The sequence below is a fragment of the Lepus europaeus genome, chromosome 5 (assembly GCF_033115175.1).
Source record: "Lepus europaeus isolate LE1 chromosome 5, mLepTim1.pri, whole genome shotgun sequence".
NCBI classification, from domain to species: domain Eukaryota; kingdom Metazoa; phylum Chordata; class Mammalia; order Lagomorpha; family Leporidae; genus Lepus; species Lepus europaeus.
In genome coordinates, this window is record NC_084831.1 from 56,913,184 (window position 1) to 57,016,196 (window position 103,013).

The window sequence follows — 103,013 nt, forward strand, 5'->3', positions numbered from 1 at the left end:
AATGCGCCAGGGAAAGCAGCAGGTGGCCGAAGTGCTTGGGCTCCTGCCACCCACATGGCACATCCCGGTGAAGCTCCTGGCTCCTGACTTTGGCCTAGTCCAGTCCCAGCCCCAGCCCCAGCCCCAGCCACTGTGGCCATTTGGAGAATAAACCAGTGGATGGAAGATCTCTCTCTCTCTCTGCCTTTCCCTCTCTGTAACTCTGCCTTCCAAATAAACAAATAAAAAATAGTTCCTCTTATGTATTTTGGGGTGATATTGAAAAGTTAATTTAATTACGTGTCACTTAATGACAGGGCTAGGTTCTGAGAAGTCTATCCTTAGGTGATTTCATCATGTGTGAACATCATGGTACTGGCTCAAAGTCAGTTACAACATCACCAGGTGATGGGACCATGGCTCTAAATGTAGCCCATTTTTCACCAGAACATTATGCAATGGATGACTACACAAGGGAAAGGTGAACTAGATTTTCTAAGTCTTAATTTTGCCTATATTTGACCAGGGTTGTTGTGACACTTAGTGATGACTTATGTAAAATACCAGGCACACAGCAGGTACAGCTAGCTTATATTGTCATCATCATCCAAACACACACTTCTGATTTTTTCAGAGATTTTTCAGTGTGCTCAGGATGAAAAACTATGCAGTAATTCTCAGGAGGGCGCATTCCACAATCATGTGTTACTAGGAGTTGGCCTAAGGACACTTGTTATGAGAACAAACCAGGAAAACATAAGGAAGAATTCAACTGATTAAATGCTCAATCCAATTCTCAGCGTTGCTAACTCTTTGGCTGTAGTCTCCAGAATTCCAAAAGATGCAAACAAAGACACTGAAAACAGCTCTTAGTACAAATCTGAGGACTTAGCCAAAAAGTGATCCAAATGGATTTAGGAGGTATACTTCCCTCCACAGGGCCTGGCTACTTTCCACACACCTGATTTTCCCATAGGCCTCTGTAGCATCATCCCTCTGCTTCCTACAGCTCCAGTTGAGTCTTGGGCAATGAGGATTTAATTTGTTCTCCTGGGGGAAAGCTTTAGAAGAAAGGAGCTCTTCCTGATTTCCCAGCAGAAAGCATATCTCTATCACTTCTACTTCTGCAAGGTCAAACGTAATTAATTGAAAGTTTTGGGGTATTTGCTAGTGTTAGTGCCTTGTTCACCAGCCATCCTCAAGACACAAGGAGTTCTGTCTGGAGTCAGAAGTCCCCTATTTTCTATACAGTACACAGTATCCCCTTTGCTGTCCCTTCCAGGGGTCACTGTGACCACTCAGCACTTCACTAGAGTAAAGGAACATCACTGGACAAAGTTGTGTGTGGGATTTTCTGGTTTGAAGTCAATGCTTCTTGAACTGTTTGGTGGAGGATCACTTTGTCCTTATTTCCAATCCTTCATAGACTGATGCCTTATATAATATAAATGAATTCTTAGAACACCATTAAAAGACATAAAATAGGAGCCAAAGCTGAGGCATAGTGAGCGAAGCTTCCACCTGCGGCACCAGCATCCCATATGGGCGCCAGTTCAAGTACCACCTGCTCCACTTCTGATCCAGCTCTCTGCTATGACCTGAGAAAGCAGTGGAAAATGGCCCAAGTGCTTGGGCCCCTGCACCTGCATGGGAGCCCTGGAAGAAGCTCCTTCCTCTTGGCTTTGGATCAGCATAGCTCCAGGCATTGTGGCCATCTGGGGAGTGAACCAGCGGATAGGAGACTTTCTGTCTCTCTGCCTCTGCCTTTTGAATAAATAAATCTTAAAAGGGGGGGCAGCATCCCATATGGGCAGCGGGTTCATGATCCGGCTGCTCCACTTCCAATCCAGCTCTCTGCTATGGCTTGGGAAGATGGCCTAAGTCCTTGGGCCCCTGCACCCCCATGGGAGACCTGTAAGAAGCTCCTGGCTCTTGGCTTTGGATTGGTGTAGCTCTGGCCATTGCGGCCATCTGGGGAGTGAACCAAGAGATGGAAGACCTCTCTTTCTCTGGCTTTCCTTCTCTCTCTGTGTAACTCTTTCAAATAAATAAATCTTAAAAAAAAAAAAGAATCTAGTATTTAGATCAGTAGTTCACCTGTAGTGAAAACTATATTTGTGCCTCAGAACACTAACTGTCAAACTAATACATGGGTAGTCAACTGCAGGGCTTCACCAAACAGTAACCTTACCACATGCTACACTATCTGAAATTTTCTACCCTACTCTTTTTTTTTTTTTTTTGACAGGCAGAGTGGACAGTGAGAGAGAGACAGAGAGAAAGGTCTTCCTTTTTGCCGTTGGTTCACCCTCCAATGGCCGCCGCAGTAGGCGTGCTGCGGCCGGTGCACCGCGCTGATCCGATGGCAGGAGCTTCTCCTGGTCTCCCATGGGGTGCAGGGCCCAAGCACTTGGGCCATCCTCCACTGCACTCCCTGGCCACAGCATAGACCTGGCCTGGAAGAGGGGCAACCGGGACAGGATCGGTGCCCCGACCGGGACTAGAACCCGGTGTGCCGGTGCCGCAAGGCGGAGGATTAGCCTAGTGAGCTGCGGCGCCGGCCTACCCTACTCTTTTTTAAAATGACGGTAAAGAGGCATTTAGTTAAATTGAAACTCAGAGTTGGAAACCCCAGAGATTTCTGTTTCCCATCCTGACAGTGTCCTAATGGGATTAACAACTAGTAGGTTGAATCATTTACAACTTGATTTTTTTAAAGACTTTTCTATTTAGTTGAAAGAGTTACAGAGAGATAGGGAGAGATCAAAAGAGATCTCATTTACATACTGTGATTTCATTTCAGTAGGAGCTGGGTCCCTCTCTCCAGCTGAGGTTCACTCTGCAAGTGGCTTCAACAGCTAGGACTGAATCAGGCCAAAGCCAGGAGCCAGGAGCCTCATCTGGGTCTCCCATGTGGGTACAGGGGCCAAAGCACTTGGGCCATCTTGCGCTGCTTTCCCTGGTGCATTAGCAGGGGGCTGGATCAGAAGTGGCATCACAGGTGCTAGTGTCACAGGCAGTGGCTTTACCCACTACGTCACAAGGCTGGCCTCACAACTTCACTTCTGAGTAGGATTGAGATTAAAGACAGGTGCATCTTAAAAGCTGTGTTTTTGTTTTAGCCAGCTGGCTCTACACTGTCATATTCTTAATGAATCTACTGTTCACAAGAAAAGATCAAAGATGTGGGTATCTTGCACCCATGCAGGTAGATGACAGCCTGAAGATATCAGCAAGTATATCCCTACCTACTCTCACGCAGTTCCCTACAGGGAAACGTTCCAGAAGACCAGTTACAGGGAAATTCTGTTGTCTTGGAGAGGAGACAGTGGTGAGAGTTCCCAGGCCACAGAAGTGTGAGCACTGAGTTGGAACCCCCATTCCTTCCCCTATTAATAGCAGTGGGTGAGGAGATTTCCTGGGAGAAGAACGAACAACAGGCAACCTTTTGTCTAAAGGGATACTTTGCAGTCTTTTTATCCCTTTAACATACAATTTTGGAACTGGCATTGTAGCAGATAAAGCTGTGCCCTCACTGTGGTATAGCAGGTAAAGTCGCCTGCAGTGCCAGCATCCCATATGGGCACCAGTTCAAGTCCTAGTTGCTGCACTTCCAATCCAGCACCCTGCTAATGACTTGGGAGAGCGACAAAAGATGGCCCAAGTGCTTGGGCTCCTGCACCCATGAGGGAGTCCCAGAGGAAGCTCCTGGCTTCTGATTTCAGATGAGTCCAGCTCCGGCCATTGAGGCCATTTGGGGAGTGAACCAGCGATGGAAGAGTTCTCAGTAACTGCCTTTCCAATAAATAAATAATCTTTTTAAAAAATCACACTGGTTTTAATTTATCTGAGAGGCAAAAAAGAGAGAGAAAGCTTCCATCTGTTGGTTTACTCCCCCAACCTCTAGGAGTCTAGAACTCAATCCTGGTTTCCCACGAGGTTGGCAGGGACTCAAGTTCTTGAGCCATTACCTGCTGCCTCCCAGGGTGTGCCAGGGAACTTGAGTTCGGAGCTGGAGCCAGGAAGTGAATCCAAGCACTCTGATGTGGGGTGCAGGCATCTTAATCACTTGGTTAAACACCCATTCCCAAAAGATAATTTTTAATTTCAATTCAGTAAAAAATAAACTTGTTTCCAGTAACTTCATGCCTGTCTCAATCCTCCTTTTCTCTTGAGTAATAGCACCATTTCAAATTGGCCTTTTCCCAATTTCAGCTGCCAAGTTTCATTTTGAATTGTAATTCATTTACATACTGTAATTTCATTTCAGTAGGAGCTGGGTCCCTCTCTCCAGCTGAGGTGGCTTGAGGCTCAAATGGCAGGAGTAGGGGGGAGTCTGTTCCCTCACCATCTCCTCACCCCTCCATCAGCTGATTCCCTGGGTTGCTCCTTTCCATGGCTATTCGCAGTCGATCAGAGCTTTCAGAAAAGCCTGCAGGAAAATGCTGACCCCCTCTGTGAAGTTTAAGAGATGGGTCCCCATGTGAACGACCCCATTTGGGTGTAGTGAGTTTTGACTGGCCACAGGCCCCTCCCCTGGTTTCCATTCATATTCTTGCTCACTCCAGGAAATCTGTTAGCTCTTTGTTAAGAAGCACTGCCAGGGTCCACATTAGGGTTGTTGGGAGTTTGAGGGGTACTCTCAAGTGGGATCTGACAAGAAAGCTGAAGTCTCACGGCAGGCATTGAGCACAGTGCTTATAATGCTGCTTCAGATGTCTGCATCCCATATTGCAGTACCTGGGTTTGACTCCTGGCTCCATTTCCAATTCCAACTTCCTATTAATGTACATACACCCTGGAGGTCAGCAGGTGATGGCTCCAGTACTTAGGTTCTTGCTACCCACAGGGGTGATCTGGATAGAGTTCCTGGCTTATTGCTTTAGCCTGGTCCAGCCCCAGCTGTTGTAGGAATGCAAGGTATCAATCAGTAGATGAGAGAGGTGTCTCTCGGCCTTCCAAATAAATTTTTTAAAAAAAAATTTAATGGAAGCTCAAGTTCTAAGCCATCTTCTTCTTAAAATTCATTTATTTACTCAACAGGCTAATCCTCCGCCTGTAGCACCAGCACACCGGGTTCTAGTCCCAGTCGGGGCGCCAGATTCTGTCCCAGTTGCCCCTCTTCCAGGCCAGCTCTCTGCTATGACCCGGGAGTGCAGTGGAGGATGGCCCAAGTGCTTGGGCCCTGCACCCCATGGGAGACCAGAAGAAGCACCTGGCTCCTGCCTTCGGATCAGCGCAGTGTGCCGGCCGCAGCGCACTGGCTGCGGCGGCCATTGGAGGGTGAACCAACAGCAAAAGGAAGACCTTTCTCTCTGTCTCTCGCTCTCTCACTGTCCACTCTGTCAAAAAATAAATAAATAAAAAATAAGATCCATTTATTTGAAAGGTAGAGTTACAAAGAGAGAAAGGAGAGACAGAGAGAGGTCCTTCATCCACTGGTTCATTCCCAAAATGGCTGTTAACAGCCAAGGCTGTGACAGGCTGAAACTAGGAGCCAGGAGCTTATTCTAGGTCTCCCATGTGAGTGCACACCTTCCACTGCTTTTCCAGGCACATTAGCAGGGAGTTGGATTAAAGTGGAACAGTCCGGGACTCAAACCAACATGCATATGGGATGTTGGCACTGCAGGCCACGGCTTAACCCAACGCACCACAGTGCTCACCCTCCAAGCCATCTTCTGTGGATTCACTGGAAACCCTGATATCCAAAGACTCACATATCCTTGGCCGGCACTGTGGCTCACTAGGCTAATCCTCTGCCTGTTGTGCCGGCACCCTGGGTTCTAGTCCCGGTTGGGACCCCGGATTGGGGTGCCAGATTCTGTCCCAGTTGCTCCTTTTCTATTTCAGCTCTCTGCTGTGGCCCGGGAAGGCAGTGGAGGATGGCCCAGGTCCTTGGGCCCTGCACCCGCATGGGAGACCAGGAGGAAGCACCTGACTCCTGGCTTCAGATCAGAGCAGCGCGCTGGCAGTAGCGGCCACTTGGGGGGTGAACCAACGGAAAAAGGAAGACCTTTCTCTCTGTCTCTCTCTTTCTGTCCACTCTGCCTATAAAACAAACAAAACAAAGACTCACATATCCTCGATCTACTAAATGCACATTTTTCTGACTCCTCCTTCTTTCACCCTTCGTAGCTTTGCAGGGCCCAGGCTAGGGAAGGTCTTTCTGGGATAGCGGCTTGGTGATTTTCAGTCATGTGATGATCAAGTTGCATGCCTCCTCACCTCCCAACCTATAAGACAAGTTCCCCCCAAAACACAACACCTCCCACCCTCTGTCTTCTATACATGTGAGGGATGAGGCGATACATGTGAGAGCTGGTTCTGCGGAAACACCTGTGGAATAAGCTCCGTGGGAAAATGATGACCAGAGAGCTACAGTTCTCTGACCACAGAAGGTAGATTTTTTAAAAGTTTTATTCACTTTGTTTTATTTATTTGAAAAAGAGAAGTGGGGGGCAAAAAGGGAGCCCGAAACAGCCAGGGCTGGGCCAGGCCAAAGCCAGAAGTCCTGAGCTCCATCTCCATCCAGGTCTCCCACATGGATGGCAGGAGCCCAAGCACCTGAGCCATCACCTGCTGTCTCCCAGGATGAGCACTGGCAGGAAGCTGGAATGGGAAGTGCAGTCAGCACTGGAATCCAGGAACTCTGATACCGGATGCAGGACTCCAAAGCAGCATCTTAACCACTGTGCCAAATGCCTGCCCCAAAAGTGGAATTTTAGGCACCTGTGGTCTCATCACAGCAATTCTTGGAAAACAGGAAAGATTCCACTCTCATGTCAGACCTATTTCTGCTATAAGCCACGTGTCAGGCTCAATGCCAGGCACTGCAAACGCAGCAGTGCAGAGAACCATGGTCCTTGCTCTCACAGAACTCACAATCTACTGAGACATTAAAATAAAACACAAAGTGGCCGGCACTGAGGCGTAGTGGGTAAAGCCGCCACCTGCACTGCCGGCATCCCACATGGGCGCTGGCTCAAATCCTGGCTGCTCCACTTCCGATCCAGCTCTCTGCTATTGCCTGGGAAAGTAGTAGAAGATGGCCCATGTCCTTAGGCCCCAGCACCCGTGTGGTAGACCAGGAAGAAGCTCCTGGCTCCTGGCTTCGGATCAGCCCACTCCAGACATTGTGGTCATCTGTGGAGTGAACCAGTGGATGGAAGACCTCTCTCTGCCTCTCTAAAAAATAAATAAATCTTTAAAAAAAATAACGCATAAGGCCGGCGCCGTGGCTTAACAGGCTAATCCTCCGCCTTGCGGCACCGGCACACCGGGTTCTAGTCCCGGTCGGGGCACCGATCCTGTCCCGGTTGCCCCTCTTCCAGGTCAGCTCTCTGCTGTGGCCAGGGAGTGCAGTGGAGGATGGCCCAAGTGCTTGGGCCCTGCACCCCATGGGAGACCAGGAGAAGCACCTGGCTCCTGCCATCGGAACAGCGCGGTGCGCTGGCTGCAGCACGCCTACTGCGGCGGCCATTGGAGGGTGAACCAACAGCAAAAAGGAAGACCTTTCTCTCTGTCTCCCTCTACTGTCCACTCTGCCTGTCAAAAAAAAAATGCATAAAGAAACCACATGTACATCAATACCGTGCACGCACACACACACACACACACCTGTGTAATGCAGTTATGACAAGTGCCCTGAAGAAAGGGCAGAGTGCCGTGAGACTAGAAACAGTCAGGGGTCTTGGGAAGGGTTTCTGAGGGATCAGCCAGAAACTGAAGGGTAAGAGACAGCAGGGGAAGTGGATGGTAAGAGCATCGCCCGCAGAAGGAAAGGCACCTGGCATGGAAAGGGTCTCCATCCCCTGGAGAGAGGACTGCCCAGTCAAGTGGGTGGCCAGAGGTGGAACCAGAGGGAGGATTAGGAACCAGACTGCTGGGGACCTCATGGGGCATGCCAAGAGGAGAGAAAGTCATCAGAAGGTTTTTAAGCAAAACAGTGTTTGAATTTTCATGTTAAAAAGGCTAACTCCAGGAGTAGGTGTTGTAGCTCAGCAGGGTAAGCTGCTGCCTGGGAGGCCTGGCCTTCCTGTTAATGTGCACCCTGGAGGCAGCGGGTGATGGTGCAAGTATTTGGGTCTCTGCCTCCCACAAGGTGGAGCTCCAAGCTCCAGGCTTCAGCCTGGCCCAGCTCTGGCTGTTGTAGGTGTTTGGAGAGTGAATCCGCGGATAAATGATCTATCACTCTGCCTTTTCAAATAAAAATAAACTTAAGAGGGCTCTCTGCAAGGGTATCTATCCTGGAACTCCAACAAAACAATAGCTACAGTTCCCGCAGTTGTATCTTCTGCTTCAGGATGCTTCCTGTGGTCAGAAATGCACTAAGTCGTCTCTAAGTTGGAAGCATTCAGCAAACAATGGCAAGGCAGAGCCACCAGAAACATACATCTGATTTTCATGACAACTTTGGTAATGTTGTATTAGCTGATGGAGCCACATTCTGTTTTGCTGTGTGGACATACACAGCAAAACAAATTGGAACAGAATGGAACCTGTCTCCTGTTGGCAGTCACCCCTAAGGAATGGAGAAATCAGTAATCATCCCAGCTGGTGTAATACTGAATTGTTTCAAAACTAAGTCACAAGTGATGCCAAGTAAACGCACTGTACCAATCAAAATACTGCATTATTGAGGAAATAAAGTACATTTAAACCTTAAAAGAATAAATAAATGAACTTAAGCAAGTAACTCCAGCTGAACAGTAGAAGGCATCAGAAAAAGACATAAGCGGACGAGAAGGTGCACCTGCCAGCCTAACTCCGTTTCAAAGCTTCACCTTCTAAACAACACTGAAAAGTGAAGTTACTACTTTTACGAACCGAAATTCTTTCATGGGTTTTAGATCACACCCTTTGTGGCATGGGGACCCTACTCTTCCAGTGCTACAATCATGAAATGCGGAGGATTACAGTGAGGCTGAAATGAGCGCCTGGTACAGACACACAACTGACATCGATTCAACTCAACCCAATAATTCTGGCAATAAAAAATAACAAAAGGCAGGAGTGGCAGCGGCTGGGCAGTCCAGTTTCATGAAGGCACTGGCATGCTCCCTGTCCCCACCGAGATGCTCAGGAGATGGATGTTGGCTGAACCTGCTCCTGGCACGAGTGGAAATGAAGATTTAAAAAGGCAGCCAGGAAGGGTAAGTTGTGGACCATAAAATGCAAACAAAAAGGAAGAGAGGCTGCCAGCGATGTGGCATACCAGGTAAAGCCACTCCCTGGGATGCCAGCCAGCATCCCATAGACACCAGTTCGAGTTCCAGCTGCTCCACTTCTGATACAGCTCCCTAATGGCCTGAGAAAGCAGCAAAAAAGGATCCAAGGTGTTGGACCCCTGCACCAATGTGGGAGATCCGGAGGAAGCTCCTGGTTCCGGGCTTCAGTCTGGCTCAGACCTGGATGGTGCAGCCATTTGGGGAATGAACCAGAGACTGGAAGGTGTCTCTCTCTCTCTCCCCGTAACTCTGCCTTTCGAAGAAATAAAATATATTAAAAAAAAAAAAAAAAAAGAGGAAGACAGGAGAAAAGGGCAAACAGGTCTGGGGTGGCTAGCCAAGAAACCAGAGGATTTGCTGGCAGGAAAGGGACAAACTAAAGATGAAGTGAGTGCAGCCTCTGATGACACAGAAGAGAAAGCAGCCATGACGATTACTGCCATGCGCCAGGTCTTCTCGGGGGGGTCCCAGTCTCCCTTCTGGTACAATCCAGAGGAATATGTGTATTAATCATTTTTTAAGTGCAAGCTTTTCAGTAGCTCTACAACTCTTTTAAGGAGGGTAGCCATCCTCATCCATTTTTTAAGTGTAAGTATTTTTAAGAGGTAAATCATTTGAGAGTTATTTTCTTTTCATACAACCAGAAAACAGTGGGATATTGAATTATGAGAGGCTTTGACCATCGTGGGTATCAGCTGAACATCCCACAGGTCAGGGGTGGTTTTTATACCCTACAACACAATGTATACTAGATAGCAGTGTAGAGTCATGGAAGTGCATTTAATCTGTCTTGAGTATTTTCAGTTGCTTCTACTCTCATGTTATTTAGAAGGGCTGTTTCTTAAAAGAAAACTACTCCTTGTCCCTTTGTCAGAATTATGTGCACTCTGGTTTTGACAGTCCAGGTCTCTTAATAATTTTGTTAATGTGAAAGACGGAAAATTCGAGGGTGTTATGTATGTGATATTAAATTGTAAATTTAACTGTGGAACTTTTATAACATCTTTTTTTCTTTAAAGATTTGTTTATTTATTTGAAAGTCAGAGTTACACAGAAAGAGGAGAGGGAGAGAGGGAGGTCTTCCATCTGCTGCTTTACACAATGTCTGGAGATGAATTGATCCAAAACCAGGAGCCAGGAGCTTCCTGAGTCTTCCCATGCGGGTGCAGGGACCCAAGGACATGGGCCATCCTCTACTGCTTTCACAGGCCACAGCAGAGAGCTGGATCAGAAGTGGAGCAGCTGGGACTTGAATAGACATCCATATGGGATGCTGGCACCACAGACAGCGGCTTTACACGCTGTGCCACAGCACCAGGCCCCATTTATAACATCTTATAGCTGACTTATTTGGAAGTCGGAGTTACACAAAGAAGGAGAGGTAGAGAGAGAGAGGTCTTCCATCCACTGGTTCACTACCCAGACGGCCGTAACAGCCAGAGCTGCGCCAATCTGAAGCCAGGAGCCAGGAGATTCCTCTGGGTCTCCCATGAGGGTGCCGGAGCCCAACGACTTGGGAACTTGGGACATCTTCTACTGCTTTCCCAGGCTGTAGCGGAGAGCTGGATAATTAGAGCAGCCGGGACTTGAATGGGCACCCATATGGGATGCCAGCACTGCAGGTGGTGGCTTTACCTGCTATGCCACAGCACCTGCCCCCTTGATATGCTCTCAAGAGCTGCCTCCTTGGTCACCACTGTGGCGCAGGTTAATCTTCTCCCTGCAATGCCAGAATCCCATATGGAGGCCAGGTTCTAGTCCTGACTGCTCCACATCTGATCCAGCTCTTTGCTATGGTCTGGGAAAGCAAAGGAAGATGGCCCAAATCCTTGGGTCTCTGCACTGATGTGGGAGACCCAGCAGAAGCTCCTGACTCCTGGCTTCAGATCAGCTCAGCTTTGGCTGTTGTGGCCATTTGGGTAGTGAACCAGTGGATGCAAGACCTTTCTCTCTGTCTCTCCCTCTCATTGTCTTTAACTCTCTCAAATAAATAAAATCTTAAAAAAAAAAAAAAAAAAGAGCTGCCTCCAAATTTGAATCCGGAAGGTCACTAGAGTAAGTTTAAAAAACACACAGCTTTTTAGATTTTCTGTACATATGGTAAGAATTGTGTACAGGAGCCAGCACTGTGCTGTAGCAGACTAATCTGTTGCCCGCAACACTGGCAGCCAATATGGGCAATGGTTCAAGTACCAGCTACTCCATTTCTGATCTACCTCTCTGCTAACATGCCCAGGAAAGCAGCAGATAGCCCAAGGCCCTGGGCCCCTGCACCCTTGAGGGAAACCTAGAAGAAGCTTCTGTCTCCTGGCTTTGGTCTGGCCCAGCCCCCCAGCCATGCCGTTGCAACCATTTGGGGAGTGAAGCAATGAATTGAGTTGTGCTTGCTCTAACTCTGCCTTTCAAATAAAATAATCCATTTTTTAAAAACTGTGTACAAATTGAAATGTGTACTGACTCTCAACACCAATAAAATATCAGCTGTCAATGAAAAAAAAAAGACTTCTTCTAGCTACTAGATCCAATTACTTAAAACAAAATTCTCCACATATAAATTATGCAAGGGATTAGCCAAAATGCATTTATTGGGGCTGGTGCTGTGGCGCCATAGGTTAAGCCACAGCATGCAGCACTGGCATCCAATATGCACTGGCTGTTCCACTTCTGATCCAGTTCCCTGCGATTGCTCCTGGGAAAGCAGCCAAGGATGGCCCCAGTGCTTGGGCCACTGCACCCACATGGGAGACCCAGAAGCAGCTCCTGGTTCATGGCTCCTGTCCGGCACAGCCTGTCATTGTGGCCATTCGGGGAGTGAACCAGTGGATGGAAGACCTCTGTTTCTCCTCTTTGTCTTTCAAATAAATAATAACCAAAATGCATTTATTAAAGAGTGACAATTCCATGGTGTTAGAACAGTGGTATCACAACCACACACCTGATAGCTATGTTGGGATTGTTCTTACAGAAATCAGCAAGTGACAATAAATGGGAAAGAAGGATTGATGTCTAGATATTACAGTAGATTTTATATTATAAATCCAGGGCAGGCACTGTAGTGCAGGTCATACTCCCCTTGGGACACCAGCATACCACATCAGAGTGCCTGGTGTGAGTCCCCACTACTCCATTCAGTTTCCTGCTAATGCACACCCTGGGAGGCAGCAGGTGATAACTTACCTACCCGGGTTCCTGCCACCCACGTGGGAGACCTGGAAGTCCTAGCTCCCAGTTTTGCCTGGCCCAGCCCTGGTTGTTGTGGGCTTTTGCGGAGTGAGACAGCAAATGGATGATGTGTCACACTTTCAAATAACTAGAACTTTAAATGCACGCATGCTCACGCACACACACACATACACACACAAAGCCAGACCGGTATCTGGGGGCCGGTGCTGTGGTGTAACAGGTAAAGCCATTGCCTGCAGTGCCAGCATCACGTATGGGCACAGGTTCAGGTCCCGGCCACTCCACTTCTGATCCAGCTCTCTACTACGGCCTGGGAAAGCAGTACAAGATGGCCCAAGTACTTAGGCCCCTGCACCCGTGTGGGAGACCCAAAGAAGCTCCTGGCTCCTGGCTCCAGATCGGCACAGCTCTAGCTGCTGTGGCCACGTGGAGAGTGAACCAGCAGATGGAAGACCTCTCTCTTTCTCTCTGCCTTTGCCTCTCTGTAACTCTTTCAAATAAACAAATAAATATTTAAAAAAAAAAAGGGGGGTGGTGGTGGTGGTGGTATCTGTATATCCAATGGCATAGCTTCCCAGAAATCTAGTCCTTAACATAAATTTCAGTTTCTGTCTTCCCAAACACCTAAGTCTTTACCTCACCCCCCCTGCTGTATAATCTAGAAGGGGCCAGCAAAGTAGCACTGCCCCTGACCTGCTGCCCACAGCAGACACTGCAGGTGACCACAGGGAGACCTGGCTGAGGCTGGGAGCGCTTCTCCCTGAGGAGTCCAGATACAGCTTCAGCACCTCTAAACAAGGCAGCAACCTCCCAATGACCCCAAGATACTCTGGTGTGAAAATACACATTTTCTAAGTAGGAGGGAAAAAATCAAGTAATAAGAGTCTAAGTAATTTCTCTGGAATTTCATTTACAGTGGTAGTAGCAGACAATGAAAACACATTTCCTACTTACTAAATTGGAACACTACTTCCCCCACCTCTCATTATACATCGCCTCATAATCTCATGGAAAACAAAAAGTACAGTTGTGGTCCAAATGCACACAGCAATACATAATCAGCTTACTTTAGTCCATTACAATGGTGTCGATTCTATTTAACACATTTTATGTTAGAGGCATGTGCTACAACTCAGAAACTTTGCCAACAAATTAAGGATCCCAGTAGAGAGTGTTTCAGACATACTTGCTGGTACATGGCTGTTGTATCTGAGCCAGTACAGAGGAGCACCACACGCTGACAAAATGTGATGGTCCTTTACTGCTGGCAGTGGAGAGTGGGCTCATGCCCCAAAGAACTCTCGACCCCAAAGCAACAGGGTTTATAAAGGCAAAACCCACAAAATTGGGAGAATACATGGTTATCGGGGTCAAGCTAACCTAAAGCCTATGTGAAACTGATATCAATTATAATCTTGACAATACCAGTTACAATCTTAACAATTCCAATTATAATCTTGACATTAATCCAGGTATTGGCCTAAATCATATGTAGGACTTAGACAAATTATAATCGACTCTTTAATCCAGGGTCAGCCTGTTTTTAAGCTTGAGCAATCAAACTAGGGGGTTTCCATGCTTTGCAAAGCGTGATGCAGGTTGCCAAGTGTGATGCAGTGGACTGCTATCATCTGAGTGTTTTAGATCACAGTTTCAGACCAGAGTCTCATGGTGCAGGGGTATTTCCTCAACAAAGTCTCAAGTGCTCTAAAATGGAGTCCCTACTGTCCAGGTGTTGATTCATGTATACTCTTCCAATGGGAAGCTTCGAAGTCATATATTAGATACCAAAGAAAAACACAAGGTAGACTCGGGTGTCTCCTTTGACATTGCTCATGCTTAATGAACTCAACGCAGTGAAAAACACACTTGCTTGGTAAAGGTGAAGGAACAATGCTTAAAGACAACAGACTGTGCAAATACAAATGTGGAGTTTAGGAAGCAAATTTTAGGGGAGAAAAAGTCCTCTACATGAAGCACAGAAATTAAGAAGCTGGGGCCGGCGCTGTGGCATAGCGGGTAAAGCTGCCGCCTACAGTGCCGGCATCCCATTTGGGTACCGGTTCGAGTCCTGGCTGCTCCACTTCCAATCCAGCTCTCTGCTGTGGCCTGGGAAAGCAGTGGAAGATGGCCCAAGTCCTTGAGCCCCTGCACTCACATGGAAGACCTGGAAGAAGCTCCTGGCTCCTGGCTTCAGATTGGCGCAGCTCTGGCCGTTGTGGCCAACTTGGGGGGTGAACCATCGGATAGAAGACAGCTCTCTCTCTGCCTTTCCTTCTCTCTGTGTGTAGCTCTGACTTTCTAATAAATAAATAAATCTTAAAAAAAAGAGAAGAAACTAAGAAGCTTATTTCAAGGCCAAGTGAACCAGAAGAAGTCAGTTCACTTAAGCATATAGACACTCTCCCACCTGTTATAACCAGCTGACTACTCAAAAAAGCTACAAGCGTAGTAGGTATAGCAAAATGTCTGAAATTAGAGTGGTAGGCATAAGAGTGCGCCTGCTCCAAATGCAGTCCAGTTTTCCTACAACTAAAATCTGATTTGCAAAGCACGACTCCAATGAGAACTTTGTGGTCAAATAAACGAGGTTCACAGTGAATGGATGCCTTTTACCCACAGCTTCTGAGACATGTGGCCCCTAAGAGAAGGTTACTGCCACTCCTCGTCTCTGTGGTTTTCCTCTACTTATTTTCAAATTTAAACATATCGCAAACAGGAAAACGTCTGTGACAGCAAGCTATAGAGTGCTCCTTCAACAAAGCTGGTAATATTTGAGTTGCCAGACTTCTTAGAATAGCTTTACAACTTTGATTTACCCAAGAGTATTAATACTATTGTCTTGTTTCAGACATTGCATGTTTATATTTTAAGAAATAACATGACACATTTGAATGCCACTTTAATCATCAAAATAATCTCATATATGCATCACTTTATGTTGACAACTCCAAACAGGTAGGCAGATGAAGCAACTGGAGTAAGACAAGGACACATGAGTTGCCCAATTTCACCAGAAAAAGCAAGAAACCAGCAAGAGTTGCCACGTGGCTGACATCGCCAAGCCTTTTCTCATCCTGTTGATTTCAGTACTTTCTTTGTTACTACATTTTGTTCTCCTTACATTTCACAAAATCTTAAAGCTATGCTAACCCTGGGAATTTTAGAATGTTTCAGCATCTACACATTACAGAACATAGCATGCCTAAGGACATGGCAATTGTACTTTAGTATTTTACTTACTTGAATGAAATAGCAGCTGTCTTCAGTCTGAAAACTAAGGAAGAGAGCAGAGGAATCAACTCAATCTTGCTGTTGACAACAGGGTTATTAGGCTCACCTTGAACGTGGCAAAATACACGTGACACAATTAAACCATTTGCAGAGATACAGTTCTGTGGTGTCAAGTGCAGACACACTGTTGTATACTCTTCACCATTCATCTCCAGAAATTTTTCTTCTTCTCCATGTAAAACCTTGTTTTCATTAAACACTCATTCGCCATTGCCCGCTCACTCCAGGGTTCTGCTTTCCGGCTCTATGAATTTGGCTTCTTTGGGGAGCTCAGGAGCAGGAGCAATGTCTGCCCTTTGGTGTCTAGCTTAGTTCACTTGGTCTACCTTCGAAGCTCACCCATGCTGTAGCAGTCTCTGAATTTCACTCCTTTTAAAGACGGAGCATTTTACTGCATGCACATTCCACATGTGATCAATTCATTGATCTATCCACCCATGGACACAGAGGTTGTCTCTGCCGTTTGACTATTGCAAGTAATGCTGCTATGGACACGGGTAAATAGCTAACTATTTGAGATATTCACTTCTTTGGGGTATATACCCACAAGTGGAATTTTGTCATCAGATGGTACATCTTTGTTACTTCCATTTTCCCCAGTATCACACACCGACCACACACTAGTGGTGTTTTCATTAAGGCAGGGTTGCAACTCCATCCCCTTGCTCCTTGGTCCCTTCTATCCCTCAGCTGGAACACCTGACACAGAAGAACTGCAAGCTTCCGGGGCTGCTGCTCACAGAACAGGACACAACACAGCTCCAAGGGCAGGGACTCTGCAAATGTGAATCCAGGCGTCAGGGCTGGGCACAAACAAAGCCGGAGGAGTTGTTATAAAACCAGTACCGGGGAAAACAGGAAGATCAGGGAAGGTGGTGAAAGCCTCAGCGAGGCCAACGATTGCACAACACATCACTCGTTGAAGCACTTTTTCCACCTGCTGAAACACTAAAAATCGGGAGTGTTTCAAAGTACTGGAGGACTCACCAATCCCAGAACTTTCCCTTCTTGGAAAGTTCTTCCAGGGTTTCTGTCAGAAATTCCACTTCTGCTTGAGAAAAACTCCAAGGAATTTCAGGAGTGCTGCGGCTAACAACCAAGCAGGCAGAGCCACCCCTGCAATAACTAGCCGTAAACACAGCCGAGCTCATGGCTTAGAGGAACTGCGGGTGCACGAGGGCATGTGAAGGTACTGGCCACCTGCAGGGCAGTCAGTGGGCTGGGAAAACACCTCCACGGCTCCTGGGATTCCTACAGGGCACAGCTCCTCTCTGGGTGGAGAAGTAAAGAGAGGCTGCAAAGACTGCAAACAATGAGGGAATAGACACAGGGGTCTTCTGAGGACCCTCTCTCCAGGGACTGCCCCCTTCCAGGTCCCTCAGTTTCTCATTCTGTCCTGGCAGAGGACTTGATAATGTAACTGGCCCAGGTCCAAGTCATTCAATAGATGGCACTGCCTGTGTGGTTCCCGTCCAGGGCCTTTTTGTCCCTATGCTGAGGAGGTTCTAACACACCCTGACCTCTCTGAGTCCACACGTACAGGCCACGGCACTGGTTCCTACAGAGTCAGCCATGCACTGGATGGTGAAGTTCTCAGACGCAGACCTGAGCCCAGAGGGCAGCAGGTCCCCACTTAGGCTCAGAAGCTAACACACATGTTACTGGCAAGGGTTTCGCAGGGGACCGTGATCCGACTCACGACAGTCATGTACTCTGAGTCTTGTCTGCTATCATTCCACGTGCACAGTGAGTCCTAGGGGGTCTGGAAGGAAGGAGGACTGGCAGAGGGGATGTGGGACCCCATGGCAGTAACCCCACCTCCCACCCGCAGCCTGCCACCTGGAAGAGGATGCAGGTTGAAGATGCGTCGCGCTTCTTAGTCTTGCATGCAAATGTGACACCGGCTTTGTTATTTATAGCTGCATGTCCCTGAAATCAGTTTGTGCCACATATTATTGCAGGGTGGTCCTTTTTATTTGATAGAAATAATTTACATTTCATTTTTGTGAAAACTGACCGCAACTTCAATAGCATGGACACTCAACACTTGTTTTCTGCTCACACTAGATCTATATATCCTGAAGGACACATGACATGTTGCTCTCCGTTCCTTACATACAAAGATGCAATTTTATTCATGCAACATCATCCATTCTGTCCAACACGCAGGATGCTTTTCCTCTCTGCTGAAACCGGTCAGGTTACCTTTCATTTCTAAACACCAGAAATGCTAATTCGTGTGAGTCCTTGGTTAACACCAGTCTCCTCCGGGCTCCAACACCCAAAGGTCTTAAGATTTAAGTTGGCTCAGCAACAGCATTCTTCATGCTACTGTGCTGCCTACTGTAAGCGCAGGAGCTGGAGGTCACGGTCTCCACCTGCTAGGGGGCGACCACGCAGGCACACAGCCCGGGCCACCTGTTCCACGCGTCTCCTTGTCCGTCTTTCTTTCCTCTCTTCCGGGGCACCAGGCGGCTCCTCGGACGGAAGGCGGCAAGATGGCTGCCATCCTTCAGTTATCACAGTACTGTACCTTTAGAATGGACAGCATCAGCACTGTGATAACTGAGCCAGGGCAGCCCGTCAGTCACCAGGTGGGGCAGCAGCATCCTTTTGGGGTGGGTGCAGGACTCCCTCCAAAGGCTGCCCTCCTGGCTGGAGACAGGAGGAGTCGGAGCCCAGCAAGTGGCGAGGCTGAAACATCAAAAGGCCCAGGTGAATTACCTTAGAATGAAAGATGGAACACACGAGTGACACATACCAGTGAGGAGGGACAGCCGCGCCACGAGGCTTTTGCTCCATAAGAAATCACATACACAGCGAGCATCCCACTCTGTCTCCCTCTGCGCCATAGCTGTTTACTAAAGAACTACTATGTTCCAAGATCGCCTTGAGACGTTCAGGAAATGTTGTGTGTCCTCCACAGGCTCACAAACCCGGCAACGATACTTCCCAGCTGTCTGACCGGCCCCATTTTCTATGTGCTTTTTCATTTGGCTTTCCTAAGAACTCTACAGGTCTGGTGATGAATTATTCATCAAAAAAGGATTCTGGAATAGGTTCACTATCAGTTCCCCCATTTTATAACTAGGAAAAGAAAAAAACCTGAGAGAGGGTAAGTGACTTATCTGAGCTCCTATAGTCAAGCTATGGTGAACTCAGGCCCAAATCCAGGTCGCAGGACTGAACCGAGCGCTTCCTCCCCCAACCCCATCCTGGCCTCCAAACTCCATCAAATGGGTATTTAGCTTACACAAACAGAATGATTTCTGAAAATATCCTCTTTTTGCTTGAGATATTTAGGTTCCTTCAGTAACTCAGACATGGAGCAGAAACTCACTGGGTTTTTACGCTCCAAGAAGACACAGACATCAGCAAAAAGATCCTCACTGCTCGTGCTGAGTACTAAGAATGTACTCAACTGGGTGACACTGATGGTGAGTAAGTGTCTGGCACACCTGTGGGATTTTTTCACTATAGCTAATGTCAACTCCACAGCTACAGTGGTACAAGAATCACTGACAACCCTGAAAGCCTGTTTGAAAAAAAAAAATCAAAATAGACATATCACTTCCTCCCAAAATTATCTATATGTTTAAGATGTATCCTGAAGTCATTCTGGGGATGATTCTTTCAATAGAAGGTATTAAAATGAAATTGGCATTCTTGCATCAGAATATCAGCTTATTAAAATCGTGAATCACTTGGGTTTTTTCCACATCAGCCATATGAGTGAAACTTGACAGATATTTTTGAGAAATAATTATGTTTTCAATTAGGCACTTGCTCAAAGACTCATTATATGCAGATTAGATATTAGCACTATACTTCAAATAAGTCACACAGATGAATCAATTCTTTAGATCAGCAAAAGTCAAAAAATCAAGAGTACAGGAATCTGGCTCAAGCATTAACTTTAGGTACTAAGAAACTGATCTTACCTTCAGAAAATTAATATTCAATGAGATAATCCACCTACATGCCAATTCAAAACATCGTCTAAAGTGCAAAAATACCTAACAGTGAAGAACGTCATTACCGAGGTCTCAGCCAACTGATGTAATACAGACTTGAAACACGAGAGGGCAATGAAGATTTAAAAAAAAAAAAATCACAGTTGGCTCCCATAACCTAAGGTTCCTGGAAATAGTTGCGTATTTTCACCCAAATTATAAACATCTGTTAGACCAACAAAGACGTTGTGATGATTCTAGAATAAAAATTCAGGTAGCTGATCCTTCCAAAGGGATGAAAAGATTCCCACTCAACACTGCCCAACTACAGATTCCATCAGCCTGGGAAAAGAGAAACATTTAGACTGAAATACTTCAGGCTGGATAAGCATGAGGACAAATAAATAGCCCTGACTTAGGAGCAGTTACTGAACTGTTATTCATACGCTCTGAGTATGGGTGCAACTGGCTGTGTCTACAGGAAGAATAAGGCAAACTTAATGTTTGTCATGTAGCACAAAGGTGAAATTCACTGTATTAGCATCACCAAAAACCACACACCCACTAAACATTTTGGCATACTTAAGTGAAGTATATTTCTTTTTCAACATATTTTTCTCTCATTTCCTTTTTTTCTATCTAAATAAGAAAAAAAGCAAAGCATAATAAAAAGCTAAGTGTTATCATTTTGTGAAATTACTTACATTAATATTCTCAGACTAACTTTTTTTTAATTAATTTATTTATTTAATTTTTTTTGACAGGTAGAGTGGACAGTGAGAGAGAGAGAGAGAGACAGAGAGAAAGGTCTTCCTTTTGCCGTTGGTTCACCCTCCAATGGCCGCCGCAGTAGGCGCGCTGCGGCAGGCGCACCGCGCTGATCCGATGGCAGGAGCCAGGTGCTTCTCCTGGTCTCCCATGGGGTGCAGGGCCCAAGCACTTGGGCCATCCTCCACTGCACTCCCTGGCCACAGCAGAGAGCTGGCCTGGAAGAGGGGCAACCGGGACAGAATCCGGTGCCCCGACCGGGACTAGAACCCGGTGTGCCGGCACCACAAGGCGGAGGATTAGCCTGTTAGGCCACGGCGCCGGCCTCAGACTAATCTTAAAGCAGTTTCAAAGAAAAACAGATTCTAAGAATGGTATTATATAAACAAATGCTTCAAAAGTGTAAGTTTTGTTTCTTCTTAGCAATTACTCTTTATAGATGTGCATTTGAAAAAACAATCTGAATCAGAAGTATTTCTTTTTTGATACATTTTTCGTGTAAGGATTATTTTTAACTTAAAACCAAGTGACTGCAGATACTTAGCTACAGTAAGAAAGTATACTACAGAGGGGCCAGCACTGTGGTGTAGCGGTAAAGCCACTGCCTGCAGCGCCAGCATCCCATATGGGCAGCGGTTGAGTCCTGGTTGAGCTGCTCCTCTTCTGATCCGGCTCTCTGCTACAGCCTGGGAAAGTAGTGGAAGGTGGCTCAAATCCTTGGGTCCCTGCATCGGCGTGGGAGACCTGGAGGAAGCTCCTGGCTCCAGACAGGTGCAGCTCCAACCGTTGCAGCCAACTGGGGAATGAACCAGTGGATGCAAGACTCACTCACTCTCTCTGCCTTTCAGTCTTTCTCCGTGTAACTGTGACTTTGAAATAAATAAATATTAAAAAAAAAAAAAAGGAAGTATACAGAATTTTAAGGAAGGAAGAAAGAATGATGATATAAAACACTTCCTCCAGAGATCAGAATGATTTTAAGCTCAGTGCTTCTGTTAAAAATGAAAAAAAAAAAAAAAAAAAAAAAAACAGGGGCTGGTGTTGTGGCATAGCAGGTAAAGCCGCTGCATGCAATGCCAGCAACCTTTATGGGCACTGGTTCAAATCCCAGCTGCTCCACTTTCGATCCAGCTTCCTGCTATGGCCTGGGAAAGCAACAGATGATAGCCCAAGTCCATGGGCCCGAGTACCCACAAGGGAACCCAGAAGAAGCTCCTGGCTCCTTGCTTTGGAACAGCCCAGCTTTGGCCGCTGCAGCCAACTGGGGAGTGAACCAGCGGATGGAAGATCTGTCTCTGTCCCTCCCTCTCCTTCTGTAACTCTACCTTTCAAGTAAACTTAAATAAATCATTTTAAAAAATGAAAGATAGTGATTTCTTCATGATGCTTGCATCAAATGTAATCCCAAAATTCAGGTACTTGTAGAACACTAGCAGAACAAAGAATCTGCTTTTAAATAATGCAGGATACAAAGGTACATACAAAAACCATGTCATATGTCATATTTCTCTGATCTACAAACTGCAAATGAAAATATTGAGTCTAAACCTTTAACTTCAATGTCTGATTATATATTATTGGGAAGGACCATGAAACACGTGGCTAGCAATGCAAAACATTCAAAAATATTTCTAAACTGCAGTTTAGTTTAACTTAGTCCATGGGGCTTTTAAATAAAGTGACTTTCCCCCCAGCTTAAAAACCATAATCTTAGGCTGGCACCGTGGCTCACTTGGCTAATCCTCCGCCTGTGGCACCGGCACTTCAGGTTCTAGTCCCAGTTGGGGTGCCAGTTCTGTCCCAGTTGCTCTTCTTCCAGCCCAGCTCTCTGCTGTGGCCCAGGAGGACAGCGGAGGAAGGCCCCAGTGCTTGGGTCCCTGCACCCGCATGTGAGACCAGGAGAAAGCACCTGGCTCCTGGCTTTGGATCAGCGCAGTGCGCCGGCCCCAGCAACCATTTTGGGGGGTGAACCAATGGAAGGAAGACCTTTCTCTCTGTCTAACTCTGCCTCTCAAAAACAACAACAACAACAAAACACAATCTTACTGACGACATTATAAAATGTGCAAATCTGACCACACTGTGATGTCATTAAAAATGTACTGTAGGGGCCAGCACTCTGGCTTAACAGGTAAAGCCGCCCCTTGTAGCGCCAGCATCTCATATGGGTGCCAGTTCAAGTCCGGATTCTCTACTTCCAATCCAGCTCTCTGCTGTGGCCTGGGAAAGCAGTAGAAGATGCCCCAAGCCCTTGGGCGTCTGTACCCATGTGGGAGACCCGGAAGAAGCTCCAGGCTCCCGGCTTCGGATCGGCCCGGCTCCGGCAATGCAGCCATCAGATGGAAGACCCTTCTCTCTCTCTGCCTCTACCTCTGTAACTGTGCCTTTCAAATAAAATAAATAAATCTTTAAAGATAAGTAAGTAAAAAATAAAAATGTACTGTAAGCAAAGGATGTTCAAATGTCAACTGAAGGATACAGAATGTGTACTTGCATATTATTGCAAAGCTTTGCTGAGTTCTAAAATTTCTTTTAAAAAAATGTATTTATCTATTTGAAAGGCTGAGTTAGGGAAAGAGAGAGATCTTCCACCCACTGACTCAGTCCTCAACTGGCTGCAACAGCCAGGGCTCGGCCAGGCCAAAGCCAGGAGCCAGGAACTCCATCCAGGTCTCCCACATGGGTGCAAAGGCCCAAGCACTTGGGTCATCTTCCACTGTTTTTCCTAGGTGCATTAACAGGAAACAGGATCAGAAGAGGAGGGGTCAGGACTCTTGTGGGATGCCGGCATCACAGTACCAGCCACTTGTTGGGTAGTAAACTGTTTTCCCACTCTTTAATTTGTAAAACGTATTTATTTGAAAGGTAGAAAGACACAGAGGGATCTTCCATACTTTGATTCACTCCCCAAATGCCTGCAACAGTCAGGCTGGGCCAGGCCAAACCAGAAGACAGGAATTCAACGTGGGTCTCTCACTTAGGTGGTAGAGACCCAAGTACTTGGGCCATCCTGCTGCCTCCCAGGGTGCACATCTGCAGGAAGCAGAAGAGCTGGAACTCAAGCCAGGCACTCTGATTAGGCTGTGGGCACCGTAAGCAGTGCCTTAACCACTGTGCCAGACACCTGCTCTGACTGCCCTTTTTAGGGAGAAAGATACTGGTTAAAAAAGCAAGAAAACATCAATGACCACGGCCCAGTCCTGCATTCTCAAAGAACAGCATTCCCTGGGAGTTAATAAGGGTGTGACTGCTCTACCTGCTTCCAACAGTAGAGCAACAAGCTCATGCTGCAGGAGCTTAGAAATAAGGAGGGGGAAAATTTACCAGGGCACTTCCAAAAGTTTGTGGAAAATGGAGTTAAAAGATGTTTCTTTGGGTGCAAAAAATGCTTTTGATATCATGTAGTTTTTCATAATACACGTCTTTCATGAGCTTTCTGAACATTCCTGGAATGCATGGATCTCAAAAAATGTTTGCACCCAAAAAAACTTGTCTTTGAATCATACTTTTCTACAAACTTTGGGAAGTACCCTTGTATCTTAGAAGACGCGTGCATAGAAATGCAGGGAGCTACTGGTTTCTCCCTTATACTAACCAAGGAGTTCAGTCCAAAAAGCTCCAGGTTTACAAATAAAGGGGCCAATCCGTATTTTCTACAGGCCTTTCCCCTTCCAATTCACCCTGGGCACAGGTTTTTTTTTTTTTTTGACAGGCAGAGTGGACAGTGAGAGAGAGACAGAGAGAAAGGTCTTCCTTTTTGCCGTTGGTTCACCCTCCAATGGCTGCCGCGGTAGCGTGCTGTGGCCGGCGCACCACGCTGATCCGATGGCAGGAGCCAGGTGCTTCTCCTGGTCTCCCATGGGGTGCAGGGCCCAAGCACTTGGGCCATCCTCCACTGCCTTCCCGGGCCACAGCAGAGAGCTGGCCTGGAAGAGGGGCAACCGGGACAGGATCGGTGCCCCGACCGGACTAGAACCCGGTGTGCCGGCACCGCAAGGCGGAGGATTAGCCTAGTGAGCCGCGGCGCCGGCCGGGCACAGGTTTTTAATCCAACTATCAACTCCTCCATTACTGTGTTCTCTCAGTTTTCCTCTACATTGTTTTTTCCTCCAGGTTTCAGACTTATAGTTTGCTCACAAGTCAGTTTTACTCTGAGTTCTCCTATGAATCATATCATTTTAGAATAGCTAGTCCAAATTAACCAGGTAACTTCAAATGACCTACCCCTGACTACCCATACCCCAGAAACACCCTGCTGGACTCCAACTGGTCTCTGCTTTTCTCATTACTGCAGCACTGCCATGCTGGGTCTCAGATTTTCAAATTCCCTTAAAGGACTGCTTGGGGGGGGGGGGGGGGCGGAGAGCAAAGATGTGCACTGACCTGCAATTCTAGAGCTTTGGGCTGTTCCAAGACCCACAGTCACACCTCTAAGCTTATGCCCACCTTTCTGAAATCAACAACGCAGCCCCGGTGGCACGGCACTCGCTAAGAGCTTCATGGTACATCTTGGCACCGTTTGTTATTTATGTGCTCAAGTCCAGGGAGTGCTTCCTAAATGCAGAAACTTTTCTTCACATCCCTGCACAACACTTCCCAGTCATTTCCACAACATGCAAACAAACAGTTGATGAATGAATGAACCTCTTCATTTCTCAGGGACCTTCTCAACAGCTTATTGACAAAAGCGTATGTTTCACCCCAGCCTGTTAGATCCTTACAGCCCTTTTTCAAGTCTGTCATCTACAAAAACACAGACAGCACTAAATGGCCCCCAAATCCCCTCCAGTACAAAACCAAACCCCACAAGCAGCACGCTCTCGATTCATGTCAGCACTGCGCTGTTTTTGGAGGAAAGGAGTCAGCAACCTTGTGGACCCGATTCCCGCCAGTAGAGACCAGTGAGTGGCAGGAAGCAGACGAGGAAAAGAGAGAAGACAAATGGAGGAGAATCATGGACAAGTGAAGCCACCAAAAATGCCACCAGGTGTCACAATTGTTACTGTGCCACACATTGTTTTCTGGTACATTTTGGCATCTTCAGGAGCCTCTTACAAAAGCAGGTACAGCCAGAGGTGTGGGCATCCAAATCTTTCTGGGACACCCCTGCTAGCCCCTTCTGGTAGCCTGGATGTTTTTACTGACCTCTGTGGGTAGGGCATGGATCCTACACAGAACTCCCCGTAGCAGGTGCTAGGAGACCGCACTCTGTCCCAAGAATACTGTGATAATCCTGGGCTGCCCACAGCTGCGCATGAAACATGGCATTGGAAAGTGAACCCTAATCACCTCTTCTGAAACTAATCCAGGGCCAAGGAGTGAGACTGTAGGCCAGAGCTGTACGACAGACATGGAATGCAAATGACATTTGTAATTTTAAACCCTCTACTTCTGAAAATTAATGGACAGAGGCCGGTGCCATGGCACAGGTTAATCCTCTGCCTGCAGTACCAGCATCCCATATGGGCACTGGTTCTAGTCCCGGCTGCTCCTCTTCCAATCCAGCTCTCTGCTGTGGCCTGGGAAAGCAGTAGAAGATGGCCTAAGAGCTTGGGCTCCTGCACCCACACGGGAGACCAGGAAGAAGCACCTGGCTCCTGGCTTCAGATCAGCGCAGCTCCAGCTGTTGTGGCCATTTGGGGAGTGAACCAGCAGATGGAAGACCTTTTTTTCTGTCTCTCCCTCTCACTGTCTGTAACTCTACCTCTCAAATAAATAGAATCTCTAAAAAAAAATAAAGAGACAGGGGCTGGTGCCATGGTGGAGTGGGTAAAGCTGCCACCTGCAGTGTCGGCATCTCATGTGGGCACTGGTTTTGAGTCCCAGCTGATCCACTTCCGATCCATCTCTCTGCTATGGCCTGGGAAAGCAGTAGAAGATGGCCCAAGTCCTTGGGCCCCTGCACCCACATGGGAGACCCAAAGAAGCTCCTGGCTTCGGATTGGCCCAGATCTGGCTGTTGCAGCCATCTGGGAAGTGAACCAGCAGATGGAAGACCTCTCTCTGTCTCTGCCTCTCTGAAACTCTGCCTTTCAAATAAATAAATAAATAAATAAATCTTTTTTTAAAAAATGGATAAAATTACCTTTAACAATATATTTATATTTAGCTCAATAAATCTAAAACATCAGATCCCCTAATCCACATAAAACTTTTTAATAAGTTACTTTTTCCCTTGTACTAAGGCTTTAAAACCTGAAACGTACTTCACACTTAACATATCCCAACTCCAACACTAGATTTTCACTGCAAATACTTAATCTGTGTTTAGATTTCACAAAATTTACAGTTTACAAAGCAGATGCATATGCTCCAGTAGGTTTCCAATAATAGAACTCAGTATCAACTTTAAAAATTTAGCAAAATCCAAACCTTAGCTCATTTCCCTAGCCAGACGTCCTGTGATTGTTAATGACATGTGGCTAGTGGCTACCATACTACTGCACCCACAGACAGTCCTGTCTGTCACCTGGATTCTGTTAATCCTGAACCAGAGTAAAACATGTTACCCTACCAAGCAGCAAGTCTCAAGGCTTCTCCCAAGTGCTCAGAGTATGCCAAGTATTTTCACTCCTGCCTCTAATGTGTTAATACTGCAGGGGTGACCCTTAACTAAGCAGCCCTTCCCAAGTACTATGCAACTTTTAGCTTAGAGAGAAAGGCACATCACAATTCAGGGACAGATGGGAGATATCAACATTCAAAGAGCTGGAGTTAATTTCCAAGGTAAAGATGGAACATTCTGACACCCATCCTTCTCTGCCCAGGATATTAGTCACCCGGAAAAGTTACCATCGTTGTTGAAGAGCAGCGTCTCTCCACTGACACACACAGCACCTGTCACTGCACCCTCCGCTTCTCTGCCTCCCTCCTAGCTACCCAACCACCTTCTCCAGCTCAGCCCAGGCTGCAGAGCACATTCCAGGAGCCCCCTCTTGCACGCATTCTGCGAAGTGCCTATTAGCATTGCCACCCTGAAGCATCTGAATACTGCAATAAATGAACCTCAAACCATTCTATTAACCAGTCATCGGTCCACGTACCCATGTCTGCTTTGAGGAAGGCTTTTCTGCAGCAAACGGCAGAAAAGCAGCCGGTGACAAACTCAACAGCTTTCTCTTCCTTCTCACTGCCTATGTCAAAGTTCCCCGTGTTCCTCCCGCAGCTGACTTAAAAGTTGATCTTTGAAAGGAGCTGGATTCCTAAGGTAGTTCTATTTTGAGCCTTCTTCCTGTTCTGAAGCTAAAGTTGGAAGGGCTTGGGCGGTGATGTCATGGAAGGCAGACCATGGGCTTTCACAGAAGGGTCTTCTCTGGCAAGGCTGGGGACACAGATGGGGGAAACTGAGCACGGCCCCTTCTCATCTGCTCTCCCTCCTTCCCTGTAGGATCCCAGCTAGTTAACAGCCAGCACAGAAAACAAGTTCCAATCCGCCAGCAAGCACTTTCCTATTTTACCGGCTAAATAGCTCACACATGGAAAGACTGGAAAGAAGGGAGATGCCCCACTCTAGGGGAGAAGGTGACACCCTATCCCCCAGCAACTATCCTAGGGCCAGGGGCAAATAAGGTGGGAGAGCCCACTGCCAAGAATGAGATGATACACCCAGAGGCTTGAAGAGGGAGCCAGTGTAGGGGTATTCGAGCCCCTTCTCTTCTCCATTTCCTCCTCCGTTCGGGAACCCTTGGGGTTGGGTGTGCCTTCTGCTCCGGAGGCCTGGAGAACCAAGAGGGGTCAGGGTGGGGCCGCGGAAAGCAAGCCAGAGACAGGCTGCTCGGGCCTGGCTCCGGGCTAAGCTCAAGAGAAGAAGAAGAAAGCGGGATGTGGCAGGGCAGCAGGCAGCCTGGAAAGCCCAAGGGAGATTTCCAACCAACGGCGCACCGGCCCGGGACGGTCACCGCACTGCTCTCCGCCGCTGGTCGGCGGGGACAGGTCCAGGGCTACGGGGAAACCCCAACACATCTGCAGGGCACAACTTGCCGGGGCGGGAGGGTGCGGGGGGACAGCCGTGCCCACCGCCACCAGCAGGTGAAAGCAGCACTTTGGGGCCAATTCCAGGGTGCTGCCGCGAGCGCCGGCGAGCAGGGGATTCCCTGGGTGTCCGCCTCACCTCTATTCCGGAGCGCGACGGAGCAGAGGTGCGGTCTTTCTCCAGGAGGGTGGCAGCTGGCGCGCAGGCAGCGAAGCGCAGGAGAGGCTTCCTCGCCCGGGAAGGCAGGGAGAAGCCCAGGGGTCAGCTCCGGCCAGGAGCCGCTGGGCTCCTCCAAGTCCCCTCCCCCTACTTGAAAACCGACCTGGCCCAGCATAAATTACAGCAGAGCAACCCGCCCCCGCCCCCACCCCCCACCCCGCTTCCCCAATAACGTTTCTAATAAAAGACACTGCCTCCCCCTGCCTACAGAAAACCGCGAGCTCCGCGTGATGGAAATAAACAGGTGAGCCCAGCGAGAAGCGGGAAAAGGACTGGGAACCCGAGAATACGGAGTGGGGGGAAGGCGTTCCCGAGCGGGCAGGGAAATCGAGGCTTCCCCGCCCTCCCACCACACTCCCTCTCTCGGCCCGGGAGAATCTGCGTGGCAGGGTGCGAGCTAAAAATGCCAGCCCGCCTGCGCCCCTCGCCGCCCCGCGCCTATTCGCCCTCCTACCCAGGGCTCCAGCGGCCCGGCCTCGTGGCGGTGCCCAGTCCCGGGGCGCCGAGCGGGAATCGCCCTCACCCCTGGCCGCTGCTGCCGCCGTCGCCGAGGGGACTCCGGTCTTTCTCCTCCCTCCCCGCCTCCTCCTCCTCTTCTTCCTCCTCCTCCTCCTCCTCCGCCGCCGCCGCCGCCTCCTCGCAGACTCCTCCCGCCGGATCCTTCATGTAAACAACGTCCAGGCTCTATTTACAGTCGCCGCCGGACGGCGAGGGACCCACGCCAGCACCCTGGCCCAGGCGGGGGTGGGGAAAAGCGAGTGCGCAACATTTACACACGGCCGCCCCGCCCCTGCGCGCCGCCGCCGCCCCTCGGGGGGCTCCCCGTGCCCTCGGCCGGGACCGGGGGCCCTGACACTACAGCGCGGGCCCCAGCAAACCGCGGGAATGCCCAGGGGCGCGGCCGCCCCTCAGGAAAAATACCACAGCCCGACCACAACAGCAAGCCCAGCCCGGGGCACCCACGCCAGCCGCCCGGGCCCCGCCGCCCCCGCGCCCCTGCCTACCCGGAGCTGGCGAGCTGCGAGCGGTCCTCGACGCGGCTACAGGCGGGCGCCCAACCCCGCCGCCCGGCCGGCCCCCGCCCCCCGCGCGCGCGCGCGCCGAGTGCCCGAGCCCCGCGGCTGCGTGTGCGTGTGCGTGTGCGTGTGCGCGCCCGGCCTCGCCGGCACCTCTCTCTGCGCCCCGGCCGCTGCCCGCGGCCCCGGGCCGCCTCCCGCGCGCAGCGGCCGGCGCTCCTTGGCGGCGCATGGGCGCGCACACGGATGCCGCTACCAGGCGCCTCGAGCCCCGCGCGGCCGCACGCCTCCCGCCTCCGCGGGCGCAGGGCCCCGCGCGTGGCCCGCCACCCCCGCGCCTGGCTGGCCGGCCCCACACCCACCTGCGCCCCTGGGGGGTCCCGGGCCCCCCCTTCCTTTGTTCTTGCCGCGATTTGCATGAGGATTATCTAATGACGCAGCAAGGCTCGCCACAACGTGACCGTCGCCATTTTTCTGTTTTTATTCTATCTCTGCCATGTGATAGATTGAGGGGGGTTGGGGGATTGGAAAAGGGAGAGAGAGAGACAGGATTAAAAAAAAAAAAAAAACTTCCGGGTCTCATGACCGGGAAGGGAGAAAAACAAAAGGGAGACGAGACCCAACTCCAGGGGAAGGGTGTGCGCGCGCGCATGTGCGCGCCCCCTGCCCTCTTCGCCGCGGGCGGCGGGGAGGCACCAGCATCCTCCCGCGCTAGCGAGTCCCTGGCCGGGGTAGCTCCTGGTCCCACCCTCCCTCCTTGGGGTCTCCTGCCCCGGCCCACATTGGCCCCCCAAGCCCGAGGGAGCTGTCAGCCTGGCCCCTTCCTCCGGCTGCCTCCGCTGGCCCGTCCGCCCCGCTGCTCGCCCTCAGGCTCCCCGCGGCTGTGGCGCTGCGGGCTGGGGAGCCGAGAAGTCGCACTAGGGCCGGGAAGGGGAATGACAGCCTTGAGAGGCCACCGTGTTTCCCAAGTTTTAAAACAGTTTGCCCGACGAAGTTGTTTGTGACAACCGCATGGCAACTCCGGGGTTGCTTTGGGTCCTGCTGCTCCTGCTACTCGCTCTTCCCAAGGCGGGACCCGTCCTTAGGTGGAGTTGGATGGCGATCGGTTTTGTGCGGGGCGGACCGCTCATCGTGGATTGATTGATTTGGGGGAGAGACCTTAAACAATTGTGGTTCAGGGTCGGGGGCGGTGGCTTCCGAAGACCGCTGCGCGGAGCCGGGTGCATTCGCCAAGAACCCACCTTGGGAGGGCGCGGTGGACTCCCAAGTTCGCGGTGGCTGAGGAAGAAAAATCCCAAAACATTTGCGAACGCAGCCGGCCACGTTTTCCAGGGGAAAGGCAGAATTCTGCGCTCTTTTGGATTCGTGGTGTTTCCTCTGGGCACTTTCACTTTTGTTTCTCTTTAGGTTTCCGTTCTGTTTGGGGTTTTTGTGTTTGTTTCCGCCCGTGTGTCAGAATTCAGAGCCGAAAGGGACGCCGGCGTCGGCTCGTGCCTCAGCTTCCCCGCGAGGAAGCCGAGGCCTGAGCAGCGGTGGAGACTGCTCCGTCACGCATTTCCTTAGCGCCGGGCTGGGACGCAGCCCCGCTCACCTGACAGGAGGGGTTGCGGGGTACGGGGTGAGGGGGCGGTGCGGACACCGAGGGCGACCTGCGAGCGTGCGGGGCAGGAATTCCGCTTTGTACCGTTCCGTCCTGGCGGTTAAAGATGGAGAGCGCTCGGGAGGCCAGGCCCGTCCCGGCAGTGGTGTGGGATTGCTTGCCTTGCTAACACCCCCTTTCTTGAGCGTTGACTGAATTCTCCCTGGGCTTCACCTTTCCCTGGGAGAGTGAGTCGTTTCTCACGGAGCTACGTGGACCATCGCGCCGCGAGGCTTGTGTGGATGGCTTCTCAGGGACTCACAGAGTTGACCACCACCCCTGTGTGTGCCCGCTGAGTCCTTTTTCTGACTATTCCGTGGTACCTGCCAACGGTAGCGGTGTTGCCTTCGGCGCTGGGTAGTCTGGAGAGCGAGAGCCACACCATATTCATTTTCTGTGGCCCGGATTTAGCATGCCTGGCAATGAACGAAGCCCTGAAGAGGCTCTGTTCCCTGATGCCATCCTAGCCAGCTCCGAGAAATTCCTCGCGTGTTTCCAGTGGAGGTAGAACACTGAAGGTGCTTGTTGAGCCCTACACCTTTGCAGGTCATTTTTGGCAGCTTCCTTTAGTTACAGAGCCAGGCATAACATATTTTGCTTAATTTTTTTTAACCAACTGCTCCCCCCTCCTTTTTTTTTTTAAACCATACTTGGTTTCTTGTCTGTAAATTCTTTCTAATTCGTATAAATAAGTTAGTTATGCCAACCCTTGCCTTTTGGGAGTTGCTTTTGGGAGTTGCTTTTGCTTGCACAGACTCTGAAAGTTTGGTGAAGTTTAAGTTGTAATTTAACCCTGCTGGAAGCAAATCATCATGGTTAATGAGCTCTCCGGATTGTTCCTGGGATCCAGGGAGATGGGTGGGGAGGCTGGCAGAGAGCAAGTTAAAGAGGGCTGCCCAGAAAGATGTCAGCATCAGTACGAAAAGTGCACAACTACAACTTAAAGACTAGAGAGTAACTGATGCAGTACTTACATTTGCGGCTCAGAAGAGGGTCCAGATTGTTACAAATGAGTTCATTTACATCTGGACTGGCAAGGTTCTAGTTTATAGTTTGGGTTTTTGTTTATTTTTTATTTCTTTGAAAGGCAGGGTTACAGACAGAGAAGGAGAGACAGAAAGAGAAACAAATCTTCCATCCACTAGTTCACTCCCCAAATGGCCACAAGGAAAGCCAAAAGCCTGAAGCTTCTTGGAGTTCTCCAATGTGGGTGCAGGGGCCCAAGCAATTGGACCATCTTCCTCTGCTCTCCCAGGTACAACCTCAGAGAGCTGGATTGGAAGTGGAGCAGCTGGGACTAAAACCGGTGCCTCAATGCCGGACCAAGTTTCTTGTTTTTTTAGCCAACTGCATGTATTCCTTTGCATGGGGTAGATGAAGTTGGTGTGACTGATACTAACATCAAAAGAAGCACCTGTGTTTCATGACCGATAACAACAGTGTTAATAATTAAGTATAATAATATAAACTTCCAGCAAGGTGGAAATGGAGCCCAATTTTTATTTATATAGTCAGTTGTTCCCATACATACAAAGCTGAACGAAGAGAAAAAGATCATAGCTCAAAAGATATGGGAGATACCTCCACTCACATGCACTCACACATCATTTTAAAGAAGATCAAATATGACTCCTCAGGAGTATTACCATAGCTGCTGATTAAAAACAGGTTTTGTGGGTACCCCTGACCATCTGCCATCTTTCTTTCTTTCTTTTTAGAAAAATATCTATTTATTTATTTGAAAGGCAGATTTACAGAGAGGCATAGGCAGAGAGAGAGAGAGAGGAGAGAGGTCTTCCATTGGCTGGTTCACTCCCCAGATGGCCGCAATGGTCGGAGCTGCGCCGATCTGAAGCCAGGAGCTTCTTCCGAGTCTCCCTCATGGGTACAGGGGCCCAAGGACTTGGGACATCTTCTGCTTTCACAGGCCACAGCAGAGAGCTGGACTAGAAGCTGAACTGGTGCCCATAAAGGATGCTGGCACTGCAGGTGGTGGCTTCACCCCCTACACTACAGCATCAGCCCCATCTGCCATCTTTCTAACACACACTTGAAAAATGGTAATTTCTTGGGGTAAGTGTTTGGTGTAGTACTTATGATACTGCTTGGGATGCCTGCATCCTCTATTGGAGTGCCTGTGTCCAAGAACCAGTTCCACTCCTGATGCCAGCTTCCTGCTAATGCGCACCCTGGGAATCAGCAGGCAATGGCTAAACTACTTGAATCCCCGCCACCCACATGGGAGACCCAGACTGAGTCCCAGGCTTCTGGCTCTGGCCTGGGCCAGCCCTACCTGTTGTAGCTATTTTGGGAGTGAACCAGTTGATGGGAGCCCTGTCTTTTTTCTCTCTCTGCCATTCAGATAAGTAATGAAATAATTTTTGAAAAGCCACTAGTTTTAAACACCACTGGACAATACTTTTTTTTTTAAATGACAGTTCTTGGAGTCATGAAGCAAGGACTTTGGAGCCAGTATTAATCTCAGCTCTGCCAATCTGCTGTGCCATCCCCTGTCAGTCTATTACTTTTCACTTGTGATTGTCAGCTTCTTGATCCATAATAACACCTAGAAAGAAGAATTTTCAGGACTGATATTTAATAGAGTATATTTAAAGTGCCAGCATGATACTTGGAACATAATCTTCAATAAAAGGCAGCTATAATAATTTTTTGAAACTGCATTTGTATGGATCTCACACATGTTCTCGAAAATTCAACAAACCTATGATTAGTGGAAGTTCTGTAACCCTGAAGAGAAGCAGAAGAGGCCCACCCCTCAGGAAGTTCACACTTCAGCTTTGGAGAAGGCTGTGACAGGACTGACCCTGGTGAGCTGGAGAGCTCATTGTTCACAGCATTTTTTGATGATCTACCTGAGGTGCATATAGTGAAGGTCCAGTTAGCACTATCTATGTAATGACAAGAGTCATGGAAGAGTTAGAAAAATGCACCTCAAAAATTTCAAATTTTCACATACATGAAAAATATCACCTTTAAATTTCCATCTTGGGACAGGCATTTAGCAAAGTGGTTAAGATGCCAGTATCCCATATCAGAGTGCCTGGGTTCCAGTCCCAGTCTGCTTTTGATTCCAGCTTCCTATCAATGCAGACCCTGGGAGGCAGCAAGTGATGGCTCAAGTAGTTGGGTCCCTGTCACCCATGTGGAAGATCCAGATTGAGTACCAGTCTCCTAGCTTTGGTGTGGCCCAGTCCCAGCTGTTGTGGGCATTTGGAGGAATGAGCCAATGGATAGGGATCTCTATATTCTCTCTCTTCTACTGTGTTACCAGGCCATAACAGAGAGCTGGATGGAAGTGGAGCAGCCAGGTCTTAAACCAGTGCCCATATGGGATGCCAGCACTGCAGGCAGCAGCTTTACCTGCTACACCACGGAGCTGGCCTCTAATAGAAGCATTTCTGATGGTTAATTAATTATACCACTTTAATCAAGGGCTACAGTTTTGTTTTTTTTTTTAAGATTTATTTATTTTACTTGAAAGTCACAGTTACACAGAGAGAAGGAGAAGTAGAGAGAGAGAGAGAGAAGTCTTCCAACTGCTTGTTCACTCCCCAATTGGCCCCAACAGCCAGAGCTATGTCAATCTGAAGCCAGGAGCCAGGAACTTCTTTGAGTCTCCCACGCAAGCGCAGGGGCCCAAGGATTTGGGCCATCCCAGGCCATAGCAGAGAGCTGGATCGGAAGTGGACCAGCCAGGACTCACACTGGCTCCCATATAGGATGCTGGCGGCTTTATCTACTACACCACAGTGCCAGCCCCAAGAGCTAGTGTTTTCTGAGAAACGTATTCCCTGCCTTGGATCAGGTACTAAAGAAATGAACATGATGAAGACATAGACTTTGCCCTCAAGGAACTCGTAATTTAATAGTACTTCATTCAACAAATGTTTATTGATTACTTATTGGGGATTCAGTGGTGAATGAGACATTGGGATTGGTCTATTGAGAGATTGATATCTACACATACCTTTCTAGTTTCCTGCAGAAATGTGTGATTGTTGGGATGCCCGCACCCTATACTGGTTTAAGTCTCAGCCTCTCTGCTTCCAGTCCAGCTTCCTGTTAATGGACACCCTTGAAGGCAGAAGATGAAGGCTCAGTTACTTGGGTCCCTGTCACTCACATGGGAGACCCCAGTTGAGTTCAGAGCTCTTGGCTTCAGCCACTGCTGTCATGGTCATGGCTGTTGCAGGCATTTGGGGAGGGAACACACTGAATAGAAGATCTCTTTCTCTTGCTTTCACTCTTGCTCTCCCCCCATCCTTTGTCTTTCGAATTAATAAAAGTAAATAAATATTTTTAAAAAGATGTGTGATTGATACAAGATTTGGGCAAAATGAAATCTATACAAACATACAATATATACATGTGTTTGTATATATCCCCATAGCCAGGACTTTCTTGTTCTGTGGTAGCTCTTGAAAGAATAGTTTGTGTCTGGCCGGCGCGGCCTGCAGTGCTAGCACACCGGGTTGTAGTTCCGGTCGGGGCACCGGATTCTATCCCGGTTGCTCCTCTTCCTGTCCAGCTCTCTGCTGTGGCCCGGGAGTGCAGTGGAGGATGGCCCAAGTGCTTGGGCCCTGCACCCGCATGGGAGACCAGAAGCACCTGACTCCTGGCTTCGGATCAGCACGGTGCACCAGCCGCAGCGGCCATTTGGAGGGTGAACCAACGGTAAAGGAAGACCTTTCTCTCTGTCTCTCTCTCTCTCTCACTGTCTACTCTGCATGTCAAAAATAAAAAAATAAATAAATAAAATGATTTAAAAAATAAAGAATAGTTTGTGTCTACAATCCAAGGGACCCTGCGTGTCTCATTAACATTAGACAGGATTGTAGAGTGAGTGAATTTATCTTCGGTTCCCTCCCAACTCTGCACTGTCTAAACAGCTTTCTGGTCTTTCGATTCCTGTCCTTCTGAACTCTTTTGTTCTCTACAGGGCTGTTACATGATGATTCTAAAATGCAAACCTGATTATATTCTTCCCCTGTTTAAAAACTTTCATGGCTTCCCATTGTCTGCCAGGCATGGCACACAAAAGCCTTTGTGATCTGGCTCTGCCAAGCCTCCCAGCCTCATCCTCCATACCACCCCGGTAGAGTTGCCAGATTTAGCAGAGAAAAGTACAAGATGCCCAGTTAAGTCTAAAATGTCACATCAATAATAATTTCTTGATGTTCCAAATACTGCAGGGCATTTACATATACTAAAATCTAGGTACTGTTTATCTGAAATCCAAATAGAAGTAGACATCTTATATTTTATCTGGCAACCCTGCTCGTGCCAGTCTGATTGATTAACTTGCCTCTCCCCTGTCTCTCTTCCTGCCTTTGTGTTTGATAAACCTCTCTTCCCTGTCCCTGATCCACATGAAAACTCCTTGCTACTTCTTCAAAACCAGCCATGGAGCTCTGGAGCTCTGCAGGTATGAATTTGGATTGCAGTGTGCCTGAGGATGGGCCTGGCCACCCATGTGCCTCGTTTAATATCTGGGCTTCTGCCCCAGTTCCTGTTCATTCTTTCCATTATTCTCTCCTGGAACTGGAGCTCTGCCCTGAACCCCAGATTAGTTGGCTGGAACCTACATAAGAATTTCACCCTTGCCAGCTCTCTCTCCAGGGCTGTGGGCAAGATCATTTTTCCCAGCTGCCGGCTGGCCTCCCGATCTAAACTGAATGGATCACAGAATTTGCCACACAGCTGCCACCTTTCTGTCTTGCCTTCTGCAAAAAGATGGACAAGAAATGCAAATGAATCAAGTCTGAGACAGTGGCTCACAAAGTGTGAAGCCTCCATTATGGTAATTTAATTTAGAGACAGATCTCAAGCTCTTCTTCCTGGTATTCTGTGCAAAAGCCCCTCTCTAAAGGACCCTGGATTTCCTGTTTCTGCGCACATCTGGTGACATATGATGCTGAGAATGGTGTGGAAATTTTCCAAATGTCCTCCAACATTGATTAGTTCATCCTGCCTGCACTGGTTGTTGCATTATGAATGGATCTAGACGAGCGCCTTCAATTTTTGGAATTCTAATTTTCTAGGGCAGGCGTTGGGCTTAGTGGTTAAGCCACTGCAAGGGACACCTGCATCCCAAAGTGGAAAGCCTGGGTTCCCATGCTGATCTTAACTCTGCATTCCAGTTCCAGCTTATGTGTAGCCTGGAGGCAGCCCATGATGGCTCAAGTACTTGGATATCTGCCATCTACCAGGAAGATTCAGATGAAGTTCCTGGTTCCTGGCTTCCCCCTGACCCAGCCCTGGCTGTTGAGGGCATTTGGGGAATGAATCAGCAGATGGGAGATCTCTCTCTCTGTCTTTCTGTATCTCTGCCTTTCAAATAAAATAAATAAATTTTATTATATGATTCACATCAAATCTCTTCACCAAGAGAAACCAAAATGTCATGACTTATGTCTTATTCGGAGTATGCATAATACATACTCAGACATACTCTGATAATTTATACTCTATTCTTTTTTATTTCATTTTGTCAAATTTGGGCCCAACAGCTTAAGCCTGTGATGCTGGCATCCCATATGAGCATTGGTTTGTGTCCCAGCTGCTCTACTTCCAATCTAGCTCTCTGCTGTGGCCTGGGAAAGCAGTAGAAGATGGCCCAAGTGCTTGGGCCCCTGCACCCATGTGGGAAACCTGAAGGAGGCTCTAGTCGCCTGGCTCAGATTGGCCCAGCTCTGGCCATTGTAGCCATTTTTGGAGTGAACCAGCAGATGGAAGACCTCTCTCTCTGTTTCTCTCTCCCCACCCTCCCCCGCACAGCTCCACCTTTCAAATAAATAAATCCTAAAAAAAAAAAAAAAAAAAAAAAGAGGAAAGAGTGACAGAACATGCAGAAGAGGAGGGAAGTAGAGAGATGAGAGGGAGAGTGAGCTTCTATCTGCTGAGTCACTCCCCGGATACTTCCAACAGCAAGGGCTGGACAGGCTGAAGCCAGAAAACCTGAACTTGATCTGGGTTTCCCATGTGGGTTGCAGGGGCCCAAGCACTTAAGCCATCATCTGCTGCCCCCCAGGATACATGAGCAGGAAGCTGAATCAGAATAGCTAGGACTTGAACCAGCACTCAAAGGGATGTGGTGGTCCGATGTGATGGCTTAACCCGCTATGCCACAATGTCTACCCCTGCAGTCAGATTCTTAAAGCTCTCCAAGGTACATATAAAATGCCTGGCAGGCTAGCTATAGAAATGGGTAACTCCACAACTACCCAAAACAGCAACTACATTCATTTAGAATAGAGGGATATTGTTTGGGTGAAATTCTTTCTCAGACTCGTTTTAACTTATTTCTGTTTGGGGTAAAGAGACTTTTAGGTTTTTGAGGTTTTACATTGTTTTCAGAGGTAAGAAAACATGAAATTAAAGCTCTTTCATTGCTATGATTTTCTTTTACTCCTCTTTCCCCTCAATCAGATTAGTCTGATGTTCAGATTCCACTCTAACAGCCTGCTTTTAGGAGCTGGCCAATAGTGGATGCCAGAGATAATGAGAAAAGTACATGGGTAGTAGATTGGTCAAAATGGAGTAGAAAGGAGGCAATTATGTAGGAATTCTTATGATACAGGTAGTCAGTCTAATTGCAATAATTCAGTATCCCTTCCCTACCCCGACTTCTTCTCTTACTTAAGGCTGTCTTGTTCTTTCTTCTTTATGATAGGATCTGAATTTTATTTATTTTATTGGCTTTGGAAAGACCAGTTTTAGCTCAATTTTGTGGTGTCTCAAAAGCAAGATTATAAAGAATTTCAGAGAGAATAGGAAAAGAGGAATGAGAGGCAACAGCTAGTGCAGACAATTGACTGCAGAGATCCAGGGTATTAAGATGATAACCAATAACAGAAGCAGAGTCAAGAGAAGATTTTTGTTTGTTTTTACAATAGTTTAAAGGACAGCATGATTGTATATGAATAGAAATGGCCCAGTAGAGGCAACAATGATGATGTGTGATAGAGAGGGAAGATTTGCTAGCTTGGTGTTCTTGAGTTTTCAAGAGTGGGGGGATCAAATGCACAAGTGGAGGCTTTTGCATAGGCGCACCTGTCCTGTGGGACAGGTGAGGCCAAGCCTGATGGGGTACACCTGTGTGGATGCATGGATGTAATAAGAGTCCATGGGAGTTCTCTTCTGATTCTTTAGCTGTCTCTATGAGGCATAGTCTAAGCAAAGGGTGAGGATGAGGGAGAGGTGAGTAGGGTGAAACAGTCCCAAGTGGTGGCTTAACCTTCACTGCAGTAGGAAAGGGATTGGAACAGGGAAATTAAGACGGGCTGACAAACAGTAAGGTCTGCTCAAGTCCTAGGGACAGGTTTAGAGTGAGCCCAGGCAGTGTGGTGAGTGTGTCTGCATCTGTTTTCCACCTGTGACTTCGTGCAGGCAGAATCCAAGTGGAAAGTTGGACTCAACTTGAGTTGTGGTTTTACAAACCAGCACGGCAAAAGTAAGGTAGTAAGAGAGTTTAGGGAGTCATTGATTATATTGATTGTGCCTGAGATTTTACCCGGGTGAAGAGGGAATAGAGCTCCAAGGAGCTAGGGGCAGTTTTAAAACGAGACTAAAATGCTTCCCCTCTGGTCTTCGTATGACTGGCTCCCTCTTGTGGTTCGGTCTTTCTGTAGAATCACCCTTTTGACTACAGAACACTTGTTTTATTACTTTTGCTTGTCTGTCTGACAACATCAGTTTCTACCTCCTGCCATCCGTGGTCATCTTCATACTACCAGAATATAGGCATGAGAGCAATGACCTTGTTAGTAATGTTAATTGGTTTATACCCAAAGCTCTGACTTGGCATAGAAAAGACCACAAAGTATTTTCTAGAAAAGGAGTGATGAATGCCTGGGACATGATTTTAAGGTCTTCACCATCCTGATCATGTAATCACAGATGTGCCTCTGTCGTGCCCACTTTCTCCTTCTAACTGCCTCCAAGAAAATGGTGGTCATCCCAGAGTTGGAACTGCTCACTAATCATCCATTCAAGGTCTCTCACAAGGTCATCCTAGGGTACTCGGAGGAGAAGTCAAGGTGAATCTTAGCCCAGAGTTACTCAGGCACCAGATACTTCAGAGGTGAGCCAAAGCAGAGCTGCCATGAAGAAGTTAGGTGTCTGTTTTATCTTTTAAACTTTGTTATTGAGATTTAGTCTCCATACCTTACAAGTAAGCCACTTTAAATATAAGCTTTGTTGAATTTTTGTAAATTTATACAATGACACAGCCACCACCTCTGTTCAATTTTGGAACACTTTTATCACCACAAAAGGTTCTCTCATGCCTGCTCGAAACATCCATCTCTGCTCTCACGCCTACTCCTAGGCAACCATTGATCTTTTTGTCTCTACAGTTTTGCCTTTCCTAGAATTTTCATTTATACAGATTCATAGCATATATAATCTTTTGTGTCTGACTCATTTTACTCATGTAATGCTTGTACTGTGAATAATATTCCACTCTATAGATACACAACATTCTGTGTATTGATTCATCAGGTGCTAGATGTTGTTTCCAGTTTTGGGGAACTCATGAATAATAATTCTACAAGTATTTGTATACTATTATTTGTGTGAACATACATTTTTATTCTTCTTGGGTAGATACCTAGGACTGAAGATTTGAATTGCTAATTTCAGTGGTGAGTGTATGTTCAGTATTTTTTATTTTTATTTTTAATTTATTTGTTTGAAAGGCAGAATTACAGAGAGGCAGAGAAAGAGAGAGAGAGAGAAATGTCTTCCTTCTGCTGGTGTGCTCCCCAAATGGCCACAATGGCTGGAGCTGGGCCAATCTGAAGCCAGGAGCCAGGAGCTTTTTCCAGGTCTCCCACATGGGTGCAGGGGTCCAAGGACTTAAGTGGGCTTACCCACTACACCATAGTGCTGACCCTTGTTCATACTCTTGAAAGGCAGAATGATAGAGAGAGAGAGAGACAGAGAGAGATACCTGCCAGCTGCTGTTTCTCTCCCCAAATGCCCACAAAAGCCAGGGCTGGGCCAGGCCGTAACCAGGAGCCTGGAACGTATCCCACATGGATGGCAAGGATTCAAACACTTGAACCATCATCTACTGCCTCCCAGTATGCGTTAGCAAGGAGCTGGATTAGAAGCAGCACAGCCAGAACTCTACTGGCACTCCAGTATGGGATGTATGTGTCCCAAGTGGTGGCTTAACCTGACGTGCAACAATGTCTGCCCCTGTTTAACCTTTTTAACAGTGCCAAACAGTTTTCAAAGTAGCTGTACTAATTTACAACCCCCTCTCCCAAAGCAAAGTTTGTTTCTCCATATCCTGGCCAACACTTTGTCATTGTTTTTTGTTTTAGCCATTGTAGTAGGTGTGTGGTGGTATCACTTTTTGGTTTTCATTTGCACTTTTCTGATGATTAATATTAAGCATCTTTTCATGTGCTTGTTTGTCATTTATATATCTTCTTTGGTGAAGTAACTATTCAAATATTTTGCTCAATTTTACATATTTATTTATTTAAATATTTATTTATTTATTTATTTGAAAGGCAGATTTACAGAGAAAAAGGGAGACAGAGATCTTCCTTTGCTGATTATCTCCCCAAATGCCCACAACAGCCAGCGCTGGGCAGGGTCAAAGCCAGTAGCCTGGAACTCCATCCTGGTCTCCCATGTTGGTGCAGGGGCCCAAGCACTTGGACCACCTTCTGCTGCTTTACCAGACACATTAGCAGGGAGCTAAATTGTAAGTGGAGCAGCTGCACTCAAACTGGTGCCATGTAGGATCCCAACATTGTAAGCAGTGGCTTAACCTTCTATGCCACAATGGTCATTTCTTACTGGGTTATCTTATTTCTATATTTTAGAAGTTCTTTATAGGTTCTAAATACAAGTTCTTTTTCAGATATATTTTTAACAAATATTTTCATGTTCTCACTGGTCCTTTGAAGAGCGAAACTTTTAATCTATCGTGTGTGATTGTTCATGCTTTTTGTGTGCATTTGGAAGAAATCTGCCTCATAGTCGGCAGTGTGGTACAGTAGGCTAAGCCTCTGCCTGCAGTGCCAGAATCCCATATGGATGCCAAAATCCCATATGGGCACTGGTTCAAGTCCTGGATGCTCCTCTTCTGATCCAGCCCTCTGCTATGGCCTGGGAAAGCAGTAGAAGATGGCCCAAGTGCTTGGGCCCCTGCACTCACATGGAAGACATGGAAGAAGCTCCTGGCTCCTGGCTTCAGATTGGCTCAGCTCTGGCAATTGCAGCCACCTGGGGAGTGAACCAGTAGATAGAAGACTTTCTCTCTGTTTCTCCCTCTCTGTCTGTAACTCTGCCTCTCAAATACATACAATAAAATATTTAAAAACAAACAAACCAAAAACACAACTCTCATCCCACTCTTAAAAAAAGAAAAAAGAAATCTGCCTCATTCCAATGTTGCAAAAGATTTTGTCCTGTTTTGCTCAAGTTGTGGATGTGATATAAGGTAAGGCTTATTTCATTTTTTTACATATGGTTGTTAAGATGTTCTAGTACCTTCTGTCGAAAAAAACCAAGCTTTCCTGATTAAATTACCTGGGACCTTTCTTAAAAATCAATTAACCATATATTTGAAGTTCTATTACTGGGATTTCTATTGTCTTTCATTAATGCTCATCTCTATTGGTGTAATCATTCACTTCCTTGATCATTGTAGTGTTGTAGTAAGTTTTAGAATCAGATAAAGTACTCCAACTTTGTATTTCTTTTTCAGATGAGATTTGGTGTGTTCAGGGTGGCACATACAGGCTATAGACTACATTTCTTTGTAAAAATCCTTTGCTGTTCTGGCTTCTTTGCACTTCCCTACATTTTAGGAGCAGCTTTTCATTAAAAAATATCCTACTGGGGGCCAGACTTAATAACAAGTATAGCTGTTGCCTGTGATGCTGCACCCCATGTGGGCACAGTTTCATGTCCCAGCTACTCCTCTTCCAATCCAGCTCCCACTTGTTGTGCCTGGGAAAGCAGAGGAAGATGGCCCTCATGCTTGGGCCCCTGTACCCCGTTATGAGACCTTGAAGAAGCTCTGAGTTCCTGGCTTCAAGCCTGGCACAGCCCTAGCCATTGATGCCATCTGGAGAGTGAACCAGTGGCTGGAAGATCTCTCTGTCCCTCTCTCTGTGTAACTCTGCATCTCAAATAAATAAAAAATAAATCCTTAAAAAATTTCTATCCCCGGCCAGTGCCGTGGCTTAACAGGCTAATCCTCCGCCTTGCGGCGCCGGCACACCGGGTTCTAGTCCCGGTCGGGGTGCCGGATTCTATCCTGGTTGCCCCTCTTCCAGGCCAGCTCTCTGCTATGGCCCGGGGAAGGCAGAGGAGGATGGCCCAAGTCCTTGGGCCCTGTACCTGCTTGGGAGACCAGGAGAAGCACCTGGCTCCTGGCTTCGGATCAGCACAATGCGCCAGCCGCAGCGGCCATTGGAGGGTGAACCAACGGCAAAAAGGAAGACCTTTCTCTCTGTCTCTCTCTCTCACTATCCACTCTGCCTGTCAAAAAAAAAAATTTTTTTTTCTATCCCCTTAGTACTATCAATTTACGACTTTGGGATTTAGCCATCTGCATGAGTTTAGGAGCAAAATTCTATTCAAACTGTGCCAATACTACTATGAATCAGATTAATTTAATTAACTTTCAAATGATTTACTGATACTTCCTGGAAATACAATTGGTTTTTGTATATTAATTTTGCTTCCTGCAAACTTATTAAACATGCTTACTAGTTATACTTTTTTTGTAGATTCTTTGTAATTTTTTACATTTCAGAATATGTTGGCTGAAAAATCACAATAGGTCTTGTAATTATTTGCTTACTCCACTTCAGTCAGCCTTCTCATTCCCTCTAGCACACAACACAATAGCTCAGAAGTATTAAAAACACTTCTCTTCTGAGTGCAATGTGGGATGTCCTTTAATTTCTCCTGAAGACTGGAGTATTCTGCAATAGTAGAGTTGATCTCCAGCCATGATAGCCTGCTGTATCCATCTCTAGTATATAGATAAATGGGTCACAAGAACCAAGTGTTCAGGCACCCAGGGTTATTTTTCTCCATTGCCTCTGTGATTTGCCTGTCTCTCCTTTTCCTTTTTTTTTTTTTCCACAGAAACCTTTTATTTAAGGAATACAAACTTCATGGGTTTCATAGATATAACTTTAGGAACATAGTGATTCTTCCCATCGTACCCATCCTCCTACCCACACTCTCACTCCTCTTCCTCCTCCCTCTCTTATTCCCAGTCTTATTTTTCAATTAACTTTACACACAGAAGATTAACTCTATACTAACAAATTGTATGAAAAAAACAAACAAACAAACAAACAAAAAAAAAACCCTGTTCCTCAACAGTCAAGACAAGGGCTGTTCAAAGTCATTGTGTCTCAAAGCTGATTTCACTTTTTTTTTTTAAAGCATTTTTTTTGGGAGAAACTTAATTAACTTTAAAGAATAATCCAAGAATAATACATCTTTTACAAGCATTTAGATATAACTATAACTTATGAGACCTAGGAATATCCTCCACTTAATACACTAAAATGAAGTTTAGTCTTTGAGAACAAGTTTTACCATTAACTCTCATAATACAATTCTTTGAGGACAGAGGTCCTGCATGGGAAGTTAGTACACAGTGACTCCTGTTGTTAACTTAACAATTAACACTCTTGTGGAGGATGGCCCAAGTCCTTGGGCCCTGCACCCCATGGGAGACCAGGAGAAGCACCTGGCTCCTGCCATCGGATCAGCGCGGTGCGCCGGCCGCAGCGCGCTACCACGGCGGCCATTGGAGGGTGAACCAACGGCAAAAGGAAGACCTTTCTCTCTGTCTCTCTCTCACTGTCCACTCTGCCTGTCAAAAAAAAAAAAACAAAAAAACAATTAACACTCTTATGTATGATATCAGTGATCACCAGAGGCTCTTGACATGAGCTGCCAGGCTATGGAAGCCTTTTGAATCCACAAATTCCTTCAGTATTTAGATAAGATCATAGCAAAGTTCTCTCCTCCCTTTAGAGAAAAGTACATCCTTCTTTGATGACCACTTCTTTCCACTGGAGTCTCACCCATAGAGATCTTTCATATAGGACACTTTTTGCCACAGTGTCTTGGCTTTCCATGCCTGAAATGCTCTCACTGGCTTTTCAGCTGGGCCAAAATGCCTTAAAGGCTGATTCTGAGGTCAGAATGCTACATAAAGCTATTATCATTCTATTTTCCCTGTCTCTTTACTCCAGTTGTCGACCAACCATCTTACAGTTAGCCACATTCTTCCTTTTAGATAGGTTGGCTTTTTCTGCTCTCATTTGTTACTTATCTCATAGGTTTATTCTCAGGCGATATTCTTATTTTGAATTTCCAAATGGTGTGTGTGTGCATGTGGAGGTGGGGTAATGGCATTTCATTATCACTCATTTCTTGAATCACACTGTTGTAACTCTTTCATATGTGTCATTAGATCATTTAGGTTCTGATTGATCCATCTTGCAGTTGATTTTTGGGACCCATTTAGGGCTCTGTTTCTATCACAGTTACATCTTGTTCCATGCAGCTCATTTTTCCAGATCACCGAGATATTTTTGGATCCTGAATCTGCCATCCAGCATATTTGTTAGCCCAACCAAATTCATGCTTTCTCCAATTTGGGCAGTGCATCACAGTCTTTATCCAAATATATTTTAAACCAAATGCCCAGGCAGGGCTTAGATTCCTGCAGCATGCCCCTGGAGACCTTCCTTCTGTTCACGTTGGATCTGCAGTTAGTACTCTACAGGAATAGTTGCTCAGCTTGGTATACCTTGACTTATCAGTGCTTCTGTTTCCTCAACAATGCAGAGGATAATGCCCACCTCACAGGACTGGCATAAGGACAAAATGGCCAAGCACATGTAATGCACTGAGAATGGTGGCCACTGCACAGTAGTGCTCAGGTTGTGAGGTATCATTATTTGGAGAGGCAAAGACTTTGTAGCCCACAGCCTGCCTGAATCCCTGCCTTTCCTTTCCTGGCTGTGCATTCTTAGACAAGTTATTTCACTTCTTTGAAGCTTAGTTTCTTAGAGCAATGCCTTCTATACAAGTTTTTATTTTTTTTTATGAGGGTTAAATGCCATAATGAAGGTATTTAACATGCTGCCTGACACTCGCTATTCATCATGGTGATAATTATTGACATTCATCTCATATTCTTGTTTGCATCCTCTTTCCTTTCTTCTGCCAAAATATTTCCAAAAGCTTGAGGCTCTTCACATACATTTCATCTGTAGCATTCTTCTGATCAACCTGCTTCGTCACTTAATAGCCAGTTTGTAGAATCAGGGTTCATTTAAGTCATCTTTTAAAACTCTTCTAAATCTCTAAAATGAAGCAAAAATAATTATTTAAGTGTTTAATTAACATATGTTATAACAATAATATTAAGTTTGGACTCATTTTATGATACCCTAGACTTGTTTGTTATAGATGCTGCATACGGAGTTTATAAGAGTACCCTGGGGATTGATCCCTGGAAAATCATATTCATTTTATGGACTGCACAGCAACTTGACTATCCAAAATGATTATGAAGGTATTTATCCCTGTTTTTTTCCTTTTTATTTGTATGGTGCTGAGAACGTAGCTCAGGCATGCGACTACCAATGGTAGAGCTGTTTCTATGAGGAAGTCTGCCCCTCAGTGATCAGTGGTGGTGTAGAATCCAGGACTCATTGTGGTGACAGCCAGATAATGCTTGCCAAATCATAACACTCCTCATGTGTGTAGGAAAAGAAATCCCAACTCTTAAAGGCATTATCTTTACAAACAATGCATAAGCTAATGCTTTATAGCATCTAAGAGTCAAGGCTTTTTTATGTAGGTTTTTTTTTTTTTTTTTTTTTTTTTTACAAAGCACCATATGTTATATGCTCTAAAAGGTGTCTGTGTGAACATAACATAAAACATTGTAAGTCAAATGCATTTGGAGTTATTCTCTTTGTGTAAGGTTTTTAAAAATTGGGGTCCATTATCTATCACTTTGAACTCTGTTTTGTCTTATTTTTTTCTAAAATGAAGATAATAGTTACTAAAAGTGTTGTTTCCAACATATGATGATGAATGTAAAGTGCAGAACATGGCGCCTGGCTCATGGTGAGTGCTAAATAAATTCAGATTCCCCTCCATCTTTTCTCATTGTCACTGACAGCCCATTGAAAAATAGACATATATAAGGGCCAGAACTGTGATAGAGTCCTGGCCATTGCGCTTCCCATTCGGCTTCCTGCTAATATGCCTGGGAAGGTAACAGAAGGTGGCCCAAGTGCTTGGACCCCCTACCACCATGTGGGATACCTCAGCCTGGCCCATACCCAGCTGTTGTGGACATTTGGGGGTGAGCAAGCAGACTGAAATCTCTCTCTCTCTCTCTCTCTCTTTCTGTCTTTCTCTCTTTTTCTTACTCTGTCGTTCATGAATCTTTATTCGAGGAAACTTCAAAAATTCATGGAAAATGAAATTAAAAGATGAATAAGGCACATTTTCTGTGACTTTCTTGAAGACTCCTCATGTTAAACAATGGTGCCAGAAGCAGGTAGATTTAAGTACTTCTATGTCATAGATTCCATTCAGGCCTTTTTATAAATGATTCAGGAAATTAGTGTGTGCCCAACTTCTATCTTGCTGTGAACTCCCTGAAGGTGGCAACAAATCTTTTTAGAGTTTCTTAGAACAGAGCAAATGCAGTTGTGTTGGGTCCTGTGTTGTGTTCTTGGTCCTCTCAGCAGTTGCTTGCTGTGGTTTCTTAGGTTATAGGTACAATTAGTGAACGAAGGCTTTCGTGTATGGGTAGAGGCTTATGATTATTATCAGCTTTAATGTGACAATGGCTTAAGTCTTATTTTTGGACTCAGTCATTAGTGCCATTACTAGATATGCTGATCATTGTCATTTTGGGGCCAAAAACAACAAAGAACCAGAAACTGAAATACTAAGGACAATACAATCAACTGTGTTATTCAGAGACTCATTAATTCAAATCCCCAATTTAGAATTTATTAGAGTTTCCTAATTGGATGTTCACTCTAGTTTAACTTCGTTATGTTAGTAGCAAAACACATTGCAAAGCAAAATAATAAGAATGCAAGAGCAATATTCAACATACTAAAGAAAACAGTAGGATGAGAACATTGGAAAGGTTTCCATTATACTTAAAGGTAAGTCAAATGCACTTGGAGTTAAAGGTTTCCATATACTTAAAGGTTTCCATATACTTAAAGAATTAGAAGCATGCATATATACATAGGCATATCAAAATATATTTGACTTTTCTATTTTCTTCTCCATCTCTTTCATTAGAGTGGGCCTTGTTGAGGAGAGGAACAATGTTCTTGTACAGAGCAGGTACTTAATACATGTTAGCTAGATGAATAAGTTCTTCAACACTCCACAGATGGCGTAGGTGTTAGTCATGCAGGTGCAAAACTGTCAGTGGGGTCCACTGAGCTAGATTTAGGAAGGCAAGAGGTTTGTAGGAGGTAAGGCTTGTAAAGCATAAAAGGAAGGAAGAAGCGGCACTGTGTAGGAAGAATCTCAAGTCATGTGGTAGAGCTGATACAGTCCTAGATGACTCACTGGGAAACTATGGGTCGGATTGTTCATCAGAAAAGTCTCACACTGAGCAAAAGCAACCAAGCCCTAGTATCTCCACTGTGTTTAGTCATTGTCTGGTGGATGCCCAAGAAGATCATGGCCTCAGCTCAAAAGCCCAGAAAGACCCTGAAGATGCTAACAGCTGGAGGCTGCTCTGGAACACAGCTGGCCATTCTACCTTCCTGAGGTCTCCTCTGCAGCTCCATGAGGCATTCCCCTGTCAGAAGCTCCACGAGAGGCTCTAACCCCGAGGCAAAACGACTCATAGCCTCCCATCTTTCTTTTGAAATCTTGGCGGAAGCTGCCATGACCCCGTAACTCTGGCAGACAGAGCATGTTGGTGCTCTCAGGTCTGAGAAAAACAGGAGGATGAGGCAAACTCACTCCCTGCATGTGTCCATGCATGTGACCACCTCCCCAGCCGCCACGCAGAATTGCAGACCAACTTCCGGCTGACATTCACCAGGTCTCTACTGTGGGATGGAATATATTCTCTTTTTAAAGATTTATTTATTTATTTATTTGAAAAGCAGAGTTACAGAGAGGGAGAGGCAGAGATATATAGAGAGAAAGACCTACCATTCTCTGGTTCACTTCCTAAATGGCCACAATGGCTGGAGCTGGATCAGTCTGCAGCCAGGAGCCAGGAGCTTCTTCAGGTCTCCCACATGGTGCAGGAGCCCAAGGACATGGACCATCCTTCACTGCTTTCCCAGGTGCATTATCAGGGAGCTGGATCAGAAGTGGAACAGCTGGGTCTCGAATCTGCCCCCATACAGGATGCCGGTGCAGCTGGAGGTGGCCTAACCCATTACGCCACAGTGCCAGCCCTGGAATACTTTTCTTACCCTCAAGAAGTTTAAGGTCTAGTGAGAGAAACAGGAAAAATTAACTTTAAAATACAAGTGCATCATTACATTTACTAAAAAGTAAGAAGAAAAGGATACTATGAGAAAAAGAGGGGGTGCTTATTTGCAACGTGTATGTCAGGACATGATGAATATGTTGACATTCAAGGGAAAGGACATTTAGGGATAAGAAAAAGGCTAAGGCACAATAGAGTGAGAGATTTCCTTGGGACAGGCGTGATGATCTGTGAAACAAGAAATAGGTGTGAAAGGAGCAGGGCCTTGGCATGATTGAGTCCATTGCCCTAAACACACACACACACATACACACACACACACTCATTGAGTACCTGTTGGGTATCAGGGGCTAGAGGCAAAAAGTTGAGTAAGATGGAATCTCTACTTCCCATTAGGTCACAGCCTGGTTAAGAGTGACCCCAAAAATATCCAGTGAGACCTCGCAGCCTCGCTAATTCTAGGAGCTCCCCTGCGGAGGTTCTCAATGCCCATCTTGAGCCAGCTGGGTGACAACAAATGCTCCATGTTCTCTTCAAAGAGAATTTACATCTGAAACATAAAAACTAGCCAAATAACTGAATTTATAATATTTCTTAAACTTTTTCTAGAACTTTTAGAACATACTTATAAGGTACACATATTGTTATGGACTGAAATGTGTCTTCTCCCTCAATTCGTATGTTGAGACCTGATAGGTAGAACTTCAGAAGGTGCTGAATTTGGAGATAGGGTCTTTTAAAAAGGTAAAGAAGTTAAAATGAAGCTATAGTATTGATCTTAATCCATTTGACAGGCATCTTTATAAAGGGAAGTTTGGACACCCAACGAGACATGAGGGATTATATATGTACAGAGGAGGCCACGTGGGGACACGGTGAGACCGCAGCTATCTGCAGAACCAGGAGAGAGGCTTCCAGGATAAGCCAGCTCTGACGACACTTTGATCTGGACTTCCAACGAGAAAATGCATTTCTGTTGTTGAAACTGACTACGTGGTGGTGCTGTTAGGGCAGCTCTTGTCAGCCAATACATAGGTAATCTGGCCAGATGTGTGCATGCATTTTTAAAGACACTCATATTTTTCCCTATATTCAAAAGTCTGCATTTTATCATATAGAAATTGGCAGCCATGGAGAGTTTTTGAGGTCAAGGGATGAGAGACTGGCTCTGTGCTCTAGAAAGGGAATTCTGATGTCAGCTGGGAGGATGTGTTAGAATGGAGAGACTTCTAAGGAGAAGGCTGCTGTCCTCAGGTGGAGGCATGAATGCCCTGGCCAAAGGCATCCAGAAACATCTAGAAGGTCATGCTGAGGGCAGAGATATCTAAATGAGTTTGGAATGGGGAAACGTATTTGGTGCAGTTGCACTCACCGTCTTGAATTTTAAACTCACTAATGGGCTAGGTTAGCCTTGGTGACAGCGAAGTTGGGGGACTCCGACTTTTTGTGTTCTGGAGTTCCCTGAAGGTTGGATGCCAATCTCTAACAAAGAGCTCCTGCTGCTTCTTCAAATATTTGTTGTTCTTTGCTTGGTGACTGCCAGCTGAGATATCTGCCCATTGCCTAGGAAGATTTACTTCCTTGGTAGGAGGTTAGAGATTTTAAAAATCCAGCAAAAGAAGTGGTTTTAGATTTGTAATCAAGACATCAGCATTCAAACTCTGGGTGGTTTGCTATTGTTATGTCTCTGAGCCTTAATTTGCTCACCTGTAAAATACAGAGAGGAGGAAAACAAACAGTTATTCAGTTTCATTATCTGCGGGCACTCTATCTTGATAATGTCTTTTATTAAAGGATATTTATTTTATTGCCTATGCAGAATAACTCTGCGAAACATTGCTATCCCCATTTGAGAGATCAAAAAACTATGGAGTCCAAGGAGCCAGGATTCAAACTCCTGTCTGAAGTTCCAACTCCTACGATGCCTAAGGCTCTTTGCAATTCTAAACTGCTGTAATTCATGTGCAGTACCTTGAACGCTTAGGCTGAATAAACACTGATCTAATCAAGTCAAGATCATAAAAACAAAAGATTCTTCAGTGATTGCTAAGTGGCTACGGAAGAACCACTAACCCAGCAGGGAAATAAGATTTCTCAGGAGAATATAATAGGCAAAGGGAGGCCAACAATAAATCAGCAATTTCTGAGCAGGAAAAGGCATTTTCTCAGGTCCAAATTAGAGGAGTCTGTGGTGTGGACTTGACTTTAACTCCAACTTTGGGGCAAGTGCTCCAGACAGAATAAATGCTCCAAATCACGTTAGACCCACATTGATGGAATATCTTTTATTTAATGTTCATTTCTTTATTTTCATCTACTTTAAAGGCAGAGCATCAGTGAGACAGCGAGAGATGGAGAGAGATCTACCCACTAGTTCACTCCCCAGAAGCCTGCAGCAACAGCCAGGAGCTGGGCCAGGTGGAAGACAGGAGCCAGAAACTTCATCTGAGTCTCCCAGGTGAGTGGCAGCAACCGAAGTATTTGGGCCACCATCTATTGCCTCCTTAGTGGGAAGTTGGAAACGCAGTGGAGCAGCCAAGACTGGAACCAGACACTCTCATATGGAATGCGGGCGTCCCAAGCCATGACTTAATGCACTGCCCCACAACCCCGGCTCCATGGGACATTTTTCATGCTGCTGGCAAAAGGCTCTCTCCCGACCCTAACATGGAGCATAAGACGAATAACCCTGCCCAGTCCCCAGTTCCATGTCTCGCGTTCTTTCAGTGTCCACTAGGCACTTATACTCTGCTGAGGAGACAGACACCTGCCGTCCGTTCGCTGTTCATCCTGAGCACTGTAGCACTCTTTATGTGTCTGCACAGAGTGGTGGATGGGGACACACAAATGGGGGACCCCTGCTTTGCAGGAGTTGCCAGTTTCGGGGAGGGAGACAAAGAATGCATCGACCACCAGAGGGGAGCCCAGGGAGTTCTGGGTGCTGGGGTGGACTGCTGAGGTCGGAGGTCAGGATAGAGTTCCTGGAAGAAGTGTTCCTGGAGTCTTGAGAGATAAGCTAGAGGCACAGAGAAAACAGAGCAGGGGCAGCGGGAAGCGCCCCCGCCCAGTCCTAGAGACAGTGCAGGGCACGCAGCGCAGGGCGCGCGGACTGAAATGCATTCACAGGAGAACACGCGTGTGCCCCTGCGTGGTTCTTACACAAGCCCACGAGGGGTTAAGAGAAAGGAGCCATGATAAATGACAGCGATGATAATATCTTACATTTTCATAGCACTTGACAAAACACTGTCTCCTGCCTTATCTCCCAGCTCCACTAGTTCATAGATAAGGCAAATGAGGGTCAAGAGGCTGACTCGCTTTGCTTTGCCTTGCCGCAGACTTACAGATTCCAGGACATGGTGGCGGTGGCGGGACACAGCCTGAAGCTTTGCTTCCCAGTTAGAGGGGGAGGAGTTGTCGGAGGGCCCCTGCCCAGATCCGCTGGGTTTCCGACTTGCAGCTGAGCTGGCCTGGGGCTGCCTGGGGCCAGGGCGGCTCGGGTTGCTCCATCTGACGGGAAGGACCTGCAGGAGGAGAGACCTGTAACAAGTCCCCAGTGTCCAGCACAGAGCACTTCCTGGAGCAGGAGGAAGAGATCTGTCCCCTCCCCGCCTCCCCTGGGGGAAGTGCTTATCTCCTAAATCCCCTCTGCCTCTAATTAATAGGCACATCCAGTCTCTGCACATGTTTCTTCACCAGTTAAATAAAGACAATAGCGGTAACACTTGGGCCACCAACACTCTGCCCTTCCTGCTTCTTGTGCCAGGATCCCAGGCTCCAGGTGCTCATGTTCCCTCTAGGTGAGGGGCTATGAAGGTGCAAGGAAGATTTAAAAAAAATTATTTACTTGAAAAGCAGAGTTATAGAGAAAGGAAGAAGGAGAGCGAGGGGCCAGCGCTGTGGCATAGCGAGTAAAGCCACGCCTGCAGTGCCGGCACCCCATATGGGCGCCGGTTTGAGTCCATCAGCACAACTCCAGCTTTTGTGGCCATCTGGAGAGTGAACAAGAAAATAGAAGACCCCTCTCTCTTTCTCTCTCTTTCTGCCTCTCCTTATCTCTCTGTGTAACTCTGACTCTCACTTTCAGATAAATAAATAAACCTTAAAAGAGAGAGGGAGGGAGCGAGGGAGGGAGAAAAGGATCTTCCATCTGTTGGTTCATTCCTCAAATGGATGCAATGGCTAGGACTAGGCCAGACGGAAGCCAGGTGCTTCCACCTCCCAAATGGGCAGCAGGGACCCCAGTTCTTGAGCCATCCAGGAAGATTTCTTAAAATGCAAAGTATTTCACACATGCAAGGTAGCACTTTCATTTAAAAAAAAAGATTATTTATTTGTTTGAAAATCAGAGTTACATAGAACGAGGGAGAGACCGAGAGCGAGAGCAAGAGAGAGAGAGGTCTTCTATCTGATGGTTCTCTCCCCAAATGGCTGCAATGGCTGGAGCTGGGCCAGGCAGAAGCTAGGATCCAGGAGCTTCATTCGGGTCTCCCACTTGAGTGGCAGTGTTCCAAACATTTGGGGCATCTTTCAATGCTTTTCTCATGACATTAGCAGGGAGCTGGATTGGAAGTAGAGCAGCTGGCATTGCAGAAACACCCGCCAAGCCACAATTACCAGCCCTGCAAGATAGCACTTTCATCTGTTTGGGATGGATTGTATTTAGGACTGGGAAGGGGGAAAGAGAGGGTTTGGAGCACTTCTTTCTGTGTCGGGAGTGGGAGCTGCAGGTGTTCCACCCATGCCCCTGGCCTTAACAGCTTCTGTGGTCTCTCCCTGAAACCCACAGCCAGCTCCTGCTTCCCCTGCGACAGGGCGCTCCGTGGATGCCAGTGACCGCTGAGCACTCACCGCCACTGTCAGGGCTCACCTGTTGCTTAATGAAGTTTGATGGCTTCTTCCTCTTCTGTGAGTAGCTGCACGGATTGCCAGCATTGCCCAACAGAATTAGGCTCGGATTGCCATTGTGGTCACTTGATTGGACCTACAACTTTTACTGACATCCGTTCTTTCCCTGTCTTATTTCCCAGGATTTCCTGGGGCTATTTCCCAAATAGATGACTTGTGCTCCATTCCTTCTGTCCGGGTTTGCTTCTGCGGAAAGTCCAACTGGGACAGCCTTTCCTTGTCTAATGAGTTCTTTGCTGCATTCGATGTTGTGGAAGGGACTGGAGAGAAGAAAGGGGAGAGATTCAGATACACAATCGGTTCATTCATTCACACATTCCTCACTCAGCGAATACTTCTTATGCATTTATTTTATGCCAACCACTGTGCCAGGCGCTGGTTAGAAATCCCACCACTCAGATCTTAGCCCAGCACCCCCTGGATCGCAGGTGGAAGTGTTACCATGGGAAGATTCATGTGAAGGGGCTGGGATGTGGACAGAGGCGGGAGAAGACACAGCTCTGGGAGCGTGTGCGAGGGGAATGACAAGAGTGAAGGCTGATGGGGATGAAAGCCGCCCACGGAAGGCTCTGTGTGGGTGCAGATGTGTGTTCTTTGGGAAACCCTGAGTCTTTGCAGGATCAAATGCCAGAGCTTGGGGGCAGGCATTGTGGTGAGTGGGTGAAGCTGCCACTTGGGATGTCCCGCATCTCATATCTGAGTGCATGGTTTGAGTCCTAGGATCCCTCCACTCTGACCAAGCTTCCTGCTAATGCACAGCCTGGGGGGCAGCAGGCGGCGGCTCAGGTACTTGGGCTCCTATCACCCACTTGGAAGACTTGGATGGAGTTCTAGGCTCCTGGTTTTGGCCCTGCCCAGCCCCGGCTGTTATGGGCATTTGGGGAATGAACTAGTAGATGGAAGATTTCTCCCCCGCCCAACTCTCTCTTTCCGTCTTTCATGAAAATAAATGAATAAACTGTTTTTTTAATGCTGGGTAACTGAAAAGGGCCTTTCAGCCCACAAATTACTCCTCATCTTATTTCTGAGGAAACAACCAAAGAAAACATAAAATAATTTCCTCGACCCCTTGTGCTATGCAACTGAGTTTCTCTTGAAATCAGATCAGTGTTTCTTAAACTTTTTAAATTATAATTATTTTTTTCTTAATTATCATTCTCCAGTGGAATTTTCATACTGTACTTTGATTTTATTGCATTTTATTTATTTTAAAAAATATTTATTTATTTGAAAGGCCAAGTTAGAGAGGAGGAGGAGAGACAGAGAGAGAAAGAGATATCTGTCTTACATCCACTGGTTCACTCCCCAAATGGCCACAACAGCCAAGGCTGGGCCAGGCTGAAGCCAAGAGCGAGGTACTTCATCCAGATCTCCCACATGGATACAGGGGCCCAAGCACTTGGACCATCTTCTGCTGTTTTCCCAGGCACATCAGCAGGGAGCTGGATTGGAAACAGAGCAGCCTGGATTTCAACTGGTGCTCATATGGGATGCTAGTGTCACAGGCATTGGCTTAAACTGCTGCACCACAACAGCGGCCCCAGTTTTATTCATTTTAATTTTAATTATTTCTCTGTTGTGTACAAAAGACCTATTTGTATGCTATAGCCGTAAAGAGTAAGATTGTTTTCTAACCCAAGAGGCAATATATGCCCCCTTGGAGGCGATATTGTCCTGGTTGAGAATGCATAGGCCACAGAGACCAAATGTGACCAGGTTACCAGAGCCTTAAAATTCAGAGTGGGAAAACGAATTTAGTGGAGCGAGCAATAGGGAGCCATAGTAGGTTCTTGAGCTGAGCTTATGGCAAGGAAAGAGGTGAAGAGTATGTGCCAGCTACTCTGCCAGTACTACAGCTATCACTCACAACAGGCAAATGCGGCTCTCCTATGCCATTCCAGGCTGTGGAGTGAGACAGTGCTAAGTAGATGCACAAGAATTTTTTTTTTTTTTTTTTTTGGACAGGCAGAGTGGACAGTGAGAGAGAGAGACAGAGAGAAAGGTCTTCCTTTTGCTGTTGGTTCACCCTCTAATGGCCGCTGCGGCCGGCATGCTGCGGCCCGCGCATCGCGCTGATCCGAAGCCAGGAGCCAGGTGCTTCTCCTGGTCTCCCATGCGGGTGCAGGGCCCAAGCACTTGGGCCATCCTCCACTGCACTCCCGGGCCATAGCAGAGAGCTGGTCTGGAAGAGGGGCAACCGGGACAGAATCCGGTGCCCCAACCGGGACTAGAACCTGGTGTGCTGGCGCCGCAAGGCGAAGGATTAGCCTATTGAGCCGCAGCGCTGGCCAGATGCACAAGAATTTATTAGGTTGTAATGAATGCTACGCCCAGCCTTATGTTTTATTTTATTTAACCAGCATTTATATAGTGCTGTCATGTTCCAGATGCTATGCTAAGAGCAATATGAAGATTGGTTCACCTAATCCTGGAGACAGGTATCGTTATTATTCCCATTTTACAGATGGGGAAACTGACACATAAATTATCTTGCCTGAAAATACACAGCTAGTAATGGTGGACCTGCAATTCAACCAGAACAGAGCTCTAAAGTACTATACCACGACATAAAAAAATAGAAACTATTTGTGAAAACATTTATCCAGTTTGCACCCAGCACTGGATACTGGATGCCAGCACAGATCCATGGATCTCTTGCAGTAACTCCAGTGTAGCCAGGAGTTGCTGAAAATTGGTGGACTAGAGGATTTTTGACATCTGTTTGGTTCTAAGGTTCAGAATGCCAATAGGTCTTTTTAAGGGGTGAAAGTAAAGGCTCCCTCCATTTCAGCTCATGTAACCAGAACACACCAGCTGACCTCTGGGTCCCTTCTCAGGAATGAGCAGAGGAGGCCCCCAGTCCTGTGTGGTGGGCAGACAGGATGTAGCACAGGAGCTGGGTCTCAGTCCCATATAATAAGTCCCAGTAAAATACATTCTGGGAGTTGAAACCAGAGAGTCAGTGAAGCCAAAAACGTATGCTCAAGCTCTACTGTTCAGCCACCTCTGCACTTCTCCCACTTTTCTACTATTACAATGAGTGGAATTGGCTTTTTTAAAGGAGAATTTTAGCTTACAGAGGACTTCTATGCCTGCCATCATCTGTAATTTCTTCCTTTAGTAATAATTTTAGAAATCCCATTTTCTTTTAGTGGTCTTATTCGATTGCTCCAGAAGGGAGACCAAAATATCAGTTGGAGGCTCAATGAACTAAACCCAGAAGAAATCCGTCTCCAAACCTACCTTCTGTCCTGTTGCTATCCTGTCTATACTTACTGAGCAGCTACTATCCCCCAGGCACAATACAAGGTGCTGGAAATTCAGAGGCTAACAAGACCCAGTTCCTGCCCTTAAGGAACTTACAGATCAGTGGGGGAGTAAGACCTGTACCTATCTTTTCCTTATCACTGCAGTGCAGATTTACATTAACACATATGCTACTTGTTCCATGATGCTCTTAGCCTGTAGATTTTTGCACATGCTGTTTCCAAGGACAGGAATATTTTCTGTTGGTTCTTTGGCAAGCTGACTCCTATGGTACAGAGCATGATGTAAAAGACCTTAAGAGAAAGGGACATCAGAGGAGACTTCCTGGAGGAGGAATATATAAATTGAGAGTTGAAGGATGAGTGTTCAGCTCAGCTCCTCTGTCACTCTCTCTGGCTAGTCCTCCTTACGTCATTGACTGAGTGAGATGTGCCTCCTTCATGTTTCCCCTATCAAAATCCTTATCCAATCAAAAATGAGTATTTGTGACAAATGAATAGTGTTCATCAATATGTGACACGTGCCAATTGAACTGGATACTCCCTCCACAGACAGTGAGCTCTCTGAAGGAAAGAAGTGTGCAGGGTTCATTTGTTCATCACTGTCAATGAGGAGAATGCCTCACTCAGGGGCTGGTGTTGTGAGTCAGTGAGTGAAGCAGCCACTTGTGTCATCAGCATCCCATTTGGGAATGCAGCTTCAAGTCCTGGCTTCTACACTTCTGATCTAGCTTCCTGCTAGTGAGTCTGGGAAGGCAGTGGAAGATGGCCCAAGTACTTGAGTTCCTGCCACCCAGTGGGAGACCAGATTTGCTTCAGTCTGGCCCAGCTTCTGTTGTTGTGACCATTAAGGGAAGTAACCAACAGATTGAAGATCTCTCTCTCTCTCTCTCTCTCTTAAATAAATATTTCTTAGAAAAAGAAGAAAAGAAAGCCAGCACTGAGTATTTTCTGACTCAAAAATGGATGCATGGGTGGATAGGTGGGTGGGGAGGGGAATGGCTGGATGCTTGGGAACATGGTACAGAGAATAACAATGGCCAAGTGAAGGGAAGGGGGCAAATTGGTTAGGAGGATCAGTGAAACCTTCCTAGAGGCGGATTCTGAGTTGAGCCCCACTGAATCACCTAGCACTGCATTTCTAGTTGTTGTGTACTTATAAATCACTCAGGCATCTTGCTCAAATGCAGAATCCCCAGGCCCAGAGTGGAGCACTACGTTCTGCACTTCTAGATCCAGCTTCCAAGACCAAACTTTGGGAACCCAGGATGTTTGGGGTTTGGAGACAGGGAAGAAGAAGGGAAAGAGGAAAGATGATCCGAACAGATGGCTCTATTGTGAGCTGTGCTGGCTCTGCCGTGGTATGTGCATGGAGCTCAGTGGTGCAGGCTAGAGAGGAAGATGAAGGGATAAGGGATGACAAGGACACAGGAGTGACATAGGACAGTGTATGTGAGGGTGTGGGTCACAGCAGAATGGCAACAGAACTCTGATAGGTACAGGTAGTGGAAAAAATGCATGCTTCCTGAGTATCTACACGTCTCTCACTGCATCCCTATCTATGCCTACACCAACATCTGTCTTCTGTCTCACTTCATTTTGTCCTTGCAACAGCCCTGAGGAGTAGACAGTGGAGATTCTGAAAGCTTAGCTTACTTGCCCTAGTCTAGCGACAGAGCTGGGATTATAGCAAGAACTAAGTAAGATGTCAGGACCCAAACAAGGAGATAGCGCTTCAGGGAAGAGCTGTCAGCTGTGGGCAGTTCCAGTTCAGAGCCTTCACGAAGCTGCAGAGGCTGGCTCTGCAGGTCTGCGTGTGGGAAGGCTGGAATCTGAGGTTGAGCTGGGGCGGGGGCCAAGCACTCCTAAGAGATGCAGGAAGCTTCTCAATCCCAGGCTCCCTGGCTCTAGCCAAGTTAGGGCTGAGTTCCTTGGGACCGTCCCTGTCTAGACAGCTGGAGCGCTCCATGGTGAAACCCACAGAAGAGTTGTACCATAGAAAGTGAACAGGCTGGTGAAGACAGGAAGAGAGGGTGGGAACATTTTATGAACTTGGTAATCACAAGGGTGGGAGAATCTAGAAGTGAGGAAAGGGCCTTGTTCACATCTGACCAGATTTTCTGTTGCTTGCCATAAAATTACAAGCAGGGAGTGGGAGATGAGGGGTGGTGTTGTGGTACAGCGGCATAAGCCACCACTCACATCACAGGCATCCCATGTGAGCACCAATTTGAGTCCTGTCTGCTCCGTTTCTTATTTAGCTCTCTACTAATGCATCTTGGAAAGCCAGGGCAGATGGCCCAAGTGTTTGGTCCCCTGAAGCCCATATAGGAGACCTGGATGCAGTTCCAGGCTCCTGGCTTTGGCTCAACCCAGCCCTGGACATTGAAGTTGTCAGAAAGTGAACTAGTGGATGAAAGATCTGTTTTTTCCTCTCTCTCTCTGTCACTCTGCCTCCCAAATTAATGTACTTTTAAAAAATATATATATAGAAATTACAACCTGGGGTGAGAAATGAGACATGCACAGATTCTTTTAAGTTTCAATTATTTATTTTAAAGGCAGAGTGAGATCTTCCTTTTACTGGTTCACTTCCCAAATGCCTGTAACATTCAGGGCTGGGCCAGGTGCCAGGAACTCCATCTGGGTCTGCCACATTGGATTCCAAGTACTTGGGCCACCATCTGCTACCTCTCTGGGTGTGCATCAGCAGGAAGTTTGATTGGAAGCAAAGGGAGAACTGGAATGCAGGCACTCCAATATGAGATGCAGTCATCCCAAGAGAGTCTCAACCCTTGTACCAAATATCTGTCCCATAGATTCTTTTTTTTTTTTTCCTTTAAGATGTATTTGCAAGACTAAGTTACAGAGAGAGAGGGAGAGAGAGAGAGAGAGAGAGATATTTATCTTCAATCTGTTGGTTCACTCCCCAAATAGCTACAATGACCAGCGTAGGGCCAAGCCAAAGCAAAGAGCCTGGAACTCCATCCATGTCTCCCATTGGTATGGGGCAAAACAATCAGGCCCTTGCAGCTCACCATTGGACAGTCGATTAACCAGAGGCAAGACCTGGTATGAGTTGAATTTCAAGAAGCCAGCAGTCGAGTAAAGAGTGATATCCAGATCCAAAATGTGCTCTTTGTCACCCAACAAGTCAGCAAAAAGCATTTTTAAAGGACAGGATAGGGGCCAGTACTGCGGCACAGCGAGTTAATGCCCTGGCCTGAAGTGCCAGCATTCCATATGGGCGCCAGTTCTAGTCCTGGCTGCTCTTCTTCCGATCCAGCTCTCTGCTATGGCCTGGGAAAGCAGTGGAAGATGGCCCAAGTCTCTGGGTCCTGCACCCACATGGGAGACCTGGAGGAAGCTCTTGGCTCCTGGCTTCGATCGGTACAGCTCTGGCCATTGCAGCCATCTGGGAAGTGAACCATCGGATGGAAGACCCCTCTCTCTCTATCTCTGCCTCTCCTCTCTCTATGTAACTCTGAATTTCAAATAAATAAATAAATCTTTAAAAAAAAAAAAAGGCAGGATAGTTGCTTGTTGGAAAACCCAATGAGTCCAGTCGATTAATAAAGAAGCAAATTTTCAGGCTCTGTTTTGATGGTGGTCCATCCAGGAAATCCTAATATCAGCCAGGTGGAGACCTTTTGATAATGGGGCTCTGCTGTTTGCAGTTGCTAATTGTATACTTTCTCCCCAGTTGGATGTGAGGTCTGCCATTCCAAGTCATCCCCTTTCACTAGGCTCCTGAAATTCTTGTACAAACATGATTGTTCACTAATAACAAGTAATTCACGACACAAGCATCTCACTCTGCTCAGCCGAAACCTGAAAAGGGAAGGGACAATGCCTTCATTACAGTTACACCATGTGGGTGGCAGGGGCCCAAGCACTCGGACCATGGTCTGCTGCTTTCCCAGGCACATCATCAGAGAGCTGGATTGAAAGTGGAGCAACCAGAATTAGAATGAGCTCTCATGTGGGATGCGGCGCCAGCATCCCATAGATTCTTTTTTGAGTTGTTCAGTACAAATGCTCTCACCACCCCTACCAATTCATTTAATGTGAACATTATAGGACTGCAACTTTAACTAAAGTCTCTGTCTTAGGAATAGAATTGACTTTCTTAATTTGTAATTAGCTATATAATTCCAATTCACAACTTTATAATTCGTTTAGTCCTTTTATCAGAAATACGGAAGACATACTCAAAAATCCGTTTTCTGTAAACAGCTCTGTATAAACTAGGAATTAATGGAAATTCCCTAAGTAAACACATGAATAAATTGTATTTTGTTAGAAGTAGAAAATAGCAGTGTTTAAGTGCGATCCATATATAGAAATTTCCCAGGTAGGGTAGAGGATAATAAAGAGATTAGTATACTACAAGAATCATCTACATGAAGAAAAGGATTCCAGGAATAATGACGGGGACAGTGTTGGGAAGACATCACAGCCATCCGGAGCTGAATCGGGGGCCTATGTGTCTGAAGGTGAGTGCAGCAGGGAGGCTGATGGGGAGTACGGTCTGAGGCTAGGAGATTCCTTGATGGTCTTTGCAGCTCCCTAAGCACTCCTTTAATTCCTTTCATTAAGGTTTAAAGTGGGGCCTGGGGCAGGCATTTGGCACGCAGTTAAGATGCTGTTTCAGGCTCTGGCATTACATTCTGGAGTGCTTGTGTTTGAGTTCTGGCTCTGCTGCCTGCAGATTCCAGCTTCCCACTGATGCACATCCTGGGAGACAGCAGCTGATAGCTCCATACTTGGGTCCCTGCCACCCTCGTAGGAGATCCAGACTGAATTCTGTGCTACTGGCTTTAGTCTAGCCCAGCACTGGCTGTTGCAGGCATATGGGGGAGTGAACCAGCAGATGGAAAAAATCTCTTTCTTTCTCTGTCTCTCTGTCTTTCAAGCAGACAAACATACAAATAAATGATAAAGAAATATATAGCTGAATTTGGGCATCAAAGCCCAAGTAGGTGAAAATATTTGTGCAATGCCAGAGTAGCAGTAGAAGGATGAGGACTCTATCTACTGCATCTCAGCTCATTGCTTAATAAGCTAACATCTTTCCCCTTGTTCAAATGTAGGATTTTGGAAACCAGGGAGTGGTTCCTCAGGTAGAGCCACCTGTCCTCTTCTACACTTTGCACATAGCGTTGTGTATCCCCACCCCTGTCTTGCGTATCTCTGCTCCTGTCTTCCTCCTAGACTGTGAATAGCTTGTTGCTTATTTATTTATTATTATTCAAAAACTATGCATCTTCCTCCTTTCTGCATGAGCAGAAGCTGAGCACAGTATCTGGAATATACAAGGTGCCCCATAATGCTTATGAGTGGATTGAATCCCTGCTTCCGTCCTGATTGCTGGTGCCTTATCGTCAGGGGAGTCTGGTCTGGAGGCATCAGGATGGCACCTGCCTTAGCTGATGGCTCTCTATGCCATCAATGTCTCATAGCTGTGGGCTGTGTGTTGCTTCTTCTGGGTTGCTACAGTGCCAGGGCAATGTCTGACTGAGGAATCTTCTGTTGGGCATCCTTGGTCTTCTATTCGTCTAGTTGTTTTAGCTCTTGTCCATCTTGTTTTCTTCACATATTCACCAAGAGTTTCATACAGTCTTCTTTTCTCTGCTTCTCAGATCACAGGCAGTGTCCTTGAGTGATTAAGCTGCATATACAAAGCTACTTCAAAAAGTGAATGGAAAAATGAAATCAAAAGGTAACACCCATTTTTCATGAACTTTTAAAAAATGTTTGTTTGAAAGGCAGAGTGACAGAAAGAGAGGTGTAGATGGGGTGGGGAAAAAGAGATCTTCCATTTACTGGGTCACTCCCCAAATGCCTGCAACAGCTATGGTTGGGCCAGGTTGAAAACACAAGCCAGGAATTCCATCCAGGTCTCCCGTGTTGATGGTAGAACTCAAGTACTTGAGCCATCACCTGGAGTCTTCCAGGGTGTGCATTAGCAGGAAGCTGGAGTTGGGAGCAAAGCTGGGACTTGAACCCAGGCACTCTGATGTGGAATGTAGACTTCCTGAGTGACATCCTGTTCACTGTGCCAAACATCTTTATTGTATCTTTTGATCTTCAAAACATCCCAGTGGGAGAGGTGTTTCCACAGATGCTGAAACTAGAGGTTCAAACGGGCTAAGTGACTGATGCAAAATTATACAGCCAGTAAATGGCAGAGCCAAGATTCTTACCCAGGTGTGTATGTGGCCAGAGATTTCACTCTTCCGACCATAGCCCATTGCCACATAACAAAAAGTTGTTTTTTTGTTGTTTTTTTTTTTTAATAAAAAAAGCCTATTTTGCAAAAAAACAGGAAGGGAAGACCTGCTTGGCTATGTGCCAGTATTTCTCATGAAGTCTTAGGAGTTTGAGTGACGGTGAACTCTGGATGAGTAGTCAATGTTGGGCATGGTGGGAGTGGGGTTGCCAACGAAGCTAGCACTGAACTGGACTGTGTAAGCTGACTTTGAGAGTATCCGGATGAGGTGACAGGAGTCCTGCCCTGTTCCTTACTGAGTATTTTATGCCTGGACAAGCCCTGAGAGTTTGGTGAACAAAGTAGATACATCAACTGCCATCATGAAGCTTACGTTTGGGGAATCTTTTTTTGAGTTCTGGGCGTGACAGTGAAGTTGGGATGTTGACCAACTGGAGAGTGCGTGGAGAGGCAGGACCAAAACTGAAAATACAGAAAGGAATGGTTGAAAGACCTAAGAACAGATAACAGAAAGAAAGCCTCCAGACTCAGGCTATTTAGCACTTAGATGTGTAAACATCACCAGTGGCTATGCTGGCTGTTTTCCTCATAATTAGCGATGGGCTACCTCTAAGAAGAATGAGCGCCCTATTATCAGAGGTGTCCAAGCAGAGGTTGTGATCACTTTGTATTGGTACCATAGAGAGAGGCGGGGCACCTGAGGCAAACAGCATGGCACTTCAAGGTTGATTGCCTGTTTCCATAACTTACTGCCCATCTGACCATGGGCAAATTAGCCTATTTCTGCTTCTGTCAACTGGGAACATGAAGCCCTTTCCTCAATGTTCTGGAAACTGTGTGATATGACAGAACATGTAGCTATAGTCAGCCTACAGAAAATGACATCACACATTTCCAGGATATTGGAAAAGTAGCCCTTGATTTCCTCCCAGTGATCTGACTTGGGGTTTCTGCACTGAATCTCTCTGCTCCTAAGGGAAATTTTACACAAACAGTTTCTGAGTGGCTATGATTCCTAGAACTCTGGTTGGGGCCGTGGGGGCAGAAGAAGAGATAAAAAAAGAGGACCACCTCTGGCGGGTTCTCAGATCCCCAGAGAGCAGCTCATGCATAGTTGGCTTGGAGGGCAAGAGAGGAGACACAGCTGATTCTTCTCGAGTGTGTCACTTTCCTTGCTGAACCAATAGTTCTTCACTTTATTTATTTCCTTATGAGAGAGGAGAGATCCCATACACTGGCTGACCCCACAGTGGCTGGGTCTGGGCCAGCGCTGGAGCTCAAACCAATTCTCCCATGTGGCTGGTGGGACCCAGTGACTTGAAGCATCACCTCTGCCTCCCAGGGTCTGAATTGGAAGGAAACTGGAGTCAGGAGCGAGAGCTGGGACTTGAACCCAGGTACTCAGATGAGGGACACCGGCACCCTAACTGTTGGGGTAAACACACATCCGTCCATGTTTGTCTTTCTCTGACTTCCTTTTGCGTTTATGCCAATAACAGTCATGCGTGGCACTTCTCCAGGGAGTTTGTATTTTATGGAGAAACACCTTTGACCTGGAAGGCAAAACAAAGAAAGAAAACGAGATTTCTAACAGCCAAAATCAAGGCATGACCCAACAAACACGCTCCCATTATGAACCGTGAGGGCCCCAAGATCTTCCTGAATAAATAGGCCTCTGCTAGTGGGAAATGTGATCTGATTTTTCCTCTTCCTCTGCCATGGAAAAATTCCACTCCCACCACGAGCAACTCTTTTGGCCAAAAGCCAAGAGGCAGTGAGCTGGGCTGCCTTTTTCTGCTGTTGTCTTTCCCTAGCACAGAGGGCCGGGGCCTTGCTGGAGCCTGAGCCTCCACAGCCTGCCCGGCTGTCACTTAGAGTAGACGCCTGCAGCCGAGCCAGAGGCTGTCAGCCGCCTGGCCTCCCTTTGTTTCCTCTGGGCCTGCTGTTACCACAGCCTAACCTTAGGCGGGGTTAACGGCATCCTGCTTGTTAAAGTGATTTTAACGACTTTAAGCACTAGTTGAGGGCTTTTATCACCAAAATATGTGTGTGTGGGTAGTATATTTTTAAAACTTGAGTTTTCCTTTCAAAATGCAAAAAGCCATGTTTGCTTGAAGTCACTAATCAAACGGCACCAGTCTGTGAAACATTTAGCAAAATTCCCTTCTGCTCAACCCACCCCTACTCCTCATAATCAACATGAAATTTGTGTGTTCTCTTTATACCAGTGTATATCTATGTCAGTGTAACTATATATATTCACATATTTGGAGACTTTGGTCATCATCTTTTAGAATGGAATTTTATAAACTCATGAGAATAACCTGCTTTTTTTCACCTATATTTCATTCATATTTCTCTAGGTAAATGCAAAGAGATTTAATACTACTTTTAATAATTGCATAGTATCCATAGCTTGTATACAGCATATTTTCTTTATTTAAACATCCAAGTGATTTCTACTGTTTTGTCTTTTGCCACGTGAAATAATATTGCATAAAAGATGCTCATATCTGTATTCTTATGTAGTCACATTTTTGGTTTAGTAGAGGAGATTTCCAAGTCTACCATCCCTGGGTTCATCTGAGGATTTTGGATATTACCAGAGGGAAAGATTCATGCCTTAGCATAGCACATAGCCCTGTGGTGACAGCTTTTTTCCTCTGTGGGGAAAGAGGCCTGGAAAAATAATGTCCCTTTCTATAATGTCCCTTTCTCTTCCTTCCCCATGCTATTATTCTTGTGCAGTAGAATGGGCAGGAATAATATATCCTTTGTAATTCAGCAAGGGATAAGAATGACCAGCGTGCCGGGTTATTAGAGGATACAAGAGAAGCCCAAATTAAACTACCATCTATTCCTCCAGTAAGTCTTGTGCTGCTTTTCCCCCCTTGTGAAAAGACAGACAATAAGGAAGAAGAGGCAAAAATAAAAAAGAGAGGGAGAGGGAGAGGGAGAGGGAGAGGGAGAGAGAGAAAGATGGGATATGCATTGCTGGGTTTTAATAAACAGATAATTAATTGACAGCACCTGCAAAACCACTGGCTTCTTCCTCATGTAGGTTCTGAATATAGCTTCCTTATTTGCAGAGCAGGCAAGTGAGGGTGCCAGATGAGCAAGGTGATTAATTTTGAGTTTTCCTGCCCCGTGGACTCATCACCAAAGCTTAAGGTTGGAGGGGGCCTTAGGTCCTCTGATCTACTTGTATTGTTGCATTGTCTTATTTGTTGCTAGTCTTCTGCAGGTCTCTGACAAGGTTGTGTTGGGTTACTTATTTTTTTCTCTTTAATCATTCAAAAGAACATTTATTGAATGCTTCCTGGGTGCCAGACGCCAACCTAGGTTCTGGGGGCAAAGATGAAAGACAAACTTCTGTCCTCAAAGAGCTTAGGAAGAAGTGGCAAGACAAGCAAGTAGCCTTGGTTCATAAAGAAATGAGAAATGTGTGCAAATCCGAAGGCAACACAAAAGAGAGGCACCTGACATCTAACAGCCCAGGCCTACGGGCAGTGAGAGGAGGTTTGTATAATGAAGCTGTGACTTTCTGATGGAACAGATTTTGTTTTTTAAAAAAGATTTATTTATTTATTTGAAAGGCAGAGTTACAGAGAGACAGAGGCAGAGAGAGAGAGAGAGAGAGAGTCTTCTATCTGCTGGTTCATGCCCCAAATGGCCACAACGGCCTGATCTGAGCCAACCTGAAGCCAGGAGCCAGTAGCTTCTTCCAGGTCTCCCATGCAGGTGCAGGGGCCAAGGACTTAGGCCACCTCTGCCACTTGATGGAACAGATTTTGCAAGCACTGAATGTGTGGAAGGCTCAGCATAGACAGAGCCATGGAGGTTAGTAAGAAGGTGACACAGTGAAGTGGTGATGGAAGTAGATTTGGAGTGGTGGAAATACGGTCCTGTGCCATCTATCAGTACTCCGTCAACCCCAGAGTGCATATATGACATGGTCCTGCAGGATTACAATGGAGCTGAAAATTTTCTCTTACCTAGGACATTAGTCAACTTTTTGTCACTACAAAAAAAATACCCAAAACAAATTAATCATGAAGGAAAGAGGCTCACTTAGCTCACAGTTTGGGAGCCCAAACAGCGTGGTGCAGGCCTTGGCTTTGACTGGGAGCCCCTGATGGATGAGGATGTGCAAGCAGAGGAGGGATCGCGTGGTGAGCCAGGACACAGAGTGACTGGCACAAAGTCCGGCTCTCACAGCAACCTCTGCTGAGAATGCTCTTCCAAGGCATGTGCCCCACTGGTCTACAGACCTCCTACCGAATAGGGGGGAGCTGCCTCCCAAAGGTCTCAACCCTCTCAAACAGTACCCACCCTGGAGCTGGATCCTTCCACACATGGGCATTCGGGGGACATTCAACATCCAAGCTGACAACCAGACCACAGCAACTAGAGATGTTGTAGCCATCATAATGCCACAGTGCAAGGGTACATGTTTGTAGCAATGCTGGGGTAAACAACCCTACTGTGCAACCAGTTATATAAAAGTATAACACTTGTAATTAATACCTGACAATGGTAACAAATGACTATGATATTGGTTTATGTATTTACTATACTATGCTTTCTAGTCATTATTTTATTTTTTTAAGCTTGCTCTCTTTCTCCCTTTGAAAGGCAGACTGACAGAGAGAGGAGGAAAGACAGAGAGAGAGAGAGAGAGAGAGAGAGAGAGAGAAGAGAGAGAAAGAGAAGAAAGAGATCATTGCACCTATTCCCTCACTACTTTAAGTAACAGGATAATTAGAAACCGAAAGTGATGGCTGGTGCCGTGGCTCACTTGGCTAATCCTCTGCCTGCGGCACCAGCACCCCGGGTTCTAGTCCCGGTTGGGGTGCCGGATTCTGTCCCGGTTGCTCCTCTTCCAGTCCAGCTCTCTGCTGTGGCCCAGGAAGGCAGTGGAAGATAGCACAAGTGTTTGGGCTCTGCACCTGCAAGGGAGACCGGGAAGAAGCACCTGGCTCCTGGCTTCGGACTGGCGCAGCATGCTGGCCAAGTGGCCATTAGGGGAGTGAACCAATGGAGGGAAGACCTTTCTCTCTGTCTCTCTCTCACTGTCTACAAATCTACCTGTCAAATTAAAAAAATTAACTATGTTAGCCATGTCTCTCTTTAGAGACTTTGATAGTTTTTAAAACTGTAGTTTTATTAGGAATGTTTATTTTAAGTAACCTAAAAAGGATCCTAAAGCAATACTTCTATAAAAGCATGAAAAAGCAACAGGGAGACATCAAGAAATGGAAGATGGTTTAAAATCATTTAACTTTCTTTTTTTTTCTTTTTTTTTCTTTTTTTTCTTTCTTTAGTAAATATAAATTTCCAAAGTACAGTTCATGGATTACAATGGCTTCCCCCCCCCCCATAATTTCCCTCCCACTCGCACCCCTCCCATCTCCCGCTCCCTCTCCCATTCCATTCACATCAAGATTCATTTTCAATTATCTTTATTTACAGAAGATCAATTTAGTATATATTAAGTAAAGATTTCAACAGTTTGCACCCACACAGAAACACAAAGTATAAAAATACTGTTTCAGTACTAGTTATAGCATTACTTCACATTGGACAACACATTAAGGACAGATCCCACATGAGAAGTAAGTACACAGTGACTCCTGTTGTTGACTTAACAATTTGACACTCTTGTTGATGGCATCAGTAATCTCCCTAGGCTCTAGTCATGAGTTGCCAAGGCTATGGAAGCCTTTTGAGTTCGCCGACTTCGATCTTATTCCGACAGGGTCATAGTCAAAGTGGAAGTTCTCTCCTCCCTTCAGAGAAAGGTACCTCCTTCTTTGATGGCCCCGTTCTTTCCACTGGGATCTCACTCACAGAGATCTTTCATTTAGGTCTTCTTCTTCTTCTTCTTCTTTTTTTTTTTCCCAGAGTGTCTTGGCTTTCCATGCATAAAATACTCTCACGGGCTCTTGAGCCAGATCCGAATGCCATAAGGGCTGATTCTGAGGCCAGAGTGCTATTTAGGACATCTGCCATTCTATGAGTCTGCTGTGTATCCCGCTTCCCATGATGGATGGTTCTCTCCCTTTTTGATTCTGTCAGTTAGTATTAGCAGACACTTGTATTGTTTGTGTGATCCCTTTGACTCTTAGACCTATCAGTGTGATCAATTGTGAACTGAAGATGATCACTTGGACTAGTGAGATGGCATTGGTACATGCCACCTTGATGGGATTGTATTGGAATCCCCTGGCACGTTTCTAACTCCACCATTTGGGGCAGGTCCGATTGAGCATGTCCCAAATTGTACATCTTCTAAAATCATTTAACTTTCTATATGTCTTTCAACCATAAACATCTCAAAATATAAGCTTTCTTCCTTAAATAGCTACTTCAGTGTCACAACAGAAGCAATGTAACACTTTCAAGTATTCATGTTCATATGCTTAATTTTTTTTTTGGACAGGCAGAGTGGACAGTAGAGGGAGACAGAGAGAAAGGTCTTCCTTTTTGCCGTTGGTTCACCCTCCAATGGCCACCGCGGTAGGCGCGCTGCAACTGGCGCACCGCACTGATCCGATGGCAGGAGCCAGGTGCTTCTCCTGATCTCCCATGGGGTGCAGGGCCCAAGGACTTGGTTCATCCTCCACTGCACTCCCGGGCCACAGCAGAGAGCTGGCCTGGAAGAGGGGCAACCGGGACAGGATCGGTGCCCCAACCGGGACTAGAACCTGGTGTGCCGGCGCCGCAAGGCGGAGGATTAGCCTACTGAGCCGCGGCGCTGGCCATATGCTTAATTTTTGAAAAGTTTTTACTCACTTTTGGTCATGATTTTTGGAGGGCAAGAGGGTATTCCATGATCTACTGCCCATCTGTAGGCTCTTTCTCCAACTAAAAAGCTAACAGAAAATTTATCCTTTTAAAAATGTATAGTGTTGGGACTGGCACTGTGGCGCAGCGAGTTAACATTCTGGCCTGGGGCACTGGCATCCCATATGGGCACTGGTTCGAGACCTGACTGCTCCACTTCCAATCCAGCTCTCTACTGTGGCACAGGAGAGCAGTGGAGAATGTCTCAGGTCCTTGGGCCCCTGCACCTGCTTGGGAGACCTGGAGGAGTCTTCTGGCTCCTAGCTTCAGATCAGCGCAGCTCTGGCTGTTGCAGCCAATTGGGGAGTGAACCATTGGATGGAAGACCTCTCTTTCTCTCTCTCTCTCTGCCTCTCCTCTCTCCGTGTAACTCTGACTTTCAAATAAATAAATACATCTTTAAAAATAATTTATAGTGTCATCTGCATATTCAATAAGTAATATTATAAAAAAAGATTATTTCTCAAAAAGAGGTACAGTCTGGTGATCATTTTTTAAAAAGATTGATTTACAGTCTTTTTTTTTTAAATTTACTTATTTGAGAGGTAGAGTTACAGTGAGGGGAAAGACAGAGAGAAAGGTCTTCCATCTGCTGGTTCACTCCCTAAATGGCCACAATGGCTGGAGCTGGGAGCCAGGAGCTTCTTCCAGGTCTCCCACAAGGGTTCAGGGTCCCAAGCACTTGGGCCATCTTCTACTGCCTTCCCAGGCCATAAGCTGGCCCCAGTCTGGTGGATATTAAAAACATCCTGGAGGTGTATATGGCAACCTTATGGTTCATGGAAGAAACTTTGGAGGTGATAGAAACTTCAGCAAAAGAACAAGTTATGGTGGTGGCAGCACAGATAGTTCCCAAGGATGTGATGGTGACAACCAGGGTGGATGTGGTTCTGGTTACAGGAGTAGAGGAGGTGGTAAACCAGGGCGTGGAAACCAAGCTTGAGAATATGGTAGCAGTGTTGGACAATATCATGGCGACAATGAAGGAGACAAAGTTGGCAGTGTTACAAGGGGTCTTCAAAAAAGTTCATGGAAAATACATACTATGAAAAAACTATGCATGGATTTCAAAACATTTTCGCACCAAAATAAATTTACTTATCAATTCAATTTCCCACCACGTTTTTGAAGTACCTTTATAGTAATGGTGGTGCTGGGAAATATGACTGTGGTAATTAGAGTGGGTAACAGCGACCAATATTAGAACCATGAATGGGGTCAGTTTTGGTGGAAGCAGCTCAGGAAATCCCCATGGTTTGGTAATGGATCTGGTGGAATAGGTTGTGCATGTGGTAATAGAAGCTTCTACAAACTCAACAGGAAAGGACTAGGGTTACTATTATGAGATAAAGTGAGGATTGTCAGTAAAGCTGCAAATCACTTTGAGAGAGTTGTCCCAACCACATTGCAAACAGCAAACAGCCCACCACCAAAGGACAGGGGATCATTCACAGCCAGAGAAGTTACTACAGCTTCAGATAGGATATTCTGGACCATCACAGCCATGGTTTACAAAAGGTACAGCCATGAATAACGCAATCTATTAAATGTTCACTCCTCAGTTCTCATATTTGTAAGGGATTTTTCTTTTGATGGCATCAGGTGTCTTGCCCTGCAAACTGTAGTAGTACTGATACCAGGAATGAAAATAAAGGAGAGGTGTCTATCATCCACTGGTTCACTCCCCAAATGCGTGCAACAAACCAGTGCCGGACAAGGCCAAAGACGGGAGCCTGGAACTCCATTCAGGTCTCTCGCACGGGTGGCAGGAGCCCAGTTACCGGGCCATTATATACTGCCTGCTAGGATGCATTAGTAAGAATCTGGATCAGACACAGAAGGGCATTCTGATGTGGGAAGTGGGCATCCCAAGCAACTGTTTAACCTGTTGCACCACAATGTTCACCCCAGAAATTTTGAATTTTCAAAAATGGTGTTACCATGCTTTGAAAATATCAGTATTTATAATTCTCTGCAATCACAGTGATTACTTAAACTGGTGATAAAGATTTCTAGATAGCAGCAAGAAAAAAGGGCAAGAGGTATACATTATACAAAATTCTTTGAGTGTATGAGCAAAGCCATTTAAAGGCCAGTGCTGGACGGCGCCGTGGCTCAACAGGCTAATCCTCCGCCTTGTGGCGCCGGCACACCGGGTTCTAGTCCCTGTTGGGGCGCCAGATTCTATCCCGGTTGCCTCTCTTCCAGGCCAGCTCTCTGCTATGACCCGGGAAGGCAGTAGAGGATGGCCCAAGTCCTTGGGCCCTGCACCCGCATGGGAGACCAGGAGAAGAACCTGGCTCCTGGCTTCGGATCAGTGAGATGCACCGGCCGCAGCGGCCATAGCGGCCATTGGAGGGTGAACCAACGGCAAAAAGGAAGACCTTTCTCTCTGTCTCTCTCTCTCTCTCACTATCTACTCTGCCTGTCAAAAATATATATATATATATATATATTAAAAAAAAAAAAAAGGCTAGTGCTAAGGAGAGAAGATCACAGGCTTTGGAGTGAGGACACTTAGAGGCTGTTTCCAAGCCATGTGTTCCTTGGGCAAGTAACTTTGCCTTGTAGCTCAATTTTGTCTTCTGTCTGTGCTATCATTAAAACTAATTCAGAAATAGCACACGCTTCATAGGGAGGATTAAGCCAGATAATACACATGAAAAATCCAGAAACATGGTAGAAACTCCATAAATATTATCTCATCCTTCTTACAACAAAGTTGCAAGAAGTTATTGACTCATCTGTTCAATAGTTACTTTTAGCATTCACGTGTCCTTTGCTATTTCGGGATCTGGGAACACTGAATGAAAAAGGCAAACAAGGCCCCAGGAGGTACATAAGAGTGAGTACTTGGATCTGGGCTGCTTACCTTGAACCCTTTGCCTACTAGCTGTACAGTGATTGGCAATCCACTGAATGTTTCTTCATAAAATGGGGAAAATAATAGTGTTTGGAAAGGGTTTGTGTGTTGGAATGCAAAGTACTGAACACTGCCTGGTACGTGGTAAGCACTCAGTAAATGGATGAGAATATTTGTATGCACATTATAGGTAAAAGAACTGAAGTTCAGAGAGGTTAGGTAAACTTCCTAAGTCAAACAGGTAGCAGGGGAGGTAAGACTTTGTCCTCTGGCCCATCTGACCCCAAGGCCTACACCATGTGTTTCTGCCAAGCTGAGCAGTTTATCTCATGGCATTTTTTCTAGGCCATTTCCCATTACAAAATTCTCTTGGTGAAAGATGGAGTTGCTTTTTTTTTTTTTTTTTTTTAAGTTTTCAACAGAGGACTTAGAAAAATCCAAGAATACAATTTATAAGGCCCCAAGGCTCTTCATCATCTCAGATTTGTACACTGCCTAGTCTGTTTCTGTCCTTTTGGGCCAAGCAACATCTCTCAAACCATCAAACAAGTCATCTGGAAGGAACTTAAAATCAGTCTTCAGAAATACACAGTGCATGGAGGTGGCCACTGCCTTACAGTCAATGTCATATACAGTGGTCTTTCACTTGTTTTTCGTGTTGAGACTGTTCCATGTTCCAGGGCAGACAGGATGGTCTGTGCCTCTTCACAGGCACTGGGGTCTTACAGGAAACAAGAAAGCCTAGCACAGTACTAGGATGGTGACAATATGGAAAACCAGCAGTCAGGGTCCTGGAAAGGATGGTGAACTCAGTCCTCGGGCCAGGCAGGCCTGCAGAGGGAGTGGTAGGAGAGGTGGGCCTTGAGGGTTGAGCAGGTCAGCAGTCAGAGAGGGAAGCAGCGCCGGGCAGGAGCAGGGACACCTGGTGGAGGAAGGAATTCCACGGTGAGCTGGGGGAGGGGATCTCTCCCAGTTCTCTCTGATGCCTTCCTGGTGGTGTCTGGCTAATCCTCAGCAGCTGCTTGTTGGCTGATGGCGTGGTAGAACCTCTTGTTTCCCTCAGAGATTTTGACTGTGTTGGTTTGGAATAGGATTTGGGAACTGATGTGTTTTAAAAGCTCTACAGATGATACTAATGTCCTTCCAGGTTTGGGACCACTGGACTCAATAAATGACTCAACAAGGACAGATGAGAACATTTGTATCTGTGGTTTTCTGCAGGTCAGAAGCCTTATGTTTTTTTTTTTTTATAGATATAGTTATTTATTTGAAGGTCAGAGTTACACACAGAGAGGAGGAGAGACAGAGAAAGAGAGAGAGAGACAGAGAGAGAGAGAGAGAGAGAGACAGAGAGAGAGAGAGAGAGAGAGAGGTCTTCTATCCAATGTTTCATTTCCCACTTGGCCGCAACAACTGGAGCTGTGCTGATCCGAAGCCAGGAGCCAGGAGCTTCTTCCATGTCTCCCACGTGAGTGCAGGGGCACAAGGACTTGGGCCATCTTCCACTGCTTCCCCAGGCCATAGCAGAGAGCTGGATCGGAAGTGGAGCAGCTGGGACTCGAACTAGTGTCCATATAAGGTGCCGGCACTGCAGGTGGTGGCCTTATCCGCTATGCCACAGCACTGGCCCCAAGCAACCTTATTCTTTGAAAATATGTTGGATGAGAGGGCCGGCACCATGGCGCAGTAGGTTAACCATCTGCCTGCGGTGCCGGCATCACATATGGGTGCTGGTTTTAGTCCTGGCTGCCCCTCTTCCAATCCAGCTCTCTGCTATGGCCTGGGAAAGCAGTCGAAGGGCCTCTGCACTGAGTGGGAGACCTGAAAGAAGCTCTTGGCTCCTGGCTTTGGATCGGCACAGCTCTGGCCATTGCGGCCATCTGGGGAGTGAACCAGCAGAAGGAAGACCTTTATCTTTGTCTCTACCTCTGTCTGTAACTCTACCTCTCAAATAAATAAATAAAAATCTTAAAAATAAAATACTTTGGGTGAAAGCACACTAGTATTTTATTTTTTATTTTTTTTATTTTTTTGACAGGCAGAGTGGACAGTGAGAGAGAAAGACAGAGAGAAAGGTCTTCCTTTTGCCGTTGGTTCACCCTCCAATGGCCGCTGCGGCCGGCGCATCACGCTGATCCGAAGCCAGGAGCCAGGTGCTTCTCCTGGTCTCCCATGCAGGTGCAGGGCCCAAGGACTTGGGCCATCCTCCACTGCCTTCCCGGGCCATAGCAGAGAGCTGGCCTGGAAGAGGGGCAACCGGGATAGAATCCGGCGCCCCGACTGGGACTAGAACCCGGTGTGCCGGCGCCGCAAGGCGGAGGATTAGCCTGTTAAGCCACGGCGCCGACCACTAATATTTTTCTATTCCATAGTGTGTGAGGAGGAGTCAGAATGTAAATGGCCTAAGATTTATTTAAAAAGAAGCCTAGCAGGGGTACTAAAATATTAACAGTAGAATCTAGCTGATAGGTATACAGGTGAGCATATAAAATTATTTCAATTCAGAGTGGATATTTGTCCTAACTTTATATAAATATATATTTTAAAAACTTAGTGAGATGTTTAAAAAATACAAATAGAAAAAAGTTCATTTGCTTTAATATTGTATCCAAAAACATGAGTAGAACCAAAAGTAGGTAAACATTATCACATCTGTTTACAACACCATCTAGTTCTTCATATTAACTTTACTATTCAAACAATAGAAAGTTAAGTGGCAACTTAGAGGCTAGGAAAGATAAAACCAAAAAAAGTTCTCTACCATGTTTATTCTTCTACATTCTGTACAGCTATGTCCACAGAGCCAGCTTATTTTCTTCTCTACCATGCCTAATTCAGCTGTATATAAAATTAAACCTGGCCGGCGCTGTGGCTCACTAGGCTAATCCTCCGCCTGTGGCGCCAGCACCTGGGGTTCTAGTTCCAGTTGGGGCACTGGATTCTGTCCCGGTTGCTCCTCTTCCAGTCCAGCTCTCTGCTGTGGCCTGGGAAGGCAGTGGAGGATGGCCCAAGTGCTTGGGCCCTGCACCCACATGGGAGGCTGGGAGGAAGCACCTGGCTCCTGGCTTCGGATCGGCACAGCGCCGGCCATAGCGGCCGTTTCGGGGGTGAACCAATGGAAAAAGACCTTTCTCTGTCTCTCTCTCTCTAACTCTGCCTGTCAAAAAAAAAAAAAAAAAAATTAACCTGATGGGGTCAAAGCTGTGGCGTGGTGGGTAAAGCCACTGCCTGCAGTGCCAGCATCCCATATAGGCTCCGGTTTGAGTCCTGGCTGCTCCACTTCCAATCCAGCTCTCTGCTATGGCCTGGAAAAGCAGTAGAAGATGGCCTAAATCTTTGGGCCCCTGCACTCACGTGGGAGACCCAGAAGAAGCTCCTGGCTCCTGGCTTCAGGTAGGTGCAGCTCCGGCTGTTGTGGCCAACCTGGGAGTGAATCAGTGGATGGAAGGCCTCTCTCTCTCTCTCTCTCTCTCTCTGTCTCTGCCTCTCTGTGTAACTCTTTCAAATAAATAAATAAATCTCTTTTTTTAAAGTGTAATAGGTAAGAAGATCCAGGTTGATTACACCCTAGGGTAGGGGGCCTGGTCTGTTGGATGTACTTGTTGCTGAACTGGTTGCCTCACCCAGGGCCAGCCCATCTGTGAGGCATTGAGCAGCACCATACACATGCTGGTATGCTCTGGTGCTGGTGGTGAACAGAAATAGGGGGCAAGGGAGGTTTTCCCTGTGCTGGCAGTGGTTCCCTGTGACCTGCTTAGCAACTGTAGCCTGCAATTAACATGAGAGTGCAAGAGGAGCTTGGTCTAGCTTTCAGCTGCTGCATGGGGTGTGCACATTCCATATCAAAGTGCCTGGGTTTGAGTCCCAGCTCTGTTCCTAATTCCAGCTTCCTGCTAATGCATACCCTGAGAGGAAGCAGACTCAAGTACTTAGGACCCTGCCACTCCCATGGGTGACCCAAATCGAATGCTGAGCTCCTGGCTTTGGCCTGGCCTCGCTCCAGCTGTTGCAGGCATTTGAGGGGTGAACCAAGAGATGAAAGATCTATCTCTGTTTCTCTTTCAAACAAACAAAAATTTAAAATTTAATTTGTAGGTATTTAAAAAATTTTTTTCTTAATAAACTTTTGGGAAAAAATTAGCCTGGGCCAAGGATAGAACATACTAGAAACTTCATTATTTAGCCTATCATTGTATGAGGAGTCTTCAAAAAAAATTAATGGAAAATGTGTATTATTTTAGAAAAAAGCATGGATTTCATTTTTTTTTTTGCATCAAAATAAATTTCTCTTTGAATTCCATTTTTCCATGAGCTTTTTGAAATCCTGTGGTATCACGAGACAGAGAGCAGCGGAGACTCCATCACAGAGTCAGGACAGCTACCAGGCAGTAGAAGGGGAGCAAATGAGAGACTTTCCTGTAGAAAGGCCAGTGGTGGTGGGAGTGGTTTGTCAGTCCCCAGGGCTGCAGTGAGCAGGAGGGACTGTGCTGAGTCCAGGGTCTTAATTCAACTGGGTCCAAGTGAGGGCAGGAAGTTAGTAGAGTGGCTCCTTGCCCTAGTTTCCTCCTTGTTTAGCCGGAAGTCATTAGTAGCTGTTGTGGGTACCAAACTCGGAGCTGCAGTGAGGACCCAGTGGCATAAATCAAATGCTTTTCATAGACGTTTACAGTACAGAGACTTTCCAAGAGGTATGATGGCACGGATGATTTTAAGGGAGTTTCTGGACCTCCATTTCCATATGTGATCATGCTGGAAAGGATGCATGTGAAGAAATGGCTAGTGTTGAGGGGTGGGACCAGTTTCCTTCCTCGGCACTCTTGTCCCCATCTTACCCTGACACATAGAATTGAGAATGGTGAAAGCCATGTGGTCTCCCAAGAGATCATTCAGAAGCCTGGTGTAGGTGGAGCCTCTTCGGATCCCTGCAATATGCCCCCCACATGAGGCTCACATCCTTTCTTGCCTTACATTAACCCTGTGAAGGACACAGGTGGCATCCCATTCTGTCTCCATCAGGTTGTTCTGAATTCACCTACACTATAGAGTAGGGCAGGGACATGATGACAATTTTTATTTAATGACCTCAAACTTTTCATTCCCTGCCAATTGCCAAAGACGCCATCACTTCTGATAGTCTTGTGATAGCTGAAAAAAGTGGGGGAGGGAGTTGGTAAAATATATCAGAGAGAATAATGACACTGTATTTCATTTAGGAACTCATTCTCAGCAAGTCTCTCTCCCTCTCTGAATGCAGAAATGGGGTGGTTGTCATGGGGATGTGTCTTAACACGTTTATTTGAAAAGAAAAATGTAGTCAGATCTCTTCTGACAGGAAGAAAGTTTGATTTGGTCTGTTGGTTTGACAGTGAAGGCTGACTTAGCCAGTTAGGCGTAAGGTGAGCATTTTCCATAAATCAAATAGGCTAAAAATACAGCTCCAAGGTTTTGAATAAAATATATTTGAATCCCATGACTTGAGAAAAATGCTTTGTCAAGACTCTTATTACCCAAAGTGTTTTGAAATTAATAATAGTTTTATTTCTTTATGATTCTTAACCTATCAGGTTAATCAAAATGCCTCCAGATAAAAAAGTAGTAGATTAAAATAATTTAATAATCACTTAATAGCTTTTGGAAAAGTCTTTTAAACAATGATTTATTAAGAGAGGTTGCAGGGTGGAGGGCTCAAATCTGCTGGCTCACTCCAAATGCCTGCAACAGCCAACACTGGGCTGGGGCTGAGGCCAGGAGCCTGGAACTCAGTCCAGGTCACCAACATAGGAGTCAGGAATCCAATTACTTAAGCCATCACTGTTGGCTTCCAAGGTTTATATTAGCAGGAAGTTGGTGTCAGGAGCCAGACCAGGTATTGAATCCAGGAATTCTGCTATGCGATTTGTGCATCTTAACTGCCAGGTTAAATATTCAACCCCAAAGATCCTTTTTGCTAAATGTCCCCCAAATCAAGGTAAATGAATCTCATGACTATACAGTAAACTGTTTTCTAAGTTAGGAGCTTTTTAATTCTTTGCTTGAACAGAACTTCTGGAAGATTGAAGTTGCAGCCAACCTATCACTAAAAAATGCATTTTAATGATAGATCACTCTGTGATATTTGGAATATAACTTGAAAGGAATTCAAATAATTGAATGACATTACTACAACAAAAGTTCTATTCCTGGGGCTGGACCAGTGCTGTGGGATAGAAGATAAAGCTGACACCTGGGGTGCCAGCATCCCATATGGGTGCCAGTTGGAGTCCTGGTTGCTCTACTTCCAATCCAGCTCCCTGGGAAAGCTACAGAAAATGGCTCAAGTGCTTGGGCCCCTGCATCCATGTGGGAGACCTAGAAGAAGCTCCTGGTTCCTGAATTCTGATCGGCCTAGCTCTGGCCACTGTGACCATTTGGGGAGTGAACCTATGGATGGAAGATTTCTTTCTCTGTCTGTGCCTCTCAGTCTTTGTAACTCTGCCTTTCAAATAAATAAATTTTGGGGGAAAAAACCCTTCTATTCTCATCCTTTGATTTGTGTGAATGAAATTTCTCAATACTTATATACAAGGGTACTTCAAAAAGTTTGCAGAAAATAGAATTAAAAGATAAGTTGGGGGGCCAACACTGTGGTGTAGCAGATGGGGCCACCATCTGCAGTCCTGGCATCCCATATGGGTGCTGGTTCGAGTCCTGGCTGCTCACTTCTGATCCAGCTCTGAGCTGTGGCCTGGGAAAGCAGTGGAAGATGGTCAAAGTCCTTAGGTCCCTGCACCCATGTGGGAGACCTGGAAGAAGCTCCACGCTCCTGGCTTCGGATAGGTATATCTCTGGCCATTGCAGCCATCTGGGGAATGAACCGCTCTGCCTTTCAAGTAGATGAAAAAAATAATGCAATAAAAAAGATAAGTTTATTGGATGAAAAATTTAAATAATACATATTCCCCATAAACTTTTTGTGAAAGATTTATTTATTTGAGAGGCAGATTAGAAAGAGAGGGAGAGATCTTCTATTTGTTGGTTCACCCCTAAATGGCTGCAATGGCTGGGGCTGGATCAGGCTGAAGTCAGAAGTCTGAAACTCAGTCCAAGTCTCTCTCCCATGGGGCCATCTTCTGCAGCTTTCCCAGACACATTGGCAGAGAGCTAGATCAGACAGGGAGTAGCTGGAACCCAAACCAGTTGCAGGTGGCAGCTTAATCTGCTGTGCCACAATGCTGGCCCCTTCCAAGAACCTTTTGAAGATCCCTTGTATCTATGAAAATGGAAAATAGAATAGAATTAATGTTGAACACCATCTCAGTCAACAGTAATAATTTTTTAAAAGTTTTTTTAAAAAAAATTTTTAAAGTTTTTTAAAAGTTAGAAATAATTTTTAGGCCAGCGCCGTGGCTCAATAGGCTAATCCTCCGCCTTGCGGCGCCAGCACACCAGGTTCTAGTCCCGGTCGGGGCACCGGATTCTGTCCCGGTTGCCCCTCTTCCAGGCCAGCTCTCTGCTGTGGCCCGGGAGTGCAGTGGAGGATGGCCCAAGTGCTTGGGCCCTGCACCCCATGGGAGACCAGGAGAAGCACCTGGCTCCTGGCTTCGGATCAGCGTGGTGCGCCGGCCGTAGCGCATCGGCTGCGGCGGCCACTGGAGGGTGAACCAATGGCAAAGGAAGACCTTTCTCTCTGTCTCTCTCTCTCTCACTGTCCACTCTGCCTGTCAAAAAATAAAATTTAAAAAAAATTTAAAAATAATTTTTAAAAGTTATAATTTATCTTAGGAGAGACATATTTATAATAAAATATTAATTTTAGATAACTTTTATCAAAGCTAGTAATACATTGATCATTGTGATCAATAGTATACTACTCATAATTACAATGATAAAAGTTCTGGAAAATTATGTTTTTTAAAAAGAAGAGCTTAATGTCACAAGAAATTAGCTAAATTAATTTCCATTTCTATACATATTTTTGTTGCTGAGTCTATGAGAATGATAAAGAAGGTTCTCCAAGATTAAAAATGTATTATTAGCCGGCGCCGTAGCTTAACAGGCTAATCCTCCATCTTGTAGCACCGGCACACCGGGTTCTAGTACCGGTTGGGGCGCCGGATTCTATCCCGGTTGCCCCTCTTCCAGGCCAGCTCTCTGCTATGGCCCGGGAAGGCAGTGGAGGATGGCCCAAGTGCTTGGGCCCTGCACCCACATGGGAGACCAGGAAAAGAACCTGGCTCCTGGCTTCTGATCAGCGAGATGCGCCGGCCGCAGCGGCCATTGAAGGGTGAACCAACGGCAAAGGAAGATCTTTCTCTCAGTCTCTCTCTCTCACTATCCACTCTGCCTGTCCAAAAAAAAATGTATTACAACAGAACAAAAATGAGAGGAGGGGTTGGTGTTGTGGTGCAGTGTGTTAAGCCACCGCCTGCATCCTTTATCAGAGTGCTGGTTCCAGGCCTAGCTACACTGCTTCCAATCCTGCTAATGCATCCTGGAGGCAACAGATGATGGCTCAAGTATATGGGTCCCTGCCATTCTTGTGGGGACCGAGATAGAGTTCTGGGGTCCTGACTTTAGCCTGGCATAACCCGGGCTCTTGTGGGCATTTTGGGGAATAAACCTATAGGTGAAAGATCTCTCTGTCTCTGTTGCTCTTTCAAATAGATGAAAATAAGCACTTTTTTTTAAATGAGAGGAAGTGCGGTAGAGATGTTAGTTCAAGGTGAAAAAGGATTGGATGTAAAATTTCAGCTGTGGGGACTGGAGTTGCAGCACAGCAGGTTAAGCAGCCTACAATTCCGGCATCTGATACAACACTGGTTCAAGTCCCGGCTGCTCCATTTCCAATCCCTCTCTTGCTGATGTGCCTGGGAAAGCAGTAGAAGATGACCCAAGTGCTTGGGCCCCTGCTACCCATGTGGGAGACCCAGAGGAAGCTCTTGTCTTCTGGCTTTGGCCTGACCCAGCTCCAGCTGTTGTGGCTTGGTGAACTCGCAGATGGAAGATGCCTCTCTGTCTCTCCCTCTCTCTCTGTAACTCTGCCTTTCAAGTAAATAAATAACTCTTAAAAAAAAAAAATCTAGAAGAACTAGCTCATGTAATTTTCCAGAGGATGACAATGGCTATGAATTTGCTATGGCATTTAGATTTCATTATGCTCAATATGTGATTTCATTACAGACCTCCCTATCCTGGGTCTGCATCCCTGTTCAACAAACTGCAAATTAAAAAGATTTGGGGAAAAAAATGGTTCTGTATCAAACATGAATAGATTCTTTTTTGGTCATTATTCCTTAAACAATACAGTACATAGCAATTACATTGTATCGGGTATTATAAATAATCTAGAAATGAAGAAAAGTATATCGGAGGATGTATGTTGTTTATCTACAAATATATATAAGGGAATCAAGCATCCACAGACTTTAATGTCTGTGCGTGATTGGGGTACATACATTTAGAAGAGTGAAGCAAGTTTTATTTTAAAATGCCGGTATTTATAGTGTGGCCGGAAATTATACCCCTTGCAACATTTTATACTTATCGTGTACAATTTCAACAGTTAATGTCAAAATGTGTCAGGGTTACACATTTCAGAATTATTTTAGGAGGTACTGGGACACAAAAGTTCAAAGGCTCCTGATACAATTGATGTACAAAGTATTTCTTGTCCTCACCTGCACCACCCGCTCCTGTGTTTCCTGGCTCTGTGAGGGAGGTCATTTCCCCTTAGTCACAAAAGCCAGAAACCTGAGCATCAGCCTCACTTGTCTCTCATCTTTTCCACCTAACCAATTTGTGCTATTTCTTAGAGGAAACTCACATCCTTTTCTTCTCTTCCACCTCCACTGCCACTGTCTCATTTCATGGCTTGTTGTTAACATCTTCATTTGGCTGACATCAAACTCAATTCCTTCTACTGTGGCGTCTGCAAGGAGGACAAATTTATCTTTCTGAAATTCCAAATCAACCATATCACTGTTGCACTTGTATAACTAGCCCATTCTTTTATTCCTTAAAATAACTTCTGGGCAGTTAGGACTGCACAGAAACCCTTCTGTGAACTGACTCCTGCCATCGCTCCAGCTAGTTCTAACCTTCCCGTTGTTGTGTCCTTGATGTTCTTCCTCTTGCCTCATCCCCTTGGGATGTGGTCACTTTCTCTGGCAAGGCTTCCGTGTCTCCCTCAAGCAGACTTAAGTGTTTTCCCTCTTTCTTTTATTCCTTCTCTTATGCATTTGTCCAGTGCTTCCCACATGCCTGGCACCCTGCTAGTAGAGCAGAGCTGTTGGCTTCTCACCCAACCTCCTTGGCCCTGCAGACACTTCCTGTGCATATGCATGGTTTCCTGTGTCTTCCTGCTTGAAGGACATCTCAAGAGCAACCTCCTAGCAGCTGGTGGACAAATATCCCAAGACAATTCCGAGGTGTTTTATATTGGTCATTTATATTGGTCATGTGATCCCTGGGGTCACACAGAGGGGACCCACTAGTTCAGGGTGCTGCATTGCTCTCCTTTCTCTCTTGCCTCCTTTTTCTCTCCTTATTGTGCTTTTCAGGATCACCTTTCGAAGAAGTGACTTGCACCCAGTTCCTTTTCTCTGAATCTGGGTTGAGAAAGGTAGACTCCTAGGATCCAATGGTGAGCTTACATACACACCTTCATGCTATTTCATCATATTTCATGCAAATGGTAATGTGGTTACACAAGGACAGAGGTTTTTATTTATCTTATCCATTGATGTGCCACTAACAGCTAAAGCAGTGCTTCAAATGTAGTGTTGAGGGAATAGGAGCAGTAGTCAATATTGGGTGCTTAGTATGCTCCTGATATACAGTTTTTTAATAAATAATTTAGTCCTTAAGAAACATTTTGAAATAGACAGTAATAGGAGGAAATGAAGGTTGACCAATGGGTCTAAATTACTAAGCTTGTGGGGCCAGCACTGTAGCATAGTGCGTAAAGCTGCTGCCTGCAGCATCGGCATCCCATGCATGCCCAGGTTTGAGTCCTGGCTGCTCCACTTCTGATCCAGCTCCCTGTTAATGTGCCTGGGAAAACAATAGAAGATGGCTCAAGTCCTTGGACTCCTGCACCCATGTGGGAGGCCTGGAAGAAGCTCCTGGCTCCTGACTTCAGACTACCCCAGCTCTAATCACTGTGGCCAATTGTGGAGCAAACCTGCAGATGGAAGATTCTCTCTCTCTCTCTCTCTCTCTCTGCCTCTGCCTCTCCCTCTCTATAACTCTGCCTTTCAAGTAAAATAAATAAATTTAAAAAAACAATGACCAAGCTTGTAAATGGTGGACCCAGCTCTCTGGTTGAGGCCTCTGTGCCACTAGAACTTGTTTCTCAAACATTTTTTTGCTTTTGTTTTGTTTTCTGTTGTTATGTGTCTGTCTCCTCTGTTTTTTTTTTTTTTAATTTAATTTAATTTTTTTAATTTTTGACAGGCAGAGTGGACAGTGAGAGAGAGAGACAGAGAGAAAGGTCTTCCTTTGCCGTTGGTTCACCCTCCAGTGGCTGCTGCGGCTGGCGCATCTCGCTGATCCGAAGCCAGGAGCCAGGTGCTTCGATGCGGGTGCAGGGCCCAAGCACTTGGGCCATCCTCCACTGCCTTCCCAGGCCATAGCAGAGAGCTGGCCTGGAAGAAGGGCAACCGGGATAGAATCTGGCGCCCCGACCGGGACTAGAACCCGATGTGCCGGCGCCGCAAGGCGGAGGATTAGCCTGTTGAGCCACGGCGCCAGCCCTGTCTCCTCTGTTAAACTTTTAGTTTGTTAATGGCAAAGATCCTATTCCTCTGTATACCCAACACCTGGCCTGGAACCTGAACTATAGTCAGAACTCAGTAATGTTTGTTGAATGAATAAAGTGACAAGTGGTTGATTTAAAGGAAGATACGGTTATCTGGAGCTGAATGAAGAAAAACCTTGAATACAGTCCCAATGAATGATCTTGAAGCCAGGGGATTCTCAGGATGCTCTCAGGTAAAACTACCCTGAGGTGTTTGACCCTATAATCCAAAGGACTCAGACTCCTTTGCCTAGTGATTGGAGCTTCCTGCCTTGTTGAATTCCTTACTCCAGAACTTAACAGGCCTCTTTCTTTCATCTAAATGTGTCCCTGCAGAGGTGTTTAAGTCACTTCTGAATCTGAATTCCTTGTTTCTGGTAGATGGCAAACCAGAGAAAGCAAGGACACTTTTGACTGCCACTGTATCCACGAGGCTGACTCGGTGCCTGGTACAACAGGTGATCAATGAACATTGTCGATGACCAAGGCAGAACCAGAGAATGAGATTTGTCAGGTGTCCAGTGAGTACTCATGGGTGGCTATAAAAAAAATGCTCTCAGCGTTTTAGGTAACCACATGTTAGTGTCCAAAAACAAAATGACAATAATTGAAAAAAATTTTTTTAAAAGATTTATTTATTTATTTAAAGGCAGAGTTACTGAAAGGGGAGGGTTAGGAGAAATAGAAATAGATCTTCCATCCACTTGTTCACACCCTAATGTCTGTAACAGTGGGGGTTGGATGAGACTGAAGCCAGGAGCCAGGAACTCCATCTGGGTCTCCCACATGGGTGGCAGGAGTCTAAGTACTTGGACTATCCTCCTCTGCCTTCTCAGGCACTTAGCAGGGAGCTGGATTGGAAGTACAGCAGCCAGGACTCACCTGTGCTCCTACATGGGGTGCTGGTGTCACAGGCAAGGTCTTCACCTGCTGGGCCCCTAAAGATCTTATTTTTTTAAAAAGATTTATTTATTTATTATTTATCTGAAAGAGTTACATACAGAGAAAAAGAAAGGCAGAGAGAGAGAGAGAAAGAGAGAGAGAGAGAGAGAGAGAGAGAGAGAGAGAGAGAGTCTTCCATCCACTGGTTCACTCCCCAGTTGGCCGCAACTGCTAGAGCTGCACTGATCCAAAGCCAGGAGCCAGGAGCCTCCTCCGAGTCTCCCATGTGGGTGCAGGGGCCCAAGGACTTGGGCCATCTTCCACTGCTTTCCCAGGCCATAGCAGAGAGCTGGATTGGAAGTGGAGCAGCCGGAACTAGAATCAGCGACCATATGGGGCTCTAACCCGCTGCGCCACAGTGCCAGCCCTGCTTTGTTTTCTATTCATGAATTGGGCAACATTTTATTCCATAAAATGGGATGAGTGTTCTGATGTGATGAAAAAAGGAGGTTGGTTTAATAGACGGAAATAGGCTGAATAAAGTAGAAGCAAAAGAAGCATAAAAGCAGATTTGTCACGTAAAAGTCACCTTTCTTCTAAGGTGGGAACAGCGTGACAGGAACAATAACTGATGAATTAACATCATGTTATTTCATGTTAAATTTTTTTTTAAACTTTAATGAATATAAATTTCCAGTGTACAGCTTATGGATTACAATGGCTCCCCCCCCCATAACTTCCCCCCCACCCACAACCCTCCCCTTTCCTGCTCCCTCTCCCCTTCTGTTAGGTAGGAAGTCAGTTATGAGCTTATGTGTGTGTAACAGGCCTGAAGAGAAGACATCTATGTCCAGCATATGCTGCATCTCAAGGTCATCCCAATGGTGTTTCAGGGGCAGCCTGGTATTCACATCCTGCCCTGCCCTGTCCCCTTCTGAAGTAGGCAGGCATACAGGTTGGAGTTGATCGGATTTGTGAACTGGAAGACCACGCCCCTGTGTGACCTCATGCTCCTACCTGATGCCTTGGCCACGCCCTTGTGTGGCTTCATTCCCCTACCTGACCTTACCGGGGTGCCCACCAGCCAATCAGGTTAATTGACCACTCCCCTTTGGAGTGGGTTAAAAGCCTGGGGCACAATGTGCCCAGCCTGCTCTTTTTCCCTGGCGTCTTGCTAGGAAGGGGCTTGCTGTAGCCCCACGCCTCCAGGGCGCATGGCCTTCGGGCCATGTGCTCTGGGCTTCCTGGCCTAGATGCTCTTCCACGTGGCTGGTTCCTGGTGCTCGGTATGAACCCCTAATTACCTCTTTTTCTTAAATAAAGCTCTTACTCTCCTATGTATCTTTCTTACTAAATAAAAGCTTAAAATGTACCATGCTGCCTCGTTTATCTGTGCCGGTATTTAGAATTCTTCTCTAAATATTAGGCAAGAACCCTCTTGGGCTTATTAATATTGGGGATTTGGTAATAAGCCCGTGGTAAAATTGTAAGGCACCCCAAATTCTGGTAGTACATGTGGCACCCCGGCTAGCATGTCTATGGAACTATAAGGGGCCACGTTTTAGTGTGAATTTTAGGGGGTCTATTCCGATATCATACCCTACACATGATCACTTCTACCTGATAACCTGCCAGGTGGAGGTCCCCACCCCTTCTGCCTGATAAATCTTCCACAAATCTCCCAGGTGCAGCCCAGTATCTGCATCTCAAACACCCTGCTCTCTTTCTCCTATCTGATAATATTTGCATCCATAAAGTCCTTTGTTTCAGACCTTCAAGAGAAAACTCAAGGAGAAGCTTCTTAACATTTGCAAAACTCAGGGAGAAGTTTTTCTATTTACATCCAAAAAGCCCTTTGTTCCCAGAGGAACAGAGGTGGGGAAGCAAGACCCATCCTAAAAACCCCAGCCTCAACCAGACTGCCTTCTGCCTCTCTGCTGAGCCGCCTGCCTGGCCTGGTCAGGTGTAATCTCCCCATTCAACATGTAACCTCACTCCTTCCCCCACCCCCCAGCCTCTCAGGCTCTGTCTGGAGAGGTGCCCATCCGTCCTTACGGATGTCCCTTCCCTAATAAACCTTGATACTTTCCCTCCCACTACTCTCTGTCTCATGCCTGAATTCTTTCTTGCGTGAAGACAAGAACCCTCCAATTTCTCCGGTAACACTTCCATTCACATCAAGACTCATTTTCAATTCTCTTTACATACAGAAGATAGTTTAGTATATATTAAGTAAAAATTTCAACAGTTTGCCCCCACATAGCAACACAAAGTGAAAAAGTACTGTTGGAGTACTAGTTATAGCATTAAATAACATGTTAAATTTCTTAACCTTGACTGAAGCAGTGGGAGTTTTATGATCATATAAATTACTGGCCTGTGTAGGAAACTTGTCCGTCACCTCTCTAATCCTATTTTCTCAGAAAGTTGGAGAAACAGCTTAGTTTCAACTTGGTGCAACTTTGATGTCATTGATTCCATTCTGACTTTCAGCCTGGTCCGTTGGGGCCTCGGGCAGGAACTTTGTTCAAAACAATGGCCTCGTGCAAATTGTAAAGTAAAAATTACAGGAGGTCATTGTTTTGGATTAAGCTCCTACACTGGGTCTCAATAGACCGGGCAGAAAATCAAAATGGAGTCACTCATGCTGAAGTTCCGTAACAGAGCTGGTGTTGTGGAGCTGCAGGTTAAGCCACTGCCTGTAATGCTGGCATCCAATGTGAATGCCCATAGGAACTACTCGGCTTCTGATCCAGCTCCTTGCTAATGCACTTGGGAAAGCAGCAGAGGATGGCCCAAGTACTTGGGCCCCTGCCACCAACATGTGAAACCCTGATGGAGTTTCTGGTTCCAGGCTGTTGCAGCCATTTGAAGAGTGAAAGAGGATCTTTCATTTCATTTCATCTTTCTCTCCCTCTCTCTGTAACTCTTCCTTTCAAATAAACAAATAAATTAAAAAAAAAAAATAAAGTTCCATTTCAGCAAGCAAAAATTAAATTGATCTCTGAGAAATCAGGATTGGAGACAAAACAACCTAACTTTCCAAACAGACCAGTTTCAACTGTCATGATAATGTAGTTCCCTGTGCTTTAATTCTTACACAAAAGAAGTAACTTTATGCTAACAAATCAGTTAATTTCCCCATTATTCTGTCTGGATTGCCCTACCTTACAGAGAAAGTAACTAGGAAATGACCCATCTGCTGTTTTATTTATTTATTTGTTTATACGGTTAGCCCATTGAATTTTGTTATGGAAATATTTCATAACATATAGATTCACGGGTCTGGTGCTGTGGCTTAGTAGGTTAAGCCTCCACCTGTAACACTGGCACTCCATGTGGCACTGGTTCGTGTCCCGGCTGTACTACTTCTGACCCAGCTCTCTGCTAATGGCCTGTGAAAGCAGTGGAAGATGGCCCACATGATTTTCAACAGATGCATAGCATATCCAATATACCTGTAGTTTATTCATGTAGCTCCCCTGCTAGACATTTGTTAAATTCTTTAGGCAGTGTAACATTGCTTTACATCTCTTGTAAATTGGCATATTTATAAAACACATTCCTATGGCCCAAGTGCTTGGGAGCCTGCACCCATGTCAAAGACCAGGAGGAAGCACCTGGCTCCTGGCTTCGGAACGGCATAGCTCCGGCCGTAGCGGCCATTTGGGGGGTGAACCAATGGAAGAAAAACCTTTCTCTTTGTCTCTCTCTCACTGTCTAACTCTATCTGTCAAAATAAAATAAAAAAATGCATTCCTAGAAGAACTGCTGTATCAGAAGGCAAATATGTTTGATATCGGACAAGACCCCCTAAAATTCACACTAAAACGTGGCCCCTTAAAGTTCCATAGAAATGCTAGCCGGGGTGCCACATGTACTACCAGAATTTGGGGTGCCTTACGATTTTACCACGGGCTTATTACTAAATCCCCGATATTAATAAGCCCAAGAGGGTTCTTGCCTAATATTTAGAGAATTCTAAATACCGGCACAAATAAACGAGGCAGCATGGTACGTTTTAAGCTTTTATTTAGTAAGAAAGATGCATAGGAGAGTAAGAGCTTTATTTAAGAAAAAGAGGTAATTAGGGGTTCATACCGAGCACCAGGAACCAGCCACGTGGAAGAGCATCTAGGCCAGGATGCCCAGAGCACATGGCCCGAAGGCCATGCGCCCTGGAGGCGTGGGGCTACCGCAAGCCCCTTCCTAGCAAGACGCCAGGGAAAAAGAGCAGGCTGGGCACACTGTGCCCCAGGCTTTTAACCCACTCCAAAGGGGAGTGGTCAATTAACCTGATTGGCTGGTGGGCACCCCGGTAAGGTCAGGTAGGGGAATGAAGCCACACAAGGGCGTGGCCAAGGCATCAGGTAGGAGCATGAGGTCACACAGGGGCGTGGTCTTCCAGTTCACAAATCCGATCAACTCCAACCTATATGCCTGCCTACTTCATGTTTACCACTGACACATTACCAAGTTTCTCAGAAGACGTTTTACCAAGTTTACCTCTATCAACTTTTGTGCTGTAAGGACCTTTCTGTACAACTTGATATTTTCTCAACTCTGAATTAGTACTTCTAATTCTGAACATACATTAGGCTTTGGGCAATTGGTTGAATAGCTAATGCCTAATAATTAAAGAAAGATAATACTGATTGTAATAAACACTAACAAAGTCTAGTTTACATAGGCAAGCATTTGAAAGCCTAGTAGGTAAAATTTTACCTCTGTTAGGCTAATGCCACCTTTCTCTCTCTCTTTTTTTAAAATAATATTTATTTATTTAAAAGTCAGAGTTACAGAGAGAGAAGGAGAGGCAGAGAGAGGGAGAGAGAGAGATTGAGATCTTCCATCCACTGTTTCACTCCCCAATTGGCTGCAACGGGTGGAGCCTATCCGAAGCTAGGAGCTGTTAGGTAGGAAGTCAGTTATGAGCTTATGTGTGGGTAACAGGCCTGAAGAGAAGACATCTATGTCCAGCATATGCTGCATCTCAAGGTCATCCCAATGGTGTTTCAGGGGCAGCCCGGTAGTATTCACATCCTGCCCCGCCCTGCCCCCATCTACCTGATAACCTGCCAGGTGGAGGTCCCCCACCTCTTCTGCCTGACAATCTTCCACAAATCTCCCAGGTGCAGCCCAGTATCTGCATCTCAAACACCCTGCTCTCTTCCTCCTATCTGATAACATTTGCATCCATAAAGTCCTTTGTTTCAGACCTTCAAGAGAAGGTTTTTCTATTTACATCCAAAAAGCCCTTTGTTCCAAGAGGAACAGAGGTGGGGGAAGCAAGACCCATCTCCTTAAACCCAACCCAACAACTCCCCCACCCCATCCCCCACCCCGGCCTTAACTGGACTGCAAGCTCAACCCTCTGCCTCTCTGCTGAGCCGCCCGCCTGGTCTGGTCAGGTGTAATCTCTCCACTCAACATGTAACCTCGCTCCTCCCCCCCCCCCCCCAGTCTCTCAGGCTTTGTCTGGAGAGGTGCCCATCCGTCCTTACGGATGTCCCTTCCCTAATAAACCTTGATACTTTACCTCCCACTACTCTCTGTCTCACACCTGAATTCTTTCTTGCGTGAAGACAAGAACCCTGCAATTTCTCCAGTAACAGGAGCCAGGAGTTTCTTCCAGATCTCCGACATGGGTGCAAGGGCCCAAGCACTTGGGCCATCTTCTACTGCTTTCCCAGGCCACAGCAGAGAGCTGGACCCAAAGTGGAGCAGCCGGGACTCGAACCAGCGCCCATATGGGATGCCAGCCCTGCAGGAGGCAGCTTTATCTCCTATGCCACAGCGCTGGCCCTGGTTAATAACCACCTTTCAATAAACATCATTAAAAAAAACATTTTGGGCTTTCTTTGAGGTCTTCCTAATTTTTTTTTTTTTTCCCATTTCTCTTTTCAGTTTCCTTGCTTTGTGTCTTTGAGCCATTGATACAAGCTCCTCTGGGATACTCTGATTTGCTCTTCCCAGAATATTAATCAGTTCAGTGGCAGTCCTCCAATCATTTCTAGTGATGAGGGTAACTGCCACCCCAGCTCTTCCTGTTCTTCCAGTGTGCCCTACTCTGTATATATTCTTCAATGTTCCGTAGAAAATCATAATTATAGACATGCCTGATATCATGGACATTCAATCCACATTAAATCAGTAGCAATTAATATTCTCACTTTGCCTGTTTTAAAGTTCTTTAATGCTTTCTCCTGATCACTTTATTCTCTGTTGCCATGCAGATTCTACTGGTAAGTGTGGGAGGACTAGGTCACTTGATGAATGATAGGTCACAGCTCCTCCACTGACAAAGACTGTGACTTTGTCTTTAGGTGACCTATTTTCTAGGAACTTTTGTAGAGGCATTCATTTCTCTTCTTCCATGGTGATGATTATATTTTTGCTTTCTTGTACTTACAACAACTTGGTCCAAGTTTCTAACATGCACAGTCATTGGCTCTTTCAAGTCTGTGCAGGTTGTTGGACACCAGATGGCCAGGTTGGGCTTGTCATAATTATCTGCCTACTGGGGCACATGTCTAATAAAATCTTCATTATCTGGGGTTCAAATCCCAGGTTCAACATCTTGTCTGCTGATGGGGCTGGTGCTGTGGCGTAGCAGGTAAAGCCACTACCTGTGGTGCCAGTGTCTCATGTGGGCATCAGTCTGAGTCCTGGCTGCTCCATTTCTGATCCAGCTCTCTGCTATGGCCCGGGAAAGCAGTAGAAGATGGCCCAAGCCCTTGTGTCCCTGCACCCACGGGGGAGACCGGGTAGAAGTTTTTGGCTCCTGGCTTTGGATTGGTGCAGCTCAGGCCATTGTGACCATTTGGGGAGTGAACCAGCAGATAGAAGAGTTTTCTCTCTTTGCCTCTGCCTTTCTGTACTTTTACCTTTCAAATAAATAAATACATCTTTTAAAAAAATCTTGTCTGCTTCATAAAACCAAGTGGATCATGCTCTTGAGTTTGAGGAAGTTATTCATTTGTAGATCATTTAGCCTTTTTTTTTTTTTAATAGAGAGAGACAGAGAGAGAGTTATAGACAGTGAGAGAGGCTTTCCTTCCGTTGGTTCACTCCCCTAATGGCCACTACAGCTGGCGTGCTGCACCGATCCGGTGCCAGAAGGCAGGTGCTTCCTCCTGGTCTCCCATGCAGGTGCAGGGACCCAAGCACTTGGGCCATCCTCCACTGCCCTCCCGGGCCACAGCAGAGAGTTGGACTGGAAGAGGAGCAACTTGGACTAGTACCTGGTGCTCCAAACGGGACTAGAACCCCGGGTGCTGGCATTGCAGGCAGAGGATTAGCCAAGTGAGCCACGGCGCCGGCCTGTAGATCATTTAGTCTTTCTGGAGTTGCAGTAACGATGTCTATGCTATTTATTTATTTGTTTGTTTGTTTGTTTATTTAAGATTTACTTCTTTATTTGAAAGGCAGAGTTACAGAGGCAGAAAGTGAGAGAAAGGTCTTCCATCTGCTAGTCACTCCTCAAATGGTTGCCACGGCCAGAGCTGCACCGATCTGAAGCCAGGAGCCAGGAGCCAGGAACCAGGAGCTTCTTCTGGGTCTCCCACGCAGGTGCATGGGCCCAAGGACTTGGGCCATCTTTTACTGCTTTCCCAGGCCATAGCAGAGAGCTGGATGGGAAGTGGAACAGCTGGGACTTGAGCTGGTGCCCATATGGGATGCCTGTGCCAGCAGTGGCTTTACCCGCTACTCCACAGCTCGGGTTTCTATGCCTTTTGAAACAGCTTATATTTGTGCATCTCTATCTGCACCACCTTATACAGAAACACTTGTATGATTTTTGTACAAATACTTAGAACATTAAGCTTGCATCTGAACAGCTGTGTAAGGACTAACAATATTCTTTTCTATCTACCAATTGGTTGATGCCTAGATGAAGAAATCCAGGCATTAAATGGGACAATGTCTTCCCATTCCCATTTGGGCTACTCCTATGACATGTATTCCTTTGCCTGCGATGGAACTGGTGCTGGTTTTTAAAACCCTGCCTTTTTAATATTTTTCATGACTTCAGGATAAGTTTGAAAGGCATCTTCAATTCAATAGGTAGCATTGGGTCCAGGACATTTCTTACCTTTCGAGTCATCACATATTACATTACAACTTTCCTTCCTCCAGTTGTTTATTTGCTCTTGTGTCATCAAGCTTGTTTTATTCTGACCAGACATTAACATTTTTCTTGGGATGGACACTGATGTGGTGGGTAAAGCTGCCGTCTGTGATGCCAGCATCTCATATGGGTGCCGGTTCGAGTCCTGGCTGCTCCACTTCCAACCTGGCTCTCTGCTCTGGCCTGGGTAAGCAGTAGAAGATGGCCCAAGTCCTTGGACCCATGCACCTGCGTGGGAGACCCGGAAAAAGCTCAGGGCTCTGGCTTGAATGAGCCCAGCTCCAGCCGTTGCGGCCATTTGGGGAGTGAACCAGCAGATGGAAGATTCTCTCTCTATGTAACTCTACCTTTCAAATAAATAAACAAATCTAAAAAAAGTTTTTCTTAATTGGAGGTAAATCAACTCTGTGACTTAGATTATAATTTTCTTTATTTATTTAAACAAAATCATCTTTTACTTTTGTTTTTGTCTACATTGCTTTGATGCTAAAATTTTTTACTTCTGCTTCAGGAGTTCCTTTTCTTCTGTGTATTTTGGTGTTTGTTGCACTCTGTATCTCTTATTTTTGACCCACTACGACCGATCACCACACCCACCAATTTTCTCTTTTAACCCAGAGAAGCAATTCCCTGTGACCAGCGGCCACAACTTGGCATCCAGAGGGGTCTCCCCAGCCACCCTTTCAGCTGCCCCTAGTACCTTCCTGATCTTTTCGCCCGGGCTCTTCCTAGTGCATCCTCTCTGGAACCGGAGACACTGTGGACCCTCGGCCAGCAGCCGAGAGCCAGGCGCGGCACTGGCTCCTCTTCTTGCGTAGCAGACCTGGTGCTTGCAACATCCCGTGGATCTGGCTCCGGATCTGGCTCCGCACCTTCTGACTGCGGCCTCTGACTTCTCAGGCAAGAGGGGCCCGTGACCGTGGCAGCGGATCTGGGAGCCGAGTCTGGGACTGATGTGGTAGAGAGGTGGGTGGAGGTGGGGGAAGGCAGCTGGAACTTGACCCTGGTGTCAGTGGGCTGGGCTGTGACCACTGGGTGAAGAACAAAGTGGGAATGCTGTTTGTAAGAAAGATCAACAGAGAGTCAGGTGTCAGATCGATGGCCCCTGGCAACAAGACCAGAACTTAGCTGCCTTGGGTTTGAATGTCCTCCCCAAAGTTCCTGTTAAAATTGTATTGTGATAGTGAGGGTATTAATTGGTCGGATCTTTAAGAAGTGTTGAGGTCACCAGGGCTCTGCTCTCAGGAGTGGATTAATGGTCTAAAACTAACTACTAATATGATTTTTCCTGTGCTTAACAGAAGCTCAAACTTAGAAGGCTTCCACAGTGGAATCCCCTTTATCCAACTAGGCTTGATAATGGGGACGTGGAGGAACAAATTCAACATAGCCAGTTCATCTAGCTGGAGATGGAAGAAAGCCATGCTTCTCCTAGCAGATAACTTTGCACAGAGCAAAGATAGGGGGGAAGACTTCTGATCCTAGGCACTCCTACTGACCCCAAGGCAACTGCCAGAAGGGATTCTGCTCTTGACCTTGGTTGCGAAGGTGGGTGAAAGATGTGAATGACATAGCTCTGTTCATCCCCGCTATCAGAGGTACAAATCAGAGCAAAGCTCTGAGCAAGACATCATCATTATATCATTACATTTGGAGGGGAAGGCATAACAGATTGTTAGGTTGCTTTCTCGCATTTCATGGCGAAAAGACCAAAGGTGAGAGTCCAGCATCTTCATCTTGAGAGTGTCCTACCATGTGCTGCTCCTTTATGAACAATTTGTAAACAGCATGTTACTTGTGGAGACTCTGGGGTCAAGCAAGGTGAATAGGAAGAGTGCTGATTTCTTTCCTCCCTTCTTGTTTTAGCATTTGGAAACTTCTTTGTCTCTCTTTTGGTTTGAGAAAGCAGGCTTGTAAGATAAATGCTGCTGCTTTTTCAGCCACTGTTGTGAGAAGCTTCACAGAAAGTAGAGAGAAATGTCTTTTTTTTTTTTTTTGAAGATTTATTTATTTGAAAGCCTGAGTAATAGAGAGAGGAAGGAGAAGCAAGAGAGAGAGAAAGAGAGAGAGAGAGAGAGCGAGAGAGCACATCTACCCACTTGTTCATTCCAAAAATGGCCCCAACAGCTAGGATTGGGCCAGGTGCTCCATCTGGGTCTCCCACGTGCATGCAGGAGCCCAACTACTTGGACCATCTTCTGTTGCTTTCCCAGGCTATTAGTAGGGAGCTGGATTGGAACTGGAACAGCAAGGACTTGAATCCCATGTGGGATGCTGGTGTTGCACATGGCGGCTTAACCCACTGTGCCACAATGCTGGAGAGAAATGTCTTTATCCATTCATTCATTAATGATCAGTTAATCTTTCCACAAGTTTTGCTCAGTGGTTTCCATATGCTGCACTCTGTACCAAGCAGAGTGAAGGTCATGATGGACAAGATGAATAAATAAATAATTTTTTTAAAAGAAAGCTATGCTGGCCAGCGCCGTGGCTCACTAGGCTAATCCTTTGCCTGCGGTGCTGGCACCCTGGGTTCTAGTCCCGGTAGGGGCGCTGGATTCTGTCCCAGTTGCTTCTCTTCCAGTCCAGTTCTCTGCTGTGGCCTGGGAGTACAGTGGAGGATGGCCCAGGTCCTTGGGCCCTGCACCTGCATGGGAGACAGGAGAAGCACCTGGCTCCTGGCTTCAGATCGACGCAGCGCTGGCCGCACAGTGCCAACCCATAGCTGCCACTTGCCGGGTGAACCAATGGAAAAAGGAAGACCTTTCTCTTTGTCTCTCTCTCTCTAACTCTATGTGCCAAAAAAAAAAAAAAAAAAAAAAATTCAAAATATTTTACAAATAAAGAAAGCTATGCTCAGAATGAGAAAGTCTGGGTTTTAGTCCCTACTGTACCACTAACTAGCTCTGTTTCCTTGGGTAGTTCACCTAAACTCTCAAAACCTTAGTTTTCTCATTATGAAAAAGGAGTAAGAATCTGTATGCTTTCTTTGTAAACTTGTAAGAATCTGATGAAGTTTGTAAAAATGTCATCAAATGTTGGCTTGGTATTGAGTGTATTATGAGGAGGAGCAAGACTTACCAACTTCAAGAGATTACTTCTAAGTTTTGCAGGCAAAGGATCATGTATTTATGGGTACAAGGATCTTCAAAAAGTTCATGGAAATGCTTATTATGAAAAAACTATGCATGGAATTCACTAATTTTTGCACCAAATAAATATTTTTATTCCTATTTTCCATGAAATTTTGGAAATGCTTTTTGTTTTAAAAAAAACATTTACTTATTTGAAAGTCAGGATTTGAGAGAGGGAGAGACAGAGAGAGAGAGGTCTTTAATCTACTGGTTCACTCCCCAAATGATCACATCAGCCAGCGCTGGGCTGAGCAGAAGCCAGAAGCCAGGAGCTTATTCTGGGTCTTTCATGTGTGTGCAGGGGCCCATGGACGTGGACTATCCTCTGTTGCTTTCCCAGGCACATTCATGGGGATCTGGATCAGAACTGGTGCAGCGGAGACTTGAACCCACAACTATAGGTGATGCTAGTGCTGCAGGTAGTGGCTTAACCTGTTGAGCCACAGTGCTGGACCCAGAAATACTCTTACATTTACTGTGTTGTCACGGAGACAATCACATAATCAGTGGCATAGTATCTTGCAGACTGTGATGTTATAAATGGGTTAAAAGCCGTAGGCAAAGAATTGCAGGAAGGCTCTCAGCTCTTTCCTGAGATGCCCGCCTGGTCTGTCAGGTATGCTGTCTTGGTTACACTTGGCTAGCATGCCTTATGGCTACTCTGTCTCACATCTGAATTCTTTCTGGAGCGAAGTCAAGAACCTCTGAGCCGCCGTCTCAGCAGCATAGTTGGCGGAGTCAGCTAGGAGAGAAAGGGCAGCAACCTCACCCTGAGGATGCTTCATGTCTAGCTTTCCTCTCCCCTCTCTCCTGCCTTGCCTAGTGGCAACCAAGGTCCTTGCCAATAAAGCATGGAGACAAAGGCTTGCCCACTTTCTTTTTACCTAGTCATCTTGACCTTTTCCTGCTCCATTTCCCTTTCAGCCAAAATCTCTTCTCTACTTCACGCAGCAGGGGGATCCTACAAGAGAGAGAGGCCAAGTTACTCTCTTTTGAACTCTCTGCCGAAGCCCTCTTCACTCTCCCTGTTTGCCTGATCTGCCCAGTGTATAGCCTGGCTTCTCAGTTCTTTACTGAGATGCCCACCTGGTCTGTCATGTATACTCTCTTCATTAAACTTGGCTAGCAAGCTTACCAAAAAAATTACATGAGCGATGTGATAATAGCTGTCATTTACTGAGTACCTTCCAAGCACCATGAGCCAATGCTAGGGGCTTTGTTCTAGTATCTCATTTATTCCTTACAATTCAGGAACTGAGCTCAGAGAGGCTAAATAATTGGCCTAAGGCTAAATACTTAGCCTATGCTAGCACTGTGCTGGGTGCTTTGCATACATGATCTTTAAGCCCCACCACAAGCATTGGGGTAGTATCTCCTTTTTACTTGCAAGCAACTCAAGGCAGGGGAGAGCAAGAGCCTGCAGAGTTAGCCAATGGAGGAGCTTTTGCAATTTCCTCCCAGCTGCATTTGACTCCAAAGCCTGTTGCTTCCTCCTCTCCAGCACTTCCAAGTCAGCAGCTGGGCTGAGGGACCCTGCGGCAGGGTGCATGGTGGTGATGGTCCACTTGAAATCATTTTTGCTGATTAATATTTCCCGAAATCAATAAGCTGTGTGGGTTCTTGCCATGAATTCAGAGAAGAATTCTGAATATTGGCTCAAATAGACCAGGCAGCGTGGTAAGTTTTAAGGATTTTATTCAGTGTAAGAAATACATAGGAGAGTTAGGAGGGCTCTATCTAAGAGAGAAAGAAAGGTCTAGAAATTAAGCTGGCATCAGAAGCAATGGGTGGCAGGCCTATTAATGGCTGATCTGTACAGTGATCTGCCCTCAAAGAGATCCAACAGGCCAGTCCACTGCAGTGGCTTTCAATGTGGTAAGCCTGGGCTTCAGCAGAAGTCAGCTTGTGAAGAGCCCTGGCAGCTCTGCCAAGAGTTGGATCACTGGAAATGGACCTGCCCTGGAGTCGAAGGATGCCCAGGTCAGAGCCACAGATCTTATTGGCTCCAAGCTGAAAAGCCCTTCACTCAGCCCAACTTCCAAAGTGACCACTGCAGCTGAGTGGATGGTCAAGTAGGGTCAGCAACATTGCAGGCAGAACTGTAAATTTCTTGTTAGAGATGCCCCCTGCCTTTACCTGGCCAGCTCTCCTCCCAGGCCAGCCAAGTAATGAAAGTCAACAGAGTGCCTTCCCCTAGGAGGTTCACACCTCCCTTAGGATATACCCCATGTGAAGAGATAGATAGGTCTGGGCCTAAAGCCCAACAGATTATTATCAAGCCCCTTCTATCAGGTTCTATTTGCCTCTCAATCAGAAAACTTAATTGTAGCTTAGACAGCACCTTTCTTAGCTCCTCTAATAATGACTCTGTCCTTTGTTCTAGACCCTGTCTAGCGTACTTGGGCCTCATTCCTTCGTAATCATAACCTCTACTCTACCACCAATGGCTCTACTCCCAACCTGTGTGTACTGATGGTCCTCTTCCCCACTTAATGCTGTATAATTGTTCAAACCTGGTAAATGCCACTCTTAGGATCATTGGTTACTATCCTCACTCTGTCTTTTATGACCTTGTCTAAATATGATCAGAGTCGGCAAACTTGGAAGGCTTCCATAGCCTTGGCAACTCATGACGACAGCCTAGGGTGGTTACTGGCGCCATAAACTAGAGTGTCAATTTGTTGGGTCAACAACAGGAGCCACTGTGCACTTGCTCCTCATGTGGGATCTCTGTCCTTAATGTGCTGGTACATTTTGATTTAATGCTATAACTAGTACTCGAACAGTATGTTTCACTTTGTGTTTCTATGTGGGTGCAAACTGTTGAAATCTTTATACTAAATTGATTTTCTGTATATAAAGAGAATTGAAAATGAATCTTGATGCAAATGGAAGGGGAGAAGGAGCGGGAGAGGGGAGGGTTGTGGGTGGGAGGGAAGTTATGGGAGGGGGAAGCCATTGTAATCCATAAGTTGTACACTGGAAATTTATATTCATTAAATAAAAGTTAAAAAAAAAGAATAAAAAAAAAAAGAAATTAAGCTGGGATCCATTCCAAGCAGAGAGCAGGCCAGGAACCATGTGCAGCAAGCACTTAGTTATGAGCAGCCACAAGCAGCCTATCCCGGGTAGCGAAGCGGGCCACGCGCCCCAAAGGCACGGGCAGCAAGGACCGAAAAGGGCAACAGGGAGGGGGGCCCAACTGTGCTCCAGGCCTTTTATCCACTTCCAAAGGGGCATGTTTAAGTAGCCTGATTGGCAGGTGGGCATACAGGTGTGGTCAGGTAGGGGCATGAGGTCACACAGGGGGCGTAGTGAAGGCGTGGTCTTCCAGCTCACAAATCTAATCAATTTTATCCTATCTGTCTGCCTACAACACCTTGAACACTCGATTCCAGTCTCTGCTGGGTTTCTCCTGTGTTCCAACTCTTCTTTTATTCCATAAATTAAGCTCCTAAAAGTTTAAAGTTCTAGGACAGTGTGGGTGACTAGCATTGCTCCTTGACACTATAAGGTGGTATTGGTAAAGACATTTCAAAAGTAGGCAAAAGAGTATAGTCATAGGGCAAGGTAGGGCTAGCGTTCATCCCGTTTGTGTGGGCTGAACTTCTATTTCTTTGTGCTAACTTACAGAATCAAGTCTTCATAGAGACAAGAATGGTTTGGGGAGGTACTAAATCCAGCCTCAGTGGATTTAGCTCTCACAAGTCTCCTGTGATTCGGATGCCTGCTCAAACCTGAGACCCAGTGCAAACACCTGTCTGTCGTGTTTTAGAGACTCAGGGAAGAACTGCCTCCACCCCTCTACAGAAGCTAGTCTCTCTCTTCGTTCCAGGGGAAGGGTTGAAAGGGTGCAGCATAAGGTACACAGCAGACTCAGATACTTCCCAGGGAGATGCTCCGTGCAGCAAATGCTGGCATGGTGCTGGTGCTCTGGGGATGCCAACCTGCCAATCCTGTGCGTGTGGCCAGAAGCTATGTCAAGCTCTTCCCCAGCTTCCCCCTAACACAAAGAGAACAGCCCAGAATCTAGATAAATCTCTTCTCCACACAGTACCCACGATCAGGGTCCCTCGCCTGCTTCCTGTTAATGGGTTGTGTCGCTGGAAACTCAGGGAGGGGGTGGGGAGCTCAGGTGAGGTAAAAGCCAATGTAAGGCATCTGTGCACCCTTTCTGGATTTTTTTTTTTTTTTAATTTTCTCCTGAAGCAGAGAAATAATAGGAAATGACTTTTTCCTTTGTCAGTATTTCTGGCATCTCTATGGAAAACGGAATGGCGTGGAGGACAGAGACTTGAGGACTGCTATGGCACAAATGGGTTGTAGAATTGAGGGCGAGAACAGAACCAAGAGATGATGGATTAGGATACTCAGGACGTGGCTGGAAAGGAGAGGGCCACCATTCGGACTTGGTAGCATCAACAACACCTTGGACATGGGGGTCCTGGAATCAGTTGACGGAAAGGTTCTGCGCACGGGTAGAGTACCACCCCGTCGTCCCCCCTCCACCCCGGGCGCAATCTTCTAGTCACGGGGTCAAAATCCCCTCCAGAATGAGCCTTCTTGAGGGCACGTTTCCAGCCATGGTTTCGGCTGGATCCCAAGCGCCCAGAGCCGTCTGGCACGTGCTAGTTGGCTACTGAACGTCGCTGCGTGCACAGATGCACTAAGCTGTGGTCACTCTCCCAGCCGCCTTCCTTCGTCTGCAAACGCAGTACGTGGAAAGGCGTTGCATAACAAAATCACCTGGACCAGGACTTGACGCACAGTAGGTGCTCAACAAGTTGTATTTTTCCTTCCCCTGCACGGTAGACCCTGTGCGACCACAAAAAAGGGGCTTTTCTTCCTGACATCGTGCCCACCCCCTTCTCCCCAGCAGCCCGCACTGGGTCTCCGGGAGCACGTGGGCCCTGGCCGGCGGGTGGCGGGGGAGCGGGTCTCGGGCTTACGTAAGGCGCGAGTCCCAGGCGGCCGGAGGCGGCGCCGCCCAGCGGCCCCGGGCTGGAAGGCTCTCTCGGGGGCGCCGCTTGCAGCCGAGGTACGAGTCAGACTGCTTCTGCCGGAGGGAGGCTGGACTCCGGCTCCGCGCGCGCCCCGCAGCTCGGGAGCGCATCTGCTAGCGCTGGGTGGAGGTGGCCCCTCGGAGCGCGCGCGGGCGGCGGGCAGCAGCGACCTCCGCGACTTCGGGGGGCCGTGACA

The 103,013-nt window shown here is 46.4% G+C and overlaps 2 pseudogenes; one reads left to right on the forward strand and one right to left on the reverse strand.

Moving 5' to 3' along the window:
- Window positions 1–8,285: 8,285 nt before the first annotated feature.
- LOC133760784 (cytochrome c oxidase subunit 7B, mitochondrial-like) lies at window positions 8,286–8,526 on the forward strand (annotated as a pseudogene).
- Window positions 8,527–30,664: 22,138 nt separating this feature from the next.
- Window positions 30,665–94,744, reverse strand: LOC133759104 (probable ATP-dependent RNA helicase DDX43; annotated as a pseudogene).
- Between the last annotated feature and the right edge of the window lie 8,269 nt (window positions 94,745–103,013).